The sequence below is a fragment of the Candoia aspera genome, chromosome 11, assembly GCF_035149785.1.
Source record: "Candoia aspera isolate rCanAsp1 chromosome 11, rCanAsp1.hap2, whole genome shotgun sequence".
NCBI classification, from domain to species: domain Eukaryota; kingdom Metazoa; phylum Chordata; class Lepidosauria; order Squamata; family Boidae; genus Candoia; species Candoia aspera.
In genome coordinates this window covers 998,557-1,142,424 of record NC_086163.1, presented here as the reverse complement: position 1 = coordinate 1,142,424, position 143,868 = coordinate 998,557, and the positions used below count along the sequence as shown (strand labels likewise).

Below are 143,868 nucleotides of genomic sequence, written 5' to 3'. Positions count from 1 at the left end.
CCTGCTCTCCAGCAGCAGAGAATACAATCTCGGTAGTCCTCGTTTAGAAACCACAATTAGGACTGGCAACTTGGTCGCTAAGTGATGTGGTCACTAAGTGGGAAATCAGGAGATTATGACTGCTTTCTTTTTCCCCACTCCTCCACCCTTTGGAATGCTTACCCTGGTGCTGGGATATTAGCAAGAAGGGAATTAAGGTTTGTATTGACATTCATTGGAGAGGAAGGGATTACAAGAGAGTAAGCAGGCACACAATGAGGAATGCACATCGAAAGGAATGTGCTGGCGCTGGCAGTTTGCCTAGTGAGTTTGGGGCTGGAAGCTGCAAATGCGCTTGGAAAACAGCCGGTGTATTCCCCATTGTGTGCCTGCTTACTCTCTTGTAATCCCTTCCTCTCCAATCTCTCTGCTCTGCAAAGGGGAGGGAGAAAAAAAATGGGTCAGGCACAGGACAATACATGATTGTGATAATAGTGATCATGTGACTGAGGAATGCTGTGAAGGTCATAAATGCGAGCATTGGTCATAAAGTTAGTTTTTCAGCACCACTGTAACCAAACGGTGGCTGCATGAGGCAGTCAGTGTCATGCTCACTGTTTCAATGTGCACTGTACATCATAACGTTTCACATGCCATGGTGCTGACGCGCGTTTCTGTTTGGGAGGGAGCTGCTGTGAAACCTTGTGCCAAGCTCTGTATCTATGTTCATTTCAATGGAATGTGTTTGGGTTATGTGCTCTGTTCAAGGACTTTTCCCGCGGACCATCAAAAGCCATTAGGAGCACCTGGGATTGTGAGCTTGGGAAGATTCTACAGGGGGAGGGATTTCATTTGCACCGAGGGTTTTTAGTTTGCATTTGGTGCGCTTTTATCATTCTCAGCTTTCTTTGTGATCCTGCATACTATTCTTTAATAAATCAGATATCTTTGTGATCCTGCTCATGAGTCTGAGAGTGTTTTAGAATAGGCATTCATTACATAAAGCTGAGAATCACCAAAGTTGTGCCGTTAGCTCCTACCAAGACTAGTTTCTTGTGAGGGAAAATAGTTAATGATGACCGAGTCCAAGCTCACGACCAGGGGACTTGAGGAGCTGGCTAGCTTGATGCCTGAGTCGACGGTCAGGAGTGGAGAACTGAGTCTCCCCCCCGAACGTTCAGATTCGAGTTCCAGCCCTGAGGTGGAGGAATCTAATGATGGGGGGAAACCAGAGCAACTGGCACCCAGCGAATCACCCACAGAGTTGATCACCTGGGATGCAATGGGAGAATTGCATTGGTTCCCGCTGACCCCAGACGTAGAATTTACCACGGTGTCAACGGAGAGACAGCCTAACATGCAAGGGAGGGAGGAATCTCAAACCTCTGAAAGGCTAAGAGTGGTGGAGGCCAAAATAGAATCGATGGAGTACATGTTAAGAAACCTGTCTCTATCATTGGGGGGGGGGCAGGGGAGGCACGACAGAGGTCCCAGCTTCACGCAACCATCCCCCATCCTCCCACCCAGACCGCCGGTGGAGTGGGGCCGGAGACGGCTCCCGGATGAATTTCCACCCCGCAGAGCGACAACTACCACTCAAGCAGCCGCCGGTTCTGCTCCAACAGGAGTGGGGGTGAAAGACTTCTCTGTTAAGTTTGATGGGGATCCAACCAAGTTATCTTTCTTTCTAACCAATGCCAAAAGTTACATGAGGCAGTTTGGAGCATACTTCCCTTCCGAAGAGGCTAAGATAACTGCCATTGCCACCAAGTTGAAGGGTCGAGCGGCTGACTGGTATGTTCAATTAAGTAAGTCTGACTCCCCTGAACTTGAGTATTTCGAGGGGGCGTTAAAGCTGCATTTTGAGGATCCTCTGGCCAGGGCAAGAGCTAAGAAGGTGCTGAAGGATCTTACCCAGGGCCAGCTGTCTGTAGCTGATTACGCCCTGGAGTTTAAGGCTTTAGCTGGGAAAATCCCTGACTGGTCTGAGTCAACCTTAATAGAACGGTTTAAAGAGGGACTCAACCAGGACATCCTATGATGGGCGTTGTGTAGAGATGACCCAGAGTCATTGTACGAATGGATCTGTCTGGCCGGCAAGGCTGAGCATGCCCAGCATACCTTCATGTAAACCAGAGAAACCACCAGCCACCATGAGGGCCCCCCGAAGTGCCGCAACTGCTGCCCGGCCAGGCTATAGAGCCTGGGAAGAGGAGAGAGATCGGCACTATGTGAGGGGTCAGTGTCTCCGATGCAGAAAGGAAGGGCATCGAGCAGTGAATTGCCCAAAAGCCAAGGCTGGAGATTGAGCAGGCAAGCTGCTGGCCAAATTGCCACCCCCCTTGCAGCAGATGACAGCAGCCAAGGGGGCAGCCAACGTTGAGGAAGTATTCTACTTCTCGGGAGAGGCTGAAGATGACTCTAAGGAGCCAGCAGGAAATGCCAGCCACCTGCCATGAAGAGCTCCTGCAGGCAGGTGGGGGAGGATGGGCGCGAGGATGCTATGGTGAGTGCTGACTGTCCCACTTTAGCAGTAAAAGTGAAATTGGGCTCCCGCACAAAGACTACAGAGGTCTGGGCTTTAGTTGACTCTGGGTGTTCCAGGTGTCTGATTCACCCTGATCTAGTTGCTGCTTTGGACCTGCCTAGCTTCCCCCTCCATCAGCCTTTGATCTTCACACAGTTGGATGGTTCAACAGGGGGGGGGGGCAGCAACCCATTTCACTGGAACAGTCGCAATGCAAATGGGCAGCCACCGTGAGACTTTAAAATTTGTAGTGGCACCTGTTGGCAACCCCTTGGTAATTCTGGGGATTCCCTGGTTGACCTATCGAAGCCCACATATAAATTGGGAACACAGAACTCTGACTTTTAAGGATGGGTTTTACCAAGCCCCTACCATGGAGAGAGCTTCAAGTGCGGGGGTTGGAAGGGCTGCAATTGCCATGCCACGCCCTAGTTTGGCATGTTTAGAAGGCTTGCCCAATCAATACCAAGACTTTGCAGACATCTTTGGGGAAACGGAAGCAGATCAGCTACCCCCCCATCAGAAAACTGACTGTGCAATAGAGTTGGTCCCCAACGCTCAATTGCCCAAGCCGAAAATTTATCCAAAGACTCAGAAGGAGCTTGAGGCATTACGGGACTTTATTGACAAAAATCTGTCAAGGGGGTTTATTGAACCTGCAAATTCCCCAGTTGGGGCCCCTGTGCTATTCCGGGAAAAGAAAGATGGCACGCTTCGACTCTGTACAGACTATCGGGGGTTAAATTCCCTCTCGATCTGCAACAAATACCCTCTACTACTAATGAAAGACATGTTAGCCCATTTGTCAAAGGGCAAGATTTTCTCCAAGCTCGACCTTCGTGAAGCCTATTTCCGCATCCGCATACAAGCTGGAGATGAGTGGAAAACCGCTTTTAATTGTCCACTGGGTTCATTTCAGTACAAAGTCCTCCCTTTTGGGTTGGCAGGGGCGCCCGGAGACTTCATGCAATTGATTAACGAAGTATTACATGATCATTTGTTTAAAGGAGTCCTGGTTTATTTAGACGATGTTCTCATTTACACTGAAACCGAGGAGGAACACAAATGCCTCCTCAAAGAGGGGTTAAGCAAGCTTAGAGATGCCAAGCTTTATGCCAAGCTTTCCAAATGTGAGTTTCACAAGACCCAACTTGACTATCTAGGCTATAGGGTGTCTGACAAGGGCATTGAAATGGACCCTGAAAAAATTAAGGCGATTTTAAGTTGGGAATGTCCTTGCACCCGGAGGCAATTGCAAAGTTTCCTCGGGTTCAGTAATTACTATCGGCAATTTATCCAGGGGTTCGCTGAGATTGCTTTGCCCCTCACTGATTTACTCCGTCCCAAGGGCTTGGGGGAGACACGCAAAGTAAAAAACCCTGGGGCAGTGCTGAATTGGACGCCTGAATGCCAGGCAGCATTTGAGAAGTTAAAAACCCTCTTTACTGCTGAGCCTATTCTACAGCACCCCGATCCTGAACACCCCTTTGTGGTCCAAGTTGATGCTTCTGTCTCCTCAGTTGGGGCTATATTGTTACAGAGAGATTCTGAAAATCACTTAAAACCCTGCACTTATTTGTCCAGAAAATTTTCTGAAACTGAACGCCAGTGGCATGTTTGGGAAAAGGAGGCTTTTGCTGTAAAAGCCGCTTTGGAAGCCTGGCGTCACCTCCTGGAAGGCGCTAAATGCCCTTTCGAGGTTTGGACTGATCACAGGAATTTGGAAGCCCTCTGCACTCGCCGGCATCTCAGTCCTAAACAAATTTGCTGGGCTCAATTTTTCAGTCGCTTTAACTTCCAGTTAAAATTTATTCCGGGAAAGAAAAACTTTCTGGCCGATGCTTTGTCACGTTTACCTCAGGACCTTGACCAAGCAGCAGATATGGTTGGGACTGTTCTCACTGAACCACAACTGGGCTTAGTTGCTGTCACCCAGAGCCAGACCCATGCGCAGGCATCCCCACCCCCTGCCCAGTCTGGGAAGTGGAAAGTGCAAGTTCCTTGTCAGTTACAGAAGGACTTTCTCCAGGCACTGAAATCTGACACTTGGTCGCTAGCTAATAGAGACAATGTTTCTTTTGAAAATGGTCTGGCGTGGGTGGAACACCGCCTTTATGTGCCTGAAACTTTGACAGCTGACATTTTGCAGCGTTCCCATGATGATAAACTTGCTGGACGCTTTGGTTTTGTCAAAACCTTGCATTTGGTTCACCGTCAATTTTGGTGACCAACCTTAAGGCGTGATGTAAAAGACTATGTTGCTTCCTGTCCTGTTTGTGCAATGTCAAAGCAAAAAGGGGGGAAACCACAGGGGTTTCTACAGCCAGTGGCCAGCCCATCCCGTCCCTGGGATGAGATTTCTATGGATTTTATTGTGGACCTACCTCCCAGTCAGAAGAAAACTGTCATTTGGGTTGTAAAAGACTTTTTCTCCAAACAAACCCATTTCATTCCATGTGCGTCCATCCCGTCGGCCCCGCAATTGGCCCGCCTATTTCTCATCCACATCTACCATCTCCACAGTAGCCCCTCCCATTTGGTCAGTGACCGCAGGACACAGTTTACTTCCCAGTTTTGGAAATCATTTTTAAAATTGATTGGCACCAAACAGGCACTGTCCACCTCATCCCATCCTGAGACTGACGGATCTACTGAGATTTTGAACTCTGCCCTTGAACAATTCCTGAAAGCATACATTAACTACCATCAGGACAATTGGGTGGACTTGCTGCTGAAGTGGCTTACAACAATGCTGTCCATCAAAGTACCAGGCAAACACCTTTTTGTGTGGTTTCTGGTCATGACTTTGTTCCCATCCCTGAACTGCCACAACCCCCTCCCCAAACATGTTCTGCCTCTGACTGGGCTGTTAAGCTTGCTGATTCCTGGCCGGTGATTCAACAGGCTTTGGCTGATGCCCAGGCTGCTTAGAAGTTTCAAGCCGATAAACGTCGTTCTTTGCAACACAATTTCAAAATTGGGGATCAAGTATATCTATCTACCAAATTCATCAAGTCCCCACAACCCTCTAAAAAACTTGCTCCCAAGTTCATTGGTCCTTTCCCTATTGTTGGTCTTATCAACCCAGTTACTGTTAAGTTGGACCTGCCTCACAATTTGAAACGCTTGCACCATTGCAGCCTGCTCAAGCCTGTCCACCACTCTTCCCACTGGCATCCCCAACCTCCTCCGCCTGCTCCGATCATGATTGATGGCCAACAGCACTTTGAAGTCAAGGAGGTCATTGATTCTCGCAAGCTTTGAGGCACCTCCAGTACCTGATCCACTGGAAACACTTTCCTCATCCTGAATGGGTGCCTGCTCGCCACGTTAATGTTTCCACTTGGCTTACCCTTTGAAGCCTGCCGCTTAGTGTTTTCTTTCTTTTGGGGGGGCAGTATGTCATGTTCACTGTTTCAATGTGCACTGTACATCATAACGTTTCACATGCCATGGTGCTGACACGTTTCTGTTTGGGAGGGAGCTGCTGTTCATTTCAATGGAATGTGTTTGGGTTATGTGCTCTGCTCAAGGACTTTTCCCGCGGACCATCAGAAGCCGTTAGGAGCACCTGGGATTGTGAGCTTGGGAAGATTCTACGGGGGGAGGGATCTCATTTGTACCGAGGGTTTTTAGTTTGCATTTGGCATGCTTTTTTCATTCTCAGCTTTCTTTGTGATCCTGCATACTATTCTTTAATAAATCAGATATTGGGTTGTCTAGTCCAAATACTCAGACTCACAAGAAGTGGCTAAATGAAATCTGATTTATTAGGATACTTGAGACAAATACAGAGAAAGCTGAGAATGACAGAAAGCGCGCCAAATACAAACTAAAAACCCTCGCTGCAAACGTAACCCCGCCTCCCGACCAGCAGCATCACCACCACCCATCCCAGGTGCTGTTAACCGTCATCCCTTCTAGCCTGGGAAAGCAACCTTGAACACATAAGATAACCCAAATACATTCCGAGCCCGCAGCCAAGAGATAAGCATTCTCCTAGCAAGAACTGTCCTCCCTTCAAAGATGAAACACGCATCAGATTAATGACATGCCAAACGTTACGATGTACTAAGCACATTGAAACGGTGAACATGACAGATATCTTTGTGATCCTGCTCATGAGTCTGATGATGTTCTAGAATAGGCAATCATTACAGTCAGTAAGCAAGGTCTATCTGTATAGTCTGCTATAACCCCTAATTCTAGTTGCTCCTCTCACCCACTCGATTTCCTTGATTCTTTTCTGGGTTTGATTCTAACAATTCTAGTTGTGGCCCCTCCTTCCTTGGATTAGTAGATCTTTATCCTCTCACATGAACTAAGAATGGCCATTCGCTGCTCTAAAGCTTTTTTCCAAGTTTTGCCATAAATTTTCAGTTGGTGCAGATACACACCAGGTTGTTTTCAGGCATTAACCAAAGATGCCACAAGCACACCACAACTGAATTGTTGTGCCCATTTATCTTCACATCTGTTTCTTAAGGTTTTTATTTCTTCTTCTTCCGTTCCCTGGCTAAATGCATGCTCTGTTGCCAACTCCACTGCCCCCCCCCGCCCCAATATGCTGGCTTTTCCTGGTCATTCCTTAATGAGCTCCATGCCCAGGACCAGGTGGTCTTTCTCCAACCAAGCTGCAGCTCCACTGCCAGGAAGCAAAGCCAGCATCCCCTCCTGGCTCCTGTGAAGGGAGGAATAATGGGAAAGGGAGGGAGCCAATGGGTGGGTCCTGGTGCTGGCTGTTTGCTGCAGTCCCACCTGCAGACATTTGATCAGTAATTACTATTATTGTCTCTGTAGTGCCTTCATTAATACAGGCAGTGACTACCGGATGCTAAGGGCAAGACTAATTTTTGATGAAAAGATCGAGAAGAAAATCCTACGATTTGCAAATCAAAAGCAGTTACCAAAATCTCTTGACAAAAATATCCTGAAGGAAAGCATTTCAAAGATGAATTGGAACATGGTAGAAAATCATAATGAAGCCTTTAACAACCTCATTGAGAAGCTGATGCAATGCATTAAAGAAGCAAGAACGACGAAGCCAAAAGAGACAAAAGGAAGACTTTTGGAAGAGACCAAAATGCTCCTTCAAAAGAGAAGACAGATGGCTAGAACTGCTTGGAATAACATTGAATACTCTCTCCTCTGCAAATTAATATGGAGGAAACTGAAAGAAGATCTGGAGAAATTCCAAGAGCAGAAACTTCTTGAGGCAGCAAATAAGCGAATCAGCATCAGAAAGTGCAAACGGGAAATAGCCCTGTGTAAAACAACGATAGCAGCATTAAAAGATAAAAATGGAAAGGAAAAGATGGGAAAACAAGATGTTGAGCAAATCTGCAAAGAATTCTACACAGACGTGTTTGCATCCCGCTTGGACATTCCAATGCCGCCATTGACCACCCTGTCTGAGCATATACCACCCGTTCTAATAAGTGAAGTTTGGCACACCGTCCATCAGATGACACTGGGGAATGCTCCAAGAAAAGATGGTATAACAGCAGAAATACTGAGACCTGCAGGTCATGAACTATGGAAAGCACTGGCAGAGTGCTTCACCAGGTACGTAGAGATGCAAAAAATTCCTGACTGCTGGAAGGAATCTACTACAGTCCTACTGTACAAGAAGGGAGATCACAAAGATCTCAAAAATTATAGGCCAATTCGCTTATTATCGACTGTCTGTAAGCTATTCACGAAAGTGATTACAAGAACTTTAGACGAGCAACAGCCGTGAGAGCAGGCCGGCTTCAGAAGCAAGTGCAGCACTACTGATCATATATTCACTCTTACTCAGCTCATCGATCAGTCAAGAGAATATAAATTTCCACTTGCGATCGCATTTGTGGATTGAAAAATGAAAAAGCATTTGACAGTGTCAAAGTCAATGCAGTAATGCAAGTGATCAGCGAACAAGGAATCAACTCTGACGACATCGCACTGCTCAAAGAAGCAAATATGAACCGCTTCACAAATATTACTCTCTTTGAAACCGAAATACTAACATCAGTGGAGGAAGTTGTAAAACAAGGCAATACAATCTCACCTAAACTTTTCAATGCTTGTTTGGAAAATATCATGCGCAAAGTGAAATGGGAAGACAGAATTGATAGAAACGGAGAGAAGATAAATCATCTCAGATTTGCAGACGATGTACTGATCGCAAAGGATGCTCAAAAGCTGCAAAAAAATACTTTGACAACTTGACGCCAAAAGCAGAAAGGTGGGTCTAAAGATGAATCACAGTAAAACAAAATATATGCAGACAGGGAACCTTCCAAAATTCCAAATGAGGCTTCAGAATGAACTTACCGATGAGGTTGACCACTGTGTCTACCTGGGACAGCTAATCAAAATGAACAACGATCAAAGAGAAGAACTGGTCAGAAGAATGAAAGCTGCATGGGCCAGATACAACTCCATTAGGGAAGTCTTACAGAATGAGAAGATCGACAGAAAACTGCATGCTAATCTTTTTAATTCAACTGTCTTATAAGCAGTGCTATATGGAGGTGAAACATGGTCGCTAACAAAGGCAGAAGAGGACGAGCTTTCAAGAGCAGTAAGGGCTATGGAAAGATCCACGCTGACAGTTTCTCTCTGAGACCACATCCCAAGCAGCCAGATTAGAGCACGAAGTGGAATAAATGATGTCATTGTCGAATACCAAAACCGGAAGCTACACTGGGCAGGACACGTTGCATATATGTCGGATGGCCATTGGACAACAGCAGTTGCCGAATGGTATCCAACAGAAGTAAAAAGACCCATTGGCCAACCTCCAAAGAGATGAGAAGATCCAATAGTCAAGGACTTTGGCCGAACCTGGAGAAGAAAAGCCAGGATTCGAGACGTATGGAAAGCAAGTTGCGACCAGCAGGACTCTGGCCGGTGAGTCTGGTCAATCGAGGTGATCAAGGTATTAGTATTATAGATCACCTTTGCATCTAGGATGGATGTTCAAGGTAGCCTAACTTTAACAAAATAAATTACAACACAGTTAAAACAGAATCATATAGAATTAAACTGCACAATCAAAACAATTAAAATGTTTAAATGTTTAAAATGTTATCTATATAACAAAACCATAATTGAAACAAATGACATGTTGCATATTAACAGCCATTTTAGCAGTTGCCTATGATTGCTGCAATTCCATTTTTATAGGGGAGGTCTTCTTTGATGGTTTCTTTGCATTCTTTTTTTTTTCCCACAAGAAGCAAGTCTTATATTTCCCTACAAAAAATGGGGAAGGATTGAGAGGGAAGATCCTCCCACTGAAAAGGAATTGATATTAGCTTGAGGAAATCTGGATTCAAGTCAGAAGGAAAGAATTGAAGGGCTGAATGCAGAGAGGAAAGGCCTATGCCATCCATCTGCCCCAGACAACTGAGGGACCCAGTGGAGTTTCAGAAGGAACCTGGGGCTATTCTCAAAACTCAGTTGCTACTTGGAATAAGCAGATGTTGATGGCCTTAGATTGGATCCTGCATGTGTGGATTCTCAGAGATCGAGGATCCTTGTAGAACCCTAGGAATTCCTGGTTTTCCGTGGAGCTCTGGGAGATGAAACTTCACAAGAGATGCCTGGAGGGAGACAAAGAGCAAATCCAGCTGAGCACGGGCAAGAGCCTTCCCTAGGACTTACCTGGTGGTGGTAAAGGCGGCAAATAGCCAACCGGCAGCCTTGTTTTGGTTGGCCAGATGTGGGTTGGGGAGCTCTTGTAGAGTCACTGTGAGGACCATTCTAGGGATCTGTTGGACAAAGCTGCTCAGGTCATTGGGGCTGTGAGCTCTGCCACCTGCATTTTAAATCCATATCCCTACTGGTTGATCAAGGCCAACCGGGAGGTGACATCTAATTGGGTCCTAGCATTGGTGAATGCTTTTTGGCGGGTGGGTCCAGCTGCTTTAAAGGAGGCAGGGGTCTGTCTCCTCCTAAGAAGCTACCCCTGGACCCAACAGTACTGAAAAACTTTCATCAAGTTTCTAATCTTCCCTTTTTAGGGAGGGTTGTGGAGAAGGTGGCAGGTACACGGCTTCTGGGGGCCCCAGAGGAGGCAGACTGTCTGGCCCTTTCCAGTCAAGATTCAGGGCAGGCTGCCTCTCCCATTCCTACTGAAACTGCAGAGGCCATTGACCCAGGGTGAAATGCCATCAACCGGCTGGTGATATTCAGCTTTGTATTTCCACCCCCGGCCACACAACTGATGCTCTTGAGGTTTTTACCAAGCAGTGAGGGTCTGGACGGGGAAAAACAGGTTGCAGCTCAACCCTGGCGAGACTGAGCGGCTTTGGATTTTGGGGCCCCTGGAATCTGGGGATTTTTCATCTTCACCTCTTGACAGATCTGATGCACAATCTGGGGCCCTCCTGGACATATGGCTGCTGCTCAAAGAGCAGGTGGCAACTGTGGCCAGGGATCCTCTGCCCGGGTTTGTCTCATGTACCAATTCTGCCCATTCCTGGACTGGGAGGCCGGTTCGCTGTCACTCGTGACTTAAATCACCTCCAAAATAGACTCTGCAACATGCTTCACGCAGGGCCGTCGAGGAGCCAGGGCAACATGCAGCAGCGTGGGCAGTTATGTGCACTCCTCAGTCAGAGCCTACCACACCTCTGCTGTGTGAGCTGCATTGGTTGCCAGTGTGGGCAGAATGGGGGACCACTGACTGCGAGTCCTGGCGACAGGGAGGTGTGGTTCCTAGACAGAGGAGCAGGGAGCTTGCTTCCTTTGGGTGGGGCTGCATCCCCTCAGAAAAAGGAGGCATGTCATTCTGGAATGCTCCTGAGTCACCCCTGTCACTGGAGGCCCAAGTGACCTCTGTGGTCAGGAGCACCTAGCGCCTGTTTCGGGGGGTGTGGTGTTGCCCTTTCCCCGGCAGATGTTTCCATGCTGCCAGCCTCACAGTTGCATGGCTGCGAGGCCCCGTGCGTGGGGCTGTCTTGCACGCTCTGAAACTGCAGCCAGCCCAGAAGGCAGGGCCTGGTGTTGGGGGGGCTCGAAGCATGCCCAACTTACACCCTGTTGCCAAAGCTGCACTGGCTGCCATTAGCCACCGAGCCAGGCTGGAGGTTTTGGTCATCCCAGCCTCGGCCCTAACCCCCTCGGGACCAGGTTGCTTGAGAGACCACATTCGCGTGAGAGCCCAGGTTGATCACCCTGACCAGTGAGGAAGAGGGCCAGAAAAGCATCTTGGGGACTCGTGGCCGGGGCTTCTGGGGTGTGCCTGTGCTCTGGAGTGCCATCTCCCCTGAAATTTGTAGGTTCCCAGAGTTACTATTTCAGGCATCTGGAAGACCAGGAGTTCCCTGTATGTTGCATGAATGGTTCTGTTTTGTTTTCCTTCCCTCTTTTTGACAAATACTTTTGAAAATATTGTTCTAGTTCACTGTTTTTAGGTTTGTACTTTGTTTTTCTTCAGGATGCAGTTGCATGGCAATGGCAGTCAACAACACTTTGTGTTAGGACAAAGTCTTCTACAGCCTCCTCTCATTAATAGGCTGGATGTTTTTCAGTTAGTGCAGGCTCTTGGATGAAACCTGTGGAAGGGGATCGGAGCTGCGTGGTCAGGATTTTAATTCTGTGACTGGTGGCAGATGCCTTCCTGCAGGGAGGGCAGCACCTCTGGGTAGCCCCTCATCCTCCCTTCTTCCTGTAGCTTTTGGGGCCACCCTTGCAGGGCTCCCCATCCACCTCTGGCCACGCAGGAGCATCCAGGCCGCTCCTTCCTGCCCCACCGCCCTCGCACTGGAAGCAGGAGACTCCGGGCGACTCAACCGCTGCCGCGGCCCTTCCCCAACAGCCTGCCTCGGCGGGGGCCACCTCCCACACTCTGGGCTGCAGTGCAGGAACTGCGGAGTGGCCGCTGGCCGACCGGGAAAGGGGCTGCAGATGGCGGGGGGGGGGGGAGAGCGGCATGCTTAGCCCTTCCGCCCCTCCGCTGCGGCTCACGCTTCCTGTTAGCAGATTGCTAGGAAAGCCTTTGGCCCAGGAGAGATCAGAAAAGTCACACACCAGGCATTTCTATAAAAATAATTTTATTTACAGAAAGCAAACATATTTACAGGTTCTCAGTGAGAGCTGCTTAACTCTCTACATGCCTACACAGAAGGCAAACTGAAACTAAAACAAGTCCAGGCAAGTTCTTCCCCCCAGGTGCAAAAATTAACATCCAAAAAGGGGACAATTAAATTCAACCTCTTCACCGGGCCAAAATGATTAGTTACCATAGTAACCTTAATCTGTAGTAGAAAACACTTCCTCCCCCGAAGCTTTGAGGCCTGCAGGCCCAAACGGAGGAAAAGGCCGGGGCTGCAGTCCACATGGGCAGGAGAGGCACCGCTCTGCTGGGCTGCATCTGGCGCAGGCGGCCACCCACCCGGAGAGGCACCTTCTCAAAAAGCGCGCCTTGACCCCGCCACTGCCTGCGCGGGGGGCTCCAGGTGCCCCACGGGGACGGCGAGGCGCCCTGCCGCTTTTTGCCCTGCTCCCCAAAGTCTCTTGCCCCTTGCTGGACCGTGGGCACGGAGACTGCCCGGACCGGCTCGCTTGGCGGACAGCGGGACTGGCGTGAAGCTGCGGGGGGAGGGGGAGGCGCGGCAACCGAAGGACAACCGGAGGGCTCGGGTTACAGCGCCTGCCCCTCCGGCTGGCCCGGCGGGAGGGGCGCCGAGCCCAGCCGGGCTCTTTGGGGCCGAGCAGGGAGGACGCCGGAGAGCCCCGGCACTGGAGAGTGAGTTGCCCCTTGGTGCCCGCCAGGGAAGGAGCCGCGCCTCTGGGCAGGTGCAGAGCGCTCGGATGAGAAGCGGTGGGAGTGGGGCCGCCCGGGCTTCATCCATCCTTCAGTCTGATGGACAAGGAAGCCCTGTGGCAGGCAGCTCGGCGGGATGGAGGGAGGCCGAGCTTCGGGGCGGCCCAGCAGGGGCTGCCATCTCGGCGCCCCTCTCCCGGTCCGCCTAGAGCAGCCTCGACCGGTAGCACGGATGGCAGGGGGATCTCCTGACCCCCCCAGCCCGCCGCGATGGCTGCCCGCTTGGCTTGCAGGATCCTGTCGAAAAAGCATCGCAACCTCCTTCCTCCCATACAGTGTAAGCCAGGTGAAACAGGGAGGGAAGGCTTTAAAAACAGTTGAAACAAGGACCCCTGAGCTGCGGGGTGGGGGTTGCAAATCGAAGTCTGGTGATCCTGTGGCGACGAGAGGACAGAGCAGGCCAGGGATCAAATGATCCCTCCTCCCCCCAAAATACATGCAGGGCTCCCTGGGTGATTTTGGGCCACTCCCATTCTTTCAACCTAGCCTACCTTAAAGGGTTGTTGCGAGGATACACTTAGGTAGTGGCTTTGTGTGGAAGCTCCTTGGGTCATCCCTGGAAGTCTTGCTAGGTCAGACCAGTGGAGATCCTGGGAGCCACCCATGCCAGTCGAAGAAGAGCCAATGGACTGGCATCTGTAATGGGCAGAAGGAGCAACCTTGAGGAACAGGCGGAAGAGCCACCCACTACCAAGACAGCAGTCAGGCAAAAGAAATCTGACTCCGGGCCAGAACTGTAACCTGAGAAAATGTCTAGACGAGACCCTCCCTAGTTCTCCCCAAGATAAAGGTGGCGGGGGAACACATTCAGACTTGCAAGATTCTGTTCCTGTAACCTTACAATAAAAGTAGTCTTAGCATGCATGACTTTGGTTCCATTTGGGCTGAAACAGAAATGCACCATAGGGCCTCTCTGCCCTTGGGCCTTGGGGTCTGTCTGTCCAATGTTCCCTCTGCCCAGTGGGTCAGCACAGCCCTCTCTGCTGACCACAGCTGAGCTTGAGCCAGAAGTTCCAGAATCCTGTTCACAGCTTTGGGGTGGGTATTGTGAGCTTCTGAGCATGTACCAAAGTAGCTGCTTTCACTCTCTTGGGATTAGCAGGTGCTCTCCTTCCTAGAGGGGTTTCTCCCACAGCTTGGGGTGCAAGGGCAGCAGCCTGGAGAAGGGGGTCCTGAGAGAGGAAATGCCCAGCCCCTACTTCCTCTTGCCTTTCCCAGCCTAGCCCGGACAGTCCAGAGGCTCGATAATCTTCGAAGGCAGCAACAGTCCTCTGAGAGGTCTCAGCTGTCCTCTTTGCCCATCACTTCCATTTTCTAGGGTTACTCTGGGCCACTTACTGTGCCTTCTTCCTTTTCTATGGATTACAGTTTTGCAGTGTAGGCTCTAATTTATCCTAAACACAGAGCATTGTCCTCGGTCAACAGGGCATAGACTTGCATGGCTGAAGAAACACAGAAGTCTATGAAATTATTGTTTGAATGGGCAACAATTTTACAAATATTTCTTAATTTGTTGGACAAATACAATTAAAGCGAAATTTCAAATTAAATCTCTCTTCCTGACCAATCAGAACTTCTTGACAACTGCTAATTCCACTGTTTTTCCCTGAGGCTGTCTTTTGAAGTCCCAAAATAAATGTCTGAGTGAGAAAGTAGACTGAACCTGAACTGCCAGACTGAACCTGAGACCTCGGAGACACAGGTCATACCCCAGGACACATGGAGGATGTCACAGTGACCCTTGTGCAGGGCAAAGAGCTGAGCGTATTGCAAAGGAGCGTATGCCAATGTCCTGCTGCTGAACCCAGAGCAGTAAATATGCCTGGATGTTGCTTTATTCCATTTGCATCCCACTGCAGCCTTTCAAGAGCTCAAGTGTCTGTGAGAAAATGAAGTCCTTTTATTTGCACCCTGTATATGGGGTGGAGGCATGCGTGCAGCGCCCCAGTCATCCCAGAGAAAGCTTGGCCTTTGAGCACAGAATTAAATACATTTGCAAGACAACTCACACAGGCTGGACTCTATTCCTCAAGGGTTACAAGGGGTGTGCTGCTCCCTTGCCAAAGGGTTGTTTTCACCCACAGACCTGGAATTACAGCCTTGGTGGAAAAAGGTGTCAAGATGTTGAATGAAAGCATCCCTGAGCGGGCCATGCTAAGTCTGACTCTTGCTGTCATGTTCGTCAAAACCCTGCATTTAGTGTGCCAATTTTGGTGGCCCTCACTAAGGCGGGATGTCAAAGACTATGTTGCCTCTTGCCCTGTCTGTGCCATGTCCAAACGAAAAGTGGGAAAACCACAAGGTCTTGTCCAGCCTGTTGCTAACCCATCTCATCCCTGGGCTGAGATCTCTATGGACTTTATCGTTGACCTGCCACCCAGTCAAAAGAAAACTGTCATTTGGGTAGTTAAGGACTTTTTCTCCAAACAAGCCCATTTTATTCCATGCACCTCCTTGCTGTCTGCTCAGCAGCTGGCTCGCCTCTTTCTATGCCACATCTACCATCTCCACGGCTGCCCCTCCAGTTTGGTGACCGACCGCGGGACACAATTTACCTCCCAATTTTGGCGGGCTTTTTTGAAACTCATTGGCACCGAACAGGCGTTGTCAACAGCGTCGCATCCGGAGACGGACGGATCTACTGAGATTCTTAACTCCACCCTGGAGCACCCTCTTCGCTCCTACACCAACTACCACCAGGACAATTGGGTCGAACTTCTACCCTTTGCAGAGGTTGCTTACAACGCCGTTCACCAGAGCACTGGGCAGACCCCTTTTCGGGTTTCAGCCAGGACTTTGTTCCCATTCCTGAATTGCCTCAAATCCCCCCCTCCACCTCCTGCTCACCTTATGATTGGGCTGCGCAGCTGGCTGCCTCCTGACTAATCATTCAGCAAGCTCTGGACGATGCCCAGGCTTCCTACAAACGTCACGCTGACAAACGCCGTTCTCCCCAACACACCTTTAAGGTTGGGGATCTGGTTTACCTCTCCACAAAGTTCATCAGGTCCCCTCAACCTTCAAAGAAGCTGGCCCCTAAATTCATCGGACGCTTCCCCATTGTGGCTCTTATCAATCCTGTTACTGTCAAACTGGACTTGCCTCACAATTTAAGACGTTTGCACCCTGTTTTCCATTGCAGCTTGCTCAAACCGGCTCACTCCTCCCCTCGCTGGCACCCCCAGCCTCCTCCACCTCCACCAATCATGATGGCCAGCAACATTTTGAGATCAAAGAGGTCATCGACTCCTGCAAGCTTCGCAATTCCCTGCAGTACCTAGTTCACTGGAAGCACTTCCCCCACCCTGAGTGGGTGCCTGCTCGTCACGTCAATGCTCCTGATTTAGTTCGCCGCTTTCACCTCGCTTATCCTTTCAAGCCTGCGGCTTGACTGTACCTTTCACCATTATTAACTTTGCTTTGCTTTGTTTTTTGGGGGGGCGGTATGTCATGTTCGCCGTTGCGATGTTTGATTTACACCGTAACGTTTCGCATGCCATGGTGCTGACGTGCGTTCCAGTTGGGAGGGAGCTGCTGGGAGACCTTGTACCAGGCTGTCTTATCTGTTTTCTTGGGGATGGAATGTGTTTGGGTTATCATTGGTGTTCAAGGTCTTTTTACCCGTTGATTAGCTGAACTCGTTAGGGGCACCTGGGATGGGGAACTTGAAACGGTTGTACGGGGGGAGGGCTTACATTCGCACCGAGGGTTTTTAGTTTGTATTTGGCGTGCTTCTGCTCATTCTCAGCTTTCTTTGTACTTGCACACTATTCTTAAATAAACCAGATTTGATTCAAGCTCTTGCTTGTGAGTCTGAGTGTGTTTTAGGATAGGCAATCATTACACTCGCTGGCTGCATTCTCTCCCCATGTGCAGAAAGGAGGCTTTGAAGGAGGACCTCCCCGTGGCAGCTCAGTGTGAATCAATCCCCTCATGAGCAGAGGTGCTGGGAAATGTTGATGTCCAGTGCCAGGGCAGAAATGGCTTTGGTGATATGCATGTGACGCCATGAGGCTGTTGATAAATCAGGCATGGGCCGCATGTAACGGTTCTGATGGCCGTGACCTCCAAATCCCATAAAATGAGGGATGGAAGAGTCGCCGTCCAACAGCCCCCGGGGTGCCACATTATGCCTGTTTAAAACACTCCCTTTGGTTCTGGAGCGCCCCTTGCCTTCCAGTTCTACAAATGAACAGCCCTTCCTGAAAGTGAAGCTCAGCACCTGTTCTTGTGCCGCTGCATCTTCTCTTGTGGGCCAGATTCACGCTCCCACCCTGACATCAACTGGAAACAAACTCTGCAGCAAGCAGGAGGTCAAACAGATTCCTGGGGTGCCCAGCTGATGGCTTTATCATCCAGATGGTGGAAGAGGCAACTAGAGGGCCAGCTATGTCAGACTCAGTGCTTACTACTAGCGATGAAATGGCAGAGGGAGTGGACGTTGTAGGGACTTTGGGACAGCGCAACCGTGTCGTACTAGGGCTCACCATAATGCAGGCCGGGGTACCTGAACCGAGTCAGACTAGGGTCCTAGACCTTAAGAGCTGGCTTCAACAGACTAAGAGGGAGAACAAGAAGGATTCCATGGATGGAAATCCTAGAGGGGAAAACAGCTCAGGATGCTTGGGAAATTCTGGAAAATGAGATAATCGAGGCCCAAACAAAAACAATACCACAGAGAAAGAAGAACAAGAGACGCCTGACCGGGCCAGTGTGGTTGCACAAAGGATTCTCTGACGTGCTGAGGGACACAAAGGATGAGTATACAACATGGAAAGAGGGGCTTACAAGCAGAGCAGAATACCACCAGCAAATAGCCCGAATCTGCAGGGACGGAGTCAGGAAGGCCGAGACTCAGAATGAGCTAAGACTTGCAACAAATGCCAGAAACAACAGCAGCAGCAACAAAAGTTTCTTTTGGTATGTAAGGAGCAAGGGGAAAGTGAAGGAAGTGGTTGGCACACGAGCAGGAGAAGATGGCAAGAAGGTGATGGGCAGCAGGGAGAAGGCGGAACTACTTAATTCCTTTTTTGCATCTGTCTTCACCCAAAAGGAAAAAATAGTCCAACCTGTCAAAAGCAGCACTGCGGGAGACCGAAGAGGAATGCAGGTCAAAAGAGGCGAGGAATTGGTAAGAGATCACTTAGCTGTTCAGGTCTCCCGGACCGGACGGTTTACCTCCCGGGTACTGAAGGAGCTGGTGGATGTGATCTCGGAACCACCGAATGAAATCTTTGCGAGCTCCTGGAGCACGGGGGAGCTGCCAGAGGACTGGGAAAGAGCGAAGGTGGTTCCAGTCTTTAAAAAGGGGGAAGAAGTTGATCCAGGAAACTACAGACCAATCAGCTTGACCTCAATACCTGGGAAAGTCCAGGAAAAGGTAAACAAGCAGCAGGTTTGTGAGCACATAGAAATGAACAAGGCGATTACTAGAAGCCAGCGTGGGTTTGTTAAGAACAGGTCATGCCAAACAAGTCTCATTGCCTTCTTTGGTGAAGTGACTAAATTAGTGGACCGAGGAAATGCCGTGGATATAGTATACTTAGATTTCAGTAAGGCATTGATAAAGTGGACCACAGTCTACTTCCTGGTAAGATAGAACAATGTGGGATAGACAGTACCACTACCAGAGGGATTTGCAGTTGGCTGTCCAACCGCACTCAGTGTGTGGTCCACAACAGAACTGCATCTACGTGGAGGGAAGTATGCAGTGGGGTACCTCCAGGTCCTGTCTTGGGCCCAGTGCTCTTCACCATCTTCATAAATGGCCTAGATGAGGGGATTGAAGGGGCGCTCATCAAATTTGGGGATGACACAAAGCTGGGGGGGAATTGCTAACACTTTGGAAGATAGACTCAACGTTCAGAAGGATCTTGACAGATTTGAGCGTTGGGCCCTATCCAACAAGATGCAGTTCAGTGGCGAGAAATGTAAGGTCCTGCACTTTGCCAGGAAAAACCAGATGCACATGTACAAGATAGGCAGCAGCTGGCTCAACGGTAGTGCCTATGAGAGGGATCTCAGTGTCCTGGTGGACCACCGGTTAAGAATGGGTCAGCTGTGTGCTGCAGCTGCAAGACAGCCAGTGCAGTCCTGGGCTGCATCAACAGAGGGATAGTATCAAGATCACGGGAAGTGATTTTGTGTGTGTGTGTCAGAAGCACCTACCAAGGGGCTTCTGTATTGAAAGGATTTGCCGGTAACATCACTGTTGCCCGGGGGATGCCCACGGGAAGCGATGGTACCGCTCTATACCACACTGGTGAGGCCACATTTGGAATACTGCTGGTCACAATACAAAAAAGATGCTGAGGCCCTAGAAAGAGCGCAGAGAGGAGCAGCAAAGTGATGGGGGGTCTGGAGACTAAATCCTATGAGGAACTGGGCATGTTTAGCTTAACGAAGAGAGGACGGAGGAGAGACATGATGGCAGTCTTCCCATACTGGAAGGGCTGCCACAGGGAAGAGGGCGTCGATTTATTCTCCATGGCACCTGAGGGCAGGACAAGGAGCCATGGGTGGGAGCTTGTCAGTGGGAGCTCCACCCTGGAAACAAGGAGGAATTTCCCGACAGTGAGAACTATGAAGCAGTGGAACGGCTTGCCTCCCGGAGTTGCGGGTGCTCCATCGCTGGAGGTTTCCGAGAAGAGATTGGACAGCCATTTGTCCGAGATGGTATGAGGACTCCTGCCTTGGGCTTGGGCAGATGTTGGACCAGAAGACCTCCAAGGTCCCTCCCAACCCTATGATTCTGTGATTCTATTTATCATCTTTTACAATATCAAAATTCACAAGGTTTTTACCTTAGCCAGGCTAGACACACTGCCCTCATCCTCATCAGTCCCGTTTGGACACCATAAGTGTCTCTGTCTCTGTCCATGTGGAGATGGTGCAACGTCTTTGAGCCATAGGCTCCTCTGTGGTTCCCTTTACAGGGACTCTTGGAGGACTCTCATCCACACCACCCTGAGGACATTTCCGGGAAGAAAGCACAACTTCTGTCGCTCGTCTCCTCTGATAAGAATGTCCTCCCACGATGCCCAGTTTTGTGCCTCTATATGTGCTATTTGTTTTACCTGTAGTTAAAGATTATGATTAATTCACTCTCTCTCAGCCCAACCCACCTCACAGGGTTGTTGGTGTGGAGAAAATAGGAGGCAGGAGTATTACATGTTTGCTGCCTTGAGTTGACTAAAGATATATAAAAAGGGTAGGATGATGATGGTGGTGGTGGTGGTGGTGGTGGTACTAATACTGCACAACAAGAGATACAAAGACCACAACTACCATGTCTATGGAACTAGACCAGTTGTCTTGGATGCTATGAAAGTTCTTCTCAACTGGGAACTCCAGGACAGCCAAACTGGGGGTGCAGGAGTCTGATTCTTCTTGGATGTTTGCTGCAAGAGACCCATCCCCAGGGACAAGCTTCTGGATCTGCCTGTTTCTCCTCCCAGATATGAATGCGGTGACCATTGTGCCCTGTGTGTGTTTTCAAAAAAAGAATCCCCATTCTGTGTTCAGTGCTCAGAAAAAACAAGATTGTATTGCATGTATATCAAAGGTGAAGAAAGAAAATACGTTAGTCTTGAAGGTCTCACTCCTTGTTGTTCTTGCCTATTTTGAACTTCTAGTTTTCAGGAGCACATGAGGAAAGCAGTACAGAGAAACCAGCAGCATTTCATGCTACTGCGAATTAGCTTCTCAGTTCAGCATAGCACACCCATAACCTTACCTTTAATCCTTTCTGTCAGAGGAACCCTGTTTGCTGTTGAAAGAAAAAGCAGGTGGGCCCTTCTCTTTCACTCACTCGAACAATGTGATCCTCTAAGACGGAGAAGTTTTAAGCTGGTACCACACAGGTAATATTTCCAGAAGCTAACTAGCATTAATCAGTGATGGGACAAATAGGACTCAATGGAGTGAAGATCTGTGATCAAGCAATCTTCTGGAACTGCTTACGAAAGATACTGGCAACATCATCACCATTCAGGGTGAAGGAGAATAAAGAAATAAAGCGTGGCATTTTTAGTAAGGGTAATATATGCTGAGTTGGAATTAGAAGTCATCTAGTGCAATCCCCTGCTTAATGCAGGATCCACTAAAACCTCTGACAGGTGACCATCCCACCTCTGTTACTCAATTTTTGTTGATGACACGAATGGTGGGATTGATGGGCAGGGTGTCAAATACGCAGATGACACAACTGAGAGGTATGGCAAGACAGAAGAAGATTGCAATTTAATCCAGACGTGTTGGAAGCCTGGGATGAGAGGAAGAAGATGCCCTTCAAATGCAAAGTGGTATGTTTATGGAGGAAAATATATAGCACACACAGAAGATGTGAAATGCATGGGTAGAAGCAATACGTCAGAGAAGCAGTCAGTGACAAGCTGAACACAAGCTAGCAGTGTGAGACAGCTGCTGGCAGGGCTAATCCAGTTTGTGGCAACACTGGAAGAGGTACTATATCAAAGATGCTTGAAGCCTTATTCCCTCCTGTACTCTGCATTGGTGAGACCACTCCTGGAGTACTGTGTATAATTCTGGACATCGCCTTCCAGAAAGATATTGGCAGGTTATAAGGGAGGGAGACAGAAATGATGCAGGGACTTGAAGGCATGCCCCATGAGGACAGGCTGAAGGAATTTCAAATAGTCTGGAAAAAAGACAAGTGAGGGGACACGGTATCAGCGTTCAGATACATAAAAGGGTGCAATATGGAAGATGGTCAAGAAATATTTTCCACTGCCACAAAAACTGGGACCAGAAATAATGGGTATAAATTGCAGTTACATGGATTTTGTTGGAGTACAGTGAAAAACGTCCTCACTGGAAGATCTGCACAACAGTGGAACAGTCTACCTTGAGAGGTTGTGAATTCCCATCTTAGTAGGATCTAAGGAAGCCATTGGACAGCAACTTTTTAAGGATGGTTTAATTGGTTTTCATACACATTACAGAGAATTGAAATAGATGATCCTTGGGGTCCCTTCTAACTCTACAATTATACAATTTTATGAGAGCCAGTTTGGTGTCGTGGTTAAGGCATCAGGCTATAAACCAGGAGACCGTGAGTTCTCATTTTGCCTTAGGCACAAAGCCAGCTGGGTGACCTTGAGCCAGTCACTTTCCCTCAGCCCTAAGAAGGAGGCAAAGGCAACTCCTGGAAAACCTTGCCAAGGGACTTGTCAGGGCAGTCTCCTAGAAACAGACACAATTGAATGGATTTTTTTTAAAAAACGGAGACCTCTAGCAACGGACTTAATATCACTATTGATTCCCCACCATTTTTAAATCTATTTCATAATTTTTAAAAAGTAGAATTTTACTGTGATGCAACACGCAGAGTACAGGTTGTCCACAAGTGCAATTTTATTTTTTATATCTATCACACAAAAGCAACAGTGGACTATACTTTTCTGTCCCCTCAAATCTTGTCAACATACCTCCAAATGTAATCCACGACAGATGGATATTCTTTTATAAAATACACTGTAGATTAGAAACATAAAGATGACCCTCTGTTGAACTCAAAGGGGATAAGAGATCCACAGCAGAACCTGCCTGACTCTAAAATCTAGGCATTTGTCATTTCTTCCAGCGATGCACAGCGGCTTTGAAATCTTCCTATCCAAAAAGAACACCAGTTGAAGGAAGACCCAGCTAGGTGGAGATCCATGACCACCCTGCTCCCTTTCCATAGCAGCTAGGGAACCCTTTGAGATTGTGACGTTACAATCCCCCTCCCGTTGCCCGTTATGCAGAGCCCACCTGAAGGCAAGGGAAGCCAAGCAGGAGAGGACCAGCAGTTGTTCCGTTACTGGAAAGTTCTTGCAGTATCTTCAAAGTTCAAAGGAAGGACTGCAGCTCTCCAGAATTGCAGAGTCAAGACTTCACCAGCTTCCACAGCAATGCACTCTACGTTGCAATGGAGAGTACAGAGGCTAAGGGCAAAGGCAAGAAACTCACTTTGCCCTGATGATCCCAGATTAGCAAGTGGGTGTGGGGAAAAGTCTTGTTCCTAATGTACTTTTCCTCCATACGCAGTTCGTTAATTATGCAGCTGAGCGCTCACACACATGCACCCTATTATTGAAAGCTATTTTAAAGCATTTTAACATTAGAGGCAGCTTGAGGATAAGTACCAGGAACGGCAGGAAGCTTCAACCCTGCTTTCTTCCAAAATGTCTGGCTTTCATAAGCCTGGTATTTCCTGGTGGTCTCTCAACCAAGCACTCACCTGGTCTAACCCTCTTTAGCTCTTTGAAGTCAGTCAAATCAAATGCACGGGTACAGGACCTGGCTTCTTAATAGTACTTGGAACGGTGGCTGACTGCAAATTTATGAAACCCTATCTTCATTTTTAGACATATTTAATTCAACATATTGTAATATATTTTGAGAAAGTTATATGTCCTGGTATTTTATGGAGTTTGTACAAATTGTAAACTCCAAAATCTATAGGAAGTTTAGATCCCAAATGAAGCAAATTATACATTTTCCTGTTCATACAGTAGTATAACCAGAGGGTAAATCCTACTGCTGCAGAGCCTCAATAATCTTTGGGAATGACATGGAATAATTATCCGAACAGCCGTGATAAAAACAGATAGCAACAGTTTTTAATCAGTAACTACTGCCACAACATCCTTAGTATCCTGAGATTGTCTAATAAAAGAAGAGAAAGGTTCAAGAGCCAAGTTAAAAAATAACATTCTATACTTTGTATAATTCATCTATAGGTTTTGAGCCTTTACCCATCTATTCCAATTGCACAAGACTGAAATCTCCAAGTCTTTTTTTTTTCCTGACATGATGGCAATTACAGATCCACAAATACATGCCTTAAGCATGCTCCAAAGGATTAGCCTATTGGTAGAACCCCCGTTTTATACACACACACACACACACACACTTCATAATTCATTCCACAAAAGAAAGATTTCTTGTTAGGGCAATGTTCAGATAACATTTGGGATTGACCAATTTGTAATTTTTAAGTTTTAAAGTCAGAGACACTGGAGCATGGATTGAAATTGCAATTGGACCAAATGAAAAGTTCACAACTTGACCCACCAAAGCAAGAGAGAGAGAAAAAAGTAGTCTAGTCTGAGTTTGGGGTGCACAAGAGAGCAGTGCCTCCAGACAGACGTAAGATTTCTCAAGGTCAGCCTCCAGACACTCCGAGAAAGGACTGTCCCATTCATATGCTGTAGTCTCCAAAATTCCTTGTGGGAGAAAACTATAAACTAGCATTAAACAGGAACAGGAGGAGGAGGAGGAACAACCCTGGAGGATATGGTTAGCATCATAATGGAGGATGGAAATACCTTGCCCTAGAAACAGACATGTTTCTTAGCGGAAAATGTTAAAATGCTACGAGGGAGGCGTTGCCTTATTTTTCCCCACTATCTTTCTGATTTAAAAAAAATCTGGAAAGGAAACACAGAGGAGCATTTTTTTAAACCGCAGTTCTACTTGCCAAGAGCAAATCTAAGAATTATGGGACCCAGGACAGGCGTTCTGGCCTCATGGGAAGCGTGTACCATATTTGCACGCCCCCTAAGAGGCAGCTTGACTCACCCCACAGCAAGGTTCCTCAGTCCAGGGAAGCTGCCCCTTTCCCAGGAGGGACGAACGGAAGGGGTGGCTCCCTCTCATTACAGCAGCAGTGGGAATGGAGACCTTTTCAGCTCAGAGCAGATGTTCGCCCTGGATGTTACATGGTGAGAAAGAGTAAAGAATGGTAAGGCAGAAGTAGTTACGGTTTTCAGCTGCTCTCCTTTTTTATGGAGGAGGACAGAGGAGTTCCTGTGGGGAACTCTGGGGATCAAGTTGCACCCAGGCTTGTGGCAGCATTAGAGGATCTTAGCATTTGAGCGGCTGTGACAGCCTCTATGCCAGTCAGGTGATCCAATCAGCGGGAAGACAGATTGGAAGAACTGGAGCGACAACGTGCAGAAGAACATCAGGTAACGAAGGCAGAAGGTGCCCCATTCGGAATCTAAAGGATTCCACATCTGTATGCCACCAACACCGCATGTTAAATACGGGCATCTGATTGTGCATGCCACGATACAGTCTCAGGTATGGAAATCCGTGCAAAACTTGCCAAGGCGAAGACATTTCTTCAAGATTTAGCTTTGTCGAGAAGCGCCACCTCTGGGACCGGTGTGGTCAAAGCCTTGGTGCAGCCTTTTCTTACCGGTCTAGTGCCTACCTTGCAAACGCTGCTGTGGGCACCGGCAAGACCCCAACGGAGGCGTCCTCTGCTGGGCTCAGTGCGGCCGGGCTCAGCCGGCCGGCTGCCACCTTCCTCCAGGACAAGACGCTCCTCACTCGAGGGCTGCTGCGAAATCCGCTCTTCCCCTCGCGGGTCCGCTGGACCCGTTAGGCAGGCCTCCCCCGTGGGCGACGCTGTCCGCCTCCCTTGCAAAGCCTCCTCCCGGCGGGAGCGGTTCGGCGCTCCGGGGCCACGAAGGCCGGCGGCCGGAGCCGGCGGTGGGGCGCGTGACTTCTCGCCGCGGCCCCGGTAGCAGTCCCGGAAGGAATACTTCCAACAGGGAGCGACTCAGCCGCGGGCGGTAGCTTCTTCGTCAAGCCTGGCGGCTGGACCCTGGCCTGGGCCAGGCGCACGCGGGGCTTTCTCCGCCGGACGACGCAGACCCCGGTTGGCAGGACTTCGGCCCGGCAGCCTCGCCGGTGTCTCCAGCGGGCCACTGGGGGCCCAAGAGGGGCCTTCTGCCGCGCGGCCTCCCTCGGAGCAGGAGCAGCCGTCCCCGCCACCCTCGCGCGGCAGGCAGGCCGTCGTCGGGGCCGCGAGGCGACAGGCCTTCGGGAGCGGAGCCCACCCGGCGGGGGGCCTCAGCGGCCACGGCCGCTCCGGCTGAGCCCCGAGGGCGAGCAGGGCTCGGAGGGAGGGCGCGCCTCTTCGCGCGCGCGCGCGCCCGCCCGCCGTTGCCGGGCAACCGTGGCGGCGGTTGAGCCGCTCTCTGCCCGCCCCGCGGAGGCCCGGCGGCGGCGGCGCGGCATGGTGAGGGGGCGGCCGGGGGGCGCGGCGGGGGGCGCGGGGCGGCGCGGGCGCTGGCTGACGCCTGGCTCTCCCTGCCCGCAGGATCCGGCGGCGGCGGCGGCGCTGTCGGAGGACGCGGAGCCGGAGGAGCCGCCGGTGCAGCTGAACGTGGGCGGCTGGGCCTTCGCGGTGCCGCGCAGCAAGCTGGCGCAGTTCCCCGAGTCGCTGCTGGGGCAGGCGGCGGCGGCGGCGGCGGGGCGGCTGTTCCTGGACCGCGACGGCTACACCTTCCGGCACGTCCACTACTTCCTGCACACGGCGCGGCTCTCGGGTGGCAGCGGCAACGAGCTGCCCCTGCTGTACGAGCAGGCCGGGCTGCTGCGCCTGGCGCCGCTGCTGCAGGTACCGCCGCCCCCCGCCCCGCCCCGGCCCGGCCCGGCCCGGCCCGGCCCGGCCCGGCCCGGCCCGCCGCGCCGCCGGCCTGACCCGCGCCTCTCTCGGCAGAGCCTGGACAACCTGAAGGAGGGCAAGCACAACCTGCGCGTGCGGCCCGCCGACATCCCCATCGCCGAGCGCGCCTCGCTCAACTACTGGCGGACGCGCAAGTGCATCAGCAAGCCCTGCGCCGAGTGTCCGCTCAAGAGCCCGGCCTTCACCGGTGAGGCGCCGGGCCGCCGGGCGGGGTCCGCAGAGTGGGCGCCCCGGCGCCGCCCGCGCCCACGACGCCTCTCTCCCCTCAGGGCTGCACGAGAAGGCCCCGCTCGGGCTGATGGACACCCCGCTGCTGGACACGGAGGAGGAGGTCCACTACTGCTTCCTGCCGCTGGAGCTGGTGGAGAAATACCCCTCCCTGGTCAACGACGACAACCTGCTCTGGCTGTCGGACAACGCGGCGCTCGTCGAGTGCGAGAGCAGCGAGTTCCGCTTCATCGGTAACCCTTCCCCGAGGCCGCGGGGGGGGCCCGGGCCGCCCTTCCCGGCAGGATCGCAGCCGCCGCCCGGGGTGGGGGGCGGTCAGAGCGTGCGGGGTGGAGGAAAGCGGGGGGGCGGGCTTCGCTTCCGGCCAGGCCGAAGGGCACGACGTTCGCTGGCCGGTCCGAAGGATGGTCCCGAGCACGGGCTGAGGCTTGGGAGACCGAGCCCGCGGGGTAAAGCCGGGCTGAGCGGGAGTAGTTTAAAAAGCAAGCAGCGATTTCAGATGCGTCGTATGGATTTAAAACCAGGGAAATGAAAGGCGGACCGTTGTCAGTTTGTGCAGAGGAAGGGGCTGTGGAATGAAATAGTTAAGACAAAACGTATTCGCAACGTAAATGTATTTCTGGATGAATCTTCAGGCAGTGGACAAGAAGGTCCTTGAACCCTCCCCCCCAAATTTGAGAAACTTCTAGCGGCGATTTTTTATTGAGACCATATATCCGGTGGTACGAGCAAAAGAAGTTATATTTAAGACAGCATCCTGAATGTGATATATACTAAAGCGTTTCTTCTAAGTAGTGGCTGGAGTGGAGCAGGAATGGGAGCTGATTTCTGGGGAGTTCTGTGATGGGTCCTGCCAAATGCAAAGCTTTCTTCGTACCATTGGTCTGTTGACCGAACTGAAGAACTGTGAAGCATAATGAGGAAATGGGGAAAAACCTTTATTTTCCAAAATGTAAAATATTGCTATGTAATTATATTAATATTTAATAGAAGAGAACTTCATGAAAATAGGTTGTAATTCCCCCGTTTCCATCATGCCAAAATATTGTTTGATTTATGTGAAGCAGGTCAAACTCTTTTGGCTTGTATGAAACAAAACAAACCTAAAACAAAGGGCATGCCCCACCTCGCTTCTTAAGCCACAATGGCTGAGGCTGCCTCCAGAAAAGGCTTCTTTCGTGCAACTGTCCAGCCTTGTTTGTGGAATTTTACAGGCGGTTCAGAACTGAACCCATAGCCTTTCCTGCTTCTTCTTTTGTCTACTTCCTTTCCAAGAGAAAACTAATGGTGCAAGAAAGCACACAGGAGCTCCCCAGCATCTCTTGGCGGAGAGCAGCTGGAGCTGCCATTTCTCCGTTCCTGGAAAGGAACTGCTGCTTCTACAAAAGCAGGGATGGTTGGGTCTCTGGGTCTCCTCTCTGTGAAGATTTGCTGGTTTACCAAGTCTAGGAATTTGCCTATTTATTCTAGAATTGTTGTTACAGTTATTAGCCTAGGCCAGGGTTTCTCACCCAGGGTTCTGTGGCACCCTCGGGTTCTGCGAGAGGTCACTAGGGGTTCCCTGGGAGATCACAGTTTATTTAAAAAATTATTTCAAATTTGGGCAACTTCACATTAAAGAGAGAAAGTTCATTCTATATTTTTAGTTTAAGAACACTGTTAGTACACGTATACAGGCCTACCCATGAAACAATTTTTTTTTAAACTTGTGGCCTATATTTGAGCCTGAATGCGCAAGGGTTCTGTGAGGCCTGAAAAATATTTCAAGGGTTCCTCCAGGGTTAGAAGGTTGAGAAAGGCTGGCCTAGGTTATGTTTAAAGTTCTATTTCTTCCCATCAGTTTTCTCTCCATTGCTTCCATGTCCACGCCTTGTCCATATGTCTCTAGGAATCCCCATTTTTGCTTTCCCCTGAAGTCACTTGAAATATACACATGTAACCTGCCAACCTAGCAGTTTGAAAACATGCAAATGCGAGTAGATTAATAGGTACTGCTTCGGCGGGCAGGTAACGGCGTTCCGTTTAGTCATGCCGGCCACATGACCACGGAAGTGTCTACAGACAAATGCCGGCTCTTTGGCTTGAAACGGAGATGAGCACCGCCCCCTAGAGTCAGACACGGCTGGACTTAATGTCAAGGGAAACCTTTACCTTTACCTAACATGAAACATAATGGCAAAAGCCAAAACACCATGCTACATCCTCAGGTTATTTACTTTCTGGCGTATTTTTTTTTAAACAACTAGCTAATTTTCTTCGCTCAGAGAAGATTCTTTTGCCTGATAACTTCTCCAACTTGGATGCTTTGGAAGCTGAAGCTGAAGCGTTGGGGATCCCCAAGGTCATAGAAGCAGTGAAGCTCTTCAGGAGTAACCCAGGTGTGGTTCTTACTGTGTTAATTGATTTCCGTGTAAAAGGGATCGCTTGGGCTTTCTTTAATTACAGAGAGAGAGTAATGATAGCTTAGTCATGCTCATTAGGAAATTGTAGGGAATTAATTGCAATGTAAGCTGCAATAATCAGAGTTATGTGTTACTAAAATTGAAGTATATTGTGTGTACATTTGTATGTAATTATTCCTTTTTTTTTTTTGTTAAATGGCCAAATGATGCAGGTAAATAATAACTTTCCTACACTTCAGACTGATTTACCCCTTCTTCCAGGGAACCCCAGAGATGACTGCAAGTTATAATTTTTAGAAGACCATGTCAAACTAAAACTGTCCTTTTTCAGAGAATACCACTCTTTTGAATACCATTACTGAATACCACACTACTGGGCCTCCACAGTACTAGTACCTTCTGTTTCCTATATCCTCAATTCTTGACCAGCTTAAATATGTATTTTATGACTGTCTACAACACAGGGACGCGGTGGCGCTGCGGGTTAAACCGCTGAGCTGTCGATCGGAAGGTCGGCGGTTCGAAACCGCGCGGCGGGGTGAGCTCCCGTTGCTCGTCCCAGCTTCTGCACACCAAGCAGTTCGAAAACATGCAAATGTGACTGGATTAATTGGTACCGCTTCGGCGGGAAGGTAACGGCGTTCCGTGAGTCATGCTGGCCACATGACCCGGAAGTGTCCTATGGACAATGCCGGCTCCAAGGCTTTGAAACGGAGATGAGCACCGCCCCCTAGAGTCGGACACGACTGGACTTTACGTCAAGGGAAACCTTTACCTTTACCTACAACACAGAACCAGACGGCCCTTACACTCGGTTCTCCTCTGTGTTGATCCCTCCTATTCCCTGCCCATGACCTGAATCTGTCCTTCTGATTACAATAATTTATTTATGAGGAAACTTTGAGCATGTGCAAGCCTGCTTGGATGCTCAGAATGCAGGATGTGCAAAACAAATGTACCCATTTCTAGTGTTCTGCACTCAAACACTCTGAACTTTTACCCCAAGGTCAGGACAAAATGGGGCATTGTGTTTTAGGAGTTTCACCATAGGCAATTGTAGGAACTCAAAACAAGCCCTTGCTCCACCATGTTTCAGATGCAGTAGGACATACTGAACATTACTTAATACCAAGTTTATAAAAATTGGACAATGAGATGATTACTTAAGCAAATATTTATATTCCTTTATCAAAAAAGAGAAATAAAAATAGTTATGCTTTTTGCAGCTGGCATACCTTTTTGCATCCTGTCTCTACTTTTTTTTTTTAATCAAGTTATCGCTTTGGCCAGTTTTTCTGTAAATTGAAGGGAGGGAGTACTTAGCTGATCCTAACAGATCAGCTTTTTAGCCTTAGGACAAAAATGGTTATCAAGGGCTTATTTTGAGTCCTATGGCACTATGGCAAAGCACATAAAAACAGTTCAAATTTTGTTTCAGCGTGCTCAAATGTGCTGGTGACATACTCTGAATTTGTTCTGAGCTTAATTAAAATGTGTGGGGTTTTTTCATTTTGTTCAAGATACAGCCAGAATAGGAACTTACAATCTGGATATCCTTACGGATTTATAGATCTGTGCTTCCTTTCCTGAGCCTCCTGCTTGGACCTGACAGCCAAAAATATAACATGTATTTCAAAACTATTGGGCAAAGAACTCCAATAGTGTTCCTGTGCTGAAGGAACAGTGAGAGCCTTTTAAAAAAAAAAATGTATTTATTGGTGTTGCTAATCTTCAGTTGTTCTGCTTTGGTTTCAAAATGGAACACAGCTCGGATCTTTATTTGAGCTAGATGATAGTACAGAGAAGCATAAAGGACAATCAGCTATTTTAATATTAATGTCTTGTTTGGGCATTTTTCTTTAGGCACATGTTCAAGTGAGGCCTCTAATTCTCAAGGCTGTCAGAGGAGCACAACGGCCCAGCAGCAGAGTGTTCAGGACGCATCAGTTCTTCCTCCTTTGTACCCTATGGTGCTTGGACTCTTAGTCAAATACCCTGACTCCGCTCTGGGGCAGCTCCACATGGAGAGCACCCTAGATGGGAACAAGCTCTATGTATCAGGGAATGGAGTTCTCTTTCAACATGTCATGTACGTCCCTTGGAAAGTTTGATTGCACTTGTTTCTAGGCAGTAGTTTGTGAGAAAGACTTGAGATGTGTATACAAACCCAGTCTTCCATTGTGGCATAACAGGGTGAAGGAAGTGCTTTCCAGATGGCTAGCCACAGTGGCTCCGTGGGATGGTGCCAGAGTAATTCCTATTTTATAGTGGAAAAACTCTCAATTTAAATCACACTACCCTGCTCACATTTATTACGTCTGTCGTCCAATCAATTTACTGTTTATGGCCATTTGCATTTTCTTTCCTTTTTCTGACCTCAGCAATTGGCTCAACATTTGCTGAGTCAAGGAGGTTAATGAAACAGCAAGGGGTGAGGCAGGTCTGGGACCAGGAATATCAGGACCAGCAGCCAAGCCCAAGTGTTTCACAGAGGCTGGGTAGCTGGTCTAATACGATATGCACCTGCTGGCAGAGGATGGCATGTATCGTATTGGAAGAGGAGCCATCTACTGCCCCCTGATGTGGGCATCATTGTTAGATTCTGTAGTAGTTTGGTAGAATCCCATAGAGGGGGCAGAACTGGCCAATCCATGTGCTGCAGAGCTTGGTTCCTGGGTATGTCTCGCTGAGATGTCAACTGTGGTTGCTGGTTGGGAGCTGTTGTAGGCTGGCTGGAAGCAAATATCCAAGGTCCACGAAAGGGAAGTGTGATGGGCCAGGACGGGATATGGCAGCACGACAGACTGCCTTTAGCTGAGAGCTGTGAAGAGGGAGCAGCATCTGTGGTTTCCCTTCTGGATCTGCTTTCTAGTAGGCTGCTCCCAGGACCTGTGTGGACCCTGCGGAGTGTTTTTGACTTCTGTGAGTGCTAGTTGTGCTTTGAGGGATGCCTCATTTAAATCTCATGGTTGGGTGTCAGATGGAACTGAGTAGATGGAGTTAGATCGTGGGACCAGGCCAGTGATGGCGAACCTATGACACATGCGTCAAAGGTGACACACCACAACATTTTGGATGACACGCCAGCATTCACCAACACCTGACAACTATTCTCCCTGTTTGAGTTACCAAGAAACTGAATGAACAAAAGGCACTGTAACTCCCCCCCACACACCTATCTTCCCCCCCATCTCTGCCCTTTTGGCTGCCCAAAATTGGACTGGATTTTTATTAAATAAATGAATATGTAAAGAATTGTTCCTCTTTTGTTGAGAGGGTGGGGTGACATACCAGCAAAGTGAAGTTATGCATTTTTCAAATTTTTGACACGTGGAGCCCAAAAGGTTCGCCATCACTGGACTAAGCTGTATAGAGTGCATCTTGTGGTGTCCTCTAGTAAGTCTGTGTGGTATTTGGTGGTACTTTTAAGGCCACTGGATGGTTGTATAGGAATGTCTAGAAAATGAATCTAATCCTGCTAGTCTAAAGTCAGATTGATGTAATTGAAGTTCTATAGGAATCTGGCCAGACTATCTTGTCCATGACTCCAAATAAGAAAAGTTTCATCCATGCATCTTAGGTAGGTAACAGCTTGGGGTGTGTGGGTGTTTGTAGGCAGTTGTTTATGAGGAAGACATTTGAGATCTGTACAGTGGATATAAAAAGGCTACACACCCCTGTTAAAATGCCAGGTTTTTGAGATGTAAAAAAAAATCAGACCAAGATAACTTCAGAATTTTTTCCACCTTCAATATAAAATACAAGCTGTACAATTCAATTGAAAAACAAACTGAAATCTTTTAGGGTAAATAAATAAAAACTAGAAAAATGTGGTTGCGTAAATGTACAAACCCTCTTATAAGTAGGGATGTGGCTGTGTTCAGAATTAACCAGTCACATTCAGACTGATGCTAACTAGTAGTCAGTACACACCTGCCAACAATTAAAGTGACTCTAGTCAAGCCCATTTAAAGTTCAGCTGTTCTAGTAGGATTTTTCTGCCATTTACTCAGTCACCTCTTACAGCAAAAGCCATGGTCTGCAAAGAGCTTACAAAGCATCGAAAGGATCTCTCTCATTGTTGCGAGGTGCCAGTCAGGAGAAGGGTACAAAAAAATTTCCAAGGCATTGGATATACCATGGAACACAGAGAAGACAGTCATCAACAAGTGGAGGAAATATGGCACCACAGTGACATTACCAAGAACTGGATGTCCCTCCAAAACGGGTGAAAAAACAAGAAGACTCGTCCGAGGAGGTGTACAGCATCGTTAAAGGAGCTGCAGGAATGTCTGGCAAGTACTGGTTGTGCCCTGCATGTGACAACGGTCTCCCACGTTCTTCATATGGCTGGGTGGCAGGATGGAAGCCGCCTCTTACAAAGAAAAACGTCCAAGCCCGGCTACACCAGGTCTGACAAAAGCATGTGGGGAAATGTGTTATGGTCTGATGAGACCAAGGTTTTTGACCATAGTTCCAGAAAGTGTGTTTGGCGCAAAAGCAACACTCTGCGTCACCAAAAGCGCACCAGACCCACAGTGGAGCCTGGTGGTGGCAGCATGATGCTTTGGGGCTGCTTTTCTTCAGCTGGAACTGGAGCTTCAGTCAGGGTGGAGGGAATGATGAACAGCTCCAAACGTCAGCCCGTTTTGGCACAAAACCTTCAGGCCTCTGCTGAAATGCTGAAGATGAAGAGGAATTTCACCTTTCCGCACGACAACGGCCCAAAGCATACCTCCAGATCAACACAAGAGTGGCTTCACCAGAAGACGATCGAAGTTTTGGAACGGCCCAGCCAGAGCCCGGACCTGAATCCAGTTGAAAATTGGGGGGGTGACCTGAAGAGGGCTGTGCCCGGGAGATGCCCTCGCAATCTGACAGATTTGGAGCACTTCTGCTAGGAAGAGTGGGCAAAGATTCCCAAGGCAAGACGTGCCATGCTGAGAGACTCCTACCCCAAAAGACTGAATGCTGTCATAAGATCAAAAGGTGCTTCAACAAAGTATTAGTTTAAGGGCATGCACATTTATGCAACCATGTTGTGAGGTTTGTAGTCCTTTAATCTTAAAATCATTAACTCTTGCCACAAGCCATTTAGGATATGTAAGAAGTTATTTATTAAGAATAAGTGACTAGTGCCAGGTTAAAGCCTGGAGTGAGGATTCCCGCTCAAAAAGTTCAATTAAAATGTTCCATTCCCTCTTTTCTGCCAGCCCCCCTTCTGCTAAAATAGACGGCTCAGTACTTTCCCCTTTTTATGCACCCCCACTCCCTCTGCTTTAAGCTACAGCAGTTCCCTGATGGTGCCAACTGCCTGACCTTGATATGAAGCTTCGCCTAAACAATTCTTAATGACTCTGCTGGAATGCTGGCAATTCTCCCCTGTGCCATTGTACCACTGTGTAACAAATCCTAAACTACACGTATCTATTCCCAGTCACTCAAACCCAATTCCCCATGGCAGAGTATTGCGTTCAGACACCATTAACTATTGTGTCTGAATGCTCTACTCTGACACACATGCTTGTTTTTTATTTTTATTTTTCCCCCTAAAAGATTTCAGTTTGTTTTTCAATTGAATTGTACAGCTTATATGTTATATTAAAGGTGGAAAAAATTCTGAAGTGATTTATCTTGATCAGATCTTTTTACATCTCAAAAACCTGGCATTTTAACAGGGGTGTGTAGACTTTTTATATCCACTGTATACAACCACAATCTTCCATTATAGAGTAACGGTGCAAAGGAAGCTTTCTAAATCTGTTCTTAAGACATTGCTATAATGTGGGCATGCAAGAGTTGTGCCTATGCCATTGGTCTGGAAAGATCGGCTCTCCAAATTGAAATAATTGTTAGTGACTACATTTTCACAGCATGGTGACTAGATAATATGCAGGCCATTAGGAATGATATTCCTGATCGCCTGTGCCCTACCCTTGGGTAAGAGGGTTACAGCCTCATTAGGAGGTCAGTGTTTTCTCATAAATTCTGGTCTATTACATAGAGGCTGCTACTCAAGAAAGTATAAAACAGAACAAAGGGGTTAGACTGATAGCCAGGTATAGTCTTCAACAAACCTTTTTATTCATATCCACCTGTCAACTGTTGTCTCATTTTGCATATTTTTACTTTGTACAGCCCATGTACCCTTAAACCCATCTACTTATTTGGTCCTAAATTATGCATTCTACAGCCTATTGTACTTTACTTAAATAGACTTGCCAGCCAAGGCCTACAGTAGCTTCTGCATGGAGCCTGAACCAGTGTTTTAACCCTATGACACAGAAGCTTCAATTTAGGATTTTTAATCATCTTTGTAATCAGGAAGTGAAAGTGCACTGCTAACAGAATCTCTTTAAAAAGGTTCAGTAGCAACTAGCATGTGTATAACAAGAAGGAGCTGTATCATTGTTCTTTTAAAACCTAGTACAGATGTCAGGAAATCCAATTAATGTATATAAAGGAGAAAAACGATAGGAAAAAAGTTCATATATAGCTGAAACAATGGAAAGAAATAATCCAATATATGTCTTAAAATAGAATAGGTAAAAAAATAGCTGCATTTCTGGCAAGTCTTTCTCTTCTTCTATGCAAAGGAATTGGTTAGGAACTTGCAAACTTCCACTTATACGAAATTTGTCTGAACTTCCACAACTTTGCACCTATTTGGATCAAATGGATCTCATCTATGAGCCAATGAAGGATGCTTTAAGAAGATTTCTAAAACAAAAGACACCCACAGACTCCCTGGAAAAAAGTAAGTTGGTGCTTACCTTGAGATTTATGGGTGTTAAGCTGTATTATTGGAGCCATTAGCAGGTTAAAGATCTGGGTAAGATAAAAACATCCCTGAAGAGGGCTGTGGAAAATGCCTTCCATACTGTTGCCAAGAGGTTATATGGATGTGTCTAACAAAGTCATCAGGAGTCGAGCTGAACTTGATTTAGACTTTTTTACAGATTTTTTAAAAATCCCAACTTTATTATTTTTTAATAAATAACTGAAGGCGGGAACATACCTAATACTCCTTCCTCGTTGGTATTTTCTCACAGGGGGAGAAAATTAGAAATAAAAAGTTACTTAGGAGTTTTTAAGGAATATTACCAGGCTGTCCCCCTGGGCACACTTACTTGGAAGTAAGTGCCGCTGAACTGAACGGCTGTCTTCATTGGACACACTGAACTACAAGTTGTCCAATCACATTTTAGATTAGCGTATTGTGCAGGTTCAGCCCATATGCCTACTGGGACAGAGGACCTGCGCAATGTAGTTGAGAATTCCCAAATAAAATGATGTAGCGCATAGATAGAGGCTAGGGGATCGCTGGCTTGGTAATGGAACTTGTGAAGATGGTCTTAGAATAGTTACGGATTGCAAAATGATATGAGCCAGTAGTGTGATTTCTCTGATTTCCTTCCATGATCTGATAATTCATAAGGAAATTGTGTGCTTCAGGCTACTGGGCATACTTCATTCCTCCACAAATCCATTCCTTTGTGTTGCAAAAGTATAAAAGTGCCTTCTGCCATTTGGATTGTGTTTTGTAGATGCCGAGTGGACAGCAGAAATAACAGCTTTTTCCCTCCATCATATTGTCAAAGTATATGTAGGAAGCCACTGGTATGCCACCTATTTACAAACACTATTAAAGGTATAATTCTTAAAAATGTTTACGTTGCTCTAGAGTGGCTAGTGTTTAGGCTGGTTGTTCAAAGGAGACCTAGAGAGAGCCTGTTGTGTAACTAAGCTCAGAACGCAACTGGCAGATTGCATGGAGAACTACGAGTCCCTTGAAAATTAACCTCTTGGGATTAAAGAAAGCTTTATCTTATGCTTCTCTCTGGTGAAATGCAGGCTGGGGTGTGTGAGAATTCTAGTGCCATGGTACATGCATGCCACGGAACTGTTCTTGTGTAACGTGTCCTCGTGGTGCTGCCATTGTCTCATCCCCAGTCCAGGCCTGAGGTAGCCTAAAGTCCAGGGGTTCCTGCCCCCTTCCAACACGGTTGTTACTGTGTCCTTGTCTGACACTGTTGACCTGCCAACTGAGCAACTTGAAGGAAGGCTCTGTTCCAGGCACCTACTGCACGTGCCTGGCCACGCCCCCTCCGCCTTTGCAGGAGAGCGACTGGTTGGTGGTTTTCCTGCTGGCAGGAGACGCTCGGTGGGAGGGGAAGCCAAGCCACAAACGGCTGTCTTTCATTTGTCCCCCATTAAAAAGGGGAGGGGGCACACCTTTCACTAGCCTCATGAGTGTGGCTGAACAGGGCTTGGAGGTTGAGTTTCAGCCAGCCATAGGCCAGTGTGCCCTTCTGCTGGTGGACCTCATTCTGATGTGGCTGCCTGGCAGTGCCCTCCCTGAGTCAATTCCCGGGTCTCTCTCACTAGATGACAGTAACTCTCCAGTCATGATTTTTTCAGACTTTAAGTGCTATTCATTCATGGCACGAGCACCAAATCAGCCCAAATGAGATTTTGGCATTTTTGCATGCAATTGTGACATTTTTTTAAAAAATTATTTTATCTGAGGCTGGGAGAACCAAGGAACTTCTGGGTCCCTTAGTATTACGTTGGGTTGGTGCGGCGGCAGTTTTAGTCTTTAAAGACTAACCATACTGATGAAAGCATATTTTTTCACGACCTGAGGCTCAGGACAATCAGTGCATCTGATTTCTACAAACTATACAGTATGTGCCATTATTTTGTTCTTATGGTGCAAAAGACTTTTTTTTTTAAAGACTACTGTGGCTGTTTTCCCTCTGGAAGCACGGGATAGAGCTCACACTTTGCAGGAACCTAGGCCATAGGCAGGCAGAGTGAATGGCATCCATGCGATAGGCTGATTCATGCTAACAGTGCCAGTCGTTTGTGGTGCCCATTATTATTTGTTTGTTTGTTTGTTTATTATTCTAATTTACATTGTACATTACAATGTACATTTACATTTTCATTGGCATCTGATACTATTCTGTCATTGCGGTCTGTGGTGAGCTGCCTAGTCCTTTAGAAGAATACAAATCTGATAGGTATAGTCAGTTTTTTTGGCAAGAATAGTTGTTTCGATTTGAGAGAAAGCTTATGGAAACAACTGATCGAAATCTCTTACCTTTTTCTCCCTCTAGTTTCCAGAGTTGTTGTCAAATTGCAAAAAGGTGTATTGGATTGCTTATGGTCAGAGTCTCCTTATTCATGGAGATGGAAAAATGTTTCGACATGTTCTCAACTTCTTAAGACTTGGCAAGTTGTTCTTACCATCTGAATTTAAGTACGTTAAATACTATTTAATGCATATTATATATGGGATAGCTAAAGAGCAGTTACACCTTAAGACAGAGGTGGAAGAGCTCAGTGCACTTAATGGCTGCCTCTCCCAACCACAGTCTTTGAAGAAATAAGGCTTTAATTTTTCCTCCCCAAAGTTCTATTTTCTACATAACCATAGCAATTTGTGTTTGCCTGTCTCTCTCTTTTATTTATGTTGTTTCTGTTTTAATGATTCCATGGGGATGTAATTAATGTTACTAATTAACAACTTTTCAGAACTGAATCAGGACAGCAAAGCTAAACATTGTTTCAGAAATACTGATTATCATCACAACTGAAGACAGGGAATGTAAAAATTACTTCTCCCGAACCTTGGAGATCGCATTCATCCCCTCAGGACGATGGCTCCCCCTTGAGTGAGAAGTCACGTCCGCTTTTGCACGTGGACTCTCCAGGCCAATCTCTTCCTTCAGTTTTAACTGAAATTGCCTAATCCCTCTGTCTCTAGCTAGGGGAAAGTAATCTTGTGAGGGGCCTCGCACTTGGGCAGGGCCCCGGGGGCTAACTTGGCAGAACCCCAGCGCTGATGCTTTGTACCCCAAAGAGCAGCTGGAGTAGAGCAGCAGTCCTCCTGCAGCAGAGGAAGTGGTGGCATGCAAGAGGGCGTTATCCAGTGTGGTTGCTGCCATGCCAGCCCCTTCCTGCCACCAGTGGGCCTCTTCTGCTCCTCTGCCCACTCTTAGGAGTGGGAAGAAAATGGGTGGCCTTCCCCAAAGGGGAGTGGGCCAGAGAGCATCCTTGCTGTGAAACTTGGAAGATCAAGCACTACTTTGTAACCTCCACTTTGGGTCTTCTAATTGGACAGTGCATGGTTCAGTGGGGTGGCCACCTAACGGAATGGGCTTTGGGGGAGTGAAATGTCCTGTGCTTTGACTAGGCCTGCTGGCCGGCCTCCCAAAGCTGCCTAACTCCAGAATGGCTCTGGGTGGCTTATACGTAAGATAAGAAAACAACCAAAGCAACTTAAACATCCAGACAAACTGCACAACAACCAACCATCCAGGGCTACACAGATGCCCTAACTCGAGGCCTGGGAAAACAACACTTTAAAAGAGTTGGTTATAGCTACAGGGATCTCTGGGGGGATTTCATTCCAGAGTGCAGGTGCTGCAACAGAGAAGGCATCCCCCCTGGTCTCAGTGGATGGCATGGTTTGATTAGGGACCTGAAGGGCGCCAACTGTCCTGATCTTGCTTGACAGGCAGAGACATAGGAGATAGGCAGTCCCTCATACAGTGTAATCTGGTCCTATGCCATGAAGGGCCTCATGGGTGATAACCAGCACCTTAAATTGCACCAGAAACCTACTTGCAATCAGGGCAACTCATGTAGCAGTGGTGTCACATGGGCATAATGAGGGCATGCCCAACACTGCCTGCACGACTGCATTCTGGACCAACTGCAGCTTCTGAATTGCCTTCAAGGGCAGCCCTGTGTAGACCACATTCATTCATTCATTCGACTTCTATAGCTGCCCATCTCAGTGAGTGACTATTGTAGTGACTCAGTAAGTGACTCTGAGTGCCTACACATTGTAGTAATCAGACTGTGAGGTGACTAGGGCATGAGTGAGCGTCTGTGGGGCCTCCCAATCCAGCAGCAGGTGCAATTGGTGCACCAGATGAAGCAGTGCCAAGGCCCTCTTGGCCACAACTGCCACCTGCTTTTTGAGCAGGAGCTGTGAGTTTTAAGACGATCCCCAGATTGCACACCAGTCTTGGATGGGGGACGTATAACCCCATCCAAGATTAAAGATGAAAGGGCCCCAGATCCTGGGCCCCAGCTACTTGGCCTTGGCAGGATTGAGCCTGAATCTGTTCCTTCCCATCCAGACCTGCAGTCTCCAGACATTGGGACAGAAAATTGACAGCATCATTTGACCTGTCTGAGGTCAAAGTGTACAGCAGGGATTCATCCTGATGTTCATGATACTGAACACCGAAATGCAGGATGACTTCACCCAGTGGTTTCATATAGATATTAAACAGGAGGGGAGAGAATGTTGAGCCCTGAGGACCTCACTGGTGAGGGGCCATGGATACTACCTCTCCCGCATCAGCACCACCTGGAGCTGGCCACTGAGAAAGGAAGAAAAACACTGTACCAAACCACAGTGCCAACCCCAAAGGATACTATGAGGATATCAAAAGCTGCTGAGAGATCAAGGAGCACAAAGATGGATGCACCACACCCATCCTGGCTTTGCTGAAGGCCATCAGCAAGCATGACCAATGCTGTCTCTATATTGAATCTCAGCTTGAAACCTGACTTAAATGGGTCCGGATAATCTGCTTCCTCCAGGATCCTCTGCAGCTGCTGCCTGACCCCCTTCTCAATAACCTAAAAAAGGAAGGCTGGAGACAGGACCATAATTGTCCAAAATCACGGTCTGAGGATGGCTTCTTGAGGAGGGGGCACACCATCACCTCTAAGGGTGAAGGCACCTTCCCCTCCCTCAAAAGAAGCTGACACCACTGCATGGACCCAACTACAGGTCACCTCCCGGGCAGCCTTAACAATGTAGGAGGGCCTGAATCTAATGAACAAGTGGCCAACCTCACAGTTTGAAGGATAGTCCACCTCCTCAGGAGTCACAGATTCAAACTCATCCCAGATAGTTCTGTAAGTCTGTGTCCCAGGCACCTCAGCTGGACTTGCCTAATTGGAGTGCAACTCTGAGCAAATCAGAGCAACTTTATCCACCAGATATAATATTCTTCACAGCAGTCCTGCAGATGTTCTTGTGGTCCACCCCCCGCCGCAGCAGGGACTGAGTTGCTTTAAATAGGATTGTTGGACAACTATCAGCAGATGCAATAATGACAGAGAAATACTAATGTTTTGCTGCCCTTATTGCCACATGGCAATACTGAAAATGGACTGTGACCTGTTTCAATCAGACTTGCCCTGCATCTTCTTCCAATGACAGGTCCGTGGTTGCCATGAACTCCTAAGCTGCCCCAGATGCAATATTGCTAACAGGAAAATTTGCAGTCCCTGAGAATCCATAGTCTTGGGGTCTCCATTGCCAGCCCAGCCACAGAATCCAGCACTTCAGACAGGGATGATGCTGGGCAGCAGGGAGGGCAGTACCACAGCAACAGCCCCAACTAAGGTCCAGTTACAACCAGAGTGCATCTCATCGGGCCATCTGTGAAACAAAGCCTTCATCTGCAACAACCTAGGATGACAACAGCCACACACACCCCTTCCCTGGACTCTCATCTGATGCAAAATTTGAAACCTGGATGGGCATAGTTCTGAGAGGGGAGCACCCTCCTCTCATCTCACCCATGTCTGTCATATGTGTCAGGTCAGCATGGCTGAGAGAGGACTGACTGTGGACTGACCCAGCCACAGTCAAAGAGCAGGGCCTCCAAGGGTCCAGTAACCAGGAGTTGAGAGTGGAAGCTGAGGGCCCGACAGAGGGCTCTCAAACAGCAGACCCAGTATCCCTGAGCATGACCTGTCCTCTCATCCTGCCATACTTGTCTCTGCTGGTCACCATCTCAGTGTTTCTGCCTGCCTTCTCATCTCCCCCAGCCACCTCCCACCCTGGCTCCCCCCTTTCAGGTCAGAGGTACCCATTCTGTCCCATGCACCACACTTAATCGCACACGAGACATCTGCGGTCAGCTCGACCTTTCAGCACCCCCTGGCTGCTCCTGTCTTCAGCACTCAGTAGCCTGTGAGGTGTCGGGTCTCTGTGATAAGTGACACCAGAATCCAAACAGACCACGTCCCCATCCCCTTTTCCCACCCAGTGGGAAGAGGATCGCAGTCCCAAATAGGTAGGTAGTTGGGTGGGACATTGCCCTCAAGTCCAGGAAAGTAGGCCCAGTGGTATATAGCCTCAAGCTTGGCATGGAGGGCAACAAGCTAGAGCCATAGAGGGCCTCCCGATTAAGCAAGGAGGCCTGTCAATGAACCAAGTGCCCCTCGCCTGGCGTCACACACCTTGCACCAAAATCCTTTTGTGCTCCTCAGGGCAACTCTCCAAGTCTGTCCCCACAGGCAAAAAACTCCCCCGGAATTCAGATCAACCTTTTCAACCCCTGGGGGTGATGGCAAAGCACCGAAGGGCTTAAACTGCTGCCAGCCTTATAGAAGTCAGAGCAGCCGCCTCCTATGCTTTGCCACGCTAGTTGCCAGTCAACATAGTATGCTCAGTTGGTTCCTGCTCCACTCGTTGCGTGCTGGCTTCAAGGATGCCACTGAGTTTGTTGATGTTGCTAGTGTTGCTGTTGCTAGTACCAGTTTCACCAGCCTCACTTATTCTGGAAACACTAGTGCTGCTGGTGCTGGCATTTCCCCCAGAAACAGACAAGAAGTGGAAGCTTCTGAAAAGTCAATTCTCATGTGCTTGGGACTCCTAACTCCTTGTTCCACCAAGCCCGAACATTTAAGGAGAAGGAATGAAACATACAGGGGTGGGCCAGCAGCACTAAACTTCTAGTTTTTCCCCGCTGGCACAGGCCTTCCTGATTCCTGCTCCTTATCCATGGGATGTGTATATGCATGAATATGGAGGTTTAATGTGACGGCTCCAGCTCCCTGGCCCTTAAGCCACCTCTGGGCCTGAGACTGTGGTCAGAGAAGGCTTTCGTGGCCAGCCTTCGCTTTACGTCTAGCCAGCACATTCCATCTTCTCAGAGCAGTGGAGGGAACGTTAAGTGTCTGTGGAGGCTCCGCAACTCATCTGCGCAGATTAAGGCGCACCGTTTGTCAGGGAAATTGTATCAAGTGACACTGATTTAGCTGTATGACTACATAGGAGCCTAAAAGGAGACAAAACCCACCAGTTTTTCAGCTGATTCCTTAGAAGTGTGCCTGCCCAACATAGACTTCTTTAAACGAAGGAAAAGGACTTTGTTGAGGAACTGTCAGATCTAATACAGGAAGACCGTGGTCACAAATGCTGGTGGTGTTCAGCTCTTTGGGAGGAGGTGCTGTCATTAGGACAAGTTATTTCTTGAGTTGGAAGTTCAAAGCAGATCATGTTAGTCAAGGAAAAACATCACACCTAGATAACGTTTTTTTCATAACTTTTTTGCATGTGAAAGAGGCCATTTGGGGTATGACTCTAGCTTTCTGTTCAGTATGGATTCAGCCTCTGTTTGAATGCATCCCAGTGAAGTGCTCTTGCTGTCTCCTCGTAATGTTCCGTTGAAATCTACATTCATAGCATCAGAGTTCGAAAGTACCTCAGAGGTTGTCTGGTCCAATCTCCTACTCGCTGTAGGATCTGCTGAACGCTTGAAGATCTTAGGTAAAGGCGAAATGCCATCTCATGAGGTAGCCTATTCCGCTGGTGGACAGTTTCCACAGTCAGGAAGTCCCCCTAATCTAACCTGGGTCTACTGCCCTGTACTTTCAATCCACTGGCTTTGATTGTGCCCACCAAGTCTGCTCCCTCCTCCATGTGGCAGTCCACATCTGAAGTCTGCTGTCGGTCTTCTCCTCTGCCCGGTTGCTTTAATAATTCCTCATAGGTAACCTTAATGAGCTTTGGAAAACACTATCGAGCACTCTGCAAAATCAAGATTCCACAGAACAACTTCCAGAGAATTCTTTAATTTCCAAATCGAGTAACTCTCACAAAAGGAGATGTGATTGGTGTGACGTGCTGTATTCTGTCTGAGCACATACTAGTTCATCAACACCTTGTTACCTCATTCTGTTTCAGATGATTGCAGGTATAATGATCTGTTCTGGAATTTTGGGTGTCAGCTTAACCAAGCTAAGGAGTTTCCTGTCCACTTTCTTTTCAAGAAGAGCATTTTCCCATCCTAAGACTTCTGGCATCTCATTCATTTTGAAGGAATTCTAACATACTATAAGAAGCTGGCTTTAAATACAGGTAGTCCTCACCTAACAATGGTAACTGGGACTGGCAACTCCATGACTAAGCGACACGGTCATGAAGCGTGACGTCCTGTGACCATGCCGACTTACGACAGCAGATGTGGCAGTTCCGGTTGCCATTGTTAGGCAAATCCCATGGGCTTGCAGCGCCCCATGGTCACATGATCACTGTTTGCACCTCCTGCCAGCTTCCCCATTGACTTCGCTTGTCAGAAGCCGACAGTGAAGGTCGCAAACGGCGATCACAGGATGGTGCAACCATTGTAATTGTGAGCCAGTTGACAAGTGCCCAAATTGCAATCACATGACCATGGGGATGCTGTGACAGCTGCAACTATGAGGAATGGTCATAAGTCCGCTCGTTCAGCAACATTGTAACTTCAAACAGTCACTGAATGAGTGGTCGCTGAACGAGAACTACACTGCAGATTTCTTTACTCTCTGGGGTTTGATTCTTCTAGCTTTGGGAGACCTATTCATCTGTTCCAGGTTGCATGTCTGCCCTTATATTGTTCTATTTCCCAGGTGGAACACACATACACCCTTGTGAATAAAGGTCTTTTTCCTTTGTTCTGTTACCTTTTAATGCTGCACCATCATTTCCAGGCAGTTCTGTGCCCTTTCCTTTGTGTTTTTTTTCCCCTGAACAAAGGGAATTTTGTTCTCAGCATCTGCTTGCAAGCCTCTTCTTAATTGGGCTTGATTTCTGATTCCATCCTGATGAGTACCAGCTATTATATTGCCTGTAGAAGGGGGACAAGTGATGAAATCTTGCATACTTGCGTGTGACATCACGGTACAAACATGAAGACAGAGCTTGCATTGTGGTATAGGTATTCCATCATTTTGGATAATTGTGGTTAGGAACGCATCATTACGCCGACTCTTATCATTACTCCTTGGTTACAACCCCTTTACATCCCAGCTCCGTGAGAAGCTCAATCAGTCACAATGGCTTCTTTATGTGGTTCCATCTTCCTTCGAACAGGTGGAGAAAGAAACTGGCTGGATCACACCAAAGGGAAGGCCTGTTTCAGGGGTGTTTCATACACAGATCAGGCACTCCTGGGCAATCCACAGAGGGAGTCATGTGTGCTTGGTGTTCTGGCAGAGGGACAGCATGTGAAAGGAAAGGTGTATGAGGGTGGAGGGGCACGTCAGGTCCTTTAAGTGGGTTCCTGGAGGGGAGTTTGGGCAGCCACAAAGGAAGGCGTCAAGGAGATGGGCTTGAATCCAAGGCGGGAATGGCTAAGGGAGGGCTGGGGGAGACAGGCGCAGAAAGGTTGGCAGGGGTGGCCCACAGGCCATGCAGAGGAGGAGATGAGAGAGGGACAAGGTGTGCCTCTGGATTCGCCTGAGCTGAAACCCAGATCCATTTGACTGATCCAGGTTTTGCTTTGGCCAAGTTTCTCTGTGCATGGAACAAAACACGTTTTTTGCTTTGCACACACTCTACCTTTTGTTTTACAGAACAGCCAGTTGGGTCAATCCAGGGACTGCCTCTTTCAGTGTTGTTTCCCAGCAGTTGGAACGTAAGGCTTGCTGTTGCCAAGTACAGTTACCACCATGATTGCTCTTGGATGCTTCCCAACCTTCCCTATCTTAAGAGCTTCCTGTTTTCTTTAGAAACTGCAGGCCACTCAGAGCTTCCCTGTGATCAGTTGGATCCCAATCGTCATCACCAGGAAGCCCCGTCTCTGTCGTTGGAGAGCCCGCCTGGCTTTCTCCCTTTCACACAGCTACTAAGAAACTGGCTGCCAGATTTTCTGGACCGTTGCCTGTGCTTCCACAGACCGATACTGTAGCCTTTTGTATGCAGCTTCCAGACCTATTGAAGATGCATCCTATTGCCCTCTTTCTTTCCTGGTTTTGGAACGCCTCACTACCTTGTACATCCAGCTGCAAATCCAATTTCAGATTAAATGGGTCATGGATAGGACATAGATGGTTTTGCTCCACCCTGCTTTTCCTAAACCTCCCCATTCTGTTTTCCACTGAGGTTTAGGCTGCCAGTTACAGGCCCCCCCAGTCACGAGGAGCATAGCGGTCACGCTCAGTACATCTTGGCCGGGATACCAGAGACTTCCTCTCGCCTTTTGGTCAGCGTCCAGAATGCTGGCACACGTACTATTCCAGACCACCTTTATTTTGCCTCTGCTCCATCAGTCGTTGCCTCGACTGTGAATCTGAGAGACAGGTCTGGATGGAGGGTGCATGGGCACAGCCAGTTATGCCAGTTGTTTGAAAAGCCCCCCATGTGCTTGACCCAGTTACCGGCCAGGGTCCCTTGGTTCTGCCGCATATTAGAAGAGCCTCGTCATGGTCCGGAGGTTTTCCTCCCTGGCTCCTGTTCTCTGGAGCTGACACCCACCAGCTTTATGCTTGAAAGGGATCACTTAAAGTTTTAAAAAGCTGCTTTTTCATAAATTTTAGGTGCCAGTCTGAATGTTTAGAAATTAATATGATTATTATATGTCATGGACCTTTTGGCTTGAAACCTTCTTATATTGTGATGTTATAACTGATTTAATTTGTTACTGTCAGTTATTCTCGGTACCATGCTTAGTTATCCTTTGTTGAAAGGATAAGGTTACCGAAATTTCAGCAAATGGCTTATTTTCACTTTAGAGCTCAATTTATTTTAGAGTTCATTAAGTACATTACAGTTCATTTAAATGGCTTTCCTGGAAACTAGGGAGCAGAATGTTCTTTTCACAGATAACTGAGGCAGTTGCAGAGGGTGGCTATTTTCCAACTGTTTCTGTAATCTTTTTCAGACTTTAACAGATAATTGCACAGTGTACAGTTATGAACTCCTGCCGACTCCAGGACTGGAATAGTTTCCATGCCAGGATAGTCAGTGTGCTGGGCAGTAGAGGTTCAAATGGTGGTATAGTCCCACTCAACTTGTCTGTGGTCAGTCCCTGCCATGGCTTTGTTGGGACATCAGGCGGTGTTTGCAGAGACACTCTAAAAGAATCAAGTACCGTTCCTGGGTGAGAAGATGGAACTGCAACATGTTCTCTGTGATGCTCAGCTATATGTCAATGGTACAATCATCATCAAAGTGATCGTTTGCTTTTTTGTTTTTTTAATTTTAGCAGAGGTTAATAGGGGATATTAGTACATTTGATTTGAAATGATTTGGTTTCCCCCCTCAATGACAGGGAATGGTCGCTTTTGTGCCAGGAAGTAGTAGAATACCAGATCCCTTCTCTGTTGGAGGCGCTTCACCAGTATGACATGTACAGGTATTTTTTCGTCTTCTTGATTCTGTGTGCATCTCCCACTGATGCTCAGAGGAAATGAAATTCAGCGTATTAGTAAGAAGCAGGAGGACTGGGTGAAGAGGAGCAAAAAATGGAGAGGGAGGTACAGAAAGCCAGCAGACAGCCAAGTGGCTGTCCAAGAGGAGGGAGAGGCTGGGGCTGCCTCCTGGCGTAGTGACTCCCCCCTGAACACAAGCCCTGCCCTGCTTCCAGGCAGAGCGTTTCAGGAGGCCTGGGGGTGGGGGGGTGGGCAGGGGGCATGTGAACAACATGCAAAGTTGGCTAGCCTAGGCTTTGGCCTAGAAATTACCATGAAGGTTGATTGAAGGGACAGAGCAAGTTGCCCCTCAAACCCTTTCTCTCCTGCCCTTTAAGTAAAAGAAAAAAATAAATTCTTCACATAGTTTCCCCCTGTTCTTGACTCTTAATAGGAAAAGATTAACAATGACCAATATTTACATTACTGGGGCACAGAAAGTATTTCTTAAAAAGGATGTGAAATGTTTGTGTTCCAGATTATGGGTACAACAGCGGGAAATTCAACATGTAGCTTATCAATTTAGAAACCTTGAGTCTCCAATATCAGCGAAGGAAGTTGGATCCAATGAAGTCCCTCGAGATGTAATGTTACTTTTTATTATTGCTATTATCATCATCATCATCATCATCATCAGTAGTAGTAGTAGCAGCAATACAGGGGAAGCAGTGCGAGTTGCCTGTTAAATCCAAGTTATGTAATTATGAAATTGATGCAAATGAAATAATTTGCAATAAAATATTTTATTATATTTTATTAATTATTATGAGAAAAGGAAAAAGAAAAGGAATACAAACGAGAAAAAAGGCAAGAAATAAAACAAGCATCATAGAATTACATTAAATTTTTCAATATTTCTTTAGTTTTAAATAACTACAGATCATTGTTAAAATCCAAGTAATTTATAAATATCAACAGCAATGATAAGCACAGGATAAATCATAAAATGAGGTTAAGAATTACAATAATTTCTATCCAAGCAATTAAACATCTATCCTCATTTTGCTGATCATTGAAGGATGGAATATTCAGATTTTATGTTAAGAGACCCATATTTTGGTTTTGGTACAAGCTCATATAAAGAATTATAATCCAAACATGGTTTCTAAATTCACTTATATTCTGTGCCATCTTTACTTTTGAGATACTAAGTTGGTTTGGACATCGAGGTGTCCTCCCAGAACTTAATTAGCCATTTTTCTGCAGAAGGAACTGTACGTACTTTCCAATAGAAAGTGTAAAGAAACCTTGCAGCAGTTACCATGTGCAAGGATAATTTGGTGTGCTTTAGGGGAATGTAGAGAGCTAGTTCAGGGTAGTGGTTCAGGCACCAGGCTGGAGACCAGGAGTTCTAGTCCCTGCTTAGGCAGGCAGCCGGCTGGGGGACCTTGGGCCAGTCCTCTCTCTCAGCCCTAGGAAGGAGGCAATGGCAAACTACTTCTGAAAAACCCGGCCAAGAAAACTGCAGGGACTTGTCCAGGTGGTCTCTGAGAATCGGACACAATTGAACAGATTAAAAAAAAAGGGAATGTAAAGTTTAGCAATATTTAATTAAAAATAGGTTGGAAAGGAAAGTCAGCTTTTAGAATTTGTATCATTATATTATACATCAGTTACCAAAATTGTTGAGTTTTACAGCATTGCCACCAAATATGGAAAAATGATCCAACCTGGTGGTTACATTTCTAGCAATTTTAGAGAATGGAGTGCCCATTTTAGCAGTCAATATGGGAGTGATATACCAGGAATAAAACGTCTTGTACCAGTTTTCTCTAAGTACAATGCTTGGTGTGAATTCAATATTTATCTTCCATTGCTATTCATATTCTAACAAGCTGCATATCCCACTGTTGCCAATTACGAGAACAGCCCCCTCACCAGTTCACACAGGAGCTGTAAGAGACTGAGAAAGTCTCTCCTAAGGAACCTAAGAAAAAAACCCTGTTGATGTGATTTCTGTATCCTTGTCCTGTATTTTTTCAACACATTTTAGTAAAGGGATTAGTGGTGCAGTGATGATCAGTAGGGCTTTATTCCTCTACTAAGAGAGACAGACATAAAATATGAGTTAAACATTTTCTCGCCATCACCTGTTCCCAGTTAACCCCTTTCTCCTCATGACAGATCTACAGCCTCTTTGCCTGTTGTTTCTGACATACTGCCCAAACACACCCATACCACACACACGAACTCATACTGCATATGTATATATAAAGATCTTTAGAAAGGAAGATAGAAACTAATACAAAGTAAGAAAAAGAAAAGATAAAGAAAAAAAGAAAGCTGAAAGTACAAGAAAGGAAAAAAGAGAAGAAAGAAAAAGATACAAAGAAGTAGCTTCTGATGTTCTTTAGAGCAGTTATAAGTACCATTGTAAATTTACCTCTTACCCGATGGTTACAACTTAACTCTCTTCTTTCTATAATCTATCCTGTCTAATAATCAAAACCACTGCCAGTTTGGTCTAGTGGTTAAGGCAATGGGCTAGAAACCGGGAGACTGAGAGTTCTAGTTCGGCCTTAGGCATGAAAGCCGGCTGGGTGCTGACACACTCTCTCTCAGCCCAACTCACCTCACAGGGTTCTTGTTGTGGGGAAAAGAGGAGGAGGAAGGCATATTGGGTATGTTCGCCGCCTTGAGTTATTTATAAAAATAATAAAGACGGGATAGAAAATAAAATAAATCATAATAAATCATAAGCTCATTTTTTTGTTTTACGCAAAAAGTCCATAAGGGGTTTCCAGTCAGCAATAAATGTAGATATTATCTTTTCTCTGATCAAATAAGTCAATTTAGCCATCTCAGCAAGTTCCATCATCTTCACCAGCCATTCCTCCATTGTGGGCAGTGCTGAATCTTTCCATCTTTGTGCAAACAACAATCTCGCTGCAGTTGTCATGTACAAAAACAAAGTCCCACAACTTTTTTCCAACTGTTTGTCCATCAATTCCAAAAGAAAACCCTCTGGTTTCAATTGTATATTAATCTTTAAAATTCTCTGAATCAGTGTATGTATTTGAATATAGAATAAAATAATCCTTCTTGTTCACATTTCCAACATAGATTTGAAGTATCTTTATACATTCTAGATAATTTTTCTGGTGTTATATAGCAACGGTACATTGTTTTATAAAAATTATCTTTAAGATTATAACATAATGTAAATTTCGATCCTTTTAACCACACGTTTTCTCATTATTTCATCTGTATATTATAACCATTTTTTAATTTCACTTTATCATACCTTCTTTCATTTGTTCTTCTGTTTCAAATTTCAATAAAAGTTGATACATTTTAGCAGTTACATGTTCAACATTTTTACACAATTCTATTTCAAACTCAGTTTTAAAATATTCAAAACCATAAATTCTTTTATCTACTTTAAATCTTTCTAATAATTGTAAATAAGAGAACCATTGTCAATTATATCTCTCCAGTTCTTCTCTTGATTTCATTTTACATTCCCCTTGACAAAATTCTAGTATCTCACAATAAGTCTTGTCTATAAAATGCTGAGAGTGCTGAGAGCCACAAAAGAATTTTGGGGCACAACCTGTGTTTGCATCTATTCCTTATTCTCCGTATGGCACATCTAACATAAGGGTTTTTAAATGCACATTAACCTTGGCTTTATCATCCCACAAATATCCATGCCACCCAAATCTCAGGTGGTATCCTTCTAAGTCCAAAGGCCTTCTGTTTCTCTGCAGCCCCCACCCTGTCACCCAAACCAAACATGTGCTTTAGCCTTTCTGACATTTCTATAGCTTCTGCCTGTTGGAGATATTAACAGATCAGACCTCAGCAGACCTCATTAGCATATAGATGAGTTGATCCCATGATGCAATTCTCTATGTGCGAGGAAGCTGTTTGTTGCCACTCCCTCCCTCTCTCTTCCTCCTCCTCCTACCGACTGAGAAGGCAGCAAGCATGCTGCTCTCTCCCTCCATTATGGCCACATGCTTGGGCTAGGGAAGGATTCTGCCACTATCTGCATGCAGCCCTTAGCAGCGATGAGGGCTAAGAGTTCATTAAGTTTAGGGAACAGAAGAAACAAAGAATCTTCATTTTTCCACTGAAGATGGATGTAACTGAACCAAGAATAAAATCAGTAAGACTCTTTTTACTTTTAAACCTACTTTGTCTAAGTGTGTGATTCTTTATGCTTGGGAGGGCTGAGTGTGTAAGATCAATAACCTGTATTTCTCTAACATGCTCATTAAAGCTATTTAAGATAATATTCTTTTTCTGTGCACAGCTTCTCTGCTGTGTTAAGCTCTGCTCCATTCAGTAGTCCTAGCTGTCCACTAATGGCTTCACTGCCATGCTTTGGATACAGCTCTTCTTCCATCTCTTACACAGGCCACTTTTTCTTTTTATAATCTTAAAACACTCTGGGTGAATCCATACTGATCACTTCAGATATTTCTCATTTTTCTTTTTAGTAGGAACTGTTTGGGATTGCATCTTCAGTATCTCATTTCATGGAGTTTCCCATCTTAGCTGGACATTTTTTTGCTTCATGATTTCAAGTAATCGAATCCAACCTATCTTATATCAAAGTTCATCAAAATGCAGTCTTCAGGTCTGACTCTCCTCTATTCCTCATCCCTTGATGTGAATTCAAGGGTAATAAGATCGCTTTCTTCTAAGGAATCCATCACCTTCACTTCTTTACCCAATTCTTCCTCATAGAATGCAATAAAATGCTGATCTATATTAAAACATATAAATCAGTGCCATTGTTAATGGAGCAATGCCATCATGCCATGTCTTTACACCCAGTTGGAAAAATGTTTTCTGCATGCTCCTGAATTCAAACTTTAGATACAGGAAAAAAGCTAAATCACTTACTAGATACTATGGCTTCCTTAGAATACCAGTTTTAAATTTTTGGTGGATTTCAAAATTCTTGGCCTGATTTATACTGTCCCCCCCCCCCATTTCTCATTTCTGAGCACTGCAGAAAAAAGTAACCTCCTCCAATAATATGGTGAAAAAGTTTGCAGCTTTAAACACAGGTCAGAACAAAAGTTAATGCCAGGCTAAACAAAATAAACTATTTTAGTACAAACAAAATACTATTCCAGAGAGAGCAAAACAGTTTTTTCTCTAATTAGAACATAGTAGTATAGTACACAGCAAGACAGAGCAAGTTTCTACACGTATCATCAGCTTTAATGATGTTCATATACGGCCTTTCAATGCTGCTTTCCCCTTTCTTACCTGAGCAACTTTGCTGCTTTTACTGCCATTTGGTTATTTTATCTTACATCTACAAGTCCTGTTGCTGTCCCAGGAAACCTGGCATGCAACGCCCAATTAAAACACAAGGCTGGTCCAGTTGAAAAAGTATGGGTGCGGTTTGATCATATATATAAATAAATAAATAAATCCTGTTTTGATGGGAAATTTCTTTTCTTTTTTGAAGCATTTGCATATTGCTGTGGATTTAGATCAGTGTGCCAATAACTGGAATATAACTAGAGAACCACAATATATGGAAGAGAGTGATAGAGAAAATGCAAAGTACACTAGCATTTCCCCAATTAAGGGAGCAAAGCGAAGAAATCCCTGGGAAACCTACAGGTCCTCCGATGACTGGGGAAACACCTGCCTTTTCAGACAGCCAGGAAGCCCCCCCAAGAAAAGAGGAGCAAAAGGCACTTTGAGCAAACAGCTGGACAACAGTGATCCTCCCATTCAGAAGCTCATTTCCCTTGTGCGAGGGTGGGACATGGCCCACTGCAGGTGTTGCGGAGCTCCCCAGGGGCCAGGGGCCAGCGAGGAATCTAAAAGGAGAGCGCACGGGAGGGTGCCGCCTGCCAGTTGCTTTGGAATCTCTAGTAACGATGTGGTCATCCAAGTTGCACCAAGAGCACAAGGAAATCTGCCCAGAGCTGGACTTTGCGGGCAGGGCACCACGCCTACCCAGGGCTGGCTTGTAAGGATGGATGAACCAGGCAGTTCTGAGGAGATGCACCCACTAGGGAAAAATGCTGTCCTTAAGGAACAGAGTGGCCAGAAAGAGAAAGGTGAGTGGAAATCGTTGACTTGCTGCTTGTAAATGAGTTAGCAAAGTAAATTCAAGTGATGCAGGTTTGACCCAGAATAAGGGACTGTTCTCCATTGCTTCTTTATCCCAGAAATCAGGGGTTTCTTAGAAGTTGTAGGCAGAGCTTGTAAACCTTTTTCTCCCCAAACCATTCCATTTTTCATTGCATCCTGCTCAGAAGGAAGCATTAGTGACCAACTTCTTGATCAGTTAGTCATGATCCTTGGAGTAGTTCAAATTGCTGTGTAATACTAAATCACACTCTTTCAAACTTCAAAAAGAAATGAAAACATGAGAGAAAGACCACAGAGTTAATCCCCTATCATCATATAACAAGGGTCTGCCTCTTTTACACATAGCAATTACTCTAGAATGATGATCCAGTTGCAGTTTTCCAAGGTGAAAAATACTACCTTGAATGCTGGAGAAAATAGTATTTTCCAACAAAAGAAATATGTAGTAACAGAGGCTGAGCACATTGATTGAAAGTTGGGAGGTGTTAAGGAAATTTGAAGAACACTTTATTTTAAATTCTGGAATTGGGAGAAGTGTAGCACACAAATCTCTCTCTACCTTGCTATAGCTATAGCTTCCTCCCTATAAGAGTTTACGTAGGTAAATGTTAAATCAATATGACAATGCGAACAAAGGAGAGGAAACGTAGAAACAATGAAAGAGGGAATATCCTGAAGAGATTTTGGAGCTCAAGAGGTTGAGCTGTTAACAGTGATTAAGAAGAGTGCTGTACCTGATGATTTATGATTTATTGAGATAGAGGCACTTAATAAAAGTCTTGAGTGTAAGCAGGAAGAATTTTAAGCAATATATACTTGTGATTGAGAGCCAGTTTGGTGCAGTGGTGAAGGCATCGGACTAGAAACAAGGAGACTGTGAATTCTATTCCTGCCTTGGGCACCAAGCCAGCTGGGTGACCTTGGGCCAGTCCCTCTCTCTCAGCCCTAGGAAGGAGGCAATGGCAAACCAGTTCTGAAAAAAACTTGCCAAGAAAACTGCAGGGACTTGTCCAGGCAAACTTGGAAAATTGGACACAACTGAACGGAAAAAAAAAACCTTGTGATTGTGTGATGGTCAATCTGCTGAGCTCAACAAGTCTCTTAGATAAGAAAGTTAATCTCTTCAGTGGTGAAGGAATGATCTAGTAATGCCAAGATACATTGGAATAACAATGGAAAAACAGAGAGGGAAATTCAGTGGCAGAGAAAGAAGAAGGAAGAGAATATAGAGGGAGGCTTGGTCTTTTCTTCTGAGTTACAAAATTAACAAATAAAAGATGTAGGAATATAAAATAGAAGAGAATATATGTAGCTCAGGGCTGAACTGTGGAGTCCTCGGTGCTCTCTGAGCTTGTTTGTCAATCAACATCTTCAAAGGAATAAAATTCACAAGGGAAGAAGAAAACAACAACAAACCACTCTTCCTGGACATCCTCATCAGCAGAGGAAACGACGGCAAATTAGAAGCGCAAGTCTATCGAAAAACAACCCATGCTAGCCAAGTGCTCCGTCACCAAAGCAACAGCCCAACCTCCCACAAGAGGAGCTGCGTGAGAACATTATTCAGACGAGCACAAATGCCCGGCAGCCACCCAGAGCGCCAGAACGAGGAAGCAGACCGCCTGCGCAGCATCCTCTTAACGAAACGGATGCCACTGCAACTTTGTCAGACTGTGCCTGACCCCTCAACTCACCGCAACACAACCAGCGCAATGTGCGAATAGGGTAGCGCTCCCGTACGTCAGAAACACCTCGGAAACAACCCTTAGTCCGCTGCAACCACACGGCATCACCGCAGCGCACACACCAGCCAGAGCCCTCCAGAAGACCTTAAGCTAACCCAAAGACCCCGGAGCCCAAGAAGGAAAGACGGGAGCCATCTACAATGTGCCGTGTAGGGACTGTCACAGCTCAGAGGAGAGCTACCAAGGATATGAAAGAAGGTCTGTGGGGAATAGTAAATTATCTGAGGATGATTAGCCTACAGAAAAGATGGCCAAAGTGAGAGATGATAGAAGTTGCCACACAGAAGACCAGAACCAAGTGATTAAAACTACATGAAAGGAGGTTCATGCTGTCACATGGGGAGTTTAGATGTCTTCATACAGAGGCTGGGTGGTCTCCTGTCAGAGATCGTAGAGGGGATCCTGAAGGGTTGGGACAAGATGAGCTCTGTAGCCGTTTCCAACTCTTGATTTTATGACTGGAAAGAGACCAAGGGCATGGATGTCAAGCTCTGTGAGGAATGATCGAAGAGCCCAGAGAGTCAACCAGAACCAGTGGCTTAAAACTACAAGGAAGGTTCAGACCAGACACCACAAGGAATTTCCTAGCTCTACAAGCTGTCTGGCAGTGGAACAGACTGCTACATGGCAGGACAAGTTCTCCTGCGCTATTTGTCTGGCTGGTCAGCTGCAAGAGGTGGTCTAGTGGATCCTGCACTGAGCAGGGGGCTGGACTAGATGACCTTTGTGGTCCCTTCCAACTTAATGATAATATGGAGACACACAGAAGAACTCAGCTGGCCCCAATACAATAAACTTCACATATAAAGGTTACCAGTGACAATTAAGCTATAGGCTAACCCACAGAACAGAATCTCAAGGGCCTAATAGATTTCTGTCTTGGGTGTAGCTTCCACCCTCATGGCTCCAGCTGGCTGTTCGGGTTTCCCGTGGGGCTGCCCCCTGCAGGCCAGGCCGCCTCACCTGCCCTGCGCCCTCTCTGGATCCCTGGGACACCCAGCCTTTTTCTCCTTTGTAAAGGATTGAGCAAGCAGTCATCCGGTCGATCTGCACAACACTGACCCCCACCCCCCCGCAGTTTCAGAACTGCAACTGAAAAACTCAATTCTTTGGGTTGCTTGTGTGTATTTTTAGTGTTTTATTTTTCACTGTGAGGTCAGCTTGTAAACAGTGGAGCAAGTAGCCAAGAGATAACATGAAACTCAAACTCTTTGCTGCCAACTTGTGAATGAATAATGCTCAAATTGCAAAACAAATACATGAAAGAAGAGTGAATGGGCTTAGAGGAAGGTAAGTGCCAAGGAGCGAATGGTTGGATGCAGCTGATGAGAGGCTCTGAAAGATGGGAGAGAAGTTTAAAGAGCAGGAGGCCCTGCGTGAAGCCGCAGGTCGACGTGGCAGGCATAAGGCAGGCTAGGCAGGGCCACAACGGGGGGGGGGGGTGCCAAAGTGGGCATGGAATGCATGTTTGTCCCGGGTGACCCAGACCGTAGGTGCAGGCCTGAGGCTGGAGAAGCACAGCACGGCACAGTGAATAGCGTTGCACGCAATCGATTTTTACAGCGTCTCGCTCTCTCGTCTCATGGCTTGTGGCTTTGTTCAGTTTTTCTGTGCTTTGCAAAACATCCTTATCCCAAAAGGGAACAGCCTGATGGATGTTTATGTAAACAACCACACAGTGCTCCTCCATTAATTCCCACGTGGCTTTTGAGTGCATCATCAGGAAGCCCTCTGGGGGAAGAAGGACCTTTGTTTTCTGTTAATAAACTTTTCCCCGGAAGAGAACCTGAGTTCATGGGGAGAAGCCTGTGCCGTTGCCAGCTATTTCATTATGAAGCCGGGGGCGGGTTGCATAACTTCATCGTTGTTGCTCTGAGAAGATGATAATTAACTCCCTCCTGTTTCTACTAGCCTTGCCTTCAGCTACAGAAGATCAACAAGTGTGCCCTATATTTGTACACACACAAACACACACCCTGTATACAAGGAGTCAGGAAGGCTCATCACCAGCTGGGAGAAGTCAGCCCTGGAGAGTTTCCCCTTGTGCTGTGCTGATTTTACTTCTCTTGCCTAGCCATTCTGCCTTGGTGGAGCATGTGACAAAAACCACAGCCTGTGCTGAACTGGGGTGGCATGTCGGATGGATGGATGGCTGGAAGCCCTCTCTGAAAGAGTGCTCTGCTCCCAGCAGTCCCTGATGACATTGCAGAAACCAAGTGAGATGCCACAAGGATCATTCCCGGGTACCTTACGGTACTTTCATTCATTATTTTTATGAAGACTCGGAGGGAATGCTGACTGAATTTGCAGACGATACTATAGTGGTATGTGGGAATGACCTTGGGAGACGGGACGAAGAGATGCTGCCTAGGGAACAGGCAGATAAGAGGGAGTGTAGCATAGTGAGCAGAGCAGAGCAAGAGGCTCAGGAGAGACACCCCCCCCCCAAGTTCTCGTGCTCTAAAGGAGACATGGGGGAGAATTGTACTTTCAGACTTGCAAGATTCTCTTAACGTAGCCTTACAATAAAGTAGAATTAGCTTATCTGGCCGTGTTTCCTGTCTGGTCTGCCTGGTAAGGCTGACAGTTACCAAATTGGGTTCGGTGTCAGACATGGCCCCAGTGAGGCAAGCTCCCAAGAAATCTAGGAACACGTTGACTGAAGGGAGGTAAGAAGCCCTCACCCGAGCATCTCCACACCACCCGTGTTTCAAGAAAAGGCCTTTAGGTGGAAGCAGTGCTGCCTCTCTTGCTTCTTCCTGCCCCACGGGACAGACTACTTGGCCCTTCCCTGAAGCAGGCTGGCTGCTTTCATCTGCCCTTGGTTTGGGGAATCTTTTCACTGACTGATCCCCACTTCCACGAGGAGTGGGGCCATCAAAGAAGGGAAGATGGCAATCGTGGTGCCTTTGGTTCTGCGACCTTTCCACTTTGTATGCTGACATGGCCACCAGCTTGCCTTTATATTGCTGAAGGGAGAGTCCTCACATATTCCCCATGCTCCTGAAAGGATGCAGAAGAAGATGGAGACCGTTTCCATTCTAAAATGCAGGACAAAATAATGAATTTAAGCTACAGGAAGGCAATTTCCAAGTGAATGTGAGAAAGAGCTTCCTAATGGAAGAACAGATTGACATCGGAACTAAGGACAATGAGAAGTGATGGGCTCCCTGTCATCGGATGCCTTCAAACGAAGGCTTGAGAACCATTTGTTCTCAAAAGGTTCTTTGCTTCCTGAAATAATTCTGTGAGTTTTGTCAGCAAGACAAGTGAGGAATTACCTGGAAGGATCATGCTTGGCAGAGTTTGTATCCCAGCAGATGTCAGAGCAATTAAATCTGCATCATTAAGACTTTTTGAAGAAACAGCATGTTATAATCCACATTTCTTTGGCTGGGTGGGCAACAGTAGATCCTAATGTTGGTACTGCTTTTATTTGTTCTTCCACTTATTTTAAGTCAGATTCCCTCTATGGCATTGCCAAGTTTATTCACTTGGATTTCCAAGGAAGAATGTACCTTATTATATGCAGTTGTGATGGCCCCAGTACCAGGTGTCCTATCAGCCGGTCCTTGGCTGCAACGGCTTGTGAAGGAATGTGCTTAACGATTCTCTCTGTCTGCAAAGCTGCGAAAGCTGACACGGGTTTGCTCTCAGCAGTTAATCTGACGCGCGTAGCAATTCCACGGCAGGCGTGCAAAGCAACTGGCAGCAATGGAGCTGCTCTTCTCTTTCTGTTACTTCTATCCCTTTTGAATAAATGCTGTCCTTCAATTACTGTCTATCAGTCATGGATAACATTCCATCATGTCTGCATTGTACCCATTAAATCATATTTAGCACAGAGTTCACGTTCTTGGTTTTTTACTCTGAGCATAAGTGTATATACCACAACAGAGGCCAGTGTTCTTTCTGGTTTTTCCATGAGCACGTTAAGAGGACCTATTTCAGTAACACACCTACTTTTTATAGTGCATAAGTCTTATCTGACATTGTGACTTCAGGACTTTTGTTCCCATCATCCTGTTTGCTTCTCCTCCCCTGAATGTTCAGAACTCGTTTCATTTACAAGAGCCTGAAAATTGTCTCTGAGTTCCAGTGGAGATTGATTGATTGATTGATCGAATTTCTATCACCGCCCATCTCTCTCGAAAAGGGGACTCTGGGTGGTTATCTTCTATGTCTCTTATGTCTGGGCAACTGGGCTCGTTCCAGTTACTGAAGAGTTGCTGCCATTGTCAATTTCTCTTCCTTTGAATGGAAGAATCCATGGTCCTTTTTCAGTTTCTGAAGTGTGTCCATTTGCTGCTTCGCTCCTCCCAATCGTTTTCTTCAAGGACTGTTCTGAACGCCTTGCACTTGCTGCAAATGTATCCAAGATTGTTTTCAGACAAGAAGGCAGGCATTATATGAGTCAACACTGCCGCCTTGGGTCCAAGGAACTTCCCTTTATTTTCTTAACACACTACTAGTAAAAAGGCTTTTCATTGTTTTCTTGCTTGTTCCTTCTGTAAACAAATTAGGCTTTTAAAAGTATTTTTTAAAATTATAGTATTTTAATAAGCTCATCAGAGGGAGCTCCACCCTGGAAACAAGGAGGAATTTCCCGACAGTGAGAACTATGAAGCAGTGGAACGGCTTGCCTCCCGGAGTTGTGGGTGCTCCGTCGCTGGAGGTTTCTGAGAAGAGATTGGACAGCCATTTGTCCGAGATGGCATGAGGACTCCTGCCTTGGGCTTGGGCAGGGGTTGGACCAGAAGACCTCCAAGGTCCCTCCCAACCCTATGATTCTCTGATTCTAATATCAATGTTGCTTCCTTGTACATTTTTGCAAGTGTAAGCCCCCATGGGGCCAACCTGTGAAATATTTTAGGGATTGTTGATAAGATGTTCAATAACTGCCTTGGAGACTTGCTGCAAAAGCAGAGTTAATTAGGGGAGACCTGATTTGGTCAGCTGAATCCTACTGGGGACCCACAAATATGCATGCAAAATACGGTGGCTGAGATTTTGTACTGTAGTCATAGATGCATTGCCTCGCTCAAATCATGCATTGGATTTTTTTTCCCCATTCAGCACAATTCTCTGCAGGGACAGCCCTTGAAGAAACTGCTACTTGTAGTGAAGCCCTTGACGCAAGGGGCTTGATTCTTAAGGTCGAGCACCCTCCGATTGTGCCGGGCGATGGTTCTTGTGTTTTTCATGAAGGCAGCATTCTCTACAGCACATGTGTTGAAGACTTTACTCTAGCCTGTGCCCTGGCACCACCAGCGGACAAAGGTATGCCCTTTACTGCAGCTCTGTATGTGTGCATTTTGGAATGGAAAGAAAGGAACTTCCTAGGGCAGGCTGTACACACTTAACATCCAGAAAGAAATTTTGAAATCTCATTTCCTGCCCTCCCCATCAAGACGCTGACTCTAAAATAACTCATGCAACTATGCATTGGATTTGCTGATTATTATGCTGTGAGTGTATTTTGAGAAGGGTGAAATGGTCAAGAGGACGGTAGGACACATCTCCCCGGAATCATTCCAGGAATGATTCCAGACATTCAGTCCTGTCCCAATGATCTCCTGGTTGTCGACCCACCTCAGCCTTTCCCCCCAACATTAATTTATCAAAGCAACACTTTCTCTCAGGGGAAGGTAAACTGGTAATCCAATACAAAACTGGTAATTTTGATACATATGTCCCAATCCCTTGTCTTTGACCACGTTGGCTGGAATAGGAGCTCACCTGTCCCTCGATTACCCATCTCCTTAGAACAGCCTTTCTCAACTTTTTGACCCCGGAGAAACCCCTGAAATATTTTTCAGGCCTCACAGAACCCTTGCACATTCAGGCTCAAACACAGGCCAGAAGTTAAAAAATTATTATATTTGTTACATGGGTAGGCCTGTATATAGGCATTAACAGTGTTCTAAAAATAAAGAATGAAACTTACCTCTTTAATGTGAAGTTGCCTGGATTTGAAATACTTTTAAAATAAATCGTGATCTCCCAGGGAACCCCTAGTGACCTCTTGTGGAACCCCAGGGGTCCACGGAACCCTGGTTGAGAAACCCTGCCTTAGAGGGACTTTCCTGTCTGAGCAAAGCACCCTGCCCTGCTCCAGGGAAAGCAGGAAGGATGTCTTGTGCTCTGTTCCCAGCTCAAAATACCTGAAAGGGGTGAAGAAGACAGAGCTTGGAGCTGGGTAGAGTAGAGGTGATCAGGGTCATAATTTCTTTCCTCCTGTAGATATTGTTTTTCTGAGCTTTCCATTGACACATGAAGAGATTTTTTATGCCCAGAAGTGCCACTGTTTCCTCACTGATGTCATCTTGGATTCCATAAGACAGAAGGATCCTAAAGAAACAACTGCCAGAGTAGAGCTTCTGGTCCAGAGGCTGTGGGTAAGAAGGCATCTGCTGCTCTTGGGCCGAGGGATGCTGTTGCTAGGTTGGGTGGCAAGCTTTAGCCTCTCCTTCTTTGCCCCAAGGCCAAGAGCTTGATGGTGGGCTTCTGGCATTTGAGCCCCCACTTCCAAAAGCGGGCTCTCAACCCAGCTCAGCATGGCAAGGCAGTAACGTGGGCCAGGTTCTGGCTCTGGAGTTTGAATCACCTCATTTCTTACAGCGGCTGCAGATCACAGCAAAGGAGTTTGTGGCTGACTTGCTGAATTCAGCGCCTTTTAAAGCAGATGGCCATTCTTACGAGAAGTTACTGAAGTGGCTTGAAGTAAGTCTGAATGACAGATGGGCTTCCATCCATGAGGGGAAGGGTTTGTCTATTTTGTGGCCTTCCCCTTGCAGGGGGCAGCTAAGTACACGTTTTATTCTGACTTGCAACGCAGGTCTCTTTTCATTGTGAGACTCACTTCCCTCCTTTCCTGTCGTCCCCTCTCCTTCATTTTCTCACAAAAAACACAAGAACAGCAACGTGACGGCAGTCTGGTCACTTGTGATGGGAGCTGCCCCCAGGCACGTTTGATGGATCTGACACTCAGATTCGCAGTTCAGTCATGCCCAGTCTAGGGTATTTGGCTCTAGACAGTGGTTCAGGCAAGACAGACCCAAACCATATCCCCATCCCACTTGCAGCCTAAAGTTCACCAAGATTTGGCAATAAAATTGCTGAGGTTTGGTGGAAAGCCTTTGGCTCAGATGAGCGTGGGAGCTTCTGGGAAGCAGACCACTCCCACTGTGATTCTTGGACCCCCCAACCCAAAAACGGTATGAGCTGGTTTGGGGCTCATTTCTTCTGATGACATCACTGTGTCCCCCGAAGGCCATCTGTGCGCCGTGGCCAGGTGGGAGGTTGAGATGTGGCCTTTGGCCTGGCAGAAGTCGCTACCCAGCCAGTGGCTAGTGAGTGTCTCTGCTTCCCTTTCAGTTCACCCTGCCTTTTGCCTGGAAATACAGCTGCTGCATTAACTTGCTGATTAAAAAAGGATACTTTAAATCACTCTCACATTTTGTTATTGGGAAATATTTACAGAACCCTTAATAAAACTTAAGTCTTGGGCTTATCTCTCTGCAGTTGTTAGAAGTTTCTTTTTTCATTTTGAAATTAAACTTAATTAAAATGCATGCATACATAAAATACACGACTGAGAGCACTAACAAAGAGGACAGGAGACCAGGGGGTTGTTGCTCTGGCTGTTTCCAGCTACTGGGCTCAACAGCTAGAGGTTTCAGGAGCCCTTTTGAAGCTGGATCAGAAGATCAATTGATCCACTGGGGCCAGTATCAGGTTAGAGATGGGTTGTTAAATTGCACTTTCTGGGTGAGAGCCAGAGAATGCCAAAGGTGCCCCCATCCCACAGTGAGAGAATGGGGGAGAGGGGGACCAACCAGCTAATGCTTCTTGGGATGCCGGTTCCTACAAAAAAGGTTTGTCCCTTCTTAAGCCAGTGGCTCAGATCCTGAGCCCAGGTGGCTACAGTATTGGGGGCCTTGGTCTTCTGCTGCTGCTGGAAAATGTCAGGTCTGTGCTCCTTTTTTGTGGGTGGACAAGTGTGGAGACCTGGCAGGTGTTTTTGAGGCCTGCTTGAATAGGGGCAGGGATGTAGCCCTGTGAGAAATCAGCTTACCTGCCATTCAAGTCCTTCAGCAGCAGCAAGCCAAGGCCAGGAGGGAGGGGTGGCTGTTGTTGTACATGAGACTTCTGTGGGGACAGGAGTCATTGCCCCGGAAATGGCAGAATGCAAGTGCTATGAGCGGAAGTGGTCCGTAGAGTCAAGCTTGAGCAGCTGCTGGTGTACTGACCACTTTGTTGCCCTGCAGTGGTCTTCCATAAGCAACTGGATATCCTTCTGGGGCTGGTGTTGGGACTCGTCACACTTTTAGTCTTGAGTCACTTCAGTCTCCATGCCCTGGGGAGGAGTCTGATGTGAGTTCCTGGCCTCTATTGTGACCATGGGCTTGTTGCAAATAATCATGGCCCCCAACACATGGGAGGGCAGGTGTTTGATATGGATTTCTTTTGTAACAGATGAGACATGATCTGAAAATTGATGAAATTGACATCTTTGCTGTGGTCAGATCACTTCCTAGTTAAACTGCACACTTATGTTTCCCTGGATTTCCACAAGGGCAGTGGACCCAGTAAGATCTAATGGATAGGATTCAAGAGGGTACTTGGGAATTTTCCTGGTTATTTCACAGGCATTTCCATCTTGTGCCAGGTTGAGCTCTAGAACTTGGGATACCCTGAAAGTGCTGGATTTGATTGTTGCTGCAAGGTCTCTTTCCAGTCATAAAATCAAGAGTTGGGAATGGCTGCAGAGCTCATCTTGTCCCAAACCCTACAGGATCCCTGACAGGAGACCACCCAGCCTCTGTATGAAGACATCTAAACTCCCCATGTGACAGCATGAACCTCCTTTCATGTAGTTTTAATCATTTGGTTCTGGTCTTCTGTGTGGCAACTTCTATCATCTCTCACTTTGGCCATCTTTTCTGTAGGCTAATCATCCTCAGATAATTTACTATTCCCCACAGACCTTCTTTCATAACCTTGAAATTTCTCCAATTTGTCACTCTCCTTTTTGAATGGTGGGGCCCAGAACTAAGTATTAATATTGTAAATGGGCTGTGACCAGGACAGAGGAGAATGGTACATTTTTTAATAAATCATGTTGAACCACACAGGGCCAAGGGCAGAGCGTGGCACTCCTTTGACATGTTCTTCCCAGCTGAACCGGAGCTATTAATGAGCGCTTTTTGGGTGCACTCGTTCTGCCAATTGGGAGTCCATTTAACTGTAGTGTCACCTGGTGTTTATTTTAATATTTGATGGAGAATACCGGTGCACTCTCAAAGGCTATGTGGATGTCCAGGTACACTGTCTACAGGCATTGCCTTGATCTATTAAGCTAGTATATCAAGATGGTAACGTTAATCTGGCACAATTCATTTGCAAGCTACCCATGCTGGCTCCTGTTACTTGTAATACGCCTATCCGAGTGCTCACAAACATGGTGTTGGTAAACTGTTTGCAGACCTTGCCGAGCACAGAAATCAAGTTGGCGGGTCTGTGGCTTCCCAGGTCCTCCTTCACCTTCTTTCTGAGGACGGGGACGACGTGGGCTCTCCGCCAGGACTTGCCAGTCCGCCAGGACTTCTCAGGGATTACTGGGACTGGTTCTGCCACCACCTTCACTAGCTCCTTCGGTGTCCTGGGAGACGATCCCTCTGGCCCTGGAGACCCGAATTCAGTTCAATTAGCTACGTTCTCCCTTACCCTCCCCTTGTCTATCCTAAGCTGCAGGCTCTCTCCTTCCCACAGTGGCATAACCACGATCAGCTTCTCCTGAGAGAAAACAGATGCAGAATCTCTGGCTTCTGCCTTCTCACCATCACCTCTTACCACTTTACCACTTCCAACAGACCTGCACCCTCTTTTGACTTTTTAACTTACCAAAGGTCTTTTTTTTAATATTACATTTTAAAAATGTGCTTTCGCTTGTAACCTTCAACTCATTTTGAGCTTTACTTTTTCTGACAGTTCCTTCAGTTCCTGGAGACTCCCTTGTGTAATTCTCCCTTTTCCTTGTCCCTTCTCTTCAGCATTTGAGAGCGAGCTCCACATTGGCCTCTTTAGATTTCTCCCATTTTGCTTCTTGTGGAAATTATCTGCAGTTATGCATTTAGCATCCCATCTTTTGTGGGATTTCCCAACCTCTGAGGATACTTTTCTCCCCAAGAATTTAAAGCCATTGTATCCAATTACCTTCCCTTGCAGTTTATTCAAACCTTAACTATTAAACAGAACACCGATTCATACCTTAAGTTTGCTTCCTGCAAACTGTCTCCTTGCTTATGATCTGTTGCCTGCCTTCAGGACAAGCTCTACCTTTCTATCACCTCTAAAGCCTCAAAACATCCTTGAGGAAGTAACTGAATGATGGATGGAAAAAAGGGTCATAACAAATTTGAGATGTGTATTTTTTACCTGTGATTAAACATGCAGTGTGTGCCACTTCTTAAATCCATCAACTGTTCAGCTATTCAGCAGCCTCCAGTTGAGTGAACCAGCATCTTCTCATGCGCATGACTTAAACAGGTATTAGCCTAAGAATTTCCCTTTGCATATAAACCATCTCAGTGGATTCTCTGGCTCACACACCTTTAGCTCATCATCCTGCTGAGGGAGCCCAGGGCCACTGTGTCCCTAAAACAGCTGGGATACCTTTCTCACTCTCATGGACTTCCCAGTCAGCCCCAGGATGAAGGTGTAACTTGGGCCAGATCAGTTCAACAACTTTATCCCAGGCAGCATCAATCTGGATCTAATTTGTCAAGATTAATAAAATGAAGACTGTAATGATCTTAGCAATAAGCATGCAGCCTAACAACTGGAAGAAACAACTTTTATTAAGACTTAAAAATAACATTGGTGCTAAGCATATATTAGGACTTTATTTCCAGCAGTAACAATAATTCAAAAATAACCAAAACCAAGGAATTCCAGAAATATCTGTGAGATGCTGTATTCCTGCAAAATTTAGTCTAAGCTTTCTTCAGTTTCTTAGTAAACAACTCTCTATAAAAGCCAACAGTAGATTTAGAAGAAAATATTCAGATGTTTCTAAATTGTGGACAGAGGTTCTCTATGCTATATTGCACCAAACAGCTGCAATATCCATTCTTAGAAAGCGAAAATGCCAATTCTTAAATAAATGTATAAAATAAAAGCCACATTCACAGCACGTGAATGAAACAAAAATGTGGTTAACAAGAGAGGAAGGAAGTGCATGGGAAATGTAAACGTAGGGATGGGCTACAGCAGAGACCTGTAGTTGCCTCCTAGGGTTCTGTATGCTCAACAAACAAAATGACACTGTCTAAAAACGTGCACATCAACTGAACTCTCAGAATCAGCTTGACTGGCAGAAAGGTCAGAGTCTGAGGTGCCTTTACTGACTGGAGGATCCCAGAAACCTCCCAAAGCTGACAGCTCCCAATTCAGAGGAATGGATGCCACAGCTGAGATGATGTTGCTCCAGGCAGGAAGTGCACCTTTCGTCATGTGAATGACGGACACCTTGTTCTGCCAATCAGAAATACAGGCTGCCTTTTTCCTGACAGCAGCATAGGTGGGGTGACTTGGTGGAATCAGCTATTGAATCAATTAGTAAGAGCAAGGCAAGAAAGAAAGCTAGATCATAAGGTTCAACATACAAAAACGGTTAAGTCTATGTCTAGGCTTTGTTCGGTTTCCTTCTGCATGTCTGCAATTACCAAAAATAAGCCGTGCATGAACTAAACCTGTCAGCTGTGGAAACAAGGCAAGCCGGCGAGCCTGTGGAACCTTCTCCCGCTGCACGCAGAGACAAGGAGCTCCTCGTCACCCTATCAGCCTCCTGCCAGCCCGGCGAGCCCTTGGTGCCCGCTCCAGCAACCACCACCAACCCTGCTCTCGCTGCGGCGGCGGCTGCTGCTGCTGCTCCCATTCCAGCTGTGAGAGCCAGGCTGACCTGCTTCCCTTCAGAGTGGCTTATCCGAGGGATGAGGGCCGTCATCGCATCCGAGGTCAGAATAGAGCCAGGCCTGCCCAGCAGTCAGGGAGGCTCCCTCTTTCTGGCTTTTTGGAAACATCATGGAGTCTGCGTTCAAACCTGCAACGCAGCATCACCCTCCATCAGAACATCTGGGTGATGCTCACACAGCCCTGCTGCGCTGGGAGAGAATGGCACCTGCCCCCCCACCCGTAGCTTGCATTGCCCAGCAGTCTACCCGTTCCATGCAAATGCAGCACCCCGCAGCACCCTGGAAGCTGCAGATCGTCTGCACAAGGGCGACTCACACCCAACCCCCCCAACCGCCACGGTGGCAGAACTCTCGAGAGACTTGGCTTGGCTCCTGCAGGCACGATGGCCCACCAAGCCCCGTCTGCTTACCGCTGAGATATGCTGCTCCTTGGGGAAAGAGGCCTTCTCCCCATCTGTGGTGGTGAAGGAAGAGTCTGCTGCAGCGGAGAGCGGGGACCTCCAATCCTCACAGAAGCTGGAAACGCAGCTGTCAGAGCTGCTGGAGCCACTTCCAGGCACGCCCCAGGAGGACTCGGAGCTCTCGGCTGCCAACGGGAAAGAATGGCTGTCCTGAATGGCTTCTCCCTACCTATTTCCTCTGTGCCATTCATGATTCTACACGTGTCCCTCCTCAGCCACCTTTTTCTCTAAGCGAATGGTGCCCAAACATTCCGGCCTTTCCTCACATGGAAGGGCTCGACCCCCTGAAGATTTTGGTTTCCCTCTTCAGCACGTTATCCATTTCTTCTTTACACTGAATGGCACTGACCGTTTGGTTAACCAGGTGGTCAGTTTAATGAGAACCTTCTGCAGCTCCTCACAATCACTCTTGTTTTTGCCACCTGAAGTAATTTACTGTCATCACAGACTTGGCCAGTGCACCACTTTCACCCAAGATCATTTATTCACAAGCCAAAAACACAAGTCACCCACTGCTCATTGGGGGAGCCCACCCCCACTCCCCTCCACTGAGAAAATTCCGTGTTTGTTCCTACGCTTTGCTTTTTTTTTCTAACCAATCGAAGTATGAAAGGAAGGTCTTCTTCTTCTGTGATTGCTAAATTCACACAGCCTTTGATCAATGAGTTTTGTCAAAGGCTTTTAAAAATTCAACTCTACAGTACCAACAGGGTCACCTCCATCCATGTGCCTCCTGACACACTCTACCCTTGTGAAATCAGTGCTGATTTTCCTTGAGCAAGGCTTCATCTACCTGCTCAGTTAAGCTTAGTTAGTCTAGTGAGCGGGGGCAGGGGAGGGGGGAACAGAATTAGCTCTCATATTGGGAATTGGGAGTTGCAGACAAAGGCTGTCCTGACAGTCACACTGCGGGCACCTCCCAGGCACTCCACATTTGCTGGAAAGGTAATTTGTGTGTCACAAGGAGGCAAATATCTTGCTATGTAAGTCAAAAGAATGCCTGGGCACCAGGAAGCCAACTCAGAGGTCTCTGGTGTCAGTTCTTTTCATACCTTCTAAGCACTGCCAGAGGGCCCCAGCAACCTTCCCATCCCAGCCGTGCTTTGCAATTTAGTCGGACTCAGCTCTGGCTGCACGTCACCGCCTTTCGGAAACTACCCAAAGGGCCAAAGTGGCCTTCGTGGAGGAAAGCAGCTCTCCTGGAAGTTCAGGGCTGGAGGTCCAGCTCAGGCCAAAGTCCCCATCTCAGGTGGTAATCTGTGCTTTCCCTCAGAAGCACTGCTTGGGTTTATCACATGCTGGTTAGGCTAAACGGGGCCAGGTAGTTTGTAGTTCAGCATGTTGTCGGAACCAGGCCATCATGTGAAACTAGAATCTGGGCTAAGAATGTTGTATGAACATTTATTAACCCAAGTTTTGGTTTTAGCACGAGTGCACCACGCTACTGAGTCACTCGGTGTCTCTTTCCTGCTGTTTTGGGAAGTAGCAGCTTAGAAGGTGCTCAGAGAGATTGTGGCTTCCAAGGCAGAGACTGGGATCTGAGCTGGTTTGCTCCATAGTGACCTGAGTGAACCTGCCCTTGGTTGACCACAACCCCTAGGAATGCCTTTCCTCCCTATCTGGACAAGTCCCTGCAAGAACGCCGGGTGCTGATGGGATTGCAGGATTGGACTCTAACTTAGAGTCTGTGCGTTCCAGAAAATCTTCTGGTGGACCATGTTTTCTGAGTGCTGCTGGAAAAAGATGGGCTGTACGTACTCATGGAGGGCTGACTGCTTGTCTCGTTCTCCATCCCATCTTCCTCAGTGTGGACTCCCGCCCTTAACGGAAGGTTGGTGGGCAGCACAGTTGGCATCAAGGTCTGGTCCAGGTACATATGTAGGTTGAGAGGCCCAATCCCTGAGCAGGAGGATGGGCTGCCAGCAGACCGAGGAGCTGGAGATCTCTTGTACGGATTGGCGTGGTCAAACAGAGACACAGCAATGGAGGCCCGAGTCCTGGCTCCTGCCACAGAGCAGCACAATTCATCATGCAGCTTAGGGCTGACTCGGACCCCCAGAGAAGGGCTGAAGGACACGGAGGAGACAAGATGGGGGAGGGACTCACCTCTGCCTTTCATAATATAATCGATTGCACGGTCATGGATTGCAGCCTCACTAGGCTGGATGTCCAAGAAAGGCTTGTTCCCGACACCCATAGACAACATCTCTTGCATGCGCGTTTCTAATGGGGAACACCACCAGTAATTAAGACGCACGCGTGCCCACCCTGCCCTCAATTTCACAGCCATACGCAGCCCATTCACTCCTTCCACTCCATCACAATCCTTCAAGGTGTTGCAGTTTTCCCCAAACTCTGGTTCTTCTAACCTCCTCTTCCACTGGAGCATAACATGACGTCACTGAGCTATGAATTCCCACTTTCCGACACACCCACAAAAACCTAGATGACAACAATTAATGCTTTCTGTACACATCTTAGTCTGTGACAGAATGGAGAAGTTAAATACTGTCTGCTACCCTGTCGTGTGGGAAAGGAAGCTGAAGTGGACCTAGAAGCTGTCAGGAAGTGAGTGTTGGACTTAGAGTGGGCAAAAGAGAAAAGTGGAGAACAAGCAAGAATGGAATTAGGCAGTCTTGGGCTGCTGAAGAGATGCAGGTTCTAGGGGATTCAAGATTGCCACAGAAAAGAGGGAAGGAGGTGGAGGGTGCGGCATGAAATCTGTTTTCTAAGTCCATGCTTCTAGGAGGAGAAGATCTGAAGACACTAAAAAGGAGGTCATGGTTGCACCAGCCCCAAGGGTCTGTCAGCCCTTAATTAACTTTTAGGGGAATTCTGTGACAGCTACACACCTAGCTACACTTCCGAATAGGTACACCGCCATATTAGCAGAAGCAGTACTATTGTAAGGGAGAGAGTAAATCTAGGAATGGTGGAACAGGCGATAAAGCGATTCTCTGCCATCTGTCCTTAGGAGGCAGATGCTGGAAGAGGCGTGGGGTGGAGCTGTAGCTTAGCTGATACTGCATCAGTATCAGGCTGAAATAGTTAATTTCACAGAGAAATTAATGTCTGTCTCTCCTTGATATACTGTGAATAAAGAAAAAATTACTTGATTCACAAGAGCTTTGCATGCTGTGCCTTGCCCGATCAAGCTTGAATGCTCAGGACAGTGGTGGTAGCGTGGTGGGATAATGGCTGATTCCTGAGGGAAGGAGAGTCGGGCTGAGGGTCCTGGTGAAATCCAGAGAAACCTACAAGCCCTGGGGCTGGAGGTGAAGCCCCACCAAGCAATTAGCTGAGAGGGTAGCTGCAAAAGTCTGGCAAGGGTTCCAGAGCAGGAGAAGCAACTCCAAGGAGTTCAAAAAGGAAAGTCAGGTGAACCGGAGGGAAAAGAAGGCGAGTAATGATTTCATTTATAGTTACACCTTCATCAACTGCACTCCACATTATCAGACCATCTTCATTCAGTTCCATGACTCCCTTCTCTTTTGCCTTAGTTTCACCAGCACAGGACGCATCTTTCATCCATCCATATTCTTTACAGTTTACCCTTCTTACACTCCACTTGGCAATCTTTCACATGCTGTGGTCCTCTCCAGATGGACTTATAGGGAACTCTGTCAGTCAAACTTCTATGTAATCTTTTCAGTAACGGAAAATGTAGACTAGGTTACCAGCCTTAGTCATGTCCGCAACACATGCAGCATTCTCTGCTAACGGTACGGTCTGTACAGGTCAGTTTGGACCTATTTTGCCTCTAGCCCTAATCTAGTTTTCCCTCAAGCATGCTCCCACTATTCTGTGCAAGCTAGACTCTCTCCTCTGCAAGGTAGCCTGCGAGCCATTATACTGTTCTCATGCTCCAGTTCTTGCATCTCAGTACATTATGCACTTCCTTCACATATAACGTCACACATCCTCTCCTTTTGGGCAATCTATTCTTTTTAAATAAGTGATAGGATTCCACCTCAGCCTTCCAGCCACGAGTTTCATCCCACCAGGTTTCAGTACAGCAATGCCTATGAGATCATATTCCTGTGCCCACATACTTTCTGATGTTTCCTGTTTGTTCTCCATATTCTGCGCAGACACACTAAGATCCCTGGATCACGTGACTTGACCTGCTCAATATTGGGTGCCTCTACACCCTGCATTCCCCTTCTGGTCCTGTTCCCAGAACATAGGCCTGTCCTATTTTCTAGAGCCTCTTCTCCCTCCTCCTGCGAAAACTGTCCCAGGCACTTCTGCAAGTCAGAAAACCAGCTGGCAAATGTTTTATTGGCGGTCCTGGGGATGGGGGACATCCAAACGCCTGCAGGGAGCTCCTCTGCCTTGAGTGGACGAGGGAAACTCCGAGGCTCTCCTTTAGCACCTCTTGGCAGGAGAAGCGGCACTGACCTCGCTCCCCTCCAGGAGGGCAAGGCCCAGGACAGCCATCCTGCTGTCCCGCGCCCTGTCCCTCCAGTCCACAGGCTCCAGGTCAGGCCTTTGAATTATATGGGGCATCTCCCCACTCCCTGTGGAATCTGGGACTCTGTCATGAGCCCCATTCAGACCTAGAGAAAGCACCGGGGAGGCCAGATGCCCATCAGGCCTACAGAAAGGCCGAACAAAGGGGGCTTTCTCTCTGGCATGTATGGAAACTGGCCTTTGTTGCGGGCAGCTTGTTCCCACAGGATCCTGGTGATATCGCTTGTCCAGGCCCGCTTGGTCTCTGGGCTGCTGGCTTGCAAGATGTAGGTGTCACTTGATTTCCGCCTTCTAAACCAGATCTCAAAGCGGAGGCCGCTCTCTCCAGAGTTCTCTGTCAGGCCAATTTCTGCTGTCTGCAGGGATGAAGATGAGAGTCCGTCATGCAAGGTGCAGCTGTGACTGCCTGCTGGGCTGGAGGCAACTTCCACAGGGGATGAGGAATGCAGTGGGGAGGCCAGGACAGCGGGAAGCCATGCTGTCTGTGAGGCAACTCCTGCTTGGATCCCCTCGGCAGGCCTGGGGGGTCTGTGCATTGAGGGGCTGCAAGAGAGGCAAAATGCTCTGAGAAAGCCAGCGCCAGGCAACTAGACAGGGTGAAGCACTGCCACTGTTCCCTCAAAAGGCCCACAAAATGCAAAGATCCATCTAGAAAATGCAGCCCTTCGGGAAGAGTTGCAGAAAAGCTGGGCATGAGACATACTGTACTGATCATCCGGCCACAACAGGCAGTGCCTTAACCTGTGAGCCGAGGGCAACTGACTACAGAAAACAGGGCCTTGCTCCTCTTGTGCCAGCCCACTGTCACCAACCTCGTACAGCAGGACCTACTGTAGCAGCCCCCCAGAGAAGCCACGAGCTTCCTTGCCTTAAAGGAATGCTTGTAGATGTAAACATCCAGGCCCCCCTCAGCTCGCTTAAGCTTGCTGAAGAGGATCAGATCCTCAAAGAGGAAGACGTGGCGCTGGCACTTCCTTCGGCCCAGAGAAACGCTGAACTCATCCTGGCGCATCAACTGTCCCTGTTCCTTGAGGTTCACCTAGGCAGAGGAGCCAGGATGTCGGGTATTCTCGGGGACCACAGAACAAGGCAGGTCCCCAGCCAGAAAGGCACCAAGGGTGCCACTGAACAAGAACCAGGGAGCCAAAGCTCTTCCCCTTCCCAGAGGGGCAGCAGGAGGCCCCAGCCAGGCCTCAGCCCCATTTCCATGGGACGGGATGGATCTTCGGGGACCGCTGTAGCCAGCAGCTCTCTGCTTCGGCACACACCTGGCACCAGGTGAACGCCGTCCTTCTGCACACAGCCCAGGAGCCAGTGGAGGCAGAGGAGGGGCTGACGCCTAGCAGCAGCTGGCCTTCAACAGCAGCCCTGGGCTAGGTCCAGAGCAGCGTCCCCCTTTCCGCCCACACCAATCTCCACACTTGTTGACCAACACATACGTCACAGTCCCGGATGGCATCCACAGCCAGGAGGTCGTTGCCATGCCGCAACTGGAAGCGCACCATCTCCTCCGCTGCTCGCAGGTAAGCCAGCTCCAGCTCTTGTGCCTCCCCACACTGTTGGATGAGACCTTTGAGGAGCAGAGCATACTTGCTCATGCGCTGGATGGGTCTTAGGAGGTAGGAGGCCAGGTCCATCTTGTCTCCCAGCTGTGTCTGCTTGAACTGCAGGCCAAGGAAGAGCGGTCTCAGCGGGAACGGATCTCCAGAGCTCAGGAAGGGGCACTGCATCCTTGAGCCACCCAGCCGCAGCATCACAACAGAGACGGGTGAGCTCTCTCGCGAAGGGGTCTGCCCAACTTACCCTGAAGAAAGCGTTCCCATGGCTGGCCAGCAATGCGTCAGACCTGGGCTTGTTTTTACTGTACAAGGCATACATCCCAAACTGGTCTTTCTACAAAGAGGGCAGAAATGCAGTCTAAGCGAGGCTCTTACCTTACTGACTTGCACAGAGAAAATATCACATGTTCCAACCTGTCTTCATGGTACTTTCCCTAAAAAAAATCCTTCCACAGACACCTGTAACTATCATGATGGGTCTTACATATAAATTTGCATGTGGGGAGGGGTTTAACTTTAGATATGATTAATATGATTTTAAATTCTAGTTCTGGCAATCAGACTCTCCCTGCATAATTCATTTGCTCTTTGGCAAGGATGGCACGACAAAAGATCATTTTTTTTATTCTCAAGATCAATTTTATTAGCATGCGTCAGGGACCTCCACGGGCTGCAAATTTGCAAATTTGCTGATTTGTATTTTTGGACTGTTTTGAACAAAAATTAATCAGGAACCAAAAAATATCAAAAAGAACAAGGGAAAGCAAGCTGGGGAGTAGTCTAAGCCCACTGCGAAAAGACTAAAGTTGGCTAGAACTGGGTTCTCTAAAAAGCCTGTGACCAAACTGATGCTGCTGCCAACAGGATGGTGGGAAGGCGGGTGACTCTAACCGCTGTTTCCACAAAGGGCAAACGGGCAGGGAAAACACAATGTCCATGGGTAGAAAACAGGGTGAAAGAAACAAATCGTATTCCCGCTTTAGCTTGCCACTGCAGTGGCTTTCCCAGCACTCCTCCGAGGGCCACTGACCGTTCTATGCTCCTGTTCGAAGTGCAGGACCTGTGCTCAGCCGCTGCGCTCAGGAGGGGCCTCCGCTGCATCCCGGCCCCGAAGCTCCCACGGCAAGCATCCCATCTGCTCAGCTGCTTTCCTCTCTTGGTGGGGACTTCGGCCACAAGTGGCCCTGTCCTCTCCCCTGCGCTGACGTTTACCCCCCAACCGTCTCCCCCTGTGAGGAGCCCCATTCCCTCCTTACATGTCTCAGGAAGCAGTGGCTGACTCGCAGAGGGTGGCTGCAACAGTGCTCTAATTCCCGCTGGAAATACTGGCTGTGGAAGTTGTAAATCTTCTCCAGGTTCCCAAAAATGATGCTTCGCTTCCCCCTCAGGCCTTGAGGCAGGTCCACCCGCTCCATTTCAGGGAAATAGTTGTCAAGGATGCAGCGCAAAGATCGCACATACTCCTGCTCTGTCATCACCATCTCTCCCATGATGTGCTGCGGTTTGCTGCAACACAGAAAGGAGGGAGCAAAACGTTCACAGTCCGTGAGTCACACACATTTACAGAGTGTGTCTGGCACAGAGCCTATCACGGCTCTGTATCCAGCCAGCCACCACCTTCACGTGGGGCAGCTGCACCTCCAAGGGCCAAGGGAAAAGGTCCCGAAAGCTGCAGAGCAATCACGATGGCACGCTGGGACCGCCCAAGGTGGCAACCAACGTCATCCACTGGAGTTGCCGCTTGCCAGCCAGCCCTGACTACACTGGAAACAAGAGCACAGAGGCATGCCCGTGCAGGCATCCTCCATGCACCATTCCACAGATCGGAGGCAGTTCCATTCTTGGAGGTCTTTTGGGTTTCTCAGGAAATAGTTAGGGCTTGGTAAAACCATGGAATTATTATGGAATCCAAGGAAGAGGCCAACAGCTTTCCTTGGAAGAACAAGCTCACCTACCTGGGTGCCACTAACTGCAAGAAACTCTGGCAAGAGGCAAAGATACTTACATAAAGTGATAAGTGCAAATAAGGAAGCCCTTTCCTACAATGCTGCAGCCTTGCAGAATTTCTTGCATGAAGCTGGCACAACGGCTTTCCCCCCATGTTAAAGCTGCCACCTGCCTTGCCAGTCTATCCTTGATTCTAGTTCTTTCCCCTTCTTCCAAACTATCCCTCTCATACCCTCACATTAAGCGCCGTAATCTCCCTCAAACTGCAGTCTGTGGCCGTGCTGAGAAATTGCTGCTGGGATGCTGCGCAGTCAGGAGGACTTTGAGACCAGCTTCTTGCTGCTGTGCACATCAGTCTGCAGCCAGACCTGAACCAGCTGGCATGGCTGGGGGAATGTAGCCCGAACCTACCTGCTCCAGCGTCTTGTCTCTGGTACCAGGCCCCTGCTTCTCTGCTCCTCTTGCAGACAGAACACAGAAGACTTTGCTGAGCTGAGGTGCTGCTGGTCTTCCCAGGGTCTGCCCACAAATTCAGTGCTGCTGACTTCCAAGCCTTTAATCAAGACCCCGGTGCTGCCACAGTGGCCTGGCTCACCCAGAGCCTGATGGCCCTCTGAGCAGGTGAGGTCCAAACTCTGGACCTTCCTCAATCTTCTTTTGGAAGAGAGCTCCCTGGAGGAAGGGGCTGCCTCTGGGGCTTCCAGAATGGCTCTTACATCACAGATGCTGCACGACAGCTTAGGTGTGTCAACAGCAAGCCTGCACAAGTGGCTGCAAGCAGCCCGGAGCAGGCCCTGTTCAGCCTCATCCATCCTTTTGCCCCCAGTCCATCCGGAAAGTTGACTAGGCCTCTCAGGTAGAAGTGCCATGTTGAAACCTTTGGCCTGAGCAGCCCTCTCATCCAGACTGGCCAAGCTGAACTCTCCCTCTTCTGAGGGCTTCAAGTCAGGAGGTCCCAGAGGCCGCCAGATCCTCAGGGCAGCTTCTAGCTTTGTCTCCAAGCCAAGCTTGGTCTTCTGGCACTTGGACCAGACCAGCTGCCACTTCTTTAGGGGATCGCTGCTCGGCAAAAGACAGGCCAGCTCCTTCATCTTTTGGAACTGGGCATCGCTGATACCTGGGTGCTGCTCCTTGTAGTTCTGCAGACACGCAACAGCAGCAGAGGAGTCCTCCATGCTGAGGCTGGCAAGGAACCGCATCCCCTCCACTGCCCACTTGTTAGCCTGCCGGGGGTGGGACAAAAATAAAATAAAGCTCAGTAGAAACTAAAAAGGAAAAGTGCTCAGAGAAGCCTGCTAAGCACGGCAGTGAGGCTAGGAGCGGCTCTCCCCCGAGGCTTTGGCTGTGGCCGTTATGCGCTCCCTCTTCTCGAGAGAACAGAGGGCCGGGCTTGCCCGATATGTGAGTGGGACAACGCTGGGCAACTCCAGGTCTGGAGGCTGGACTGGACTGGGAAGTAGAGGAATACCCAAGGGACTGACAAGCCCCTTCCTTATGGCCAAGGAAAGAGCATCACTGCCAGGGTCAGGTGACCTTTGGCCTTCTCCCTGGCTGCAACAGGCAGGCCCGAGTCTTCTCGCGACTTGTTTCGGCCCTCTCTCTCTCTCTCTCTCCGGCTGGCAGGACTGCTAGGTCTGCGCCATATTCCTTACGGTCTTGTACATGCGTGTGAACTGCCACGTGTGCTACCATCAGCCCCTGCATGAGCACAGGGCTGGGAAAGCCCTCCACGGTGGCACGTATCCTGAGGACTGAAAGAGCCGGAAAGGGTCAGTCTTAAGGACAGCAGGCAAGTCAGGTGGGAGAGGACTTCATTTCCCTTGTTCTGAAAGGGCTCCTAGCGAGGGCCGAGAGGGCAGGACACGGAATAATGGATTTAAGCTACAGGAAGGCAGATGCTGATGGAAAGAAAGAAACAAAAGGCTTCTCAGGAAGAGCTGCCTGGCACTGGAACCAGTGAACCTGAGAAGTGGGCCTTCTCTTGCGCTGGAGGTATTTGAGCCAGTTGTCTGGGGCTGGGAGGCCATGATTTGGATTCCTGCCTTAAGTGGGGTAGCAGACTCAGGATGCCAGCGGCCCCTTCCTGTGCTGCAATGCTGTGGCGTAAAGAAGGGCTCGTGCTTCAAGGAAGACAGCCCTCTAGTCCAAAGAGGACAAGAGGTGTGTATTCTTCAGGGGGCTCGCAGAGTCTCTGGAGCAGCGGGACCACCAGCCCTCCTGCTTGGTACACCTGCATCCACGCTGCCTGCAGTTCCAGGGCGCCTCAGATCCGCCCCCTGAAAGCTGCCAGGCACAAGAGCTTGCACCGAGGGCCTCTTCCCAGCTGTTCCCCAAGACCACCTTCCCCTTCCCATCTTCCACACTGCACCCAAACTGCCTAACTGTCAATCTATCTGTAAGTCTCGGTGTGTGAGTCCTACCCTATGATGAAGATTCTGCTGCTAAATAACCCCTGATGGTCACAAGGAGCAGTTAAACACCAGCAAGAAACTTCACCTCCAGGGAAAGCGACTTTATTTTTCCCACTGTGGGTGGCACTTCCCTGGGCGTTTCTCCCAGTGTTGTTTTGTTACTGTATTGTTTTTTCAGTTGGAGAGCCGCCTGCCAACTCCCTCCCCAGCTGACTCTTCTCAACCCAAGCCGGGGAGAGGCTGCAGAATCACTAGCTGGACCAGGCTCAGCACCGCAGGGTTTGCCAAGCAGACAGCAATGGCACACGCCGGGCGGTGCTGCGGCAGGGCTGTCCCTCTGAAGCACGTGACTCCACTGCAACATCTCAAATTCAAACTGGAGAGGAGAAATACTGCAGGCCTTCCTTTCCTAATGGGCTAATGAGCAGCTGACCTCTAATTATCAGGGAACTGAAACAACCACCGCACGCCTTTCCCTCGGCCTCTTTTCGGAGAGCAAGCGTGCGTTGATCTCAGCTACAGGTAACTTGGAATAGCCCAGCCTCACTCTCAGAAGGCAAACCGCTCAAGACCCTGCGGCATCTGAAATGCGTTTGGCAGCTTCTTTTGGTCTGGTGAAGCTGCTACTTCTACCCAAATGCTTGGATGCACCGACAGCTGTTCCTGCTTAGGCTTCTCATCGAGAACATCCCCTTGGGTCCCTTCCCCAACTGATCTCAGTCCTCGCTCGGATGCTCCTAATTTAGCCTGAACGTTTGCCAACCACGTGGGCAGGCAAAGGCGCCGTTCCAGATCAAGCCTTGAGAATGGAAGTAAAGGAGATCCACCATGACCTTCAGGCTTTCATGCCCCTCCACTCAAAGCCAGAGTGATGCAACCCGTGGGACTTCGGTTCCTTTGGCGACGGTTCAATTATGCTACGCATTCCCCATGGGACTCAAGAGCGTGGAGGAGGAAAGCCTCACCTCCAGCCCACAGTAGGGGTAAAGAAGACCAGCCTATCTACTTGCGCGCTCTCTCTCTCTCTCTCTCTCTCTCTCGGCTGCTTCTCCTCTCTGGAGGACCCACCTGTTCCAAGAATCTGTAGAGGCCAACTGCCTGCTCTATCCGGCTCCTGCTGGCCTCCAACTGTCCGCAGAATCCCTGGAGCTGGCTTCTGTACGCCTGCAGCTTGACTCCTTGGCCTGTGTGTCGCTCCCTGGCGAGTAAGTCTCCGCCCCTGTCCCACCTCCTCAGAGCTTCCCATCCCCTCTGGCAATATTCCTGGAAGCAAAGCAGAGCAGGCTCCTCAGCCAAGCACAGAAACACCACACAGACAAGAAGCAGCCGACCCTGCTGTGGGCGCCATTCCTGAGAAGGCCTCCGTGTGCCAGTTTGTTGTTTTCTAGAGAGATGGGCTAAATCCATAGGGGGTGTATAGAAAATGATTATTATACAATAAAAAGGCACATCCACTGCATCCCCTACACAATTAGCTTCCTTTGTCAAAAAGTGCTACCTTGCCTGAAAGCTGCATTTCTCGTGTTGGTTGCCAGCATCTGCAGGTTTATCTGGGCAGCAGTTTTGTGGGGCAATGGGGAGAAGCTGCGCCATAGTCACAAAAAGGAACTTTTCTTTCTTCTTCCTTCATACCTCCCAGCCAGCCCCAGACCGAGAATTGTAAATGCCAGAAAATCACTGACTTCCTGGAGAACTGGTTTCTCTTGCCCTGGGTCCCCCGCTCATTCCCCCATGCAAGGTCTGCTGGAGGTCTCAGCTAAGAGACCTTCTACTTCCTTTACTCTGCCAGCTCTATCGCGGGCCTCCTCCTCATCCCTGCAATTAGAACATCTGTCAAAAGGTACTGCACCATGTCACACGTGCAGTGGCTGCAGTTGCTTCCCGGACATGGTGCTAAAGAAGCCCAGAGAGGGGCAGGGGAGGAAGCTGCTCTCCCAGTTCTATAATAGCTGGCCTCTCTGTGCCTGCAGCCATTTCATCTCTGGGTGGGAAGCAAAGTCCTGACCCTGGGGGTTTACTGAACCTCACAATTCAGGGAAACCTTACAGTACTTGCCTTGCGGACGCCAGTGCAGAGACTGCTTGCCTAGTAAGTACAAAAAGCTAGACCACGCCAGCAACCTCTCAGTGGCTGTTGCTCTATGCCCTGCAACTGTGCTGTGGATGGCACAGGGCACTTTCTGCTAATTAACACCTACAGGAAACTGTTGGGATCAGTCATCCAGAGTTTTGGATGTCACTAATATGCAGATGACACTCAGCTCTACTTTTCCATAACTTCTGAATCGGGAAATGAATGAGGGCCAGTCAACAGACTGAATCTTGACAAGATGCAGACTTCGTATTCAGGTAGTTCCCAGGTTCAGCACCTGGAAAGAACAGCTCCACAGTTGTCATTGCCATTTGGAGCCCCAAGCAGCCTCTGTGGACAGAAGTACCTACTGACAGCTTCAGGTAACATACCAACTATGACTGGACAGGAACAGCCTAGCTACAGATGTTCACACACGCTAAATCTCGTTTTTAGATTACTGTAATGTGTTTGGTCCAAAACTGCCGGTGGTACAGAATGCAGCAGGCAGAAGTTTTACCTTGGTTGCAGCAACTGCACCAGCCACCAGTTAGCTGTCAAGCCAGGCTTAAGATTCCGGTTATGACATCCAAGACCCTAACAACTTAGGACCGGGATCCCTGCTACTGAGCTCAATGGGGAGGCCCTGCTACAAACACCAGGTGCCACAGAATGCCTACCAGGTGGCTGCTTGCAGGCAGGGTCTGCAACGCTCTCCCCTGAAAGTTGGGAGGCACCTACAACAAGCACTTTAGGGCATCTGCTGGACCTCCCCTCTTCACCCAGGCCTTCCCAAGAGGAATGTTCCTTCCTCCTTCCTTTTTAATGAACATACTTTATTTTTATTCAATAGTTTCATACTATTTTAATGCCCTGTTGTATTATATACCTTATTATTACATTTACTGTAAACAAATGGATGTGCTTTAATATTGGAAACAGTATATAAGAGGGAGGGAGAACGTGTGGACTGTAGGACTTACATTTGCCACACGTGCGAAATCCTGGAATTGCCTTTTGGCTTGAAGCAGGCCACCCAGAGAATTGTCCAGGGTGTTCAGCTCTAGGAGGCGCATCTCGCCAACATTCTTGATCCAGCCAGAGATCTAAGGAAAGGAGGCAAAAAATGCCGGCTCAGGTACATCAGTGACAAGAATGGCCTCTTCCAGTTCAAACAGTTGGCTGTTCTGACCTCTGGAAAAGATTTATTTGCTGGGGCGGCCCTGAAGGGCAGCAGGAAGAGCTGAGGCAATGATCAGATAAGAGGGCCTGAGTCCGTTCCAAGAAACTAGCGCGCATCTTGTTTGGACGTCAGCTGCGTGAGAGAGCGAGCAATCAGGATCTTGCTCACACGTGAACTCATTGGACGAATGGCCGGTTGGGATCCACACGTTAAAAGAATGTATCTCATACCGTATGTGGTCAGGACCCAAATATTACATATAACAAGGCTCTTTATCTGAACAAGTCAGTACAACTGAGAACTGCATATGTGGGTTTGATTGGGGTAAACTGTAGGGGTGATGCAAAAATATGATTTGCATTTTCTTTTAGTCCTGCCTTTTAGTCCATTTTGTAACACAAAGTCTTATTGTTCTGTATCTTGTATTTTGTATTCTGATGTGGCCTAACGGCTAATTTGTCGTTGCTGTTATTCCAAGAAACTTGTCTGAGTGAACATCTTGGACAGGCCCCTCCCTAGTTCACACGAAGATCAAGAAAAGCTGCATCGTCCCCATCAAGGCTTCACCGGAGGTTATCGGCAAGCACGGTCAGCATTACAACCTCACCCGAAACCTGACTGAAGTGCTTCAGGAAATGCAGCTCTTCCGGGGCCCTTTTAAGCCAGAGTCCAATCGCCTTCTCATCAACCCTCCCTAAAAAGGAAAGGCTGGAGATCAGCTAAAATTGTCCAAGGCTGTGGGGTCCAGCACTATAGATCAGAACCATTTCAGTCTCAGGGATGATGGTGATGATGACAATTTATTTATTTATTTTCTATCCCGCCTTTATTATTTTTACAAATAACTCAAGGCAGAGAACATACCAAATACTCCTCTTTTTTTCCTCCTCCTCTTTTCCCCACAACAAGAACCCTGTGAGGTGAGTTGGACTGAGAGAGAGGGACTGGCCCAAGGTCACCCAGCTGGCTTTCATGCCTAAGGCGGGACTAGAACTCTCCTACTACGCCTGATTGGCTCTTGGGCTGAGAGAGAGGGACTGGCCCGAGGTCACCCAGCCAGCTTTCATGCCTAAGGCAGGACTAGAACTCACAGCCTCCTGGTCTCTAGCCCATTGCCTTGATTTATAGTTACCCCACTCCAAAGTATTTTGGACAGTTTACAACATTCAATAAAGTTTAAAACAATTAAAAACATAACAACAAAGCACAACATTCCAGATAAAAACAGCCGTAAGTCAAAAAACACAACAGGAGCTCCACCAACACACTAACCTCAGGCATGGGACTTTGCAAAATTCAGTGAGGGCTTCGATAATTTTCATCTTGGTGAAGATGGAGAAATATGCCAACAGATCAAAGGAACACCCAGGGATCACCGATTTCAGGACTTATAGCAGAGATCGTAATGCAGCGTCTGGAAAGGATAGCACTCCCACACATACAACCCAGAGTATGGATCCGGCATGTAGATGACACTTTTGTCATAATACAAAAGAAACAACTGGAAGAAACCCACAAAACCATCCATAACATCTTTAATGGAATAAAATTCACAAGGGAGGAAGAAAACAACAACTCACTACCATTCCTGGACATCCTCATCAGTAGAGGAAACGATGGTAAGTCAGAAACACTACAGGAAAGCTACCCACACCAACCAAGTGCTCCACTGCCAAAGTAACAATCCAACCTCCCACAAGAGAAGCTGTGTAAGAACACTATTCAGACGAGCACTTACACACTGCAGCAACCCAGAAAACCAGAAAAAAGAGAAAGAACATCTGCACAGCATCTCCCAACAAAGTGGATACCCGCTCCACTTCATCAAAAAGTGCCTCACCACCCAACCCACTGCAACCCAACCGATGGAAGCTATGAAAAGGATAACACTGCCATACATCAGAAACATCTCAGAAACCACCAATAGACTGTTACAACCACATGGCATCACCGTAGCACATAAACCAACTAAAAGTCTTCAAAACATATTAAGCAACCCAAAAGACCCAATAGCCCAAGAAGAAAAAACAGGAGTTATTTACAACATACAATGCAAAGACTGTAACAGCCACTACGTAGGACAGACAGGCAGAAGACTAGCAGAGCGCATCCACGAACACCAACTAGCAGCCAAAAGACACGATGAGAACTCCTTAATCTCACAGCACACAGACAGACTCAACTGGGAAACGGTGAGCATCCTAAACCAAGCCAAATCCAAAAAGGCCAGAGAATTCCTGGAAGCCTGGCACTCAGACAAAGCAGCCATCAGCAGACACATAGAGGTAAACAACATCTACATACCATTCCAAAGAGACAATAGAAAAGCCAAAAGACCAGGACACTCCCTTGCCAGCAATCAACACCCAGATATGCAAAAATCAACACTAGCATTAACACCAGATGAACCATCAAACAGCACAATACACCCTAATCAAGGAACTATTAACTCAGGCAATCAACCAAGCAGCAAACAACAGCCCAATCAAAGAACTCCCAAGGAGAGAACAACACCCCCACCAACACAAGCAGGGCAAGCCATGGTATATAAACTGAGAGCAAGGCCTGCTCCCTCTTTGCACTGAAGATGTTGCCTAGTCTGGCAATGAAACGTCTGCAAGAAAACAACAAGGCTCAGAGAGCACCAAGGACTCCACAATTTTCATCTTACCATCAATCTGACTTTAAGGCAAGTGCCTATGCAATAGGTTCATTTTCTAGACATTCCTATAAAACCATCCAGCGGCCTTAAAAGTACTATGAATACTACACATACTTACTGTGCAAAGGCCAGCTTAGTCCCACGATTTAACTCCATCTATTCAGTTCCATCTGAGAGGCACCCAACCACGAGATTTAAATCAGGCATCCCTCAAAGCACAATTAGCACTCACAGAAGTCAAAAACACTCCGCAGGGTCCACACAGGTCCTGGGAGCAGCCTACTAGAAAGCAGATCCAGAAGGGAAACCACAGACGCTGCTCCCTCTTCACAGCTCTCAGCTAAAGGCAGTCTATCGTGCTGCCATAGCCCGTCCTGGCCCATCACACTTCCCTTTCGTGGACAGCCATTAAGAAGGCTCAATATACAGCGACAGTCTGGTCTGAGCTAGTAGAGTCAGCAAAAAGGTCTAACCCTGTCATATTTTGGAGTATCGTATCTGGCATGTTGAAGGAGCGTAAGCTCCTACTTGATATCCCCATTTCAGCTTCAGTCTGGGAGGGTTTCTACACTACCCTATTTGCCAGCTCCAAGCAGGACTATCCAGAGACGATGACTACTGAGGCTCTGACCCTTGATAATCTTCCTCCTTGGCTACCAGTGACAGTGACAGAAATCAAACACATCATTCAATCCCTGAAACCCAATAAGCCACCTGGAGAAGACTTCCTACCAGCAGAACTTTTCAGGACACACACTGACTGGTGGGCCCCACTATTGGCAGGACTCTTTATATACATAGACAACACTGGCCATATTCCAGCAGGATGGGAACTCTCCATCATAGTTCCCATAGACAAAAAAGGAGACAAGGAAGCCCCTAAAAATTACAGACCCATCAGCCTTATTGATGTAACTGCTAAGATGTATGCGAAACAGCTCCTGAGAAAAATAGAGGACTGGGCAATCGAGAAAGATATACTAGTGGAAGAACAGGCCGGGTTTAGACACGGGCACTCCACAATAGACAATTGCTTCGTTTTACACCATCTTATCACTAAATATACAACTGATGGAAGGCACCTGTTTACATCTTTTATTGATCTCAGCGCGGCATTTGATTCCATAAATAGAAGTATCTTATGGAAAAAGCTGGCCAAGTTAAACATGGAACCCAGACTTTTATACTTGATAAAGGCCCTCTATACAAATACACGCCTGAAAGTCCTTACTGAAGTCAATGGCTCTCTTACACAGAGCATACCCATCCACAAAGGTGTCAGACAAGGATGTATCTTGGCCCCGATGTTCTTTAATCTCTATGTTAACGACATTCCAGGATTCCTCCATTCAATGGATGTTCACATGCCAAAGGTCCTCAACAGACATATCAATATCTTCTTGTACGCAGATGACATGGTTCTGATGGCACATTCCCAAGTAGGCCTGAGAAGATTGATGGGGAAATTTGGTGCTTACTGCGCCTCAAACTTTTTGAATATCAACAAGTCCAAATCCAAAGTGGTGTTTTTTGGGAAAAGACGGGCCAAATACAATTGCCACTTGGATGGGGAGCCTATAAAACAAATAGGCTCTTTCTCATATTTAGGGGTGGTTTTTACAGATACAGGGCCCTGGGTTAATCATTACAAGCAAAGTTCTACGAAGGCCACAGCAAGTTCTAAAACTCTAATCAAACTACTTAGTTACAACCACCCTTGCCTTCTGCTCTCCATTTTGAAGGTCCACAAGGCAAAAGTTGTACCCGTGCTAACATATGGTGCCGAACTGTGGGGCCTATCAAAGGCCTCCTTACTTGAACAAAATCAAGCATGCTTTTTAAGGACCATTGCGGGGACCGACTGGAATACACCCGCAGCAGCAGTAAGAGCTGAAACAGGCACCCATTCCATTTGCAGTCTATCAGTAACCAAAGTCTTCAACTACTGGTGGAGGATTCTCCAAATGGAACATGATAGGCTACCAAAAATGTGCCTTGAAGAACAGATGGGCACACCTCAACCCCCCACGTGGATCAACCAACTCCTCCAAACGATTGCATTCCTCAGCTTTTCATTACAATACTTACTTTCAGCCGGAGACCAGGCCAAGGCCATAGTCAAAGAAAGAGTCTTGGATGTTAATGCCCAAACAGACATTGAGTCACTTGCACACAATAGGTCGTCGAAATGGTGGCCAAGAATAAACTGTCCTTTCAAATGGAAAAATATCTGACAATGGGTCTGACTCAATACCATAGGATAGCTCTTACTAGAGCAAGACTTGAGCAGCTAGATTCTATGGTGAAATACGGACGATTCCACCAAGTGCCTTACCTTGAGAGGACATATGTCATGAGTGCCGTTGAGCTGAAGACATCAGCACAACGGCACACATGACAATACCGAGGAAGCAGAGGAAGGGACTTAAGATAAGCAAAGCACGCACAACAACAGACACAGACCCCGACCGGATGATTCAGCCATCAGGACACAAAAGAGGAAGAAGGAGAGACAAAGACAGGGCGGATCACGAGGCACACCTAAGCTGTCAGCAAAGCGCAACGGAGATCGCCCAGCTGACAGCAATCACCGGCTGAAGGAAGAAACAGATTATGGGCAATCCCGGGGCACCAGCAGGGGCCCCACAACCCTTCACCTACCGGCACGAAAGCATGCAGGACAAAGGGGGGATGACGCAACCCAAGGTGAGGGGGCGCTGACCGGCGCGGGGTATTTAAACCCCGCACCGGCACGCTCCCTTCACTCTCAGCTTTTTTCTCGTCCAGCACTACGCTGTAATAAACCTGAACCTGCTTTCCCTGAAACAGTGTCTGTGTTTTACTCAGCGGTAGGCAGCGCATGACATAAAGCTGAGAGTCATAAACTCAGCCTCGCCAAGCCCCACCGGACACCAACGAGCCGCGGGAGGAACAGACGGCGAGAAGAACACGAGCGGAGGGCGATGAAGCCAACGCGTCGCGGCCAGGGCGGCCGAGCCGCACGGCGAGAAGAGGAGGAGGACCGACCGAGGCCAGAGGCAACGCGGACCCCAGGAGCCACGGACACCCTCCCGGCCCACCCCGAGCCTCAGCTCCAACCCCGGAGGGAGGCGGAGGCGTCCCGGCCACGGGAGGGAGCAACATACCTCCCGGGACCCGCAGAAACCTCCCCGCCCCACATCGCACCCCAGCCACAGGCGTGGAGCTTCAGCCCAACTGCAGCAAGCACGGCGGAGGACGGAGAGGCAAACCAGCCGAATCACTTCCAAACCGAGGAAGCTGACCAGCGGAAGGGAACGCCTGAACCCCACCGGTGGCTCAACCGTCCGGAAACGCCGACAGGTCCGGCCACAGCTGCGGCGCGGATCTCGGACCGAGAAACGCAAGCCAGACTTGCGGCCATGGAGGCCCAACTAAGGGACCTCGGGACCACACTGCAGTCGCTGATGTCCTCCACACCTCACAACTACGTCCCCGTGCAGGTACCCACCCCGATCCAAACCCCGAGCGGGCCTGGGCACCCCCATAGGCCAAATGCTAACCGGCAAGCACCCCAGGTGGACGAAGCCATGGATCGGGGAGCGAGAAGAGGGGACTCACCAAACACCCAGGCCCCAAAGGACTTCCCCATTTTCTTCGACGGGAACCCCGCGAAACTATCGTTCTTCATCACGAACGCCAGGGAGTTCATGGGGCGGCACGGACACTCCTTTAACTCAGAAGCGGACAAGATCGCAGCCGTGGCGATCAAACTACAAGACAGGGCGGCGGACTGGTACGTCCAAATGTATGAGTCCAACTCCCCCGCCCTCTCTGACTTCCATGCCTTCATCACCGAGATGAAGCACTACTTTGAGGACCCGCTAGCCAAAGAGAGGGCTAAAAGCGCACTCCAAGGCCTCAAACAGGGTGCACGAACTGTCCCGGACTACACCCTCGAATTTAAAGCCCTCGCAGGGAAGATCAACGACTGGTCCGAGACCACCCTGCTAGAAATGTTCAAAAGGGGCCTCAACTGCGAAGTACTCCAATGGGCTCTCTACCGGGACGACCCGGAGACTCTGCAAGGCTGGATCCACCTCGCGGGGAGAGCGGAACACGCGCACCGCACCTTCCTAATGGTGACGACAGAAGACAAAACCAACACCAGCCCAAAGGTACCCGCGCCACACTTGGGGCCGGCCGGTCCCACATATCAAAAGAAGAAGTTTACTCGCGGGCCCTGCGGGAGGTGCGGAAAAATGGGGCACAAAACGGCAGATTGCTTCTCCAACCGAACCCTAGCTAGCGCTCCCAAACCCGCACTGAAACCTAGCCTCAAACCAACAAACCCGCCGCCGCCCCCCCACCGCCGGATGACCGGAGCCACAGCGACACCGGACAAAGGCTGGGACGCTTACTTGGGGGGGGAGGACGCCGAAGACCCAGACCAGCCGGCGGGAAACACTCCTCACCTGCCCTAAAACGCGCCGCGAGGCAGGTGGTGGGACAGAGGCACGAATCACTTCGACAGAGCGACGAAAGCTCCATAATAATGGCGGCAATCAAGCTCTCCGTGGGCAACAGAGCCACCACGGCACTAGTGGACTCGGGGTGCTCGAAAAACCTGATCCACCCCGACATAGTCGCCAAGCTTGACCTACGCTGCCTCCCCCTCCCCACGCCGCTGGCATTCCACCAGCTGGACGGCTCAACAGCGGGAGGGAAACCAGCCACGATGCAGACCGAGCCGGTCACCCTACAAATGGGCACCCACACCGAACGAACATCGTTTGTGGTAACCCACATAGGGCGGCCCATCGTAGTCTTGGGAATACCATGGCTCGCGACAAACAACCCGCGCATCAACTGGAAGACCCGCACCTTCCAATTCGACGACGGCGCGTACCGGGCACCAGTTCCGGCGGGCAGGACCAACCCCACTGTGGGACGGGCAGAGGCGGCAACCCAGGACAACATAACTACCCCAGAAGACCTACCTGAGCAATACGCTGACTTCTCAGAGGTCTTCGGAGAGGCGGAAGCTGATCAACTACCCCCCCACCGCAAGACGGACTGTAGGATTGACCTGCTGCCCGACATCCCCTTACCTAGGCCAAAGATTTACTCGATGACCCCGAAGGAGATGACAACCCTCCAGGAGTTCATCGATAAAAACCTGGAGAGGGGCTTCATAGAGCCGGCATGCTCACCGGTCGGAGCGCCCGTCTTATTCCGGGAGAAAAAAGACGGCACCCTATGGCTCTGCACCGACTACCGGGGCCTCAACGCAGCTTCCCTATCCAATAAATACCCCTTACCCCTCGTGAAAGACATGCTCGCCCACCTGTCCACGGGCAGAGTATTCTCCAAGCTGGACCTTCGCGAGGCGTACTACCGAATCCGAATCAGGGAGGGGGACGAATGGAAAACTGCGTTCAACTGCCCCCTAGGTGCCTTTCAGTACAAAGTGCTGCCATTCGGACTAGCAGGGGCCCTGGGGGTGTTCATGCAGCTCATCAATGAGGTTCTGCATGAACACCTGTTCAAAGGGGTCCTGGTCTACATAGACGACGTCCTCATCTACACCCAGACGCACGAGGAACACGTGACCCTAGTCAGACAAGTCCTCGAGAAGCTAAAAAGGGCGAAACTCTATGCCAAACCCTCAAAGTGCGAATTCCATAAAGCGCGCCTAGACTACCTGGGGTACCGAATCTCCGGGGAAGGCATAGAGATGGACCCCGCAAAAGTCGAGGCGGTGGTGAATTGGGAACGCCCCCGCAACAGGCGCCAACTCCAGAGCTTCCTCGGCTTCGCGAATTTCTACAGGTCATTCGCACGGGGGTTCGTGGAGATAGCCCTCCCCCTAACAGACCTCCTCAAAACTAAAGGGGTGGGGGACACACGACGCACCAAGAACCCAGGGACAGTACTAAATTGGACTCCCGCGTGCCAAACCGCATTCAACAGGCTGAAAGCGCTGTTCACCATGGAGCCAATCCTCGCGCACCCGGACCCAGAACGGCTGTTCGTGGTCCAAGCCGACGCCTCAGACTTCTCCCTGGGGGCCATCCTACTCCAAAAGGACCCCACAGGAGTCCTGAAACCATGCGCCTACCTGTCGAGGAAATTCTCAGAGACAGAAAGGCGTTGGCACGTGTGGGAGAAGGAAGCCTTCGCAGTAAAATCGGCGCTAGAAACATGGAGGCACCTACTGGAAGGAGCCACCCAACCATTCGAGGTCTGGACAGACCACCGGAACCTCGAGGCCCTCCGGACGCCCAGACGCCTCAGCCCAAAACAGGACAGATGGGCCCAATTCTTCAGCCGCTTTAACTTTCAGCTGAAGTTCATGCCGGGCAAAAAGAACTTCCTGGCTGACGCCCTCTCCCGACTGCCCCAAGACGAAGAGCCCGCCCCAGATATGATCGGGACGGTCCTATCCGCTTCCCAGCTGGGGATGGCTGTGACCACCCGGAGCAGCGCTCGGAGGCAGCCCAACCCCACGGCGCAACCGACGGTGGGGCAACCAGTGACCAGACGGCGCCACCCACAACTGCCAGGGGGGATACGCGCGGACCTCACCGCCGCCCTCAAAACCGACCCCTGGCTACTAGCAAACCCCGACAAGGTGACGATGGCACAGGACCTGGCATGGGGGGAAGGCAGAATATATGTCCCGGACTCGCAACGCCAGGCGATCTTGCGCAGATCCCACGACACCAAGCAAGCGGGACACTTCGGGTTCCTAAAGACCCTGCATCTAACACGATGTCAATTCTGGTGGCCCGCGCTGAGATGGGACGTGAAAGCCTATGTAGCGTCCTGCCCGACATGCGCCAGGGCCAAACGGGCACCAGGCAAGCCCTCGGGACTTTTACAAACGGTGGCGGAGCCCTCCCGCCCATGGGAGGAAATCTCCATGGATTTCATAGTAGATCTCCCACCCAGCCAGAAGAAAACGGCCATTTGGGTGGTTAAAGACTACTTTTCGAAACAGGCCCACTTCATTCCCTGCTCATCGGTCCCGTCCGCCCAGCAACTAGCCAAACTCTTCCTTATACATGTGTACAGGTTACACGGATGTCCCGCACGCGTGGTGACCGACAGGGGCACACAATTCACCTCGAAATTCTGGTGGGCCTTCCTAAAGCTGACGGGGACCCAACAAGCCCTATCCACGGCCTGGCACCCCCAGACGGACGGAGTCACAGAGGTCCTCAATGCCACCCTCGAACAATTCATACGCTCATACACCAACTACCACCAAGACGACTGGGTCGAACTGCTCCCGTTCGCAGAAGTCGCATACAATAACGCCGTCCACACGAGCACGGGGAAAACCCCGTTCGAAGTAGTCTCTGGGCGCGACTTCGTACCCATACCGGAGCTACCGCAACCCCCGGGACCCCAAGTGGACGCTAGTGACTGGGGACGGAAGATAGCGGAATCGTGGCCAATAATCACGGCAGCACTGAAGGAAGCACAGGCGGCCTACAAAGAGCAGGCCAAGCACCGGCGCCAACAACCGACATTCCAGGCAGGGGATATGGTCTACCTATCCACCAAATTCCTGAAGTCACCTCAACCCTCGAAAAAACTGGGGCCTAAGTATATCGGGCCGCTTCGAGTCACACAGATAGTGAACCCAGTGGCAATACGCCTGGACCTGCCGCACAATCTACGGAGACTCCACCCGGTATTTCACACCAGCCTCCTGAAACCTGCAACCACCTCTCGATGGCACCCAAGCACGCCACTGCCCTCCCCAGTGATGATCGACGGCCAACAACATTTCGAAGTAAGAGACATACTCGACTCTCGCCGTCAACGGGGAACACTACACTACCTAGTAAGGTGGAAACACTTCCCCCACCCAGAATGGGTGGCGGCGCAACACGTCAAGGCGCCAGACCTGACCCGGGCATTCCACAGGACGTACCCCGACAAGCCAAAGGGGCACCAAGCCGAACCGGCCCCTGAACACCCTTTTCCCCGCGGGCCCCCCCCACCCGCCGCGCCCCCAGGGGAAAGGGCCCCCCAAGCCCGCGACTTGAGTAGACCTCCTCCCCCCCCGGGACTCACCCTCCCCCCGCCCCGAGCCCATGAGGGAGTGACGATTGGTCACCAGTGCATGCCTGGGGGCAACGCCCAGGATGCACACATGACAATGGCGATCGCACAATGCAAAAAGATAAGGTTCCTACCTGGAGCTGAAAAGCACCCGACCAGCCACGCCTCTTCCCACGACGAACTGAGCCAAACAAGCAGGGTGTGGTCGAGGCATGCGCACTCGGAACACACCCTAAAGATGGACACGAGGTAGGGGGCGGAACAGAGGGAGGGGCGAAAACACTCCGGCGGGAAATTAAAAAAAAAAAAATTTGACAGCTCTCCTGGAGAAAACCGGAAGGCCCGGGGGGGGGGCACTATTCGGACGGGGGGCAGTATGTCATGAGTGCCGTTGAGCTGAAGACATCAGCACAACGGCACACATGACAATACCGAGGAAGCAGAGGAAGGGACTTAAGATAAGCAAAGCACGCACAACAACAGACACAGACCCCGGCCGGATGATTCAGCCATCAGGACACAAAAGAGGAAGAAGGAGAGACAAAGACAGGGCGGATCACGAGGCACACCTAAGCTGTCAGCAAAGCGCAACGGAGATCGCCCAGCTGACAGCAATCACCAGCTGAAGGAAGAAACAGATTATGGGCACCAGCAGGGGCCCCGCAACCCTTCACCTACCGGCACGAAAGCATGCAGGACAAAGGGGGGATGACACAACCCAAGGTGAGGGGGCGCTGACCGGCGCGGGGTATTTAAACCCCGCACCGGCGCGCTCCCTTCACTCTCAGCTTTTTTCTCGTCCAGCACTACGCTGTAATAAACCTGAACCTGCTTTCCCTGAAACAGTGTCTGTGTTTTACTCAGCGGTAGGCAGCGCATGACAACATATGTTTGTGGAGCATCCGAAGTAGAAGACATTGCACATGCCCTATTTAACTGCCAACTATATGCCCCAGCAAGGGCTCAGTATCTTCAGACATTAATTGATAGAACCACATACTGGGACCATAACAAAAGACTACGTTACTTCCTCCAGGGCACAAATACATATGGTCAATAGAGCTGTTAAGTTTATAGTTAGGGCTGTCCAACTGAGAACGCAATTTATAGAACACATTGGGGTGGCATGTAAAGCTGATGAATTCATCTAAACTCACATTGTTTCTGTATTTTATTACTCATTTTATTCTATCTTGCATTTTTATCTTACAATTTTATCTCTATTTTACCCCACTGTATTTTATCATATTTTATCTTACCATAGTATATTTTAGCTTATCTTATTGTATTTTATCTGTGTTATGGTATTATATTTTATATTTTATATCTTATAGTGGCTGATGCCCAACTTCTTGATATGGTTGTTTGACTGATCAATAAAGTTATTCATTCATTCATTCATTCATCACAGTGAGACACACCAGGAACCGCACTCTGCAACAAACCCAGATGCCACCTCTGCCCCTCCCCTTCACAAGCACAAAGTGAAGAAGGGGTTGAGAGAGAGCCACTAGCAGCGTGAGAGGAAGGGGCAGTGGGAGACCGTCTTCCCTCGGGTGGGGGCACAGTGGAGGTTCCACACAGAGTGGGAGTTGAGTGCCAGGGATGAGGCTTGGGTAACAGGAGTGATGGCTACGGGTGGACTGTGGATGGGAGGTCTGATGTGGGGACAGGGTGGCAGTGGTAGGAATGGGAACCTGGACTGCCACCCCAATGGCAGATGTGTGTGTCTGTATGGTGTGCCTGCTCCAGTCAGGCTCTGGAGCCTCACAGGGTAAAAGTGGGGAAGCGTACATCCCAACTGACGGATGGCAGGAGGTGTGACAGGAGGCCTCGGAGAAATGCACTGCCAGTTCCCACTTCTGGCCCATCTGCTGCCTCCTTGGGTCTGTGGAGGCCAAACGCTGGGCGCCTTGGCATCCAGCCAGGGCCAGTTCGTGCCAGATCTGTGCACAATCGCACTGTGATCATAAGAATACCCAGGTCTGGCCTGCATTGCAGAGGTGGCCGTGGTCTCCTGACCGCTCCAGAGTCACGGCCACACAAGGGCAGGTTAGAGCTTCCGAGAACGAGTGGCCTCAGAGGCCCCACTGCGACCCCAGCAGCTCAGGCAGGGAGGGAGGCCGCTGGACAGCAGCAAACCGCTGGCTCCCGAGAGTAGCAAAGGAAATGCATACCAATGTTAATTCCAGACCAAATGCAATATACAGCCATCACTTGTTACCTGTAGGCACTAATTTTAGAGGGGGGGGGAGATTTTTTTTTTCAAACTGTTTTTTGTCACTGCAGATTGGCAGTAATTTCATGATGTTGCCCAATAAGACTCCCAAGTTATCCCCAAGGTGGAAAAAACTGAAAATTCAAGGCCCACTTGCATCACATCCCCCACTCCCCAAAATTCAGTGCCCTTGACACCCCAAAGGCTGCACATCTGATGATCCAGCAAAATATCTGGCACTAACCTCCCGACAGTGCTGTTCTACAACTTCAGATTCCATCATCTGCTCCAGGGCTTGGATGCGCTTGTTTGAAACCAACACCAGCTGGTGGATTCCTTCATCCACTTGGCCGTAAAGAGTGCTGGCCATCTTCACAGCATCTCTGAGAGGAAAGCAAAGGCAGTCAGCTGAACACACTTGAGGTGGGTTCTGAACCCTGTAGGCAGAGCACAATTTGGAGATGCTATGTAGCCCTGCAGCGAGTCCTGCCATGACCCACGACCCATCAGAAGGATTCAGTGAGTTGCATCACTGCGGGATGACTTTGCTGCCTCCAGTCCATCACTAAATCCTTAACCCACAGGTCTCCCAATAGAATTCATAAGGAGAAAAAATCCCCCTGGGCCCAACAGGGGGCAGCCAGGCAGAATGGCAGTGTTGAAATTATCTCCGTGATCTATAAGGGCTCAGCAGAAATACATTTCTCTTTAAATCTCCTTTTGATGTTCTGGTCTCACATCACTTTGAAAATTATGTTGAGCAGAGCAAACTCGGCATATTAAAAATTCCCCAAGAATATAATTATACAAATTGCAGGATTGGAAAGTGAGGACAATCAGCCAAATGCCAGTCAGTGAAATATGTCAGATTGTACCCATGGCAAAAAACTGTGTCAGGAGAAGCGTAACGGTCTGTTCAGAGCCTGGGTATCATGTTCACCGTTCCAATGTTGCCGGTACATCGTAACGTTTCGCATGTCATTTGGCTGATGCGTGTTTCGTCGGGGAGGGGAGGAGGATTCCATCTCGTGGGATTGTTATATGTTAGCAGCTGGATTGGAATGTGTTTGGGTTATCTCGTGTGTTCAAGGTTCCTTTCCCAGGACATCAGCAGAAACGGTTACCAGCACCTGGGGGGGGGGAGTTTGCAACGGCAGGGCGAGGGGAGGGATTACGTTTGAGCCGAGGGTTTTTAGTTTGTATTTGGTGCGCTTTTACTCATTCTCAGCTTTCTCTGTATTTGCATACCATTCTTTAATAAATCAGGTATCATTGAGTTACTGCTTGTGAGTCTGAGTCTATTAGAGTAGGCAATCATTACACTGGGAGAGATTTGCATCCTGGTCACTTCAACCTTCTCCTCTTATCTGTTAACACAGCTTACACAGAGGTTGTTAGTAAAAGACTGAAAAAGCTTGAAGTCTAGAAGTGAAAACTATCCAGTTGCTGAGATTTCTGTAACTTTGTCCTATTGTTTTAAATCTTATTGCAAGAATCCCAGGGAGAATCTTGCTTTTGGTTGAAGGCAGCTTGACAATAAGATGGGACTAGCCAAGGACATGGACTTCAGGTGGAGAAAATGATGGATTAACATATCTCCAAAGAGCGGAGATGACGCAGAGGTGGTAGCCGGGCAGTGAGCCTGGATCAGCAGAGCTTCTCTGGATAAGGAGAAGCCAAGGGATCGCTTACTTGTGCTTTGGAAGGCATCTCCTCATGAGGAAAACCCACTGGATGCAGAGGAAACCTGCAGGTGACTCGCAAGTAGAGCACCAGGAGCTGTGGAAGAATTACTAAGCTCACAGCCTCATGCGGAGCCTGCTTTAAGGACACTGGGTTCTTCCAAAACTCCACTTTCTAATGTATGTTTGGATTACAATAATTTAAAAAACTACAGAGAACTTCTGAGCAGCAGAGCAACTAAACCACCCGGTGAGTGATCCTTTGACCCAGATTAAAGTAAAAAGCAAGGAAATAATTATAAGGATTTAAACATAAATAAAAGCAAAAAGCCTGCTAAGAGTTTGAATTAAGAAAATTTAAAATGGATTAAATGGACAGTTAAATTTGGAATATTGTTTAAAGTACTTTTGAATTCATTAAATAAATAATTGCATACATCCATGGGAACGAGCACTGTTTAAACTTGCTAAAAATTACGATTGGTTGGTTTCATTAAACAAAGAAAAAAGGGAAAGTTGCAAAAGATCATGTGACTATAGAACCACAGAGTGCCGAAGGAGACTAAAGAGTTAAGGATAGAGAGGGAAAAAAAGAAAAAAGTCTCTCTTACTACTCCTTTCTGGATTACAAATTAAAGAAGAGAAATGGCTCAATGTGGCTTTTTGCCTTAAAGGCAACTAACAGATAACATTAGAAATATTCTTAATATATTAGAATATCTGGAGGAGCATAATGAAAAACAAGCTGCGCTGGTATTCCTTGATGCAGAGAAAGCATTTGACAATTTGAACTGGACATTTTGGTTCAAAATTCTGGAAGATATGGATTTTGGGGAAATTTTTATCACATGGGTGAAATCGATATATACTTCACAAATAGCACTAATTATTGTTAATGGGGAATTGACCAAAACCTGTGAAATACAGAAAGGAACAAGGCAAGGATGTCTGCTTTCACTGCTGGACCCAAGGACCTTTGTTCCATGGTTAGGTGAAAAGCAGAAAAGGCAGATATGAATGAGGACTGAATCACAACACAAAAATAGAGTACCTGGGTTGGGAGGAAAGGGAAGACTGGGAAAGCTGTCGTGGGATGGAGTTATTGAGATCCTCACAGAGAGCTGAGAATTTTAAAGAATGAGAGGTAATATATGTTCTGCTCTAAAGGACATACCAAAGGGGAATAGCATTGTTCCTGCACAGCGGGAGCCTTCCCTCTTCTACCCCCTACCTTGGCCTCCCTGCTCAATTTCCAACAGCAGGATCACCTGTAGTCCTCGGACAGGATCATACAGGATTCTTCCTTCTTGAGGTATGCCAGGAGCACCCCCCCCTCCAGCTGCAACCTGGCCAGCCTTGCATCGTCCAGAACTGTCTTCATCATTTGCCTGCAGCTCCTCAACGAGGCACAAGCATCCTGGAGAGTCAAAGGAACACAGGGGGCTCCACTTAGGGCAGTTGGACGTAGATATTGACTGGCCCTCTTACCTCCGGGAGGGCAGCAAGCAAAGCCCCAGAAACAGCTGTGATGGCCCCCTGGCACGGGGGTTGGCAGCATCCTGAAAGGAGGAAGCTCAACTCGGGCCCATGCGACTGCTTAGTTCTCTGGCCCAGCAAATCTGTGCTCCTCATTGCCCAAGAAGCCTTTGGGTGATCTGGCTGGTCCTCCAGCCCTGGGGACTCCTCTCAGCCAAACTTGGCCCCTCCCTGTTGCAAAGACTCCAAGCCTCACCAAAGGACTCCTGGCAAGGCCCTTTTGTGCCCTTCTGAATAACCTTACTCGGAAACCATCCTTGCTGGTGGTTTGCTCCCTTCATAAACAAAGAGTTAGCTCCGCCACACAAAGGAACTGAGGAGAAATCACTCAGTTACATCCGTGCCAGCCCTTCAGATGTTCCTTATGGCCTCCTGCTCCCACTTTTCCTTCAGGAAACTCAAAGGCCACATTGTCAAGACACAGACCTTCCTTGCCTCCACCTTGGGCAAAACTTTACCACCCATGGACCAGCAACACATGATCAAGGATGTTCCAGTCAGGCCTGCAACTAGGGTGTCACCCAGGGCAAACATGGATTTCGCACTCATTTTGGCGCCCTGCCCAGAGTGGCGCCTGGGGCACATGCCCTGCTTGCCCCCTAGTTGCAGCCCTGGTTTCAGTCAAACGAGGGGCAGCATCTCCAGTGCCCACACCCAGCCCAAAGGCAGAAGGAGTCTGCCACTGATTGATGGTTTTCTTTTTAACATTTTGCCATATTACTGCAAACACTGCAGGCACCCTACTTCATGACACTGGGAATCTTTGATAGCCTACAAGGAGTGAACCGGAGACTCACCGCAGGTTTCTCTGGCCATCTGCTGGACTCCATTGCTTGCATGGCCTCCTTGAGGAAAAGACAAGCTCCTCGGCACGCGCACAGCAAGCACTCCAGACACTGCAAGGTCAGCACAGCAGCACCGTGTTAACAATCCGTCTGCCTCCTGCAGCCCCCAAACCCAAGACGAGGTACCCGAGGGGCCCTGAGGCACTATTTCCTTCTTCTAAAAGAGCAAGACTTCGCCATTCTAATTGGACAGGAAAGCTTGTGCTTCAAGCAGAGCTACCAAGCGCCAGAAGTGTTCCCCGGCAAGGCCCGACCCATCTCTGTCGGAATACAGAGGCTCCCTCCGCTCGCTGTCCACTCATCATGGCTCTCCGGAACACATCTCTTAACCAATTGCCCAAAATGAGAAGAAAACAATTCCAATCTTTGTTCTTAAACTTTCCTAATCATTGGAAGCCAAAGTCCTTAGAATATAGACACGGTTCTTCCGCAGTTTCTGAATGTTTGCTTACCTTTGCAGTGAATGTTATCGGAACTTCACGTGAATTCTACCAGTGTACAAAGGGAGTCTGCCATGGATTTTTAAATAGTTCCACTGCCTCTGGCATCAGGATGGCTTTCCTGTTGTGGCACCTGCTGGCACCTACTATTAGCTGTTCTTCAGGAAGGTTCTTCTTCTGCGTGTGAGGAAACCTCTCCGATCCCTGGTGTTCCCAACGGTTCCCCTGCCCCACTGCCTTTTCCCCTCAGTGGGCTTCAGCTTCCAACTGACCCTCCTTTAAATTCCAGTGCTCCGCTCTCCCCACTCCCCAGGTTGTTTACCGCGGTTTCTGTTCTCCTTCTGTCTCTGGGGTTTTTTTGGGGGGGGGGGTGTTTCTTCCATGGCTTGTCTTCCCTCTGCTAAGCTCTGGCTTCGACAGCTGCTCTTCCCCCCACGCCGAACCCTGCTGACTTCCTGCCATGGTGGAAATCCAACAGGAGAGCACTCAGGGGCTTGCCATCAGCCCACTGTTTTTCCTCCCAGCTCTTACCGAAAAAGGAACAGCACTATTTGGCACTTGTGTTCACTTAGTTATCCAACATGCAATGTGCCAGTATGAAAAAGTAGATTCAGGAGGAGTGTGCTGGCACCTTTTCCGGCTAACAAATTTTATTAAAGGACATAAACTTTTGTGAGCTATAGCTCCCTTCATCAGGTGAAGCTCACAAAAGGTTCTGCCTTTAAAAAAAACTGTGTTAGTTGGGAAAGGTGCTACCAGACTCCTGACTTTTTGCCACCAGAACCTAGCATGGCTCACCTCCTGTGGCATGGGATTGGTGGAGTCCTAGAGTTCTAGAAATGGCTTTGTAACCTCTAATTTATTGGGGGGGGGGCATGCCATGCCCCTAGAAACTGTGTAGTGGGAACTTCCTGTGATGAGAGGAGACAAAGGAGATCAGCCCCGGTGGTCTAATGAAGCACTACCTTCCCCACTTCGCATATTGGTATGTTTTACCCACAAGCTCTGGCTCTCATAATATTCAGTGGCAAAACATGCAAAAATTCAGAGAATCCAAAAGGGAGAGGGTACTTTTTCATAGAACCATAGATTTCAACAAATCTGGGCTTCCTGGAACTCTGGGCTCCTCCAAGGCTGTTCTCATGCCTGCCTCACCGTTTGGAAACGCAGCCAGTCCTGATGGCAATAGGGAAGAGACCCACTGAATTCTTGGGGCAGCTGCTGGCTCTCGACGTGTGCGTGGAGGGACTTCAAGGAACTGAGCAGCTCATACTGTGGAAGAGAAAGGACAACCGTCTGAAGAAAGTAAAGAGGCCTACTGGGGAAGGGGAGGTATTCTGACTTCATCCCAGGTGAATTTTCTGCCAGATGCACGGCTGCAGACTGGCTGTGGGTACCCCCATTCCACATCATCTCTCCGGGTATGTGTGTAAACCTTTGCAACAAGCTGGAAGGAACACTCAGCCGGTACACTGGCACAGTTTTGGCAGGCTTTATGCAGAGACCGCTCCCAGTGTGCTGACATCTTTTAAAGTAGAAAAACTAACAGAAACCAAAGAAGAGGGTCCTGTCAATAAAGGAACACCAGGTAAAAGTACCAGAAGTTAAGGAGATAAGAGAAGTTCACAGTGGGGAGAGAGACCGAGCTGAGGAGGAAGAATGGGCAAACAAGATTCCTTTTTCACTTCAGCTTCTGCCGAGGTTATAAAGCTAAAGAAACACGCTGTACTTGTACTTCTTTCATTTGTTAAGACTTTTCCCCATAATGACAACCCAGGAAATGGCTCGGGCTGAATGACAGAGGCTGGCCCAAAGCTACCCAGCAGCTTCCCTTGGGGAAGGGGACTTGCTGTCTTCCCAGCCGTGGGCCAACTCTCCGACTGCCACGCAGTGCTTTCCAGCATTTACTTCCAGGCCTGTCGGACTGAGCTCAGAGCAGAGAGGAGTCGGCTTCTTCGGAACTGATTCTAAGGCACAAACTGGAAGTGGACACAGAGCTTAGGGAGAGCCAAAGCACAACCCGGACAATGCTCACTTGCAAAGGCATTTATACGTATCCTCCAACCCTGCGGCAGGCAATACTGCCCACCTGCTTTTCCACTGATTCTCCATTTTCATAATCAAAATATTGGTCAGAAATGAGGCAAGAAGGGAGGAGGCCAGGACCGTTTTGTAAATTACACTCTATGGCATTGCTGAGCCCATAACTGGGACACTGTGGAGGCCACGAAGAAAGACCGGGACAAAACTCACCGCTGGAGCCGCTCTGCAGGGGGTTCACCGTGAAAGGGACGCTGTCTTGCGGGTGGGGGACAGCGGTTACTGCCACGTGAAAAACCCTAAAGGTGGTGGTTAAAGCACCGGGCCAGAGACCAGCAGACTTGGGGTTCTGCCCCCCCCCACCCCGAGGCACAAAGCCGGCTGGGGGGACCTTGGGCTAGTCCCTCTCCCTCAGCCCTAGCTTCCAAAATCTTGCCAGGAAAAATGCAAGGACTTTTCCAGGCAGCCCCCAGGAGTCGAGATGGACTCAAAGGCGCCACCATTAAGTAAACATTGGTGGGCTAGTCCATCCCTCCTTATGTATGAGCATTGGGAGTTGGGGAGCTATCTGGGAGGCATTGCTTCATTTGCTGGCAACTCTTCCACATTTTATTTATTTTATTTATTTAAAACATTTATATAGCTGCCCATCTTATATCAAACTCTGGGCAGCTTCTAACCATCAGAGGAGTTGTGGCTTGGTGACTTGAGTTATATTCAGGAGGTGGTGGAAGAGAGTGGAATGGAGCATGGGAGCAAATACTGACGCAACACACAGCCTACAGATATGTTGGGAGGCTACAATCCTGCTGTTTCAGGGAAAGGAGGATGGGTTGCTAGTTGACTCCCAACCTTTCATGTCTACCCAAGGGAGTCAAGGCGACCAAGAAGGTGGGCCCTCAACTTAAGAGTTCTATTTTTTAACACTAGGTCAGTTGCTGGTGTTTTAATATCCAGAATTTATCCTGGATTATTTTCCTGAATGTTTATCTTGCATGTGTTTCTTAGTTGGTGAGCTATATGACAAGCAGGATTCAGCTTGAACAAATTCTCAGCTTATCCGTAAGTATATGAGGGGGGATAGTCAATCATGGGGGTGCTTGGCACCCTGATGGGGCCAATGATGACACCGTTATTCGCCATCTTGGACTGTTTAGTTTATACCTTGCATTTTTATACTTATGTATTTATTTTTATATTGTATTTATTTTAATCTTTTAATCTTTGATTTTTAACTGTTTGTAAACTGCCCAGAGTCACTGTAATACGAGATGGGCAGGGAAGAAATATGATAGATATATAGATGATAAAAGATAGATAGATAGATAGATAGATAGATAGATAGATAGATAGATGATAGATAGATAGATAGATAGATAGATAGATAGATAGATAGATAGATAGATGATAGATGGATAGATAGATAGATAGAAAGGAGAGCCAGTCTGATGTAGTGGTTAAGTCATCAGGCTAGAAACTGGGAGACTGTGAGTTCTAGTCCCACCTTAGGCACAAGGAGCACAGAGTCCAGGCACAAGGATGAGTTATTCCACTCTATCTTGGTTAAACCTCATTTGGAATATTAATATGTAGTTTGGTGCACCACAGTTCAAAGAAGGCAAACTGGAGCAAGTTCAGAAGACAGCTACCAGTGTGGTGAGGGGCCTGGAAATCAAGTCCAATGAGGAATGGTTATGTTTGACCTGGGTATGTTTAGCCTACGGAAGAGATAACTGAAGCAAGATATTATAGCAGTGTTCAAATATCTGAGGGGTTGTCACGAAGAAGGGAGAGTGGACTTCTTTTCCTTTAGCTCAAAGGGCAGAGCCAGAAACAAGAGAGAGCACACCATCCCTGGGAACCTTGCAGGAGACATCCTCTCCTGGATGCCTGAAGGATGAGCCTCAGACAAGGACAGCATCTTCGAAAGGGCCTCTGCTCTGACCTTTAAGAACTGGCAGGTTCATAATGGGAGCACCTTAATATACTATATATACAGTATATATCATACACAAAGACACACAGACACTATATGTGTGTGTGTGTCTTTGTGTATGATATATACTGTGTCTATGTCTGTGTGTATGATCTTTTAGCCAAGCACCCACACCCATCCAAGCCATTCTGGGCTTGGTGCCTCCTAGCCCCAAGACTCAATAAAGTAAGGGACTGCCTCCAACGCCCCCCCTCCTATCTCTCCCCCATCTCTGCCCTTTTGGGCACCCTGCACCCTGCCTTGTGGGGCGGCAAGCAGCCCCAGAACCGCACAGCTCCGAGGCTGCTTGCCACGCCCGAGGCAGCCTCAGAGCCACCCCAGCCCAGTCCCAGCCACAGCCACCCTCGCCACCCCGCACTCTGAGATCCTCCCCCTGAGCTCCGCCGTCCCAGCTGGCCTTTGCCAGCTTCTTGCTCCCACTGCTGACGTGCCCAGCCTGGCTGCTGGGTCGGGCCTCTGCTGTGGAAGAAGGAAAAAAAGCCCAAAGCAGTCCCTGTGCAGAGCTGCTGGGCAGGGCCGAGCTAGCTTCACATTCCAAAACAACAACAAAAAGTAGCCAGCAGCTCTGCACAGGGTTTGGGCCTTTTTTCCTTTCTCCACAGCAGAGGCCAGCCCAGCAGGCCCAGCAGCCAGGCTGGCCACACCTCATCAGCAGCGGGAGCAGGAGATGGCAAGGTCAGCCGGGGTGGCAGAGCGCAGGGTGGCAGGGGCATAGATGGGGGGAGACAGGTGGGTGGGGAAGTGCCCCTGGCAGTTGTAAATCCAGGCAGGCCGCCAAGCACCCAGATTTTGGTCACGTGACTGCAGGGCGCTGCAACAGCCGTATCTCCAGGCGTGGGATATAAATCCATTTTTTCAGCATGGTCGTCATTTTGAACGATCAATGAACGAACGGTGGTCAAGCAAGGACTACCTGCACATACTGTAATACTTCTTTAAAGTACCCACATATACTTGTGGATAAGCCTATCCACGGATAAGCTGATCCTCAATTTTTTAACCAAAATGCCACGAAAAATGCACCACCGGTGGATAAGCCAATTCTGAAAATTAAAACATACAAAAGTTTCAAGGATCGGCTTATCTGCACGTGGCACATTCTTCGTGGTATTTTGGTTAAAAATTCAAGGGTCAGCTTATCCACAGATGGGCTTATCCGTGAGTCTATAGAGTAGGCTGTTCAGTGGCTTTAATAATTAATACCTTTAATGTTAAATTATGTCTGGCAAACCACCCTCAGCCAGTGCAGATCTTTCTCATAAGATCCCTGTACTCCGAGTGAGCCAGTTAGCAGCCAAGCTGCTGCGTTTTGCACCAACTGCAACTTCGGGATAGTGTCCAGGGTAACTCCATGTTTCAACAGTGCAGACAGAACGTAACAAGGTCTGAACAACTGTCATCAAGTCTGACTGGTTCAAGAAGCGATGCAGCTGGCCTACTGGATGAAACCGTACAAAGATGTTCCTCGCCACAGTGAAGTGTCAAGGAGCACTCTCAGACTGTAGGCTGCTTATTAGGAGGGAACTGGACCCCATCCCAAACAGACTAAACCTCGAACATCGTGTCTAGTTTTCTTTTCATCACCTCTGTCTTGACTAGGATTTCATTTTAACTTACCCTCTCATTCAGCTTCCCACTGATCTTGGGCAACATTCAAGGGTATCAATCTGATGGTAAGGAGCACCAGAAGTGGGTCTCATCAGACAGCCTCACCCCAAGTGCCAGATGACACCCCCTCCCCCAGTGTTTTCATACAGATACTGAACTGTGGTGGACACGCCGAGCCCCGCTGGGAGCGCACCGGTCACAGTCTGGGTGTCAGGCATTGGCTGCTCAGCACCATCTCTCTTGGCTACACATCTGCTAGCTCCAGCAGCACAAACCCCACTGCCAAAAAGATCAACTGAGACGTGGCACATGTCTACAGGAAAGGGAAATCAGGGGAAGGAAGAGACCCAGGGGCAGACCTCGCCCTGCACCGGTGAGAACGCGGTCTGAAGGGCTGCCTGCACTCTTGCCTGAACAACTTGCTGTGTGCTTAGCATGGCTGTATGGGCACATGTGCCTACGCGGTACGTGACAGCAGCACTGCCCTGGCGGGTGGCTATGCCCCCTCCCAATCCATTACAAAACCATGCCTGTCATTCATCCAAAGCTTTGGAATACAGGACTACAGAACCAAACCGCCCTAAACACCGTTAAAGGCTGAAGTAGCTGCGGGTTCCTGAGGCCTGAACCTCCTCGCACCTGCACAGAAGCTGGCTCTCCTATCTGGAAGGTGTGACCTTTCTCCACAAGCAGCAGGGCTCTATGGATGCAGCGTGGGACGGTGTCCTGCAACGATAAAATTTATTTTTCTATGGCTCCTGCTCCGGTCAAAGGTTTTCTTTTACGTCCAGCTGGATGAGGATTGGCAGAAACATCCTCTCCCTTTTCCTGTTAACCTCTGCACCCTAAGCATAACTTCTTTACAACCAGGAAGAGGCCAAATGGAAGTGCTTACTCGATAGGCCAACCGTTCACACCCGAGGCAGGTTTCTCCTTAACCAAATGCTTCTAGCCCCTCAAGCCACGGAAGAGCAACACAGGCAGGAGTGGCTGGGCAAAAGCATCTCTCCATTTTCAGTGCAAAACGGCTTAAAGGCTCCAACTTTCTCTCAAGGACACTGCTCTGGGCACACATTTACCTGAACATCCTTCTGAAATGAAAAAGAACGATTTGCCCATTCCGGCGTTTCCTGTTTCTATGAACCCTTCAGCTCCTGACCTCCATCATCCCAACCCCACCTTATCACTGCTGGAATCTGCCCAAAGGTTGGTCACCGTTCTTTCTTGGTCACCATGCTTTCTAGTGCCTACTGTTAGTTCCCCGGACAGAGCAGGCCCTGAAAAGTCTTTTCAGCCACACACAAAACAGACATGCCATGAAGTGGCATCTGGAAAGGAAAAGGGCATCCAGAGCCAATGTGCTGGAATGCTGGGAAAGAACTGGAAAAGGAAAACAATGGCTCTGTGTGCCCAATGGGCACCCAGCAAGGGCAGAGTGGGATTCAGAAGAAGAAAGGAAGTGGAAAACAGAATCAGTGGCAGAGCCTCACCTGCAAGGTGTCTAAAGCTGTAAAGAGAGCTGGGACTGGGGAACATTGCCGGGCATCTACCAGGATGGTTAAGCCCAAGGCTTTGCACTCCGGCCTGAGGACGAAAGGAAGAGAAGACGGGCTCTGTTGCTGCCAATCCATGCAAGCTGCTCTTTCCACACTTCCCCAGCAGGTTCCTTCCCAGCGTAAAGACCGCCTCGGTTCCTTCTCAGGCCTTCCCTGGGCTGAGACCAAAGCAGCCACAAGTCTTCCTCTTATCTTGCAGGTCACAAGACTGGGGCAAGCAGGCAAGCAGTTCTTACCAGGCCAGAGGCAACAGTAACAGATTTTGTTAACTTCTTGTGAATAACAGTAGCTCCCCCACCAAGTTTCGAACTCTGCCATGACGGTCCAGTTACTTAAAATACTCCATGAGGAGATCAGAGCATGTTCACACAGAACAGTGAATACAATATAGGGGTCTATCTGACCTGCAGTATCTGGGACTCCTGAAAAATCTCACTCTTGCAGGGCAATTCCTGCCCAGAGGATACTGGAGCATCAAAGCACACCGAAAGCCACATCCATGTCTCTCCGCTGGCTGACAATCTACAGTCCTAAAACTGGGTGGGTGAATTTTTGAAGCTGTCTGTGGTAGTAAGCATACATCTTTCTACTTATTTTCCATTTGTCGTAGCAAAGTTTCTTTGGCACCTACAGGCATCCCCCAAATTGTATTTACAGGACTCTAAAACTGATTTCTCAAAATGGCCCAAATCCTAAGAGAGTTCGGTGTTTCTGCCTAAGTTGCCAAGATTTGATGTTTATGACCTTGCCATTAAGCTTCAATCTATATTCATTTTAGTACCCATAACATGGATTACCTGCACTACTCTCCAGTGTTGGGCTCTGGCAGACAGACTGAAAACCACTGTAAGAAATGGCTTCATACAGGAACTTCCTTGTATTTATATATGGCTGTGTGTATTTCTAAGAATCAAGGGGAAGAGGAAGCGATCAGGGTCTTCTAACAGAAATGATGGCCATGAAGGGAGGGACATAAATATTTGACTGGGAGATGCTTAGGGGAGCACCTGAGCCACCAGTTGAAGTTTCTGTGCACAGAACAGCTTAAGTAGCATTTTAAAACTGGATTCATACAAACTCCCCTTCAGACACACTACAAGATAAGCTATGAGCTAACAGAACAGTTACAGCATTAGGTGTACTGACCATACCTGTCCTTCCCTCTTCCCCTTCCCCAGCCATCCACAAACCTGAGAATGCTGCGTAAATACAGGAGAAGCCGTGTTAGTTCACTGGCACTGCAGTCCGGGCATGACCAAATAGCATTCCTCATTGTGATGATGACCACCGCATGTCCGTATTTGTCTCTGGTACCTGAGAATAAGGCTCAATTTAATTTGTCTAACTAATTAGGCAAAAAATTATGATCAAGGCCCCCTTGAATTGATCCATGGATTGCCCTTTAAGGAACGGAGAAATGGCTTCTTCCAATCTATGTCATGAATGAATGACTACGAACAGTTCAAAATGTGTGGAATAGCAGGGCGGTAGAGGTTGAAAGTGATTAGCAGAATAGGAAAAACAAACTCAGGTCTACACAGTCTGGTTCTGAAAGCAGAGTTCGACTTCTGAGGGGCCCACGTAGACTGCCACTTGTTTTCTTAAGTAGCAGTTCACAGCGTTCCAGACCTCCACTGAGAATCTGGCTGGTGAGGGCCACAAACTATTTAGGGTGAATGGATTGGCCACTGCCCCAGCTGGCAACTCAGGATGGTTCTCTGTGCGGATCCACAAGTCCACTGCTTCACTCCTGCAAGCCTGCCACAAACATTGGCTGCTCCCGCTCTTCCTTGGGCCATCTCGCTGGCCCCTGGCCCTCTGCAATAGGGGAAGGCCAGGCCAGGGCCGTACTAGGAAGGTGGGATCCCTTGGCAGCATAGAGGCTCTTGCTACTGGTTTGTGGAAGGGGCCCACGCTCTGTCCTCCTGTTCTGAGCGCTAAAAGCTGAGGAAGATGCACCTGAAGGCCCAATCTACAGTGAGAAACTGAAAATGCTGCTCATGTACACAAATAACTTTCTCTGACCACTGCCTTCTCCACAAAGCATAGAAAATAGCAACAGCCCACAGAGGCTTCTCTAGGACATGGTCTTTACCTGGCAGGCACGCAACCCCACTCCGAAGCATCTCCCAATTCACACTCTTCGTTGGCAGGGGGGCTGTTTCCAGAATTCCACTGAATGGGAGTTCCAGGAGTTCCAGTTGCACAGCCAAGGCTGGGTCTTTGTCCCCAGAGCCACAAGGAGTGCTCAGTACCGGGCTACTGTTGCCAGCTCCTTTACTGACATTTTCTGTCCCATTCAATGACGTTTCTGTAAAAAGAAGTAACTTTCAATGCTATATTTTAATTATTCCCATTTGTGTGCAGAGGCAAAGTAGCTATCCAATTTATTTATCCTGTGCCTTTGCAATGGATCTGAACTGGTAATGCCAGTTAAAGCTAAAACAAACCCGATGAGGTCTACCGTATGTGATGAAATACCTCTGCCTCTCGCTATTGCAGAGCTACCAAGTGCTCTGGTTAGTTTGCTCATGTGGAAATCCAGCTCTTGCCCTCCTGTGCACCTCTGTGTGGGGACAAAAGCATTTGCCGGCTCACGCCTCTAGGCCTTATGGATGGAGAAGTGGGCTTCCCAGCATACTTCTTGCCTCCCAGACTACTGTTACAGAGGTGCCCTACTATGCCAACAACCTGCCACTTGGGCGCTTTCTGAACACAGCTCCACCAGTCATTTGAAAGCCGAGAGTGGCTAAGCCTCTCTACAAGTCTATCAGCCTTCTTTAAAACTGTACCTTCTGTCCAAAAACAGCCCAGCTAGCAGGTTGATGGGATAAATCTCTGGGGGAGATGGGCAGTGGCTAAATTTGAGAAATAAATAAATAATAAATAAATCTGGGGGGAAACTCACCAGCATCCTCCAACCCATCAACCTGTCAGCTGGCATACTGTACAAGTGCATAAAAATGTATTTTGAAGTTGGGCATTCTCTGAACGAATAAGGTTTGTCAATTGTTGTAAACACTGAAGAATTTTGTATCTGCGTATCTGTTTTCCCCTATTTTCCTATGTTAATCTTCAAAATAATTTTTAAAAATTGAACGTGGGAGTGTCCAAAAGGATAAAGGGTAGGAGAGATGCTTTCTGCTTTTTCCAGGTGACATCCGCCCTATACCAGACTCATTCAGGCTAAAGGAAAACCCAGTACTCAAATATTTTATGAATCCCAATGTGTCAAGGAGCCAGAAGATTAAAAAATGCCATGTGCATTTTAAGTCTAGAGGTTCATGCAGGAATTCATAATCCTACTTTTTCCTCTATGTGGATAAATGCTCCTAAAAACTAGGAAAAGTCCTCCAGCAACATGTTTTATTTTATTTACGGTCCCAAACAATAAAACACAAATACAAAATTTAAAATACAGGGGGAAAAAACCCCAAACCTGAAACAAATAATAACAAGAAGAGGCTATCAACCAGCTCCTGCAAGCCATTGCTACTGATAGAAACTTGACAACCTTTTAGTGGTTGTCCAAGTTAGGTCTTGCAGGAAGATTGCATTTTCTTGATCAGAAAGATGCCCAAAATTTCAGATAATTGGGTTTATGAGTACCAGACACCAGGAGTGATAAAAGGGCAATGTGGCAATACACGGATCACTGACAACCTCAGTATCTGAGCAGAAACAGGTATGTGCAGGAGACTAGAGACTAGTATAGTTGCCAACAGTGCGCCAATTCAAGCCAAGATAAAAAGTCTCCCATGTGAAGTACGTCAGATGTTATAAAGGTACCTAGGAATGAAGAACCTGCAGTTGTGCCACAATAGAGACGGACTGGCTCTGTCATTTTGTAGATCTAGCAAAGAAATAATGGAATGTATCAATTCCCCTGTTTGTTGTTCTCTGAGATTGGAGGTCAGAGGTTCTCCGATATTTAGGTCAGTGTGTGTATCGTTGAAGTGAAGAGTCACTGGGCAGCGATTCTGAGTTCTGTAGCCTCAAAACCAAGCTCCATGTCCTGAAGGAACTGGGCATGGTTAGCTTCCAAAACAGAAGACTGAGAAGAAATATAGCAGTATGGGTAGTCCTCTCTTAATGACCATTCATTCGGCAGCACTGAACGAATGGTACTTATGCCTGGTCCCTGCAGGTACGGCCGTTGCAGTGCCCCCGTGGTCACGTGATCAAAACTTGGGCACTTGGCAGCCTGCCCACACTTACGACTGCAGGGGCGCTTCAACTCCCCCCACCCGCCTACTTCCCCCATCTCTGTCCTTCTGGCTGCCCTGCACAGTGGCTCTCCCTGGCGGCAATGCCGCCACTATAGAATACTGCCTCAAGCCCCACAGCATGGCCAACCACCCCAGTGCCACAGTGCCAAGCCCCCCTGCCCCAGCTGCCCTGCGCTCCGCAGGCCCTGCTGAGCTCAGCTGACCTTCGCCGTCTTCCTCCCGCTGCTGACGAGGTGCGCCCAGCCTGGCCCTATGCGAGGCAGCTGCTGGCTGGGCCAGGCCTTCTTCCTGAGGCCACTTGCACCATCCTCCAAATAGCGGGCATCGTTCTTGCGATGCTTCAGAAAGCCTCAGAAGCTTTCTGAAGCATCATGAAACCAGAGCATGAAATTTGGAGAATGGTGTGAGTGGCCTCAGGAAGAAGGCCTGGCACAGCCAGCAGCTGCCTTGCATAGGGCCAGGCTGGGCGCACCTCGTCAGCAGCGGGAGGAAGACGGCGAAGGAGTGCCGCTGTGCAGGACGGCCAAAAGGGCAGAGATGGGGGGAGATAGGCGGGTGGGGGGAGTTCAAGAGGAGGCAGTCCCTCACCTTAGCGAGGCTTGGGGCTGGGAGGGACCAAGCCAGGAATGGCTTGGATTGGGGTGGGTCCTCACCTAACAACTGGTGGGATTCGATTATCAATGGCAACAGGGACTGCTGGGATTACTGTCGCTAAGCAATGCAGTCATGTGATGTTGTACTTTACCACAATATCACTTAGTGATGGAAATTCCAGTCCCAATTACCATTGTAACTCAAGGACTGTCAGGTCCAGCCCAAGAACAAGTCAATGCACTCCAGTTCTTTATTTCCTCTCACCGTACAGACAGAATCTTGCCAGACTAAAGCTACTCTAACTGGCCTAAGGGGAAATAACATGGGAGACTCTAGGGCGGGGCCATCCTGAATCTCTTTGTTCTCCCACCATTGCTGTCCAGACTGTGAACCCTCTTATCTCCTTGGAATGTGCTCCCTCTTTCCTGAGAACCAGCAGCAGTGCCAAAATCCACCACAAAGACTACCTGTATTTCAATATCTGTTCTCTGTTGAAAGTAAGACAGGTCAAGGAGTGAAATTCAGAGGAGACTCAGGCTAAATATTAGGAGGAATAATGAGTGTCAGTTACTGAGGAATAGTGGGCGTCAATCACCGTATCTTGCTAGTGTTTCTGTGATGGTCCCAGTACCAGAATCTTAACTTTAGAAATTCTTCAGACAGTTCATTAGGAAGCTTAAAGAATTATTAAAATCCAATTAACACAGGACAGCTGCAAAGCTCTGAGTAAGGTTTTGGTGCCAAAGCATTCAAAGTGATTCATTCCCTCTGATCTCATCCCTCCTCCCTGTCTTACAAACAAGCTCTTTCTCACTCCTGAATTCCCCCCTCCCAGCTCATTAGTTTGTTAGAGTAATTTAGATTCCATGTCATGCACTGCCTCCCCCTGAATAACATTCAGACACTGTTTTGCGATTCAGGCTCTGGTTTATTGCAGGGCAGGTACAGCGTTGGTAGAAAAAAGCTGAGAGTGACAGGAGCGCGCCGGTGCGGGGTTTAAATACCCCGCGCCGGTCAGCGCCCCCTCGCTCACGGTCACGTCACCCCCCCTTTGTCCCATGCGTTGCCCTGCCGGTGTGTGAGGGTTTCCGGGATCGCCCATCATCAGGTTTCCATTCTTCTGCTGATTGCTTTCAGCTGGGCGATCCCCGTTGTATTGCCGCTGATGGTTTGGGTGGCTCCGTGATTCATTTGGCTATTGTTTGTTGGCCGTTAGTCGTTGTAGGTTTGATGGCTACTTAACTTGTACCCCTTCACCTATTTCCTTGTCATTGTCATGAGTGCCATTGCGCTGATGACTTTAGCTCAACGGCACTCATGACATACTGCCCCCTTTCCGAATAGTGTTCTCCCCCGGGTTTCTGGGTTTTCCCCATGGAGCTGTCAAAACGCCACATTTTTTTTTTTTTTTTTTTCAAAGTTCCCGCCGGAGTAGTTGTCGCCCCTCCCTTTGCTCCTCCCTCTACCACGTGCCTTCCCAGGGTGTGTCCATGGTGCGCATGCTCCAGCCACACCCTGTTTGTTTGGCTCAGTTCGGCGAGGCGAGAGGCGTGGCTGGTCGGGTGCTTCTCAGCTCCAGGTAGGGCCCTTCTTTTCTTATTTAGAGTGCGTCGCCTTTGTTGTGTCTCTTGGGCGTTGCCCCCAGGTTGCCCTGTTGACTTGCTTGCCACTCCCCCGCGGCCGGGGGGCGGGGGGAGGGTGCTGGCGATCGTTTGTCACCACCCCGTGGGCCCGGGGCGGGGGGAGTGAGTCCCGGGGGGGGGAAGGTCCACCCAAGTCGCGGGCTTGGGGGGGGCCCTTTCCCTTGGGGCACGGGAGGCGGGGGGAGGCCTGCGGGGGGGGGGTTTGGTTTTGCTGACCTTGGTTGCGGTTTGTCGGGGTATGCCCGGTGAAATGCTCTGGTCAGGTCAGGTGCGTTAACGTTGTGCGCCGCCACCCATTCCGGGTGGGGGAAGTGTTTCCACCTGACCAGATAGTGTAGAGTTCCTCGTTGCTTGCGGGAGTCGAGGATGTCCCTTATCTCGAAGTGGTGTTGCCCGTCGATCATAAGCGGTGCGGGCTGTGGCGTGCTTGGGTGCCATCGGGAGGTGGTTGCCGGTTTTAGGAGGCTGGTGTGGAACACCGGGTGGAGCCTCCGGAGGTTGTGTGGCAGGTCCAGGCGTATTGCTACCGGGTTCACTATTTGCGTGACTCGGAACGGCCCGATGTACTTAGGCCCCAGTTTTTTCGAGGGTTGGGTTGACTTTAGGAACTTGGTGGATAGATAGGCCATATCCCCCGCCTGGAACGTCGGTTGTTGGCGCCGGTGCTTGTCGGCCTGCTCTTTGTAAGCAGCCTGTGCCTCCTTCAGCGCCGCCGTGATTACTGGCCATGCTTCCGCGATCTTCCGTCCCCAGTCGCTGGCGTCCACCTGTGGTTCCGGGGGTTGAGGTAGCTCCGGTATGGGGACGAAGTCGCGCCCCGAGACTACTTCGAACGGAGTTTTCCCCGTGCTCGTGTGGACGGCGTTGTTGTATGCGACTTCGGCGAACGGGAGCAGTTCAGCCCAGTCGTCTTGGTGGTAGTTCGTATATGATCGTATAAATTGCTCTAAGGTGGCATTAAGAACCTCAGTGGCTCCGTCCGTCTGCGGATGCCAAGCCGTAGATAGGGCCTGTTGGGTCCCCGTCAGCTTCAGGAAGGCCCGCCAGAATTTGGAGGTGAACTGTGTGCCCCTGTCGGTCACCACACGTGCGGGACATCCGTGTAGCCTGTACACGTGGATGAGGAAGAGTTTGGCTAGTTGTTGTGAGGATGGGACCGACGTGCAGGGGATGAAGTGGGCCTGCTTTGAGAAGTAGTCCTTCACCACCCAAATGGCCGTTTTCTTCTGGCTGGGTGGGAGGTCCACTATAAAATCCATAGAGATTTCCTCCCATGGGCGGGAGGGTTCTGCCACCCGTTGCAATAGCCCCGCGGGTTTGCCTGGTGCCCGTTTGGCCCTAGCGCACGTTGGGCAGGACGCCACGTAGGTTTTTACGTCTCGCCTGAGCGCGGGCCACCAGAATTGGCGCCGTGTTAGGTGTAGGGTCTTGAGGAACCCAAAGTGTCCCGCTTGCTTGGCGTCGTGTGACCTATGCAGGATCGCCTGGCGTTGCGAGTCCGGGACGTAGATTCTGCCTTCCCCCCATGCTAGGTCTTGCGCCATCGTTACCTTGTCGGGGTTCGCCAGGAACCAGGGGTCGGTTTTGAGGGCGGCGGCGAGGTCCGTGCGCATTCCCCCTGGTAGTTGCGGTTGGCTTCTTTCCGTCGCCGGTTGTCCCGCCGTCGGCTGCGCCGTAGCGTCGAGCTGCCTCCGTGCGCCGCTTCGGGTGGTCACGGCCATCCCCAGTTGCGAGGCGGATAGGACCGTCCCAATGGTGTCTGGGGCGGGCTCTTCGTCTTGGGGCAGTCGGGAGAGGGCGTCGGCCAGGAAGTTCTTCTTGCCCGGCATGAACTTCAGCTGGAAATCAAAGCGGCTGAAGAATTGGGCCCATCGGACCTGTTTTGGGCTAAGGCGTCTAGGCGTTCGTAGGGCCTCGAGGTTCCGGTGGTCCGTCCAGACCTCGAATGGTTGGGTGGCTCCCTCGAGTAGGTGTCGCCATGTCTCTAGTGCCGATTTCACCGCGAAGGCTTCTTTCTCCCAGACGTGCCATCGCCTCTCTGTCTCGGAGAACTTCCTTGACAGGTAGGCGCATGGTTTCAGGAGCCCCGTGGAGTCTTTCTGTAGTAGGATGGCTCCCAGGGAGAAGTCTGAGGCGTCGGCTTGGACCACGAACGGCCGTTCTGGGTCCGGGTGCGCGAGGATTGGCTCCGTAGTGAACAGCGCTTTCAGCTTGTCGAATGCGGTCTGGCACGCGGGAGTCCAATTCAGCACTGTGCCTGGGTTCTTGGCGCGTCGGGTGTCCCCCACCCCTTTGGTTTTGAGGAGGTCCGTTAAGGGGAGGGCTATCTCAGCGAACCCCCGGGCGAATGACCTGTAGAAATTCGCGAATCCCAGGAAGCTCTGTAGTTGCCGTCTGTTGCGGGGCCGCTCCCAGTTTAGCACCGCTTCGACTTTTGCGGGGTCCATTTCGATGCCGTCCCCGGAGATTCGATATCCCAAATAGTCTAGGCGCTCTTTGTGAAACTCGCACTTTGTAGGCTTCGCATAGAGCTGCGCCCTTCTGAGCTTGTCGAGGACTTGCCTGACTAAGGTTACGTGTTCCTCGTGTGTTTTTGTGTAAATAAGGACGTCGTCGATGTAGACCAGGACCCCTTTAAACAGATGTTCATGCAGTACCTCATTGATGAGCTGCATGAACACCCCAGGGGCCCCCGCGAGTCCGAAGGGCAGTACCTTGTACTGGAAAGCGCCTAGGGGGCAGTTGAACGCCGTCTTCCATTCGTCCCCCTCCCTGATTCGGATGCGATAGTACGCCTCGCGAAGGTCCAATTTGGAAAAGACTTTGCCCGTGGACAGGTGGGCGAGCATGTCCTTCACCAGGGGTAAGGGATATTTGTTGGACAGGGAAGCCGCGTTTAGGCCCCGGTAGTCGGTACAGAGCCGTAGGGTCCCGTCTTTCTTCTCCCGGAATAAGACGGGGGCTCCGACCGGTGAGCATGCTGGCTCTATGAATCCCCTGTCTAGGTTTTTATCGATGAACTCCCGGAGGGTTGCCATCTCCTTCGGGGTCATCGAATAGATCTTTGGTCTAGGTAAGGGGACGTCGGGCAGTAGGTCGATCCGGCAATCCGTCTTGCGGTGGGGGGGTAGTTGGTCCGCCTCTGCCTCTCCGAAGACCTCGGAGAAGTCGGCGTATTGTTCTGGTAGGTCTGCTGTGGTAGCGGCGTTGTCTTGTGTGGTCGCCTCCGCTCGTCCTACCGTGGGGTTGCTTTTGCCAGCTGGTACTGGTGCTCGATACTCGCCGTCGCCGAATGTGAAGGTGCGGGTCGCCCAGTTGATCCGCGGGTTGTTTTTCGCGAGCCATGGCATCCCCAGGACTGCAATGGGCCGTCCGATGTGCGTGACTACGAACGATGTGCGCTCGGTGTGAGTGCCCATTTGCAGGGTGACCGGCTCGGTTTGTAGCGTGGCTGGTTTTCCTCCCGCTGTAGAGCCGTCCAGCTGGTGGAATGCCAGCGGCGTGGGGAGGGGGAAGCAGCGGAGGTCGAGTTTGGCGACTAGGTCGGGGTGGATGAGGTTTTTTGAGCACCCCGAGTCCACTAGTGCCGCGGCCGTGGTGGCTCCGTTGCCGGTAGAGAGTTGAATTGCTGCCAATATTACGGAGCTTTTGTCGTTTCGTTGAGGTGGTCCGCGTTGCTGTCCCACCGCCTGCCTCGCCACGCGTCTCAGAGCAGGCGGGGAGCATTTCCCGCCGGCTGGTCGGGGTCGGTATTGTCCTCTTCCCCCCAGTAAGCGTCCCAGCTCTCTTTCGGTGTCGCTGTGGCCACGGTCATTCGGCGGTGAGGCGGCGGCCCCGGGTTGGGTGGTTTGGGGCTAATTTTCGGGGTGGGCTTGGGCGCGCTGGTCGGCGGTCGGTTGGCGAAGCAATCCGCCGTCTTGTGCCCTAATTTGCCACACCTCCCGCAGGGCTCCCGGTTGAACTTCTTTTTTGGGTATATGGGGCCGGCCATCCCCCCGTGTGGTGCGGGTACCTTTTTCCCGGCATCGTTTGTGTCTTCCGTGGTTGTCATGAGGAAGGTGCGGTGCGCGTGTTCGGCTTTCCCCGCGAGGTGGATCCACCCGTGTAACGTTTCTGGGTCGTCGCGGTAGAGGGCCCATTGGAGAACGTCGCGGTTGAGCCCCCTTTTGAAGATTTCCAGCAGGGTGGTCTCGGACCAGTCGCTGACCTTCCCTGCGAGGGCTTTGAACTCCAGGGCGTAGTCAGGGACCGTGCGGGTGCCCTGTTTAAGTCTTTGGAGTGCGCTTTTCGCCCGCACTTTGGCTAGGGGGTCTTCGAAGTAGTCTTTCATCTCTTTGATGAAAGCAGGGAAGGTGGCGAGGGCAGGGGAGCTGGACTCGTACAGTTGGACGTACCAGTCCGCCGCCCTGTCTTGGAGTTTGATCGCCACGGCGGCGATCTTGTCGGCCTCGGAGTCATAGGAGTGTCCGTGCCTCCCCATGAACTCCCTGGCGTTGGTCACAAAAAACGAGAGTTTTGTGGGGGTCCCATCGAAGAAGATGGGGAAGTCCTTTGGGGCCCGGGCGTTTTGTGCGGCCCCGCCTCTTGCTTCTCGGGGTGTGGTGTCGGCCGCCTGTGCCGTCTGCTGGCCCTCCGCTGGCCCGTGTGGGTTCGATGCTTCGCTCGGGGTGTGGGCTTGTGCGGGGACGTCGTTGGGTGGCGCGGGGGGCATAAGCGCCTGGAGCATGGTCCGGAGTTCCGTCAGCTGAGCCCGCATGGCCGCGAGTTCAGCTCGTGCCTCCTCGTCCACAGCCCGCGCCGCCGCTGGGGCCGGTTCCGTTGGCGCGTCCTCGGGGGTGGGTTGCCGGCGGGGTTCGTCGTCCCTCTGCCGCGGGTCCGCTTCCTCCGCCGTCTGATGGGTGTCTCCGTCGTCCTCCTCCGTGTCGAGCGCCGTGGGGCTGTCGCTCCACGCCCGTTGCTGGGGTGCGATGTGGGGCGCGGGGTCCTCCGCTGGTTTCGGAAGTCGTGCTGCTCCCTCCCGCGGTCGGGTTGCCTCCGTCGCCATCTCCCCTTGGGGTTGGAGCTGAGGCTCGGGTCGGGTTGGGTGGGCGTCCATGGCTCCGGGAGTCCGCGGTGCCTCTGGCCTTGGTCGGTCCTCCTCTGTCTCTTGCCGCGCGGCTCGCCCTCCTTGCCCGCGCCGTTCCGGCCTCATCTTGCTGGTCTTCTCGCCGTCTACTCCTCCCGCGGCTCGTTGTCGTCCGGTGGGGCTCGGCGAGGCTGAGTTTATGACTCTCAGCTTTATGTCATGCACTGCCTCCCCCTGAATAACATTCAGACACTGTTTTGCGATTCAGGCTCTGGTTTATTGCAGGGCAGGTACAGCGTTGGTAGAAAAAAGCTGAGAGTGACAGGAGCGCGCCGGTGCGGGGTTTAAATACCCCGCGCCGGTCAGCGCCCCCTCGCTCACGGTCACGTCACCCCCCCTTTGTCCCATGCGTTGCCCTGCCGGTGTGTGAGGGTTTCCGGGATCGCCCATCATCAGGTTTCCATTCTTCTGCTGATTGCTTTCAGCTGGGCGATCCCCGTTGTATTGCCGCTGATGGTTTGGGTGGCTCCGTGATTCATTTGGCTATTGTTTGTTGGCCGTTAGTCGTTGTAGGTTTGATGGCTACTTAACTTGTACCCCTTCACCTATTTCCTTGTCATTGTCATGAGTGCCATTGCGCTGATGACTTTAGCTCAACGGCACTCATGACATTCCAGGTGTCTTATCAGCAGCAGCTGGTCCATGGCTGTAACGGCTCAAGAAGGAATGTGCTGAAGCATTCTGTTTGCGAAGCTGCAAAGCTGACATGTGAAAGTTGGCATGTGTTTGCAGCGCTTTATGACAGGCAAGCAAAGGGAGCCTGACAGTTACTAAGTATTGCCCTATTCTGATCTGGAGTACTTTCTGGGTTTCAAGAGGGATTTTCATTTATAGACAAGCAATAGGTTGGCAACTGCTACTGCACTGAATTCTCTGTACTAAGGCCCTGTTCCCAAATCTTGGGAAGCCCAACAAATCTTGAGGATCTTTCAGAGCACTGTTAATGATGTGGCTAGGCAAGTGCTACTCAAAGGGTGATCTGTGCACCAGTCCTGGTCCACAAACTGTATGATACTGGTCCACAATGAGATGAGTACAGAATTCAAGAGTAAATTTTTAAAAACTTTTATTGCAATTTGACATTGCTGCAACATCCAAGTGTGTGATCAGTGGACTCTTCTTGTTGAACAGGGTGTAGACCAGTTCGAGTGTTGTTGAACTTGCATGGTGAGTCTCATGTGGCATAAGCTATTTACTAGTCATGTCCAGTGGGACCATGTTACAATACGTGATATTTTAAGGTTAGAACAAGCAAGAAGCGAGTTCATTTGTTACATTAAAAACTATAAATATTGATATTCACGATGTTTGTTCCAAGTGTATCTATAGTTGTTTAATATGGGGAATCACTATTTCATTCATAATGTTTTATTTAGTTACAATTGTGGAATGACAAAGTTACCCATGTAATAGCAATTCTCTATATGAATCACCCGTATGCACACCATGAATGAACACATACAGTTTTTAAAATTCTTTTCTTTTTCCTGTATTATGTTTGTTCTGATATTTATTGAATTTATTATTTATTTATTTTCATTGTGTTTTACAAAAATATCAGTCCACAACAAATTAGAATTAAAACAAAGTGGTCCTTCACTACAGATAGTTTGAGAAGTATGGGGTTAGATTAAAGCCTTGGGACATCTAGTTGCTGAAGTTGCCATGCAGGAAAATAAAATTTGAAGCTGCAAAGATAGAATTACAATAGGAACATGGAACGTAAGAAGCATGAACATGGGAAATGGTATACTAAAGGACACCAGTGGAGAGATGGTAAGCAATTCAAAGAAGTTCAAACAAAGATGGGGGGAGGATACTGAAATTATGCAGTAGAGATGTCAACAAGCTTCAGCTCAACCCTGGCAAGACTAAATGGCTTTGGGTTTTGGACCCACTGGGATCTGAGAATTTACTATCTTTAGTTCTGGAAGTGGTGGCACCACCCCAGGCAGACTCTGTCCACACTCTGGGGGCCCTTCTGGATTCACACTCCTGCTCGATGAGCAGGTTGCAGTCATGGCTAGGAGGGCCTTTGCGCAACTTCGGGTTGTGTGCCAGTTGCACCCATTCCTGAATCAGGGGGGCGTATGCTCAGTCATTCATGCCCTGGTCACCTCTGGCATAGATTACTGTAACGTGCTGTACATGGGGCTGCACTTGAAGAGCATCCAAAAGCTTCAGGTGGTACAAAATACAGTGGTGAAGGCAGTTATGTGTGCACCTAAATCAGTGCATGGTCCACAAGCTCCATTTGGTTCTGGGTTCTAAAGTCCTACATGGTGTGGGCTGGGTTATCACTGCCTCTCTCTAATCACATCTACCTGTCCTATCAGATGCAACAGGAAGGGTACGTTGCAGGTCCCATCCATGAAGCCACGTCATCCGATGGGACCCCTTTTCTGCCACGGCACCTGCCCTTTGGAACATCATTCCCCCTGAGGTCAGATTGGTCTCAACCTTGCTGACCTTCCAGAAGGGCCTGAAGACCTGGCTTTGCCATGTGGCCTGGGGATCTGGTAAGGTGGGTATGGAGCCCACAAAGTGAATATATTGCTAGGGAAGTTGAGTGCACTCTCACACAGAACACTTTTTAATGTTTTTAGTGGTTTTTAATGATTTTTAAATGATTTTTGTTGTTACATTTTTGGCTGTTTTGTTGTATTGTTTTTGTGTTTTCAACTCTGTACGATGCTCAGTCATGTATGTGAGATGGGCAACTATATAAATTTACCAAATAAATAAATAAAAACTTCCAAGATACCTTTAAAGATATTTCCTATTTATCCTCTAGGACTGGATGATGAAATAAAGTCAGCACTCTGATCATTACCAAGTCAGTAGGCTATAGGGGTCAGTGCACAGACCAACAGCAATGAAGGAGACTTAACAAATTGTGCGAACTATCAGATCCTTGATTTCACATGTTTGTAAAATAATGCTTAAGGTCAACCAATTAGATTAGATTAGAGCCCTACATGGAAAGAGATGCCAGGTGTTCAAACTGGCTTTAGAAAAGGCCAAGGAACATGCAACACTATTGCTGGTGCATGTGGGATAATGTAAAGAATACCAAAGTCGAAGAATACCAAAAATACATCAATATGTGCTTCATTGATTATTGAAAGGCCTTTGATTGTGTCAGTCATGTCAAGCTGTGGAATATCCTTAAGAAAATAGGAGTCTCAGATCATCTCATATCCTCATGCAAAACCCAGAACATCTCTCGCTCCTCATGGCAGGACAGATTGGCTCCAGGTCAGCAAAGGAATGAAACAAGGCAGTGTACTCTTCCCTTATTCATTCAACCTATATGCTGAATACATATTGAAAGAGGTTGGATTGGAAGAAGGTGAATGTGGTTTCAAAACTGGAGAAAGAAACATGATAATCTGCACTGTGCTGATAACATTATTCTGGCAGCTGAAAATGCAAGTGATCTGCAAGAAAGTCATGGACACAGTGAAAAAGTGAGACTACAATTAAATATAAAGAAGACCAAACTCACGACAACAGGTCCAGCAACCAACCTTAGAATTGACAATGAAGATACTAAAGTGGTGGATATCTTCAAGGTTTTTGGGGTGGGAGGGATACTCCATTTTATTGCCAAGTATCTTTGAAAGAATATAAAAAATAAATGATACAAGTGGAAGAATCAGGTACAGCTGGTGAAATACAGGTGGATGAACAAAAAATCTGAAATAACATAAAATTAATATATTCCAATGCATCATTAGAAACTTAAGATATTGTAAGATATTTCATATCCATTTTCTAATAAAAATTCACATATACCTCTTGAACTTTAAGCTAAAAGTGTTTGATTATCACAGTTCAAGTTACTAAAAAAAGACTGCAGATAGTAAATAATAGATTCATTAAACACTGTAAATTATACATCAGATGAAGATATGAAGTCTAAAACTCAAATTTTGGATGTGGCATAATTCCATGTAGATAGTTTTAGCTTTTTAGGATTGTCTATTACCCATAAAGGAACCAGGAATCAAGAAATATGCCATAGACTACCACTAGCAATGAAGGCCTTGCAAAAGGTGTTTGGATACCATGCTATGACTAGACCTGCAAAGATCAGAATTGTGCAGGCAGTGGATTTCCCTGTGACACTCTATAGAAGCGAAAGTTGAAACTGGAGGAAGCAGGATAGAAAGAATATTGACACTTTTGAATTTTTTTGAAGTTGGTGTTGGAAAAGACTTCTGAGAATACAATGGATAGCCAAGAAAACAAAGAAATGGATCGCAGAACAAATCAATCCCAATTGAGGCACAAATGACCAAGCTCAAATTATCATGTTTTGGATACATTACGCAGAGACCAAGATTTCTGGAAAAGTCCATAATGCTGGGAAAAGTAGAAGGAACAAGAAGAGGATGACCAGCATCAAGATGGATAGACTCAATTATAGCAGCGATGGGAGCACTGGTGGAAAACTTAAGGTCCAGGTCGGGAAGATATCATCTTGGAGAAGGTCTACCTATGTAGTTGCTAAGAGTCAACACTTATCTGATGACATATAATTGATCAATCAGACAATCATGTGCTAAAAAACTAACTTCCATGTGACTTGATGTATTCTTTGCTTTAGCACACTGTCAATAGAGTGCTAAACTGTACAGAGAAAATAAAAAAGTCTACACTGGCATTTAACTTTCTCCTCTCTGCACAAGAGATGACTAATGGAGATGACAAAGATTAGTCTCTTTACAATGTTAGCAAAAAGCAGCTTTGAGAGTCATTTGCATCAAGAACAAGAGGCATATTTATCCCACCTTCTTCAGTGCCCTTTTCCATAATAAAAATGCCTCCCCCACATCTCCTGTTGCCTTGTTAACGGAGATTCACATGCTAACTACTATATATCTGAGAGCCAGTTTGAGGTAGTGGCTAAGGCACCACCCTAGAAACCGGGAGACACATTATGGCACAAAGCCAGCTTGGAGGCCTTGGGCCAGTCCCTCTCTCTCAGCCCTAGGAGGGAGGCAGTGGCAAACCACTTCTGAAAAATGGTGGATGGGGTGGCACTGCCCCAGACAGACCCGGTGAGTAACTTGGGGGTCCTCCTGGACTCACGGCTCCCGCTCGAAGAGCCGGTGGCTGTTGCGGCCAGAAGGGCCTTTGCACATCGTGTTGTACGCCAGTTACGCCCTTTCCTGGACCGGGAGGCCCTTCGAACAGTCACTCATACCCTTGTTATCTCCCATATTGACTACTGCAATGCGCTCTACATGGGGCTACCCTTGAAGAGTATCCAGAAGCTTCAGCTGATCCAGAATGCAGCCACGCGGGCTGTTTTTGGTGCCCCCAGAATGGCACATGTAACACCACTGCTGTGTGAGCTGCATTGGGTACCAGTTTGCTTCTGGGTCCAATTCAAGGTGTTGGTTATTACCTTTAAAGTCCTACATGGCATGGGACCTGGTTACCTGAGGGACCGCCTCTTCCCCATTACATCAACCTGTCCCACCCGATCGTGCAGAGAGGGCATGCTGCGGACCCTGTCTGTGAGAGAATTTCATCTGGTGGGGTCCAGGAAGCGGGCCTTCTCTGCAGTGGCCCCCGCCCTGTGGAACATGCTGCCCCCGGAGGTGAGATTGGCCCCATCGCTCCTGGCCCTTTGGAGGAGTCTGAAGACCTGGCTCTGCCGCCTCACTTGGGTGGAGAGGGGAATAGATCTACATGGGGATGGTTGCTATAGACCACTCCTCCCACACTTGGACTGTCTTAGATTCTTCGCCACCTGGATTCTTTATTTTTACCTTTATTTATATTATTTATTATTGTATTTTATACTGTGTATTTTATGGTTGTTGTTTTTAATCAATTGTTGTAAACCGCCCAGAGTCCCCTGATGGGAGGAGATGGGCAGGGACAAAAGAGATAGATAAATAAATAAAAACCCTGCCAAGAACCCTACAGAGACTTGTCCAGACAGTTTCCAAGAATCAGACATGGTTGAACAGATGTAAAAAAAAAAATCCTATATATCTACAAAGCACAACATGCATCAACCTCTTGAAAAAAATTAGTCTTTGGGAAAACTCAAGGCAGAAACTTTAGTGAAGCACTTCACTGAGGTTCCTTTCACACAGAAGGGCAGCACTGACCTCAAATTAGAGTCACACCTTTATCAGCCCACACGCCATGTGACTTTTCCTTGCAAGCTTAGCTGATCGACTTTTGGCTCAGCTGCCACTCCAGAGAAAGCTCCAAAAAGACAGAGTTGCAGTATTTTCTCTGGAGCTGCAGAATTGGCAGTTTCCCATCTGTTTTTCCTCCTAGCTGCAAAAGCAAGCGAAGCCAGGAAACAGCGGGGGGGCTGGCTAGAGCACTGATTCTCCCCTCACTCATGTAGCCCTTGACAGCCATCCTATCCTCCTCCCCAGCCTCTGGGAACAGCAATGGGGGCTCGCTGGGCAGCACCAAACTGTTCTAGCTGGTAAGAAGGGCAAGGCCCCGAGAAAGAGGTTACAGGATACGTTAAGCCACTCTGGATGGCTCACGGGAACACAGAGGCCCTCTCATGCAGCTCCTTACGCATGATCAGTGGCCCTTCTGGGCAGCCCCCACTTCTGATTAACACTCATCAGAAATTCACAAGAGTTACCCACTGTAACGTTTAGTAAATATTTAGCGCTACCAGAAATTGTAACTAACTGCAGTCAGTGAACTGCATGAGACAGGGTAAAAAGGTATTTTTTATCCACCAAAGGGACAGAAATCCATAATTTGCCATACAGACTAAAAATTGCTTTTTAGATGGACCAAAAAGTGAACTGAAAGCTGAAATGGTCAGAATTGTTGCTTCATCATTTTAAAAAGTTTTTCCCAGCCAATGACAGTGATATCTCAGCAGGGAAGAAATTTACAGGGGATGAGATACACAGCTTTTCTTGGGCAATTGTTCACAAAAAAGGGACAAAAGTTTTCGATCATGTTATCACAATTTTTGTTGCATTGCTAAGTTTTGGCAGTATAATCTGGGAGTTCTAGGTTACCCACTCCTGATTTAGCAGAGTAATTTCCAAGATGCACATTTCTATACACAGTTAGCAAGTCCATTCCTGGGCAATAAAACTGAAGTCACCAGTACAATGCCCACGTATGGACAACTCCCTTGGCCCTACCCAGGCTTTGTGCCCTTCCTATTTTGAGGAGGAAAAGACCTCAGTTTAGAGTATTAAATTGGAAGTTAGCATGCTGCAAAGTAAAGAGACAGCCACCAGCATTAACTTCATTTCCAATAAGGCCAGATGACCCCATAGGCATTCTTAGAAAACAAAAATCAGCTTACTACAGCCTAGAATGACTACTGCTGTTCTTTAAACATGCCCAATTTGCCCAGCAAAAAAAAACAAAGTAAACTAAAAATTATAGGAAGCATCCAGGGGGCTACAGGGAGTTTGGCCTGGTAATTAAGTGACCTTCCAGGTCCAGTATGGCAGCTTTGTCACGAATGGGCAAAACCCATCTGAGGTAATTCTTTGTGGTAACACCCCATGGCATGTTTTCAAAATTCTAAATATGTCCACCAGCCAAAAAGGTTGGTGACCTCCGCAATTAACCATTAGAGAGCTATAAGCTTGAATTCCCTTTCCTGCCCTTCTCATGTTCTTGAAAGAGGCCCGACCTTGCACACTCAATCCGTCACGAAACCATTTCTCAAGCAAACTGCAGAAAGTACCTTAATGAATCATACCTGTGATCTGATCCCCATGTGAGATATGCTTGGTGTAATCTGGCAACTTCGCAGCTGGTTGGAGTTCTGGGAGTGGGGCTGCCATGGAGTTTGTCTCTGGCTCGTTGCGCTGAAACTGGTATGGTGTTCCAAGGACAGACTTGTGTCCAACTTCCAGGAAGGCCCACATGCCTGACTCCTCCTTTGGGGAAGGAGCCTGGCTGCCCTGTCCTCTTTGCAGAGTCAAGCTTTCCACCTTCTTGGAAATCCCTATCAACAAAGCGTTTGGTGTGCTTGACAGACGCGGCTGATCCACACAGCATGGTGCAGCACTGTCTTGGTCAATGGTGCTGCGGGTGCCCCCTGCCTGTCCAACTACTTCCGCTAAGGGACTGTTGCTGTTTTCTCTCCCTGCTGTTCTTGGGCTGTTCAGCACTGCCTCAGAAAGGGGAAGCAGAATGCTGCCTTCCACTTGCTGTGGACAACAGTCCGTATTCTCCTGCCCTGCCTTCTGGGGAAGGGATCCTTCTGACTGCCTTTTCGGGATTAAAGGGTCTCCGGAATTAAGCTGCCACTCATTCTTAGGGAGCGTTGGTTTAGTCTGCCATTGGTGACTTCCCTCCATGCTTATTCTATTGCCCAACTCTGTTAACTGGTCCACTCGCATTCCTTCCATCTGCTCTAGAGGTTGTAGCTGTTCTAACCATTCAGGACACTGGCCTTTAACTTCTGCTGACTGTTTCTGTGAGAAGTCATTGTCAGCTCCCCTCGTACTTGAAAAGGATCCTATCTGGGATGATTTGGTTATGGTTGGAGAAAAAGCATTTCTCTCCAGCCTTAGTTTGGAGCTGTCAGAATCCTCCTTGCAGCTGCTCCTCTCCCACTCTGTCAGGAGACTGCTGCCCATTCTGCCTATACCCAAAACATCAGGATAGGACGCGGAAGGCTTGGGTGACTCTAAGCTGCCTCCTGTTGTGTCGGACGTCCCCGTCCCTGGAGTCTGACCTTCAGCATCCTCTTCATCCTTGTAAGTGCACATGGCATACCTCCGATCAGGCTCATGTTCTGGCTGTGCCTGTAAGGCCTTGGCAGAAGGCGGCTCCTTAATGATAGAGGACACAGGGGGAATCAAAGAGGCTGGAAGTTTTTCTGCATCTCCAGGATGTTTCAGGAATAATTTGTCACATTGTGTTTCATTATTTACAGAACATGCAACATTAGCAGTCTGCATGTCAGAAGTCCTCAGCTGCCCAGATGGCACTGATGCGACAGCCGAACCAACACGATTTCTCCAGCAAAGACTATTGTTCTGGCTGTGCTCCTGGCTGTCCTTGGCTCTCAGCCAATGGAAAGTGCTGGGCTGAGTTAAAGATCCTTTGGGAGGCCCAAACATAGGCAGTGAGACACCTTTCAGGCCCACCTACTCTCCTTCCAGATCACATTCACAGTCCTTCCCAAGCTCGGGGCTCCTACATTGCTTATCAGCAGGCTCATTCGTCACAGTTGCAAATGAGTTGGTCTCATGGAAAAGGCCAGGTCCCTCTGAAAGACAGCTGCTTTGGGGCTCCTCCACTGGAAAGGCCAGAGCAGAAGACTTCTCAGTCACTGGGGCAAAACGTGCGTTCTTTTTATTTTCCTCAGTTGTTTGGGACTTACTGATAAATTCTGGAGTGACTATTTTGTCCCAAGGCACTCGGAATATTTCACCATCCGTGGCTGACAAGCAGTTTTCCAATGCAGTTCCCAGCCACTTTCTGTTGAGGGAGTTCAGCCATTCCACAGAGAAGACAGAGGTGCGAGAGGCCTCAGGTACCACAAGCAACTCCACATTGTGTCTGTCCTTGGCCAAGAATTTCGCTATGATCCGTGAAGACTTTTCCCAGTATGGAACCACTTGCAAGTGAAAGGCCCCCGGTCTCAAGATCCACCAACGGAGAGAAGCCAGCTGGATTACAATCTTCTCATGAATGCAAAGGGGCCGGCCCTTGTGCCGGAAGAGCAAACCCTAATACTGAACCTTATGGAATGAGAAAAACCAGGTGAATTGTCTGCAAGTAGTTTCTCAACAAGGGATAATACAATACCACCCCACCCACTCATGGGGAATTGATGCCATAATTATAAGCATCCCATAATTTAGGGAAAGGTATTTCAGATTGATAGTAGCTTAAATATATTATTAAACCTGACAAACACTTATGCAGGTGAGCATCGGTTATTCTCTATAAGAATAAGCAAGCTATCCATACTTGTGGAATAAGGCAGAACTTATTAACTTACTACTTTCAGAAGGGCTGTGTGCGTATTTCAGAAAATTATTCAGATGATGAAGACCTTGTGTGACCACCACACCAGTCTTCTACTAATTAAAGCTGATCTATCTTTCGTTAGGCTTCCACGTGAGGCTAACAAAAGATGTGACTGTTTGAAAAGTCACTTAAAGACTTATCTCATTAAAGCAGATGCACCTTTTTTCCATCTCATGTAAAATCCTGACAAAAGATAGGCCAGCTTTAATCAGTAGCAAAGGGGTGCTGTGCTCACCCTTAAATGAAGTCTAAAGCAATTCTTCCAAATCATTTTGAAGCACGTATAGTCATAGTTTTCAGTACAGTAGTATTATCCTTCATTTTGAAAGTTCACTTCCATGCTTAAATAACATGCACCAAGATGTTGAAATCCAGCTGGAAATATCAAGTGCTACTGAGTACAGCAGCTACGGGGGCAAGCAGAATTTGTCAATTTGATAACATTTTAAGTGATTCCTCCTTTGAAAATAAGTTATGTGAAAATAAGTTTCCCAAAGTATGAATTTAAGATGAATACTATTTTGGAAAGATGACTGGGCCCAGCAAAAGCCAGGATAATACTTTAATTAAGAAATATTTCCTAAAGGAAATTTTGGAGAGATGGCACATTCTGGTACAGATTTCCATTTTTATTTATTTAACAAAAAATGTAGCCCACCCCAATCCAGAGAGACTCTGGGCATCAAACAATACAGAAAAAGTGCATTGAAAAAAGAACCTAATCAAGTAAAACAGTCCATTTTTATACCTTTAATGATGCCTTTTCAGGTTGCCTTTGCACATGGCTCTGCTCCCAGAGAACAGCAGAGGGAGCAAGAAAAGCATTGGTCCTGAGGCTACAGAGGGAAACGCTGACTAGAAGCAATGGATGCCAGAGTATCAGGAAGGATGAATTTAACTGGGCTCCGCTCTCCCCAGTGACAAGAGGAACGGGCAGAGAAATTGGCAGGAGATCTCTTGTAGAACTTTTCAGCTGCCCTCCCCCTCCTCCAAAGGAGACTGATGACCTCAGTTGCTCAAGCCTTTAGGGTGCATGTTGAGTCTTTCCTTGCTATGGGCAGTTCCCAGCTTTTGGATCTGCACCCATGAACAAGCCTCATTAACTGCTTGGGAAAGGTGCTTTATTTGAGCAAGGATAAAAAAAAGGAACTTAAGCCCCACACAGACAAGGGCCAAATAGTGGAAAATAGGCAGATTTAGTCCACTTCCCAGGTAAGCCCAATGGAAAGGAACAAGTTGTGGGGAGGATGGAAGAAGCCATTTGAACCACGGATTCAAGCAGCAGTCTTGGCCAAGTTCTGTGGTCATGCTTAAGCCTGGAAAATGAGCACCGCCACTGCCCCCAGGCGGGACCCTCAACTTTGCTGGCATTGTACACAACATCACAGCAAAGTGAGTTCAAGGTATCTGAATCTCTTGGCATTGCCTCTGTAAGAATATTGCCACAATGCAATGTCTGTGAGATGGGCACCTATATAAATTTGATAAATAAATGAGTGATAACTAAATAAATAATCCATAAATTAATATTTGCAGTACTGACACAGAAACTTTTTCTGCTCACTTATGAGAGAACTGTTCGAGAATCCAGGCAAACCTATTCAAGGGAGTGATGCTCCTGTCACACGTGCCCTATTTCTTTTCTCTTTCTTTTTTGCATAAACAGCAGAAGAAAGCCACAGAATACATATTTTTGCTGCTAATAGTCAGGCATTTGACATTTGTTGCATGGCAGCAGATGACATAAACCTGCTCTCTAACACTTGCAGTTTTTTGAAGAGTCATCTGCAAAAGCATTATTTTGGTAAATACAAGTTATACACGTTTAATATGATGAACATCTGACAGTTCAGGTCCCTGAAAGCTTCTGCAATATTTTTCTCTTCACTTAGGAATGAGTGGGGCAAAGAATCGTAATGCGATGGACAAACCTGATGGTTTCTTGGCTACAGACCTGGCGTGGCTATGAGGTTCCGGTAGCCTCCCCACCCGCCGTCCTTCCTAGGGGTGCTGGTGAGCCTGGGGGAAGGCCTTCTGGGTCCTCGTGCTAGCAGGTCCTTCCGGATGCAGCAAGGTACTCACACAGGCATCCTGCTGGACCCACCGCAAGATGTGCTTGGCTGGAATCAGGAAGTCGACAAGGCTGTCCTCCCGTACATCTTCTCCACCACACCAAAGGCCTGACAGAGGAATGTAGCTGGTGTGACCTCAAGGGGAGGACAAGGTGCCAGGAGGATCTTCTGGATGCAGACGTCCAGCGACCGGGAGTCCTACCAAGAGGAGGAGGAGGAGAGGCAGCAGCTGGCAACCGTGTCTCCCAGGCTACGGCCTGAAGAACAGCTGCGGGGCCTCCTCCTTACTCCAAACCCAACCCTCCCAAGCACAGCCCCGGGACCACCAGGGCGCAGCGCTCGGCTGCTCTCGACAGAGTGGTGGCAGACAGCTCACACTGCAAAAACTTTCCTGACTGAGCAGGGTGTGGCTCCCATTAAGCTATTATTATTATTGTAACTTGTGAGGGAATATATGGCACGTGCATGTGAGCATGAGAGAAAGAGGCAGAAGAACGTGCACCAGAATGCTTATTTACTATTTACTTGTATGTATAAGACTCACAAAAACAGATTCTCAGACATCACACTACTGCTGGGAAATTTCACACCGCCACAAGACATCCCTCGGCACAGACTCCAGCACAAGTCCCCCTCCCGACCAACTGTGAGCAATGGCATGGGGAGCAAGTTCTAAGCACCAGGGTGGCTGTTCAGCACACCGACGGTGTCCTGGAATCACGTGTCAGGATAATAAACTCAGTTTAGGCTCAAGAATTCTTTATTGCTATACCAATCCCCTTCATTCGGGACGTATTATACAGATAAAACAAATGCAGATGATACCACTTTGATGGCTGAAAGCGAAGAGGAACTGAGGAGCCTTATGATGAAGGTGAAAGAAGAAAGTGCAAAAGCTGGCTTGCAGCTAAACCTCAAAAAAACCAAGATTATGGCAACCAGCTTGATTGATAACTGGCAAATAGAGGGAGAAAACGTAGAGGCAGTGAAAGACTTTGTATTTCTAGGTGCGAAGATTACTGCAGATGCTGACTGCAGTCAGGAAATCAGAAGACGTTTAATTCTTGGGAGGAGAGCAATGACAAATCTCGATAAAATAGTTAAGAGCAGAGACATCACACTGACAACAAAGGCCCGCATAGTTAAAGCAATGGTGTTCCCTGTAGTAACATATGGCTGCGAGAGCTGGACCATAAGGAAGGCTGAGCGAAGGAAGATCGATGCTTTTGAACTGTGGTGTTGGAGGAAAATCCTGAGAGTGCCTTGGACTGCCAGAAGATCAAACCAGTCCATCCTCCAGGAAATAAAGCCAGACTGCTCACTTGAGGGAATGATATTCAAGGCAAAACTGAAATACTTTGGCCACACAATGAGAAGACAGGACACCCTGGAGAAGATGCTGATGCTAGGGAGAGTGGAGGGCAAAAGGAAGAGGGGCCGACCAAGGGCAAGGTGGATGGATGATATTCTAGAGGTGACGAACTCGTCCCTGGGGGAGCTGGGGGTGTTGACGACTGACAGGAAGCTCTGGCGTGGGCTGGTCCATGAAGTCACGAAGAGTCGGAAGCGACTGAATGAATAAACAACAACATATGGATTGCATGATTTGCCCTTATACTAGTGTCAAGTCCCATGAGGATTAGAATACGTGACAGGTGAGAGGCAAAGGCCAGCACAGAGACGCAGTTAAGGAGGCACAAAGGGCGGGTATTGTCTGGGGACAGAGAGAACCGTTCCCATTTGTCTCTCTTGTCCAGAGCCCCTTCAGGCTGATGTGGGCATTCAGCAGTCCACAGCTCACACATCTGCAGCCATCACAAAGGCTAGGAACTCTAACTAGCTAGGGCTGCTCCACACGCTGCACAAATTCACAGGTTCTGAATGCTAACAGGAAGGCCACTGCAGAACACTGCACATCTGACTACTTCACTGTATGAGACAGTGCTCTTAGCAGACTGTGGTTACTCCGCCAGGGGAAAAGAACGGCAGCCAGATTTACCACCTCCCGGTCTGTAAAAACTTCTGCTGTGGCTTCAGTGCTGCAAGGGCTAAGAACCAGGATTGTGCAGCATCAGCAGTTCTGCTCACACACACACACACACACACACACACCCTAACAACAATTAATTTGTCATCTCCAAATAAATCCAAAGAACCTCCTACTTCACAGAATTTGCTTCAGGCATGAGAGTTTGCCATTTCCTTGATGATTAAGGCTGATTTGTGCACTTCAAAGAAAATCTCCTAATAAAAAGTCCAAGTTATTATGTCAGAGAAAGCCCTCCAATTTACTGTTTCCTCAAGTGCTAGCTCTGGAGATTTCATTCAGAGATTCCTTCAGACAAAGCCACCCTGCCAGCCTTTCGTACAGCCCTGAAAACTTGGCTCTTCCTCTGGGCACTGGGACAGGGTGTTTGATGAGCCCACCTCTAACGGTGGAGTCGAACCTGGTTTGGCCTCAGTTGCATTGTGTCTTCTGTTGTTTTATTTGGTTACTTTCTGTTTTAATTCTACGCAAGCCACCCAAAGTTGCATTTTGCCAGTTATGGCAGCTATGAAACTTGATTAAGACATACATGTAAAATCTGGGAAAGCTACTGTGGTGTAACACAGGAGTGCTAAGCTAAAACTGAGAAGATCCAGATTCAAATCCACACTCATCCATAATGCTGAGTTTGTGGCAACTGTCTCCCAAACTAATCGCTCACAACTATATGAAGTTGTGATTACACAATGGGAGGGGGGGGCATGAATTCCTTGGAAGAACTAGTAGGGAAACGACTTGAGTTTTGAGAACTATTCTGCGTTGGTCAAGCTCCACGTTGAGTACCACGACCAGTTCGAGGTACTTCAATTTAAGAACAATTCAGCAAACTCAGATGAGTTTAGAGAAGAGCCGTAAGGATAACTGGCACTCCTCTGACCTGAGGCCCACTGCAGGCAGTCACTGCCACCCATGCCCGAGAGACAAAAGACAGCACGTCTTATGGGCCACCCTGCCCAGCAAACTGCACACAACGCTTCTGAGTTACACAGCTGGCAGAGTGGGGAGGAAGTCAGGCTGTGTGGCAGGAAGGCCCCGGATGGCACAGAGGAAAGAATCCCTGAAGCCCTTCCTTTTCTCCTTCCTTTTGGAAAAGCCCCTTCTGCCCTCCCCGATGGCGCCATTCAGACACTGTGGTTTTTCCTTCCTACAGACTGGAACTGGCTGAAGTAAGATGCAGTTCTTCAACCCTGAGCCAATTTTTTTTCCCTTTGAGCTAGGAGCTGAATAGGGACAAACAAACCTAGGAAGCTAAAGGGCTAGGGGAAAACAACAGCGTAGCTGAGTGTACCTAAAACCTGCAGCAGCAAAGGCCCGCAATGCTCTGCGGCTGCCAAAAGAACTAATACAATCATGGGCTGTATCAACGAAGTATGATGTCAAGATCACCGGAAGGGGCAGCTCCGCTCTGCGCTGCACTGGCAAGCCTCTCCAGTTCTGGTCACTACAGTACAAGAAAGATCCTGAGGGAGTAGAAAGAGCGCAGGGAAGAGCAGTGTCTACAGCAAAGGGTCTGGAAACCAATGGCGGGGGAAGCTTTAGAGAGAGAGATCCAAACCAAAATAAGGAGGAATTTCCCCACCAAGTAAAGAGCCTGCCGTTCAAGCCGTGGGTCTGGGACGTTAGGAAGATTCCTGCTCTGGGTGGGCCGGAGGTCGGATCTGAAAATCCCGGGTCCCTTCCAGCCCCAGGACCCCAGCAGCCCAACGGCAGCCAGGCCTCCCAAAAGACCCCCTCAGGCCGGCAGGACGGCCAGAAGGGGCTCCTGGGGCGGCCGAGGGCGGCGGTGGCGGTGCGCCCCACCCCGGCTGGGAATCCAGGGCCGCCGCCGACCCACCCGGCGAAGAGGGCCGGCGCGGCCCTCCCCGGCAGAAGCCCCGCCGACAGGGGCCCCGCCCGCCGCTCCCCCCAGGCCCCTCACCAGGCAGCCGGCCCCTCCGCGGCCTCCGGCTGGCCGGGCGCTGTGGGCGGCGGGCCAGAGCCCGCGGGGGCCGGGCGGCGCCCCCCTCCGCCACGGAGCCGCGGGGGCCGGGGGCCGGGCGCCCGTTCCCAAAGGCGCCTTCGGCCCCGTCTGGAAGGGGGCGCCGGAGCCCCGCGGAGAGGCGTCTGCCGCCCGGGGCCCCCAAGCCTCCCGCCGGGCAAGGGCGCCGGCTTTCCCCGGGCGGCGAGGCCGGCGAAGGCGAGGCCGGGCTTTCGGGCTCCGGGCACCCCTGCTGGCGGCGCCTGGTCCTTCCTGGCCGCGGCGTCGCGCACGCCCACGGACGGGGAGCGTCTAGATGCCCTCCAGAAACGGGGCGCGGGCTTCCACCGTCCTCCGCCCCGCCCTCCGGAGCTCAGCCCCGCCCCCTCCCGCTCCCCCCACCGCGGCCCAGGCCTTCCACCGCCGGCGGGCGCCATCTTGCGGTTGCCGAGCGGCGCGGCGGCAGGGGCTGCCGAGACAGGCTGCCTGGAGGGGGGCACCGGAGGCCATCTAGTCAGCATCCGCCCGGCAGGAGGGCGAGAAGGGCGCCCGGCGGGTAGCTTCCAGGCAGACGCCTTCTCCCCCGGTCAAGTCCTACAGGCTGAGGGTGGGAGGGGACCTTGCGGTCTTCTAGTCTAGCCCTGCCCCGGGCAGGAGCCCTTAGACCGCTCCGGACAGCCTTTGCTTGCGACCCTCCAGGGACGGAGCCTTCCACGACTTCGGGCTGTTCTCACGCCCAGGAAATTCCTCCTCATTTGGAGTCTGGATCTCCCTCTGCGAAGCTTCCACGGGTTGGCTCCTGTCCTGCCCGCTGGAGCTTTGCAGAGGAGATCCACCGCTCTGCCCTGGAAGACTGGACGTCTGCATCCACACGCCTTCTCTCCTTTGGGCCAGACGGACCCAGTTCCCGCAACGCTCTTTGCAGGATTTGGCCCCCAGGCCCCTCACCCTCTCGGTGGCTCTGCTGGGCACACCGTCCAGTTCCTCGGGCCCTTCCTGCCTCGCGGCGACCAGAACCGGACACAGGATTCCAGGGGCGTCTGACCAGCACAGCCCAGACTGGAATGATCCTGAGACCATCCCTCTGTTGATCCAGCCCCAAACTGCACTGGCTCTTCTGGCGGCTGCGGCACACTGCTGGCTCGCACTTAGTCTCTGGTTGAACGAGACAGATTCTTCCCAGAGGTACTGTGCTGCGTCTTGCACCTGTGCATCTGTTTCTTCCTGCCAAAGTGCAGAACTTGACGTTTCTCTCCACTGAACAACTTCTTGTTGGATAGGGGCCACCGTTCAAGACTGTCAAGATCCTTTTGAGCCTTGAGCCTGTCTTCTGGGGCGTTAGCAATCCCCCTGCAGCTTTGTGACACCCTCAGATTTTATGAGCATCCCTTCTATTCCCTCATCTAGGTTGTTCATGAAGATGCTGAGGAGTCCTGGAGCCCCAAAGTACCCCACGGCACGCCTCCCTCCATGCGGACATGGACCCATAAGGACCGCCCGTTGGCTATGGTTGTTCAGCCCAACCGTGACTCCATCTGGTAGTGGGACCATCCATCCCACATTGTTCCAGTTTATCTTTTTTGTAATACAATTTTTATTTAAGAATTTTAATTACAATAGTAAAAACAAATACAAACTAAACTAAGGGAAAGAGAAGAGTATGGAAAGAAAAAATAAAAAGTGCAGAAAGAAGAGAAAGAAGAGAAAGAAAAGAGAGAATATAATAAAGAAGAAGAAAAGAAATATATAAAGAAGTGACTTCCAATCTTCATCACAACAACTATAAACAAATTTAATAACTCTTCACCCCCATAAGGTCAAACAGATCCGTCCCTTATCTATAAGCAAATCCGTAAAACATCAACTTTTCAATCCTGGTGACAGCAAAAAGTCCATAAAGGCTTGCCAGAACATAGAAAAAAGAAGTCTTATTTTAACCCTGATCAAAAAACTAACTTTATATTCCTTCCTTTTACTTCTAACGGTCTTAATCTTTAATTCAATCAAATATTGTAGGATTTGATTTCAATTCTTTATCCCGTTGCACAGATTTCTTCAAGGCTCTAATAAGCCTCTTTTGTAGATCCATTTTCCAGGTCATTCTCTTGGTTTAGCCTTGTATTTCCCTTTTAATTTTTAAAACTTCAGTCAATTTCTTTTGTATGTCCATCCTTCTCCAAATCATTCTCTTGGCCTGTCATTTGTAGTTCCACGTTCGGTGCTTGTCAGATAAAATTTGTTCCACATCTGTCATTCCTTCATTAACATCCATAGAAGCAGACATCATTACTGACAGTGTTGATGTTGTAGTTACTAACTTCTGGCTCCAAACTTCAAAGATGTCCTTTATATTTCCAATGCTAATAATGTTTTGTATCATTTTGTAAATCCCGGTATTAACTGACATCAGGGTTGTATTTTTTTTTCTTCTGCTTAAAATCTTTAGTCCCCTCTAGTGTCCAATTTCTAAAATCATCACTTACCTTTTGTTATGACTTGCCAGGATACCAAAATAAGTCTGTTTCCCGTGAGGTTGTTTAGTTTTTATAGTTAATTCCAAAATCCTATAATAAAAGTCAATGTTCCAAATTTATCTGGACCCTTAATCCATTTATAACTTTCTAAGATCAAGGTCTTACTTAGCTTTTTGCTGTTTATTTCAGATTCTTTAAATTCCTAAGCTTAAAATTTTCTTTCGTTCAGGATTGAAGGCAGACTCACCTGGCATTTTCAAACTTGTCAGTCCAAAGGTCTCTCATAGCTTAGAAGTAGTTAATGAGCTATTTCTGAGTGATCAGAAAGTGACGTTTGTGAATTTAGGGTCCTTTAAAGTCTCTGCCGCAGTTGCGAGCAAGATGGCTAATCCCATCATCTCCCAGTGCTCAAACCAGCAGGAAACCACTGTCCTGTGGTCTCCTTGTGTGAAGCAGCCATCTGGAGCACATCTGGGCAATCTCTCATCCTCTCCTTATCCGGAGAGGCTCCAAGGGTCCTTGGTCTTTGCCGTGGTCATTGGCTCCGCTTTTGCAGAGCCATCTTCAGTTGGCCTTACCTCCCCCCAGAAGCCCCCACGTTGTTGCAGTTTATTCAGAAAGAGGCTGTCATCTGCTTTATCAAATGCCCTGACTGAAACCTAAATACACTACATCCACAGCATTCCCTTGGTCCACTAATCTAGTCACATTGAAGAAAGCAATAAAATTTGTTTTTAACAAATCTGGTAATCACCTTGTTCATTTCTAAGTGCTTACAAACTCACTGCTTGATATTTTTTTCTAGGATTTTCCCAAGTATCCTAAATAGCCATCAACTTGTGACCTTTTTAGACAGGAAGTGCTGGTAGCTTTCAAATGTAGTAACGGACAAACGGTGGCTGTTTTGAGCGTAAGTTGAAGCCAGTGCAAGGGCCTTCCCAGCATTCTGGACAAGGGACACATTTCTCAGTCTGACCGAGCACTGCAAGGACATGGGTTACATCGGTCATCGTAGCGAAGAGAGATCTGGGTGTGGGCCAACAAAGGATCTTTCCACGGCCCTTCGGGTGCAGTTTGCTGCTAGCAGCAACATTAAACGCCATCTCCCAGTGTGGCGTCGTGGTGAAGGCACCAGGCTAGAAACCGGCAGACCCTGAGTTCTAGTCCCGCCTTGGGCACAAAGCCGGCTGGGAGACCTTTGGCCAGTCCCTCTCCCTCAGCCCTAGGAAGGAGACAGCGGCCAACCACTTCTGGAAAACCTTGCCAGGAAAACTTGAAAGGCTCTCGTCCAGGCAGTCCCCAGGCGTCAAGACTGACTCAACCCCGGTACTGTATATTCAGAATTCCCATAACTAGAATCAAAGTCAACTAAATATTAATGCTCCTTTTTCATGCAAACAAACTGTAAGCTGCTACGTGCAGGCGTGCGCGTGCACCCCCCCCCCCTTGGTAAAAATGTCTGCTTTCTCCAGCCATTTCAAGAGCTCAGGAAAGAGGAGAACACTAATTGCCATCAGATACTTCATACAGATAGAAAAGTTAATGAGAAACTTCGTAGGGCCCCATGTTAAAGCCCCTAGAATCTCTGGCCAAATTGTGGATACCTTATCTTATCTGGCTTTAACCTGCCAGATTTTCAATGATATAATTGGGCTTTTATCTTAAATCTATGTTTGTCTGGAATGAAACTTACCATTTTCCTGGCTGAGTCTTTTGCAAAGTAAATGTGTAAGACCAAAATGTGAACCCTTGGCAGGCATTAGATTAAACTGCTGTGTTTCCTGCTTTGAAAACTGCTAGGCATATTTGTCTATTAAGCAGCTATGATTTAATCCCAAATCATACTTGCAAATTTTAGTTTCTTTAAGACACTGTGCTTGAACAGAAACCAATAATTCAATTTTATCTATATACTACTAAAACTCTTGTGTCTGTAACCTTCAACTGGACAAAATGGTGCATCATAGGGCAACAATTTTTGAACCAAGATACCTCAAATGGGCCAACTTACAGAATGTGTCCAAAATCCAGGACCCATGACTCCCATGGAATAGAAATTTGGCAAATTTTATAAAACATTTTATGACATAATACAAAATGTCATAAAACGTTTCCTGTGGTCAGCTCCTGATGTTTGAATGTGCTAAACAGTTCAAGATAGGCTACTTTCAAGGCAGATACATCTCTCCCTGAATTTTTAAGAACTTTTCCAGTATATTAGAAGCTCTGCCATTGTTGAAGGCATTGAGGAGTCTGGTAAGGAAGTATCTCTGAAGTGATAACCCAATGAGTCATGGGTTGTCTAGTAAAGTATTAAAAAGTGAAATGAAATGAAATGAAAGTATTATCCATGTATTTGATCTGTGGAAGAAAAAATTGGATTATTCAGTTTCAGAAAATTAATGGGTCCACATATTAAAAATGTGAAATATACTTATGTTTTAAAAATGAAACTAGTTCATCAGAAAATATTATTTCAGGTATACTGCACCCCTCAATGAATGTTTAAAAAAGGATGGAAATTAGACTTTTTATGTTGGCATTGTAAGACATTTGAAGGTTTTTTTTAACTCATATGATTTGTTCTTGTTCTGGCTTCAAATTAATATGTATGTTAACATAATTTTGGGAAGAAAGTAAGAATCTCAATACGATCTTGAATTATACAGAATTCATTATGGAATTTGTCACATTAAGAGTTTTGGTTTTATTGAGCTTGGGGCACAGCAAAGAGGATAATCTTATGTCATTCTTTTGATTTTAAGGAATGGATCCAAGATAAGAGTTTGCTATCTAATTTGAAGTCTTGGTGACACATTTTTGTGATAAATGCAGTGACACACTTATGTTGCTATATGGTCCAGATTTAATAATTCAAATGATTTCATATAACTGTATGTGTTCTATATATTACGTGTTTTTTTTCTTTTTGTTATGTTTAGTTCATTTGATCACCATAATATATTTAGTTATTTTTCTTCATTGTGTTGTCATTATTCAGTGTACTTTTTTCTTTTGTATTTCATTATAACAAAAAAAAATTTTTAGGGTTAAAAGGAACTTGCACATTAAGCTTAATTGTGTTCAGAAATAAATTCAGTCTTCACACTGTAGTTAGATGAAGAAAAAATAGAGATAGCTTACTTTTATTCAGTAGATCTGGATACAGATAGGTTCATAGCAGAAAGCACTTAATCATCACTGGTTCTTTGTAGACACTTTCTATAGGGCGAGAGCTGCATCCTGCAGCAGCTCCTGCTTGCAGTCTGCCCAAGAGGTAATGGAGATTGTTAATCCCCAAGCCCAAGGAGGAGGAGGAAGTGGAAATCAGGTGACCCATGTGACATCCCACAAGCACAATAGAGATGCGTTTGCTAGAGAGACCCCCTTACTATGCTTGTGAGACAATGCTGCATTGACGCCTGATACAGGCTCATGGTGTTTTCTTGGAACCTGAGCTCCAGGAATGAGACTGATGGCATAGCCACAGTAATGGGGAGGCAGGTCTGTATTTCCCCCTTTCTAATTTATCAACAAAGTGCACGTTTGGCAGCAAGGTGGTAGGGTGAGTCTTATATGCCACTGGTGTTATCTGATCCTTACAGATTGATTGAGAGTCTGAAATTAATCTATTCTCAAAAAATTTGGGAAATGTAATGGAGGAGGCTAAATTAGGGTGCAAGGACTCCTGATGATTGAGAGTAAGAGCTGACTATTGGTAATTCAGCAGGGAGCGGGATATGCTCGGTGGGTAGAGCATTTCTGCATATGATGGAAGTTTCCATTAAGTTCCCTCTGCTGCCAGAGCCTACTAGAGCCTCCAGTTGTATGTCCAAGGCTATCTAGATCTGCAGAGTAACAAGAATGATCAATTTCTGATGTGTAGCTCCCACATCTGAATTCCACTTCATTTTCAGGTGCCCCGTCTGAGTCTCTGATGTTGGGACTGATTCATCTCCCAATAGGCCAGAACAGGAATGCTTCAGAATCTGTTTGCAAAATACCTCCCTTCCCCACAAGTACGACACTTCGTTGGTGCTTCAGAAGGCGATGAGTTTAATACAGCACTCACATGTTTTCCACAATATAAGATGTAGAACATGGTGGGCATCCATGCAACTTTTCTCAGCTGGAAAGCAGAATGCTGCCAGTGCCCACCTACGTGGGATCCATTTCTGAGGTCTCTGATATGTAGGTGAGATGGAAGAGGATGAAAGAAAAGAGAATAGTGGTATCTTCCCTGCCCACCTGTGTTCTTCCACAATTCCTCACGTCTTCCATTGGTACTCAAGATCTGATGGTCTGTGGGAACGACCTTGGGAGACAGGAGGGAGAGCCACAGAAGGGACAACCGGCATGTGAAAGATGTTTCAGCCCACAGAAGGAGGGAGGGCGTGGGAGACGTTTCAGAAGGGACCCTCCCTAGTTTTCCAGAGAGAAAAGGAAAGGAGGGGAGAAATACTTTCAGTTTTGCAAGATTCTGTTAATGTAACCTTACAATAGAGATAGAGCTAGTAGTCCTCGTTGTGCTTCTTGTCTGGGCTACCTTGCAAGGCTGACACAAGCAGACCTGCACTAATGCAAAGATCCAACAGGATGACGTCTACTGTGACAAGAGTAAGGCCCTGCATCTGGGTAGGAAAAATCAAATACAGAGGCAGCCTTTGTGAGAAAGTTCTAACGTAGACAGTAATTGAGCCCGGAATTTCCATTGCTAAGCAATACGATCGTAAAGTGAGATGGCATCGCTTAGCAACAGCAATCCTGGCAATTCCCCTTGCCGTTGTTAAGTGAATTTTACTGATCGTTAGTTTGAGCACCCACCCCAATCCAAGCCATTCTGGGCTTGGTGCCTCCCAGCCTTGAACCTCAGGTAAGTCACTGCCTTCAACTCCCCCCACCCGCCTATCTCCCCCCATCTCTGCCCCTTTGGAAGCCCTGCACCCTGCCTTGCGAGGCTGCCAGCGGACCCATAACCGCATGGCTCTGGGGCTGCAAGGAGCCCTGAGCTGCAGCACAGCAATAAACTGCCACCGCCTCACCCCAGCCGCACGAAGCCACCCAGCCCGCATTCCTCCACCCAGCTGCCTCCTCTCCCAGTTCCCCGCACGGACCTTTCGCTTTCTCTGCCCAGCCGCCACGGGCGAAGCAGAGGCGCCTGGCTGCCCTGGCCGACTCCTTTTCACACCCAGCTTCTCCAGCGAACGTTTCTTCCACGTGGGTCTTTGGAGCTGACATACAGTATCTTTCTTAATTTCATTCAATAATTAAGATATAATAATTATATCTTAATTATTTTGCAATAATATTCAGTTCATATTAGTCATCGTGATACCTAGGTTTGACTTTTTTCTTAATCTGAAAACTATTTTTTGCTATCAGTTCTCTTTGATCATCCATCCTCATATTTGTTGTTAGCATCTTTGTTTTCTCCTTATTAATTTTAAATCCAGCCAATGCATGAAATTCCTTTAGTTTTTCCAATAATATTTCTATTCCTTCCACGGGGTCCCCCCCCCCCCAAAAAGCCATCAGCAAATGCCCTCAGTTTGTATACTTCCTTTTTAACCTTCACTCCAGCAATCCTCTCATCTTGTCTTATATCTCTATTCAAAACTTCCAATGCAAGAATGAATAACAACGCTGAAAGTGGGCATCCTTGCCTTGTTCCTTTCTGTATATCACAAGATTTAGTCAATTCTCCATTAACAGTGATTTGTGTCATTTGCATATATCAATTTCACCCCTGTAAGAAAATTGTCCCCGAAGACCATATCTTCCAGAATCTTAAGCAAAAAGGTCCAGTTCAAATTATCAAATGCTTTCTCCACATAATAAGTATAAATGCAGCTTCTTTTTCATTATGTTGCTCCAAATATTTGAATATATTGATTCAAAATGGAAGAAGAACAAGTTAAAGAGTACATGATAAAATGGGCTACGAATTTTGGTTATAATATACAGATGAATCAGTGGGAAAGAAAGTAGCTGAAAGGACTGAAATTCATATTGTCCTATAACTTAAGGGAGAATTTTTATACAGTGATGGTATATTTCATATATCATTATACAATGATGGTATATTTCACCAGAGAAATTATCTAGGGTGTATCAAGATACTTCTAATTGTTGTTGGAAATACAAAAAACATGAAGGGACATTTTACCATGCATGGTGGATTGCGAAAAAGTGAAAAAATATTGGACACAAATACATATGATGATGCAGAGAGTTTTAAAAATCAGCATTCAGATGAAACCAGAATTTTTCTTATTAGGACTTATGGATAGTCAAGTAGAAAAGTCTTACGGACAATTGGTTTTATATATGGTAACTGTAGCAAAATTATTATATGCACAAAGATGAAAGAATACAGAAAATACCCACAATGGAGTCTTTTCTTCTTTCAACAAAAAGTCCATATAATATAAAAGTCTTCCAAAAAAGTCTTTATTGTTTTTTCTCTGACCAAACTGGCCAGCTTTGCCATTTCCACAAGTTCAGTTAATTTTGTAATCCAATCTTCCACTGTGGGTATTTCATTACTTTTCCATCTTTGTGCATATAATAATCATACCGCCGTTACCATATACAATATTAATTTCCTCTATTTCTTTTCCAATTCCACGTCCATAAGACCCAATAGGAATAACTCTGGTTTCATAGTAATGTTAGTGAACCACCCAGAGTTGTTGAGACTCGGTTGGCGCATAAGTTTTGATGATGATGGTGATGATGATGACGAAGTCATTCCCGGGGCTGACTTTCTTTAACTCTTCTTGCCTGACTCCTAAGTCTGTGGCATGCCATTCCGCCCTCTGCAGCAAACCACCCTGATTGCTGAAGCACCTGGAGCTGCAAGGCTCAGTTGTCATTCCTTATGAAAGTATTTGTAGAATCTTTGCTCAGTTACTGTAGCACAGAAGATATGCAACCAGTACCATGACCAGTCTGAAGCTGCCCTGGCTTACAGTAGCTTTCAGTTGCCTCTGTCTAGAGATATGGCCCAGGCTGGGCATGGTCAAGGAGCCCTGACACTGTTAGCCTTTTGGGAGGCAGTAAACACTTGGCTTCCCTCCAGGGTTTTGGGCTGGATGTTAGATTTCTCCGTCTTGGGAGGTATGAAATGTTTTGTTTTTTAGTTTGGTTATTGATTATTGTTGTTAAATTTACATTAGCCATCCAGGTTCACTTTGACAACTTGGGCAGCCATATCATTTGAATAAATAAATACAGTCAGGACCAGTAA

The 143,868-nt window shown here is 48.3% G+C and overlaps 2 protein-coding genes across 2 annotated transcripts; one reads left to right on the top strand and one right to left on the bottom strand.

Moving 5' to 3' along the window:
* The first annotated feature begins 25,392 nt into the window (after positions 1-25,392).
* KCTD19 (potassium channel tetramerization domain containing 19) lies at positions 25,393-63,256 on the top strand. The gene is made up of 16 exons (XM_063313072.1): positions 25,393-25,714; positions 25,889-26,739; positions 26,842-26,995; positions 27,078-27,269; positions 29,283-29,414; positions 31,302-31,527; positions 36,035-36,195; positions 36,986-37,089; positions 38,561-38,703; positions 47,795-47,878; positions 48,412-48,517; positions 53,365-53,968; positions 60,824-61,027; positions 61,991-62,145; positions 62,369-62,470; positions 63,125-63,256. Exons 1-16 carry the CDS (start codon positions 25,393-25,395, stop codon positions 63,236-63,238), a joined length of 3,654 nt encoding a protein of 1,217 aa, XP_063169142.1. The 3' UTR covers positions 63,239-63,256.
* Positions 63,257-67,582: 4,326 nt separating this feature from the next.
* Positions 67,583-132,609, bottom strand: PLEKHG4 (pleckstrin homology and RhoGEF domain containing G4). The gene is given in 24 exon segments (XM_063313071.1): positions 67,583-67,720; positions 68,136-68,311; positions 69,945-70,190; positions 70,293-70,409; positions 72,838-73,015; positions 73,528-73,698; positions 74,099-74,323; positions 74,463-74,552; positions 75,475-75,724; positions 76,577-77,388; positions 79,645-79,839; positions 81,630-81,752; positions 95,009-95,147; positions 97,715-97,863; positions 98,780-98,878; positions 100,423-100,539; positions 105,551-105,637; positions 106,402-106,495; positions 107,658-107,781; positions 108,563-108,778; positions 125,782-127,777; positions 130,152-130,219; positions 130,222-130,339; positions 132,589-132,609. Coding segments are annotated over 24 exon segments (5,949 nt in total).
* Between the last annotated feature and the right edge of the window lie 11,259 nt (positions 132,610-143,868).

Bases quoted from the DNA above. Each gene is read 5' to 3' on its own strand.
- KCTD19 (XM_063313072.1), top strand. From the start codon at position 25,393: ATGCCACGATACAGTCTCAGGTATGGAAATCCGTGCAAAACTTGCCAA. The intron at 26,740-26,841 runs GTACCGCCGCCC...CTCTCTCGGCAG, and splicing joins GCCTGGCGCCGCTGCTGCAG to AGCCTGGACAACCTGAAGGA. The intron at 29,415-31,301 runs GTGTGGTTCTTA...ATTTTTCTTTAG, and splicing joins GCTCTTCAGGAGTAACCCAG to GCACATGTTCAAGTGAGGCC.